Consider the following 144,179-nt stretch of genomic DNA (forward strand, 5'->3'; position numbering starts at 1 on the left):
GGGATGGCGGAAAATAAAACGGTGGAGCAGACACATGTACTCCGGCCACAACTGGCCCTCCGAATTCCAAAGGGTAAGTCTCTACTATGTGTCAGGTTCAATCTATAGACAGTAAGAGGGAGAGAGAACGCTACACAAACTCCAATGGTGATAGAGATAAATGTGTGCACATGTATCGTGTTGACCAATTGAACCCAAAACACCTTACATTCTTCTAAATGATTGCTTGTGTTGACATGAAGAAAAGCCTTTTACTTAGCTTTGGTGGAACTGCTACTAACATTCCAAGCCATCTTATGTAACCTTTTGAACAATTTGCTGTGAAAGTTTGAGTTTAAGGTTTACACCAGCAATTTAGCATATTTGCTTCAGAGTGTTGATAAAAGCCAACCAATAGACTCCTAAGCATATTTGTTGAGGCACATTAATTACAATCGTTGTTTGGATCATTTTGCATAAAACTAATTGTCATGTCTTTTTCTACCCAGGACACACCCACCTCACCTATGAGGTCCTTTTGGAATATGTTACATGGTGCATAGAACGAATTTTAGTTTTGGAACACACTTATGGGGCGGATCCAGACCCTCAGGAGCCATTTGTGAGGAATGTGTCACCCTTAAAAAGATTGTAGTTTTTATTTTTTAATTTGTTGTGTTAATTTTCCAATGTTTTTTAAATGTCACATTTCTACATTCTAAAAAAAAATATACCAAAAAAAGAAAAAAATTAAAAACCCTTTTTTTTGGGACCCAAAAAAACAAAAAAAGCCTTGTTTTTGGCAACCCAAAAAAATATAAAAAGTTAAAAAAACCCTTTTTTTTGGGACCCAAAAAAACAAAAAAAAACAAAAAAAGCCTTGTTTTTGGCAACCCAAAAAAAATAAAAAGTTAAAAAAACCCTTTTTTTGTGGGACCCAAAAAAACAAAAAAAAACAAAAAAAGCCTTGTTTTTGGCAACCCAAAAAAATATAAAAAGTTAAAAAAACCCTTTTTTTTGGGACCCAAAAAAACAAAAAAAAACAAAAAAAGCCTTGTTTTTGGCAACCAAAAAAAATATAAAAAGTTAAAAAAAACCCTTTTTTTGGGACCCAAAAAAACAAAAAAAAACAAAAAAAGCCTTGTTTTTGGCAACCAAAAAAAAAAAAATGTTTACAAAAAAGCCTTGTTGTTTTTGGTAACAAACTAAACCAAAAATGTTTACAAAAAAGCCTTGTTGTTTTTGGTAACAAACTAAACCAAAAATGTTTACAAAAAAGCCTTTTTTTTTTTGGTAACAAACTAAACCAAAAATGTTTACAAAAAAGACTTGTTGTTTTTGGTAACAAACTAAACCAAAAATGTTTACAAAAAAGCCTTGTTGTTTTTGGTAACAAACTAAACCAAAAATGTTTACAAAAAAGCCTTGTTGTTTTTGGTAACAAACTAAACCAAAAATGTTTACAAAAAAGACTTGTTGTTTTTGGCAACGGAAAAAACCAAAAATGTTTACAAAAAAGACTTGACAAACAGAGGAACAGACCCAAATTTAGAGGTTGTATAAAGAAAGGAAAAGAGGCACCACGTCCCAAGTAATGCGTAGAAGGAAGAGGAATTGGGAAGGGCGTATGTAGGGGACTTTTTAGCAGGGTGCCAACATGAAACAATGTATGCTAGAAGCATGTAATATAAAAAATATAATTTTTATTGAAAAAAACAAATAATTAAAAGATGTAAACTGTATTTCGACAAAGAAATCAGTATTACAACAAAAATTGGTTTACAAAACCACATGCGTGTTAACATTATAATTACATAAATACAGTATATTGTGTTCTACACAGGGGTCTTTCCATAGCAGTTTATAGACCCTATTACCAGCCAGAAGAATGTCCTGGTTAGCGTCTGTGTAGAGATGAATGATGCCCAGAACTATAGCCCAACATGTTTCGCGGCGAGGGCCGCTTCCTCAGGGGCAGTTGAGGGATTACACAAACATCAATACAATAACTAGAGAGAGAAAAAACAGTGTAAGTAACATGTAGATCACAGTACATAGAGTCATATACACATCATACCTTGCATATATATTCTATAACATTTACAATGAAAAAATGCATTACAAACTAGTTGGTCATGGAGAGAGAGTCTGGATATATATCACACCTGAAAGGAGGGCAATTATCTGCACCGCAAGCCTGGAGTCAGGACCGCAAGGTAGGTATGTCCCCCCCGGGGGCGAGCACGGGAGCCAACCAAAAACAAAGCGGTTATTCGAACAGGTCTAGGTCTAAGAGAATATATAAAGAAAATGAGTACAGACACTTAAGTAATATTGTTCCCAATGGGGATTATTTAGGTACGGGATTTAGTTAGATATGAATGGGTATACGGTTGTTAAACCAACCATTGTATAATATAGACATTAATCAAGAGCCTTACCTAAGTCGCTCGGAATGATCTCTTGAGGGCAGGGATCGGGGTAGTGGAGACCAAGTTCCCAGAGGAGGAACCAAAACGGTCCGCAGCACGGCGAAATAGGGAAGGTGCCAAAATGGCGTCCTCCGTGGCTATAAGATGAATTAAATAGTAAGAGGTAATAAGAGATGGCTGATAATTGATACGTAGGTTACATATAAATGAAAAAGAGGGGGGGAGGGGGCTTGCTTTTATATATTTTGCAAGGTACATAGGCTGCCATATATCGGTGGTGGTCAATTGACATCAATTGTGCAACAATATAATGGAAGAGGTTATGGTGTAGATATGGAGGCAGCAGGCTTCATTCATCGTAGATGAAGACATAGCTGATCGCCAAACATGGAGGCCTAGCATATATAAACAATAATATAAAAGATAGTCCAATAGAAAGCAAATTTGCATACCTGGTGCTAGTGGAAACAGCGTCTCCCGTCCCTGCTGATGCAGTGGGAATCACTGAGTCCCGCCGTTTTGTTGAGAAGGCTCCACCACGGCAGCGTCATGACGTCACGACGCTGCTCGAGGCTGGCGCTGTGAGTGCGCGCGCACATAATGCGCGCATGCGCACTGTCCAGTTAGGCCGGACCACATCCAGAGGAGGGTCGCGCCATATTGGACACACCAGCCCGCCCCAAAGGGGAGGGGCTGGGACACGGCGTCACGTACTCGCCCCGGGGGAAGAAAAACCCGAAGCAATCCAAGGCGTCAGCTGACAATGACAGCCAACCAAGACTGCCGAGCAGAAAAGTGCTGTTGCCCAGGCAACCAAATGCTCAAAACCCCATGACCAACTATATATACATACATATCTGTATATATAGTTGGTCATGGGGTTTTGAGCATTTGGTTGCCTGGGCAACAGCACTTTTCTGCTCGGCAGTCTTGGTTGGCTGTCATTGTCAGCTGACGCCTTGGATTGCTTCGGGTTTTTCTTCCCCCGGGGCGAGTACGTGACGCCGTGTCCCAGCCCCTCCCCTTTGGGGCGGGCTGGTGTGTCCAATATGGCGCGACCCTCCTCTGGATGTGGTCCGGCCTAACTGGACAGTGCGCATGCGCGCATTATGTGCGCGCGCACTCACAGCGCCAGCCTCGAGCAGCGTCGTGACGTCATGACGCTGCCGTGGTGGAGCCTTCTCAACAAAACGGCGGGACTCAGTGATTCCCACTGCATCAGCAGGGACGGGAGACGCTGTTTCCACTAGCACCAGGTATGCAAATTTGCTTTCTATTGGACTATCTTTTATATTATTGTTTATATATGCTAGGCCTCCATGTTTGGCGATCAGCTATGTCTTCATCTACGATGAATGAAGCCTGCTGCCTCCATATCTACACCATAACCTCTTCCATTATATTGTTGCACAATTGATGTCAATTGACCACCACCGATATATGGCAGCCTATGTACCTTGCAAAATATATAAAAGCAAGCCCCCTCCCCCCCTCTTTTTCATTTATATGTAACCTACGTATCAATTATCAGCCATCTCTTATTACCTCTTACTATTTAATTCATCTTATAGCCACGGAGGACGCCATTTTGGCACCTTCCCTATTTGGCCGTGTTGCGGACCGTTTTGGTTCCTCCTCTGGGAACTTGGTCTCCACTACCCCGATCCCTGCCCTCAAGAGATCATTCCGAGCGACTTAGGTAACGCTCTTGATTAATGTCTATATTATACAATGGTTGGTTTAACAACCGTATACCCATTCATATCTAACTAAATCCCGTACCTAAATAATCCCCATTGGGAACAATATTACTTAAGTGTCTGTACTCATTTTCTTTATATATTCTCTTAGACCTAGACCTGTTCGAATAACCGCTTTGTTTTTGGTTGGCTCCCGTGCTCGCCCCCGGGGGGGACATACCTACCTTGCGGTCCTGACTCCAGGCTTGCGGTGCAGATAATTGCCCTCCTTTCAGGTGTGATATATATCCAGACTCTCTCTCCATGACCAACTAGTTTGTAATGCATTTTCTCATTGTAAATGTTATAGAATATATATGCAAGGTATGATGTGTATATGACTCTATGTACTGTGATCTACATGTTACTTACACTGTTTTTTCTCTTTCTAGGTATTGTATTGATGTTTGTGTAATCCCTCAACTGCCCCTGAGGAAGCGGCCCTCGCCGCGAAACATGTTGGGCTATAGTTCTGGGCATCATTCATCTCTACACAGACGCTAACCAGGACATTCTTCTGGCTGGTAATAGGGTCTATAAACTGCTATGGAAAGACCCCTGTGTAGAACACAATATACTGTATTTATGTAATTATAATGTTAACACGCATGTGGTTTTGTAAACCAATTTTTGTTGTAATACTGATTTCTTTGTCGAAATACAGTTTACATCTTTTAATTATTTGTTTTTTTCAATAAAAATTATATTTTTTATATTACATGCTTCTAGCATACATTGTTTCATGTTGGCACCCTGCTAAAAAGTCCCCTACATACGCCCTTCCCAATTCCTCTTCCTTCTACAAAAAAGACTTGTTTTAGTGAAAACCTCAAAAAAAATTTTGGAACACAAAATATGTTTATCTAAATAAAATTAAAGTATGTTGCTCTTTGCAACACAAATGTTACATTGGCAATTTAGTTCATTCTATTATATATTGTAATATATTTTTTGTACGCTACAGTTGGTAGACACCCACATGTGTTATTAAAAAATTTATTTTATTACCCAAGTTTTCTTTTTGGTGTACACATCGAATGTCTTTTGTGTTGTATTTGTTTAGTCGAGTGGTGTGGTCTGTAATTGTTAGTATGTTGGCTTTGGTTTATGTTAGCCTTGAGACTTGTTTTGAAGCTACATTTGAAGGGAGACCTTTTCTTGGGTCGTTATGTGAACATTGAGTTATCTAAATTTACATGAAATCATATGTTTGGAGATCGAGAAGCACGTGTGTATAAATGCCTACATTAACCAGGGCCATTACTTGGCCACCAACACTCCTAAAAAACCAAAGAGCAAACACAAACTAATCATTTTGCATAAAATTTTATTTCATCCCCAAAAGAAGCACTATAATAAATCATATTGTGCCACCCTCAAATTAAAACAAAAAATGGCCCAACAAATTGGCCAATGTAACAATCATTAACAAAACTAAACCAAATTAAACAAAAAAACAAAAAATTAAGTTGGTGGTGGTGCCTGAAGCAGTGTGGTGAGCACTGTTAAGGTTCCTGCCATCAAATGGTGGGCCAATAGTTCCATCTGGTCTGGGGTTAGCTGTAGAGTTGTGGTCAAGTGGCCCATTAGGATCATATCTTGTGTCTGAGGCGGCTGATGATGCAGGGTGTTGAACCTTGGAAATGTCCCAGACAGAAGATGTTGTGCCAATAGTCTCATCTGCTCTGGGGTCAGCCTAAGAATTTGGGCAACGTGTGCCATTAACATGAGATGGGATCGTTGCTGCTCCAAGGCTATTTGATGCTGCTGGTGGTGCAAGGGTTGTGAAGATGTGTGGGGAGTGGTGGTTGATTGGTTGTTGTGGTCCACGGTGCGGGGGCAAACAACATGTCGCATTGGTGACAAAAAAGAAGAACGGCCTGGGGAGGAGTGAAGTGATAAAGGTGTGGAGGGAATGTAGTCAGGTGGAAGGGGTACTGTGGAACCAGTGCGCATTGAGGTTGTGCAGGAGGATTGCTCATTGAGGGGTGTGGGAGTCCGAACGGAGTGTGAAGTGCTAGGAGTGGCTACAGGAGGAATTGTCCCATCCCCAGCTGCCTGACAAGTGGCCAACACTGGCATTACCCTCCCACTACCACAACCTGCAGTGGCAGGTGAGTGAGATGTTTGGGAGGGCTCTGCCAATGGGGCATCTTCAGATCCAAACAGGCATTGGCGTGTGGCCAGCACCTGAGTGTCAACACTTTGCCGATCCCGTTGATGCTGGTCTGCTAAACTTACCAAGCTGTTACGCATATCCTGTTGAACCTGTAACATATCCTGGTGAACCTGTACCATTGTTGCTACAGATTCCTGTATGAGCCCGAGCAGACGTACTGCCTCAGTAGATTGCTGAGTACGCCTCCTTAACTCATTTTGGACCTGATACTCATCAAGCAGCCTCTCGGCTACATCCAGCATAGATGGACGAAGTTGGGTAGGTGACAATCCCTCTGCATCTAAGGCTACCTGAAAGCAGAAGAAATAGACCAAATCATTATCAAACATCATGACTAAATATTTCAGATTAGTTTGACAACTTAACACCCCAAGCAGAACGTTGAAAAGTTTGATGTGCTTCTAATGAGTACTTGTTCATTGTAAGATTATCCAAGCTAGCAACACTTCTGATAATGGGTACATATTATATTGGTAGGACTAATATGACAAAGGCAAAAAAGATTCAACATGAAGGTGTTCCCAATTAACCCTGGTGTGGTAGGTTGTTTATGCTTTTGGTAAATCTGTTACTACACCAATGACTTTATACATCTACGTATGTTGTCTAAAATCTTGCCATCAATCGGCTAGAGGACAACCCAACCAAACGATACCCATGAATTTGGATTTTAAAGATCCTGGATGTTTTTGGAACATTAGTGGCACACCAAATTATAACATAATTCCCTGATGTTCAAGATAGAACTCTTGTTGTGCTGGTGCATCGTCAGAATGTCATAGCACTAATTTAACACACACAATGTAAGCCACATCTAGTCCAAAATCAATGCTACCATTGAAATGTTACATGTGCACCTTGTTCCCTTATATCACATACCACAGCACTGGATGCAGAATCGTCGCCAGCTCCTGATCCAACTCCAGCTGCAACGTCAAGAGGGGCCTGATGTTCTTTTAAAAACAAAAAAAAAAACATGTTTAGTACATAACCTTAGTCAGTAATGATTATGGCCAGATTGCCCTCCTAGCTTCATGAATGAAGCATTGAGGCCAAACATTCAAAAGTGCTTTCCTGGGCTCATAGGACACTTGCTAAACCCTCCCAAAGGTTAAGAAGGCTTGGTCTGCCTACTAATGACGGCACCCATTAATGCTGTCAACTGTGTTTTGCAGGGTAAACATCTAAAAGGCAACACTCTTTCATAAGAAAAAACATGTGTGTTAATGGGGTTAATAAGATTCCAAAAAACATTATTTGGCTAGACATACCAACACCTTCCTCCAGGCCTAGCTGCACTGGGTGTGTTCCCTGCTGCGGATCTTCTGTAAAGGACATAGCAATATGAGCTATCTTGGAAAAAAAAAAACATCTACATTGTTTGGCACAGTATGATATTGGACCTACCAGGAGGAGGGTCAGCACTGATGTCAACACCTGTGAGTCCGTCTGGTTCGCCAAGCTGCATGGGCTGTGGAGGGGCTGAGATCCGTGCTACAGATGAACAAATTGCAGGTTGGGGAAAACAAAAAAAGGACAATTGGAAGGGCAAGTATCACATTCTATTAATGTCACACATAGGATAGTAGTTAATCTTTTCCAAACAACTCACACAATTGACATCCAAGATAATATCCTACCTCGGTGCAAAGCATCCGAATCTAAGTCCTCTCTGGTAAAGATGGTATCAGGTCCTATGATGTTCAAGAAAGGTAATTGATAATCCCAGAGAGAACTTCGTGCACGTTCATCCAGCCGACCTTGTCGGTCATAAAGACCCTCCGCAGCCCATGCAATTAGCTTCTTCCGAACGGACCCACAGATGTCGTTGACCTTCTTCCGCACACTGTCACGGTGGCGAGGTGCTTCACCCAGTGCATTTACAGCATCCCGGATTTTATCCCACAATCTGTTCTTCTCTGTTACTGAGTAAGACGCGGCCCTGGTCCCATGTATCGCCTGATATCTGGCCATATAGGCGTGGACCAGGGCACAGCACTGATTGTGGGTGAAACGGGGAAGCCGGGATAATGTGGACAAGCTGACTCTGGTGGACGGACCCGCTCCAGGACTACTGTCAGAAGAGCCAGCTTGTCCACTTGGTGTGTTACCACCTCCCCCGGCTTCCTCCTCCAGGATGGGGTGGTGGACTCCCTCATGGATACAGCTGGAGCCTCCCTCACACCAGAGCCAGACGATCTGCCCACCCTGCCCCCCCTGCCCCCCCTGGCCACCCTGGCCACCCTGGCCACCCTGCCCCTTCTCATCCTTCCAGTGGGTGGGGCCATGGGAGCACGAGGTGGGCAGAGAATCTGGCTGTCCAGCAGCAGCAAAGAGCCCCAAACTCCTAAATCTGAAATGACAAAAGAGAAAACAGAAAAAACAGGATTTGCAGATTGCTCTTCATATACAGTATAATTAGTGAACAGTTACAGAACACACTTACCTAATGGCACAAACAGACTTGGTGGTGGTGGTGGTGGTGGTGGTAGTAGTGGGCAAAGAGCAGAAGAGGCTGCAAAGAAATGGAAAAAAAAAACACATAAGAAAACGCATATGGGTACAAATCACACGAGGCCCTCCAAACACTTACCTAATGGCACAAACACGGTGGTGGTGGTGGTGGTGGCAAAGAGCAGAAGAGGCTGCAAAGAAATAGAAAAAAAAAACACATAAGAAAACGCATATGGGTACAAATCACACGAGGCCCTCCAAACACTTACCTAATGGCACAAACACGGTGGTGGTGGTGGTGGCAAAAAAAGCAGAAGAGGTTGCAAAGAAATGTAAAACAAAAAATAAGAAAACGCATATGGGTACAAATCACACGAGGCCCTCCAAACACTTACCTAATGGCACAAACACGGTGGTGGTGGTGGTGGCAAAAAAAGCAGAAGAGGTTGCAAAGAAATGTAAAAAAAAAAATAAGAAAACGCATATGGGTACAAATCACACGAGGCCCTCCAAACACTTACCTAATGGCACAAACACGGTGGTGGTGGTGGTGGTGGTGGCAAAAAAAACAGAAGAGGCTGCAAAGAAATAGAAAAAAAAAACACATAAGAAAACGCATATGGGTACAAATCACACGAGGCCCTCCAAACACTTACCTAATGGCACAAACACGGTGGTGGTGGTGGTGGCAAAAAAAGCAGAAGAGGTTGCAAAGAAATGTAAAACAAAAAATAAGAAAACGCATATGGGTACAAATCACACGAGGCCCTCCAAACACTTACCTAATGGCACAAACACGGTGGTGGTGGTGGTGGTGGCAAAGAGCAGAAGAGGCTGCAAAGAAATAGAAAAAAAAAACACATAAGAAAACGCATATGGGTACAAATCACACGAGGCCCTCCAAACACTTACCTAATGGCACAAACACGGTGGTGGTGGTGGTGGCAAAAAAAGCAGAAGAGGTTGCAAAGAAATGTAAAACAAAAAATAAGAAAACGCATATGGGTACAAATCACACGAGGCCCTCCAAACACTTACCTAATGGCACAAACACGGTGGTGGTGGTGGTGGCAAAAAAAGCAGAAGAGGTTGCAAAGAAATGTAAAAAAAAAAATAAGAAAACGCATATGGGTACAAATCACACGAGGCCCTCCAAACACTTACCTAATGGCACAAACACGGTGGTGGTGGTGGTGGTGGTGGCAAAAAAAACAGAAGAGGCTGCAAAGAAATAGAAAAAAAAAACACATAAGAAAACGCATATGGGTACAAATCACACGAGGCCCTCCAAACACTTACCTAATGGCACAAACACGGTGGTGGTGGTGGTGGCAAAAAAAGCAGAAGAGGTTGCAAAGAAATGTAAAACAAAAAATAAGAAAACGCATATGGGTACAAATCACACGAGGCCCTCCAAACACTTACCTAATGGCACAAACACGGTGGTGGTGGTGGTGGTGGCAAAGAGCAGAAGAGGCTGCAAAGAAATAGAAAAAAAAAACACATAAGAAAACGCATATGGGTACAAATCACACGAGGCCCTCCAAACACTTACCTAATGGCACAAACACAGTGGTGGTGGTGGTGGTGGCAAAGAGCAGAAGAGGCTGCAAAGAAATGGAAAAAATACACATAAGAAAACGCATATGGGTACAAATCAAACGAGGCCCTCCAAACACTTACCTAATGGCACAAACACGGTGGTGGTGGTGGTGGTGGCAAAAAAAGCAGAAGAGGCTGCAAAGAAATGGAAAAAAAAAACACATAAGAAAACGCATATGGGTACAAATCACACGAGGCCCTCCAAACACTTACCTAATGGCACAAACACGGTGGTGGTGGTGGTGGTGGTGGTGGCAAAAAAAGCAGAAGAGGTTGCAAAGAAATGGAAAAAAAAAACACATAAGAAAACGCATATGGGTACAAATCACACGAGGCCCTCCAAACACTTACCTAATGGCACAAACACGGTGGTGGTGGTGGTGGTGGCAAAAAAAGCAGAAGAGGCTGCAAAGAAATGGAAAAAAAAACACATAAGAAAACGCATATGGGTACAAATCACACAAGGCCCTCCAAACACTTACCTAATGGCACAAACAGACTTGGTGGAGGGGGGGTGGTGTAATCCTTTATAGGCAAAAGGAGGCTGCAAACATTAAACATACATGAGAAATCGCATGACCTACATACGTGCACATAATAAATTACAGTTATCAGGAAAGCAAAAATGGTGTCTTTGGAAGCTGGGAAGGTAAGGGGGCAGGTTTAGATGCCAAATCTAGACTGCACACCTTTAACAAACATGAGAAAACACATGTCCAAACCACATGCACATGGGGCCAACTGCCAATGATTAAAAGACACTTGAGGGGTTCCCAAGCTATTGTGGGTTGGAGGGGATTCACCATAGACAACTTAAGCACACCCAAGATAAGTGCAAATTCTCTCCTTCCTTTTTTTTGGGAGAGAGAGATACAATTGTCTTACCTCCAGATAATGTAGGTTGTGGGTCACAGGGTCTTGCTAGCACATAAGAAACATCGATCTATAACATCCAGCAGCCATATTGGCCATGTGCTCCTTTTATAGCTGGCTCACAGGTGTGATAATTAGCGGCCGTTTCTATATATATCTGCGCATTCGCGAATTTGCGCGTTCAAAATGGAGGACGATATCCCAGACGCATTAGATGCTGCAATGCTGGCATTTATCGGTGCCTTGTTTGAGGAGGCCCTGGCACAGGAGGCAGCAGAAGGTGGGGAAGCTGCAGCAGAAGGTGGGGAAGCTGCAGCAGCAGCAGCAGCACCTCCAGCAGCAGCACCTCCAGTCCGTGTGCCCTTACCTCGCCAGCCACGCATTTTTGCTCCAAGGATCTATTTGGACAAGCTGCGGGATTCTGATGTCAGGAGGAAGTTCCGGCTCGAGCGAGGAACTATTCTACACCTCTACCAGCTCATAGCAGACAAAATTGACCCGGACACACAGCGCGGCCATGCGGTGCCCGGCATGGCCAGATTGCTGGCCACTTTGTATATTTTAGGGCGTGGCAGCTTCCAAGCCACTTCGGGAAGTATCATGGGCATTAGCCAGCCCACAGTTTCAAGGGTGTTCATGTTGGTCATTAATGCCATAGTGGATATAGTGCCCAATTTTATCCACTGGCCACAGAATGAAAATGAGTGGAATGAAGTCAAGTTGGGTTTCTACCTGCGGGCACACATGCCGCAAATCCTAGGGGCAATCGATGGCACCCACATAGCCATTAGGCCACCAAGGAGCCACGAAAGTGAGTACCGGAACCGCAAGCAGTACCACTCTGTGAACGTCCAATTAGTGTGTGACGCCAAACAGCGCATCATGAGTGTCAACACTGGTCACCCAGGGTCGTGCCATGATTCCAGTATGTTAAGAACCAGTACTCTGTACGAGGTGTTTGAAAGTGGACAAATGCCCGAAGGGTGGCTTATTGGTAAAGTATTTTGTCTTAACAACATAAACTGTAAGATTACATAGACATAGGAATAAGCTACATCGGTGTACACCCTGATTTAAGCAAAGCCTACCTAAAATGGATGTGTTAGGAGTTGTCAGGCTGTTCACACACAACCAGATCAGCAGCTTAGCAGCTCACAAAAGAAAGATTTGCAAAGTTGTCTTTGAGTCCAATGAAGGTGGTTAACCAATGTGTAAATGGTGTCCTCTAGCCACCCAAAGAAAACCTACAAATGATTCCAATGGTATTGCCATATCCCCAAAGTACTTTGCATAAGTGAGTCAATATTGGTTTCCTCACTCTAGTTGCAGATATATTCCAGAAGTAAGACCTAGGCTAATGTAATAGGAACAAAATAGGGGCCAAGTTGGAACTTGCAAGAGAAACCCACCACTTTGTGTGTCCTTTTGCCCATTTGTATTAGTGATTTAGGCAGTTAGACAGAGTTGAGATGTTTCATATGATTTTTTGCAAACAGACGAGCAGGTTGTTTAGTAAAATGCCTAATTGTCTCCCATTTTGAGGAGTCATCTAAAGTCACATGATAGGAAGAACTAATGTATATTTTTCTTATTTTTCAGGGGATGCTGGTTACCCGCAGCTGACGTGGCTGATGGCTCCAATCAGGTACCCCCAGGGCCCAGCAGAGAGGAATTACAACAGGGCCTTGCGGAGAAGCCGGAGTATCATTGAGTTGACCATAGGTCTTCTCAAATCCCGGTTTCTCTGCTTGGCCCGGCCTGGGGGTGAACTCCTGTACTCTCCTACAAAGGCTTCCAAGATCATCCTGGCGTGCTGCGTGTTGCACAACATGTGCGTTGCCCGGGATGAATCTTGGGAGCTGACGGAGGAGAGGGAGCCAGAGGTCCGTCAGCCGGCGGCCCCCAGGCGGCGGAGCACCGCTGCCGGTATGGCCACCCGGAATACCCTGGTTGCTAGCCACTTTACATGTAAGTACTGTAACCGGTCAAGATAGGGCATGTGTATTAATTAGCTAGTTAGCAGAGGTGCCACTCACAGGGAGACAGAGGGTCATTATCATCTGCCAATGAAATTGCCATTGTAGATAAAGTGTAGTCAACATTGGTAAAATTGTGTTACTTGAGCAAAAACATGCACCTCTAACCATAAACATGTTGGTATTGTGAATAGTGTAAAGGGCTGAGAAGAGCTGGCAGGTGTTTATTTGTGTCTATGCCACCTGTGTAGTTATTGATAACATGAACGGCTGCTTGGTATCTTATGGTGTTGTAATTTTCCAGAACATCAACATCTTGGAATCATGGCACGTACCATGGGAAGCCTGTGGTGATGGGCTGTCTGGCGTCACAGGTGTGTATTCAAATGTTTACATTAATGATTTCTGGTTTGTGTAAGTTGGCATAAAATGTGTTATTTCACTCGTGATGTCGAAATTAAATGAAGTTCAGAATGAAGCAAACAGGCATTAAGATGTGATTTTCATAATGAAATGTCTTATCCTTTGTTTTATTTTTCCAGGAGTGGTACTGCTTGCGGGTGTAGGTGGTAGAAACCCACCTTGATGGACTCCACTCATCTTCTTTTGTGGTCAGTGGATATTTGGTAAGGCACATGGCCAATGACCAACATGAACACCCTGGAACTTCGAAAGTGGCTTGGAAGCTGACCAGCAACCTTGCCATGCCTGTCCCCTATGAGCTGGTAGAGGTGCAGAATGGATTCTGAACTCTGCCGGAAATTGTGGAAGACATCAGAATCCCGTAGCCATGGAGCAAAGATCGTGGTCTGGCGCTGTAAAGGCACACGGACTGGAGAGTGACAATATTATTTTGCTGCATCCCTCCTTCTGCTGTCATTCTCAAATAAATAAAGACTTTAGAATTGAACATGTGTTTTTTTGTTTTGTGTGGGTGCCTACAGACAAAAGGGCCATCCACACTGTAAGATTTAGAGAAGACTTTATCCTTCAGATTGACATTTTCTATGTAGTGCAAGGGCCTGCCTGATTGCATCCAAATTGAAAGTGTTGAGGTTTGAGCTTATATTATATGGTTTGGTTAAGTCTACAGGAAAAAGTCTAGACAAATTGTTAGTGTATGGCCCATTAAGCTGCCAAGGCCGGAGTTTTGCACTTTGCATGCTGCTTGTACTGGTGATGTGAGGGGTTGAATTGTAGAGTAGGGATGTGACAGTGTTGTGTTGAGGTGTGAGGCAAATGTAGTGTTGGACTATGAGGGTCTGTGTTGTTGAAATATGGAGAGAGTCCAATATCAGACACTTATGTTTATTGGTCAAGAAATTGTAAGAACCATGGTAAATATGTAAAGAATTGCATCTCGATAAAACTAGGACCACACTCATAAAATCAAAATTGTGTTGTTTCCATTGATGTGCTTGAAATTTGGGTAGGACACCCCCCCCCCCCAAATTCAAGATAGTTAAAAAAAACTGTTAAAAAAAATGAGAGTGAAAAGAGATCCCAAGTGTAGTGATGTGATTTGAACCCATGACGTTGTTAACTGCAGTGAAGTTGCAAAGCACTTAGCTATTGTGCAGAATAAAGCTGTATGGTGGAAAAAAAGGAGTGTGTTAAGGCTAAAAAGCACATATAGCTAAAGAACTAAACATTGTATGGAATGTGGGAAGAAGACCATGGTAAAATTGTGAGGTTTCATCTTGCCCTGAAGTAGGGTAGGGGTTTGGTCACTTGCCTTTGGTACTTTCAATCATAAGATCGATTTGACACACAGACAAGATCAAAAAAACACTTAAAATGGTGTAAGCTTGCAAGCGCTTCTGAGTGTAACATTATTTAGCAATATATATGATGTAATCCGTTACATTTTAGCAATATAAACAAAAAAAGAAAATAAAAAAAGTAGGTGGAGATGGTAAGCCTCGAACCTACAGCAGAGGGAGATGAATTACAGACGTGTGATGTGTGCACTAATCCACTAGCCCACATCGCTATGTGAAACTGCTATAAGCACGAAAACATAAGTTTGCGAATTGGCGAAGCCGCGATCGTAAGTGAATCCCGCTGACGGCGGAATTCATTATTGCTGTTTCACTAGCCAATTCGCCGCAGCGCCAGTTAATTGATTTGAACGCGGCGAAACTGAAACACGTCATAGATGTTTGAAGCTGCAGTTTCTTTAAATCCGGCCCCCCGTGTCTGGGGGGTCTAAAAAGTGTACCTGTGAAGTTTCAGCTCTGTAGCATGTCCAGAACCATAAAAAAAGATCATTTGTATTAGTGCAATTATAGATCTGGAATATACACACCTACACATATATAGGTGTGATAGGAGCAGAAATATATTGGTGTTAATTATTTCATTAGCGCAAGTAGTTTTTTCTGCTCCTTTCACACCTATATATGTCTAGGTGTATATATACAGACATGGGTGTGTATTTATACCCCTATACACATGTTCAGATGTCATGTCTGACTCCAAACATGTCCTCAAAAAAGCACTAGCAACGCCTGCAGCATAAAGAATGCTGACAGGGGCGAAGCCATATCCCTGAAGCGAAAGTGACTTGAGAGAAACTAGCTTTTCTCTATTGCGGTCACCCTGATATGGAAGGGTTTTGTCACCCTGCCATAGCAGTCATTGTCGGTTAACCCTACACTACACTACGGTCCCCTTACACTTAACACTTTCCCTACAGAAACTGAATAAATTAAAGCTAACTAAAGTGTAAAAGAGCACTCTAACTACACTAGATATCCCTTTCCTCACACTAAAAATTGCTAAATGACACTTTGTAACACTTTGTAACAGAAGTAACAGAACAGCATTCCACTCTCTTCCATGTCCCGTATAAGAATGCTAGGAATTTGGCGGGGGCTATCTTATATACTGGGGGGCGTATTCACTAATGATTGGTCTATGGACCCCCTAGTCACTCCAATCACATTCCTAGCATTCTCCTGCCCCCTCAATTGGCTTTTGCTAATGGTTCTGGTCCAATCACGGGCTTTTAAAGCCCATTTCCTGAACCATTGCATTTTGGTTGGTTCTGGTTGCCGAATTCCGATGGTCAACCAGAACCGTTCGATCATCCCTAATAGGCATGGCACAGGAGATGCAGTGCTGCGGGCATGGTGCAGGAGAATGTCCTGTACCATGCCCGCAGCACTGCATGAGGAAATGCAGGGGCTGAGGAGGAGTCTCACTTACCTGTCGGTGAGGCATCTTCGATTTAAAAATCGCGCCACCCAGTGCCGCCAATACATTACCGCAAATGCGCCGCCGATGCTCGGGAAAGGCCGAACACATTCGGCTATTCCCGGGCATGTGGCACATGCGCAGCAACACATCAGCGCCGAGCGGCAGCATTTTTAAAAAGACACTCTAGCCAGTGAGTCGAGAATAAGTCGAGAGGGTGCATTTTCAGCATGAAAAAACATGCTGAAAAACTTGGCTTATACTCGAGTATATACAATAGTAAAAAAACAATGAAAAAAACCTGAATATGTGATGTAGACTTCAATCCAGACTGTGAATCACCCAGGTGTGCCACCACCACAAAGTAAAATGGACTCTTACCAGAGCATGTGGATCCTTTGGTTATAAAGAGTCAAACAAGCTTTTTCTGTGTCCTCTAAAGTAGGAGTCTTTCCTACTCAGTGATGGCTACTGCAGTCTCTCAAACTACAATCGTATGGGATACTTCATCGTACCATATATAAAAAAAATAAGAACTGGGGAGGGCCCCCATAGTGTAAAACTGTCCGAGATCAATCTCCTGAATCTGGTATGCCTGGTGGCATCATGAACGTGAGTTTCTCCCTATGTGCTTGTCACAATTGACATCATCAGGGGCTTGCAATGACGTCAATTGTGGTGAAATGCGTTGGGAGGAGCTCACATTCATGACATTACCACCACTCAAGATATAAATATATATATATATATATATATATATATTGTGACAGGTGGAGACTCTGTCCCGGAGAAAGTGGTAATTTAAAGGACACAGAGTGTGCACATTGGCTCTGTGCAAGACTACAGCTCATAGATGTGCAGTGGAGAAGAATGCTGTTGCAGCTTTCTCCAGGTTTTGGTTTACCTGAAAGGGGCTCTGTAGTTTGGAGATTTCAAAGTGTCTTGGGAGGGACGGAATCTCCAACTCTGTGTCCATGTTTTGTTGATGACCAGCAGGGTGTGTGCTCAGAGTCAGGTGCACACAGCCCTTATAATGAAGGTCTAGGAAGACATCAGGGCTCCCAGTTGGAGACTGCTTCAACCAACAGACAGGAGGTCTGTTCGTGGGGAGTCAGGAGGACTCCAATACTCTCCGGGAGTCAGTGGCTGCAGGTGGCAGCGAGAGCACGTGTGTGTGTTTGTCTGAAGAGACAGGAGACGGCCTGAGGACTAAAGCCTCGTACACACGCAACGATTATCGGCCGACCGATCGTCCGTCTTTTGTCCAGAGTTGTGTTTTGTTGGTTGGAATGTGCCTAGACTGCACACAAATTTTCTCGCCCAACAAAAATCTGCTTCAGAAGTGATGTCATGTGTTGGTTTGCTTCCTTTGTGTTCTTTCTTATCTGAGCATGCCCAGTCTTGCTCATAAGATTTTTCCCTGTCAAAATCAGTACTGAAAATCGGCCGTGTTTTGACGGCCAACAAAAATTTTATAGTCTGCACACCAGATTTTTTTTCGGCCGAAAAGTCGGAGTCGGTTGTCGGAAGCATCACACTAACAAGCCGAAAATTGGCAGATCGGACGTTGGACGAAAATTCCCTGCCAATTTTCGATGCGTGTGTACGGGGCTTTAGTCTGCTTGTCTTCAGCAAACTGTTTGCGGGCTTTCTTGTGCATCATCTTTAGAAGAGGCTTCCTTCTGGGATAGCAGCCATGAAGTCCAATTTGATGTTGTGTGTGGCGTATTATCTGAGCACTGACAGGCTGACCCCCCACCCCTTCAAACTCTGCATCAATGCTGGCAGCACCCGTACGTCTATTTCCCAAAGACAACCTCTAGATATGATGCTGAGCACATGAACTCAACTTTTTCGGCTGACCATGGTGAGGCCTGTTCTGAGTGGAACCTGTCCTGTTAAACTGCTGTATGGTCTTGGCTACCATGCTGCAGCTCAGTTTCAGGGTCTTGGCAATCTTCTTATAGCCTAGGCCATCTTTATGTAGAGCAACAATTCTTTTTTCAGATCCTCAGAGAGTTCTTTGCCATGAGGTGCCATGTTGAACTTCCGGTGACCAGTATGAGAGTGAGAGTGATAACACCACATTTAACACACCTGCTCCCCATTCACACCCAAGACCTTGTAACACTAACAAGTCACATGACACCAGGGAGGGAAAATGGCCAATTGGGGCCAATTCTGACATTTTCACTTAGGGGTGTACTCACTTTTATTGCCAGCAGTTTAGACATTAATGGCTTTGTGTTGAGTTATTTTGAGGGTACAGCAAATTTACACTGTTATACAAACTGTACACTCACTACTTTACATTGTAGCAAAGTGTCATTTCTTCAGTGTTGTCACATGAAAAGATATAATAAAATATTTACAAAAATGTGAGGGGTGTACTCACTTTTGTGAGATACTGCATATATATTGTAATATGGGGGACAATTAGCTCAGCGATAGATGCATTTCTCCAGTGATTCACTGCAGTCAGGTATACATTTTAAGGGCATGGCAGCCCATTTTTATTAAAAGGCAAACATAAAAAGTCTGTAACATAGGTAAGGACATGGATTACTGTCCTGTGGTCTGATGAGACCAAGATAAACTTATTCAGATGGTGTAAAGCGTGTGTGGCGGCAACCAGGTGAGGAATACAAAAACAAGTCAAGCATGGTGGTGGAAGTGTCTGGGGCTGCATGAATGCTGCCAGCACTGGGAAGCTACAGTTCATTGAGGGAACCATGAATGCCAACATGTACTGTGACATACTGAAGCAAAGCATGATCCCCTCTCTTCAGAGACTGGGCCACAGGGCAGTATTCCAACATGATAACGACCCCACACTCACCACCAAGATGCCCACTGCCTTGCTAAAGAAGCTGAGGGTAAAGGTGATGGACTAGCCAAGCATGTCTCCAGACCTAAACCCTATTGAGCATCTGTGGGGCATCCTCAAATGGAAGGTGGAGGACTGCAAGGTCTCTAACATCCACCAGCTCCTTGATGTTGTCATGGAGGAGCGGAAGAGGACTCCAGTGGCAACCTGTGAAGCTCTAGTGAACTCCATGCCCAAGAGGATTAGGGCAGTGCTGGCAAATAATGGTGGCCACACAAAATATTGATACTTTGGGCCCAATTTGGACATTTTCTCTTAGGGGTGTACTCACTTTTGTTGCCAACAGTTTAGACATTAATGGCTGTGTGTTTAGTTATTTTGAGGGAACAGCAAATTTACACTGTTATACAAGCTGTACACTCACTACTTTACACTTTAGCAAAGTGTCATTTCTTCAATGTTGTCACATGAAAAGATATATTAAATATTTACAAAAATGTGAGGGGTGTACTCACTTTTGTGAGATACTGTATATATATATATATATATATATATATATATATATATATATATATATATATATATATATATATATATACATACATATATATATAATACTGAATTTAAAGTAAACTCTAGTTTACATAATTTAGCATAGAAAATTCTATGAAGATCAGTGAGCAGTGCATAAAAGCTGGAACTAGACAACTATTTTGGAATGTGCTTCAGCAAAGCATTGACATGGAGTACATGTACAGGTTTTTTGAAAGGGTACATGTACTGGTGTATAGCATATTTTGGTTTAAACAGGTGCTACTACAAGAGTTTGAGAGGTTATTGTATATCGCTACTTGCTTTTCAGGGAAATGCTTAAGATATCTTGTTCATGTCAGATGTTGAACAAACAGTGATGCAGCAGCATGTCTCCTGTGTCCTATTACCAGATGCCAAAGTCATACATTTTTACAAAGGAACATAAAGAAGTATACTTTCAAAAGTACGTTCAGGATCAGTGCAGCCAAACAAGTATTGTATTGCGGGAGTAAGCTCAATTCCAATAAGCAGGAATATTCAATGATAGTGTTAAGTTCGAGCATAAGTTTGGTCCAAACATCGCTCGTCCGCCCTTTCAGCAAACACCCAAATTTATGGGGTGCTCAGGGGGAGCAAGTGCCCCCTTCCCCAACCATACTAGGCCATATGCCCTCAACATGCACTGATCAGTGACGTCACATGGGGGCAGTGCCTCCATGTGACTTCACCAAGTGATCCAGCCCTTACCTATTTAAGAACTGTCAGATGGTGAAGCAGGCACATACTGGTTAGCCTTCGTTGTGGGCGGAGATTTTTTTTCTTTTTAGATGGGTGGGGGTTTATCTGAATCTGGAAGCCCCCATTAACAATATGGCCCCCAAGATCCCACCCCCTATGTGAATCAGTATGAGGTGCTTTGTAGAGCGGAGTAGACCCTCTTTTTATTTTTGTTTTTGTGTCGGTGGTGCAGTGGGCATCATGATTGATGATGGATCTACATCGAGGGACATTGATTTCTTATTTAACCCTCCTCTTATGTTAGAATTCCGTTACTATCCATGATGTTTAGGGTCGGTTTTGACCCGTGTTTTAAATCAGCCATAAAAATACCCTCTGAATAATTATTTATCATCAAATTTGTTTCTTACCTCTTGGTTACCTTGTTAGGCTTCTTTATCCTTGAAAAGATTGGTTTTAATATTTTTGGTGTGACCCCTTAGACCTTTCTTTTGATAGCATACCTCTCATTTTCAAATTTAAAAAATTGTAAAATAAAGTCAGCAACTCTGAAATGTATTTGTCCTATGTTTCTTCACTTTATTTAGAGAAGCAGACAAGCAGGAAAAGAGATAGGCCCCTCCCTAACTACAGCTCACAGGGTTGAGAGGGGATTGGCTGTCAGTGTTACTAAGCAGAGAGAGTGTTTATGATTTCAGTTTTGGCACTTATTAGTGTCCTAAAATCCTATATTATAACTGGGTCAGAATTGACCCTAACACCATGAACGTCTTAATTTTCACCACAGTATTTTATAATTTAGTGAAAAGGATTATTTTTCTATTACATTGTTTAAATAGAGGTTCCTGACAAAGTAAAAAAATCTTGATGCAATAAACAAATTTATGTGATACTTATAGACATTCAAAACCTGAAAACGGGTCGGTTCTGACCCTAACATAAGAGGAGGGTTAAAAAAAAAAAAGGATTTTGTCAAAAACTGTGTGTTTTTATTTCTGTTTGACACTTTTTTGGTGAGTGGGTAGGGGTGAATGGGTAGGGCCATACTCATTCACATAGGGGGGGCACCTAGCCATGTTAAGGGCATGTAGCCTGGTATTATATAGGAGAGGGGTTGCCCGCTCATCCCCTCCTTTCCTAATCTTCAGGGCCGCATGCTTGGATAAGGGTCTGGTATGGATTGTAGGGGGACCCCACATCGTTTTTTTTTTTGTTTTTTTTATATTATTTTTGTATTGCGGGCAATTTTAAATGTAATTTTTTCTCTTTATATGTCAGTTTTGCTGCAGCATGTTCTATACACAGTATAGATGCACCACTTAAACAGACAGATTAAGGGTACCCCCCAGGCACTATTTTTGAAGGGATTTTTCATATGATTGTTTCACTTTAAGCATCCCTAAAATCACTCTTCTTGCAAAAACGTATTTTTTTTATTTTTTTATTTGCATTGATACATGTCCCCCAGGGCAGTACCCGGGCCCCCATACCCTTTTTCTCTGGTCAATAACTTGCATTTAAGCTTTCAATATGGGGACTTTTGATTTTTCAGGTTCGGGTCCTATAGACTTTAATAGAGTTTGTGGCTCAGGTCTGAACTTTTTACATATTTGGGAGTTCTGGTGCAAACCGAACCAGGGGGTGTTCATGCCAATTCAAATCAATATCACTGACAGGTTGTGAAGCATTCTCACTAAAACTGGGTATACACACTGGAAAAAAAAAAACTGACAGATCCCCACATCAGCACAATAATGTGTGATGCAGGGATCTCTCCCTCTGTGCTATTGTATTCTGACAGGGGCCCCATCAGACTACACTCATCAGTGCTTACAGCTATTGGCTGCAATGGCTGATCAAATGCTGATTTCCCAAGCAAGATCATTTGACAGAAGCTGGTTGCTAGACCAGCTTCTGTTGAACAGACAGCTAAACACATGTACTGAAAGTTGGCCGGTTCCTGCTGTACTGGCCAACTTTTGGAACTTATGTACTGGGCAGTCAATAAATTGTGGAAGAAATTAAAATCACTTGATTCCCCAATCAACACAGTCCTGTGATCTGTTTTCAGCAGACAACGGGCTGAAGCCTGCTGTCGACTGATGTCACAGAGCTGGTCTAGATTTGTGAAACATTGTTACCATATGGTCGATATCCGTCCACATGCCTGGACTGAAACCTGGCTCAGCCTCTCAGCTAACCACTGAGAGCCTGAACAGTGCTTCAGTAAGTGTGCGTGCAGGGGGGGTGGGGGGACAGGGCAGAGAGCCTGTGATTGACAGTCACTAGCTCTCTGCTCACAGAGCTCTGAGAACTGAGTGATCAGTAGTGTTTGATTTCTTGGTTCCCAGCCTTAGAGCCAGCAGGGGACAGATGCAGCTTTGGACCGATGCTGCATCCACTAAGGTGATTATGATTAAAAAATAAAAAAATCCCATACTTCTCTTTTATGGCACAAGCAACTCATCATACTGGGATATTTTCTATGCTGTGACTCTGAATATTATTTGAAAGTATCAGAAACAGGGCAAAGATTGATTAGTTTGAGCAACAAGAGGCCAGGACAAGACAGAAATCACGAACAGATAAAACAAAGTAGATCCAGATCTGCAGATACACTATATTACTAAAAGTATTGGGATGCCTGCCTTTCCATGCACATGAACTTTAATGGCATCACAGTCTTAGTACGTAGGGTGCAATATTGAGTTGGCCCACTGTTTGTAGCTATAACATCTTCAACTCTTCTGGGAAGGCTGTCCACAAGGTTTAGGAGAGTGTGCATGGGAATGTTTGACCATTCTTCCAGAAGCACATTTGTCAGGTCAGTCACTGATGTGGACGAAAAGTAACAAAAAAAACCATGCTAGTTAAGATTAACAAAGTGAGCAAAAAAACAATAGGTAAATCGGGATAATATATAAAATAGAATGTCCACTTGTAAAGGTAGTAATGTAGAGAAATTCTTCAAACTACAGTTCATCAAGAATTCCAACACCAAAATCTGTAGAAGCTTCTTCTGTGACACCCACCAGCTCAGTTGACAGGGGCACTTACCAGATCTTGTTGACCCTCTATCGCTGAGAGGTAAAATGAGCTCTAATCATAACCCTCAATGGGATTTACAGTTGTGCTCATAAGTTTACATACCCTTGCAGAATTTGATTTCTTGGCCATTTTTCAGAGAATATGAATGATAACACGAAATCTTTTCTTTCACTCATGGTTAGTGATTGGCTGAAGCCATTTATTATCAATCAACTGTGTTTACTCTTTTTAAATCATAATGACAACAGAAACTACCCAAATGACCCTGATCAAAAGTTTACATACCCTAATGATTTTGGCCTGATAACATGCACACAAGTTGACACAACAGGGTTTAAAAGGTAACCATCCTCACCTATGATCTTTTATCTTGTAATTAGTGTGTGTGTGTGTATAAAAGGTCATTTAGTTTCTGGACTCCTGACAGACCCTTGACCCTTGACAATTGTCAAAGTATCTGTGGGAAAATGTAGTTGAATGGTATAGAAACAGAAAAGGGATATAAAAAGATATTGAAGGAATTGAGAATGCCAATCAGCAATGTTCAAACTCTAATCAAGAAGTGGAAAATGAGGGGTTCTGTTGAAACCAAACAACGGTCAGGTAGATCAACTAAAATTTCAGCCACAACCGCAAGGAAAATTGTTCAAGATGCAAAGAAAAACCCACAAATAACTTCAGGTGAAGTACAGAACACTGAAAACATGTGGTGTGGTTGCTTCTAGATGCACAATAAGGAGGCACTTGAAGAAAGATGGGCTGCATGGTCAAGTCGCCAGAAGAAAGCCATTACTATGCAAATGCCACAAAGTATCCCGCTTACAATACGCCAAACAGCATAGAGACAAGCTTTAAACCTTCTGGCACAAAGTCATTTTGAGTGATGAGACCAAAATTGAGCTTTTTGTCCACAACTATGAATGCTACATTTGGAGAGGAGTCAACAAGGCCTCTGACGAAAGGTACACCATTCCTACTGTAAAAGCCCGGAGGTGGATCGCTGATGTTTTGAGGGATGTGAGCTACAAAGGCAGAGGAAATTTAGTCAGAATTGATGGCAAAATGAATGCAGTATGTTATCAAAAAATACTGGAGGAAAATTTGCATTCATCAGCCCGGAAGCTGCGCATGGGACGTACTTGGACATTCCAACATGACAATTATCCTAAACACAAGGCCAAGTCGACCTGTCATTGGCTACAGCAGAATAAAGTGAAGGTTCTGGAGTGGCAATCTCAGTCTCCTGACCTCAATATCATTGAGCCACTCTGGGGAAATGCGTACAGTTTATGCAAGACAGCCCAAGAATTTAAAGGAACTGGAAGAAAGGTCAGCTTTACCATCTGAGAAGGTAAAGAGCCTCATCCACATCCACAAACGACTTCAAGCTTTCTTTGATTTTAAAGGGGGCAATACACAGTATTAAGAACTGGGGTATATAAACTTTTGATCAGGGTAATTTGGGTTGTTTCTGTTGTCATTATAATTTAAAAAGAGTAAACACAGTTGATTGATAATAAATGACTTCAGCCAAACACTAACCATGAGTGAAAGAAAAATGTTTGTGTTATCATTCATATTCTCTGAAAAATGGCCAAGAAAGCATAAATTCTGCCAGGGTATGTAAACTTATGAGCACAACTGTAGTAGATGGAAATGCCCTCCTATGATCCTAGGCTCCAACCGCTTGTTTCCAGGTTAGCCGTAATGATTACCATGGATCAGGGTATATAGGGAGAGAGACAATGTAATAGTGTAAACTCACTTAATCTCTTTATTAAAGTTTCCTAAAATTACACTTACATTTGGCATGCAGTAAATAGGCTTGTTAAAATAATCACTTTGCTGGCAAAGAAAGCCGTACTTCCGGGGTCAGTGTGGATGCAAGGACATCAGCACGTAGCTCCGCCCGACATGTTTCATCATAGATGACATCTTCAAGGCCATGCTGCTCCTTTATATGACATTACATCAGCTTTCTTAAATAAATTACATCTGTAAGCAAAATGGAATACCCTAAACTCCACTTCTAGCATTTACATAGCTCAATTATCTGTGGTCTTATGTGGTCTTATATATTGTAAATATGTTGTAGATAGATATAAGACCACAGATTATTGTGCTTTGTACTGTAAATGCTAGGTCATATGGGTAGGAGTGGAGGTTAGGGTATTCCATTTTGCAAAATTAAAATTTTATGTGTATATATTTTTTAATTCATACTGAATAACTGAATTTGGTTGGTTGAAAACTTTTATAAAGAATGTTGGTACTCCCTTAAGAAGGAAAGGACTTGATGGTATACATTTTCTTAATATATCCTGTTAGGTTATGAATCAAACAGGCAAGAAGGAGAAAGTCATAAGCTGAAACAGAAAGGGTTTTAAAAGTTTTAATCGGTACAGACTAGCAAAAACAGGCAAACCATGTTCAGATGATGCACCATTCTAGTGGAGACAAAGGCAAAGGACAGATAAAAATAAACAAACACTGGAACAGGCCAGGATAAAAGGAGTGCACATAAAAATAGGCAAATTTCAATCCCAAATCCAGACCAGAATTGTAGAAATCAAATCAAATGTGTAAGTTGAATTGAGAATCAAATATAGACTATCAAGTTATCATAGGTATATGTTAAACACAAAGATCCTACAAACCTCAACTCCACGCTAAATAGTAAAAAAAAAGCCCAAAGTAAATTATTATATATAGCGTGAAAGCTGCCTGTGATAACAACCCTTCAACAGATGATATACATAAGGCCATTATACATGTTAATCACCATAACCATATCTATAATTACCGGAGCCGTATGATACATAACTTAAAAATAGATTATATGCTGTTTAGATTTTTACTTTATGTTCTTGTTACTGGATGTTTTTGAGCAAACATATACAAAAGAATTGGGTTCGGTAACTTGCAGCCACTTCATATTCATTGCTAGTGTTCCTTTGGTGAGTTTTTCTGGTTCTTTACAGTAGAGCTATTACAGGAATTGGTGATGTGCAAAGTGCAGTAACTCATAGCTGCCAAGAAAAATCATCAGGCAACTGATCTAGCTACAATGAACTGAATTAAGCAGCTGCTATTGAATATTTCACTGTGTACAGCACCATTGTTCTTTCCATTGCTTTAGTAAATCAACTCATTGAAATAGGTAATGTACAACTATTTAATTATTGTAGAATTACTTAATCCAGCAAGCTAATAGATACCAACAATATGACGAATGCCACCTGCTAAAAGTGACATTTTTAGGCCTTATTATTAGATATAATTATAATGACTAGTTCATCAAGAAGAGTAAAGTTTCAAGTGTTTTTAATGCCAGGATTTTTGAAGGGCAACTTTCAAGCATTATTAAGTCATAAAACATCTCCCTTGAGATTTAACACCTGATCCAAAATTATTTTCTCTGTAGGTTACAAACCTTAGCTGCAACCAGCTTTTACATTACATGAATAATGATAATATTAAGAAGAAGAATGTTTAACAAATATTTCTGAACTGCAAGGAGTTGAAAGAAAAGCTGAAAGGGAAGCACTGGGGCTGTTCCAGTCCACTCATCAGGAATAATGAACACTTTCAATGTTATTACTTTCAAAATATTAATATTTGTAAAACTGGTTACACATTACTTTACATATTCCTAATAAACTGTATTTGTTAAAACGTTGTAATAAAACAAAGGAATGTTTTGTCAGATTGCAGGACTATAAGTCCCCGTTCACACTAAGGCGACCTGTGAGGCGACCTGGTCGCCTCACAGGTCGCCGTAGGTCGCCTTCCATAGGGAAGCTGCGGACCCGTTCTAATAGGAGCGACACAAGTCGCTCCGACTTAGAAAAAGGGTCCGGAGCTTCTTTGGGGCGACCCGGAGGCGACCGCCATAGACTTCAATGTTATGAAGTCCATGGCGGCTGCTCCGAGGTCACAGCGGCTGCTCGCACCACGACCTCGGAGGTCGCCCCCCGAAGTCACCACTTACATGTATGTAAAAAAAACAACACTACTAATAATAACAATTGTACTAATATAGTGTAAAAACATATTTGCAACCAAAATGACTGTGATGATACAAATAAAATATTGAAAAAAAAAAAAAAAAAAACAGTGCGCAACCAAATGAGAGGCAAACAATAAAAATAATATACAAATCCAATACCAAAAAGTTTGGACACTGTACAAATTGTGAATAAAAACAGAATGCAATGATGTGGAAGATTCAAATTTCAATAATTCAGAATACATCATAGATGACATATCAAATGTTTAAACTGAGAAAATGTATAATTTTAAGGAAAACATACGATGATTTTAAATTTCATGGCATCAACACATCTCAAAAAAGTTGGGACAATGCCATGTTTACCACTGTGTGGCATCCCCTCTTCTTTTTATAACAGTCTGAAAACATCTGGGGACTGAGGAGACAAGTTGCTCAAGTTTAAGAATAGGAATGTTGTCCCATTCTTGTATAATACAGGCTTCTAGTTGCTCAACTGTCTTAGGTCTTCTTTGTCGCATCTTCCTCTTTATGATGTGCCAAATGTTTTCTATGGGTGAAAGATCTGGACTTCAGGCTGGTCATTTCAGTACCCGGATCCTTCTTCTATGCAGCCATGATGTTGTAATTGATGCAGTATGTGGTCTGTATTGTCATGTTGTTAAATGCAAGGTCTTCCCTGAAAGAGACGACGTCTGGATAGGAGCATATGTTGTTCTAGAACTTGGATATACCTTTCAGCATTGATGGTGCCTTTCCAGATGTGTAAGCTGCCCATGCCACACGCACTCATGCAACCCCATTCCATCAGAGATGCCGGCTTCTGAACTCATAACAACTTGGGTTGTCCTTGTCCTCTTTAGTTCGGATGACATGGCATCCCAGTTTTCCAAAAGAACTTCAAATTTTGATTAGTCTGACCACAGAACAGTTTTCCACTTTTCCACAGTCCATTTTAAATTAGCCTTGGCCCAGAGAAAACACCTGCGCTTCTGGTTAATGTTTAGATATGGCTTCTTTTTTGGCCTATAGAGTTTTAGCCGGCAACGGCGAATGACACTGTGCATTGTGTTTACCAACAATGTTTTCTGGAAGTATTCCTGAGCCCTTGTTGTGATTTCCATTACAGTAGCATTCCTGTATGTGATGCAGTGCCGTCTAAGGGCCGAAGATCACGAGTATCCAGTATGATTTTCCAGCCTTGACCCTTACGCACAGAGATTGTTCCAGATTCTCTGAATCTTTGGATGATATTATGCACTGTAGATGATGATAACTTCAAACTCTTTGCAATTTTTCTCTGAAAAACTCCTTTCTCATAATGCTCCACAATTTTACGCCGCAGCATTGGGGGAATTGGTGATCCTCTGCCCATCTTGACTTCTGAGAGACATTGCCACTCTGAGAGGCTCTTTTTATACCCAATCATGTTGCCAATTGACCTAATAAGTTTCAAATTGGTCCTCCAGCTGTTCCTTATATGTACATTTGACTTTTCCGGCCTCTTATTGCTACCTGTCCCAACTTTTTTGGAATGTGTAGCTCTCATGAAATCCAAAATGAGCCAATATTTGGCATGACTTTTCAAAATGTCTCACTTTCAACATTTGATATGTTATCTATAATAATGTGAATAATATATAAGTTTATGAGATTTGTAAATTAGTCCATTCCTTTTTTACTCTCAAATTGTACAGTGTCCCATCTTTTTGGAATTGGGTTTGTACAATGTAGATATAAAAACTGGATATAGCAGCCAATCCTTGTAGTGTCACCACACAGCCTGAAATTAATAACGGTATGGAGCGGTGCTATATCAATATATACAACAGTGAAAAAACATTTATAGAAACATGTATATAAATATCTATAAAAAGGAGTAAGAACAATAACACTAATACCCCAAAAAGGGAGTGTCAATAAATCTCACCCACTCGGCGCTATGGTGCTAATGCCACATATAATAGCATATAAATGAACAATTACACCATCAATACCAAAATTAATTAAAATTGATGTTCAAATCACCAATATTTGTAAACCTTTCGGATTTCAGCAGCTGTTATATATATATAAAAACATGTAAAAACAGGTGCATACATATAATAAATCACATGCATACACTAACAGCGCTATGATTAGTCACATAGTCCATCCTGTGACATATTAAATATAGTCCAGCTTGCTGGTATAATCTGCAATCTTAAAGTCCTTTGTGAGTATTCCAGTGCTCTGGCATAAAGGAAGTGTGAACCAGAAGGAGCCCCTTCACCACACCAGCATGCCCCCCAAGCAGTGCCCATGTACCTCACTGAGGGGTAATAAGCGCCCAACAAAGTATGCTCGGGATGGAAAGCCTCAATCTGCCAGACAAGGAACCTCTCAAGGATGACTGCTCACCACAGGAAATATACAGATCAAACCACTCAGATGTTTTTCCTAGCCCAACTCCGGACTTCTTTAGGGCTGCAGGCTGGATCACTCCATGTATGTCATTTCATGTATAAATAAAAAACGCTCATAGCGTGATTCCATATACATGCAATTTAATAAAATAAAATAAACAATATGCACTCACAAAATAAAATAATTTCAATAGCATCAAGGATAAAACAGACTGTGGTCCCGGACCGGGCTACCTGCACGGCTCCGGCCATCCCGTTGTGGAGCCGAAGTAGCGGCTGAGAACGCCGAACGACTATCGGGTTCCAACTTCCGGGTTGGCGTGACGTCAGACGTCCGGGACGTAGGGTTGCTATGGTCACCGCGTGTCCACGCCCTAACGCGTTTCGTCATTGGCTGACTTCAACGGAGGGCGTGGACACACGGCGACACCTCTCATTAATATATCAGACAAGTGAGGGCAGAAGTGCCGCTCAGAGCGGATCCATTACTGGCGATACAGGACGTTCTCATCGTCCCTACCAACTCCTATTAACCCACTTGTTTCCAGTCTCTGATGTCTCGGGCAATATTAACCCTTTAAACTCCGCCAGAGTAATGGAATTTGGAGATAACGGCACGCAGACTTACCACAGTCACAGCCATAAAAAAAATCTCCATGGTGACCATGCAATCAAAATACCATATAATACACTTGATTAGATATATATCACACATTTATGTAAAAGATGTTTGCAAATGTACCGTTGACTGTTAGCACAGACAGGTACCTACACCCTTCATGCACCATCCCCCCTCCCCAGGGAAGACGGAGTACTATTATACCCTTCTAAAAAGTAATTTAGGAAAATAGCGCTGCTATTCCCTTTGATATTACACCCAGGGAATTTATCACTCCTCACCCCAGCAATAAGTCCAGGCGCCAGTTCATTTACGAACCATGTCGGGATCGCTAGCTGGAAACGGTCATTGGGGCGACATAAATATCCCCTGGTTTTCAAAATACCATTTAATTAACATATGTATACACACCTGTACCTCCCATATATCAACTTACTACTACTCTTGTTTTGCAGCATGCTTTCTCAAAATACATACATGTGTGAGAACAATGATTACACATCAGTATAAAAATCAAAATAAAACCATAAAATTCTAAAATTTAAATTTTATGCACCTCGCCCACCCAACTGCAGAACAGGAGGGGGGGAGAGGGGCTTAACAACCGAAATCCGATCGGCTATTGGATGTATATATATATATGATGTCCAAGGTGAATCAATCCAAAAATTATTATAAAGTTAAAATTACAAAAAGTGTCCAAAAACCAGGCCCCACACCTGGTCCATGTACCAAGAGGAACTAAAACTATTCATAAATAAAAAACCAGGTATCACCAAACCTAGAAGGTGCCGCTAAGGATCAAGCAATATTAAATCAAAAGATGTTTACACAATCGGCCTACTGGGATCTCAACGGTCGCTAATAAAGCAATTGAGATCCAATTCTACGTTGAGTCCATGGGGCTGGAGTGCATTCGTGAGGTAAATCCAATAGGTTTCTCTCTTGGATATTTCCCTCACCATATTAGAACCTCTCCATGCTTTATTTATCTTCTCTATGCCCCAGAAGACCAGACCGCTTGGATCCTGATTGTGCTTTTCTTTAAAATGTACCGACACACTATGGTGTTTGTATCCATTCCGTATGTTGGCAATATGTTCCGACACACGTTTCCCTAAGGTCCTTTTCGTTCGACCTATATAAATCTTATTGCATGGACACAAAAGACCATAAACCACGTGTGTGGACATACATGTAATACAGTCCTTAATGTCAAAAGACTTCCCATTAGCTGGGGATACAAAAGAAGTATACCCTCTCAGATGTGTACGAACCTGTCTACAGGATATACACCTCCTGCAGGCATAAAAGCCTTCTCTATTATCCCAAAAGAAGGTTTGTTTCTTTGGAGGGTCCAAGACCTTCTTTACCAATTTATCGCCAAAAGTGGGTGCCTTCCTATAGATGAAGGTCGGATTCGGGGGTAAGACTGCCCCCAAAATCCGGTCCATACACAGGACATTCCAATGTTTTCGGAAGACATGCTCAACGTCCTTATGCTGCGCATTGAACGTAGAAATAAAGCCCCACTCATGGCGATTATCCACACTGTTTTCTTTATTAATCAGACACGATACTTGGGAATTTTGTCCCACCTGTCTTATCGTGTCATCCAAAACACTGCCACTATAACCCTTCTCCATGAACCGATTCTTAATAATACCTGCTTGCTCGAAGAAATCTGCATCTCCAGTGCAGTTTCTTCGAATACGTAGCAGTTGCCCTTTTGGAATGTTAGCAAGCCACTTCTTATGGTGGCCACTCTGGACAGGTAAATAGCCATTCCTGTCTGTGGGCTTGAAATAGGCACGTGTCACCAGTGTAGTGTCTTTTAACAGTATCTCTACATCTAGGTAATGGATTACTTCTTTACTCCAATTAAACTCCAATTTTATGTTATTGGAGTTACTGTTCAGGTAATTGGCGAATTCTTACAACGAACTCTCTGGACCCACCCACACGAAAAACAGGTCATCGATATATCTTTTGTATATAATCAATTCCTGTCTTCGAGCAGCATAGACGAACCTATCCTCCCATTCCCCCATAAACAAATTAGCGAGGCTAGGGGCGAACTTAGCGCCCATAGCCACGCCTTTTTTCTGGGAGTAGTACTGTCCTGAGTACCAAAAATAATTGTGAGACAGGCAGAACTCTAAGGTCCTGCCTAAGAATCTTTTTTGGGGTTCAGGGAGGTCATCTCTCTTGCTAAAGGCCCAATTAAGGGCCAGCAGGGCGTCCTCGTGCTGGATAATTGTATAGAGTGAGGAAACGTCCGCTGTCACCAGAAAGATTTCCTCGCCCGGGGGTAGGGTAATTTCCCTTATGCTCTGCAAAAAATCTTTAGTGTCCTTCAGGTAGGATTTAACTTTTACGACACTATCTTGTAAATAGTGATTCAAATACTGGCCAACTCTTGATGTTACGGAGCCTATGCTATTCACTATAGGCCTCCCCGGCGGGTTCACCTCATCCTTGTGGACTTTCGGTAATGTGTATATGGTAGGGACTCTACTGTAACTGGGAAAAAGATATCTCTTTTCTTTTTTATTGAGGATATGTGTATCATATCCCCACTGGATTAAATTATCCAGGTTCCTCCTATACTGCACAGTACGGTCCCTATCCAAAAGTTCATAGGTAGATGAGTCTGCCAACATGTCCGCCAGCTGACTAGTGTAATAATCCTTCGTGAGGATCACTACCCCCCCACCCTTGTCGGCGGGTCGAATAATGACATTCTTTCGTCGTTCAAGGGCCATTAAGCCCTCCTGGATATACCTAGGGTTAACATCTTTTTTTGGATGGATGGTATCAAGGTCCCTGAGTACCAATTGTTTGAAGACCTCTACATGCTGATTCGAGGGCTGTGGGGGATTAAACAGTGATCTGTTTTTCAGGCCACTGTCCTTCCCTACTGTTAGACTTTGGTTTCTACCTTGTCCGTTCCCAATACCCTTATTGGGATTCAAAAAATACCTTTTCAGGTTAATTTTTCTTATATATTTATGGACATCAATGTATGTCTCAAATTTATTAATGGGTTTATGTGCAGAGCATTTCAGCCCTGCATTTAAAATATTCACCTCTTTCTTAGATAATGAGACATTTGCCAAATTATAAATACCTATCATTCCGTTTCCCTTCTTCTCTTTTTGTTGTTGGATTTTTCGGCCTGCCCTGCACCCCCTTGTTGTTGGTTGGTGCCTGGCTTCTGCCATTCCGAAGGACGAGTGTTGTACGGTGCACGATTTCTCCAAGAAGGGTATAATAGTACTCCGTCTTCCCTGGGGAGGGGGGATGGTGCATGAAGGGTGTAGGTACCTGTCTGTGCTAACAGTCAACGGTACATTGCATTATCCCTGCATTAAATACGCTCGATTGTTTTGCAAACATCTTTTACATAAATGTGTGATATATATCTAATCAAGTGTATTATATGGTATTTTGATTGCATCTAATTACCCAATTTACAGATAGCATTAAACACTTCCCAGGGGCCCAAATCCATCTCTACTCTCAATAAAATCTCCAAAAAAACTTTTGACTTTTAAATGGGATGTGCATTCTATTAAAGGTGAACAATAAGAATAACTTGTCAAAATGGCCTCTTTGTCTATATTATTTACTAGAAAAGATAATAGAATATGAATAAGGGTCCGCCATCTCAAGTGACCTTCATTTGTGTCTAACAACCAATTAGGATAAGGGAAATTACTTGATTAAATATTTGAAGAGAACAGAATTTTGCTAGGATGGTGAATCTTTAGTTATTCAGACCCCTGAATATGAATATATTACATTTTTAGGAATGTACAATGTAAAAAAAGTTTAATTCAGCTGCATCTGTCTTTTTTGAGGCTCTTCTCTCTTCTGTAGTGGGCTTTGCATTAATGGTTAAAGAGTATGTAACCCAACATTTTATATTCCTGATATGTGCCTGTTGTATAATGTAATTGTATGAAAAAGTGTCCTGTTCTCTTTGTATTATTTCCTTTGTGTGAAATGCCTTGTGTTCCTGACAGTCCTTCTGTTTTCCAATTAAAAACGGACTACACTAGGCAAAGGATGGGCAGTTCTCTAGCTGTGCTGGGAACTCAGTGTGCTTTCTCCGTCAATGATCAGATTTCTACAACATGCCCCTCTTTACAGCCATTCACTGGGAGGTTTAGTGTTCTGCTGTTTCTCCTTCCCCAGCTCTCTGTTCCCAGATGCATAAGGAGCTTAAAGGGTCTGTGATCACTTACAAAATAGGAAAAAAAAATTATATATATTTTTATATCTATGCACAAATGTTTTGCCTTTCACTTCTATTTTAAACGTAATGGGTTGTTTTACAAGGTGAGTATTTACATATACTTTAATTATCTATGTCTTTTCCCATTTATCCTACTATTTGTATGAGAAGGTTTACATATGCTACAATAAAAAGTTTATACTGTATAACAAGCATTTAGAAGGATTATTTTCTTTTCAAGTTAACAAGAAAAGTGCATAATATTTAATTGAGGGTTTTATTCTAAAGCAATAATTTAGAAGCATTTTATAGTATGGTATATGTAACACTTTGAAAGTAAAAGCAATATCTATTCTCACAATTATTGTATCTATTAAAATAGTTACAGATAGTGTTAACTGCATTTTACAAATGTTTTCATAAACATGCCAAAATGAGCTTTTTTTTTGTGCAAATTAAAGATAAACTCAGTAGGAGTGTAGCTAGCAGCAGGTGACTCTCGGCAAACAATCTGATCTCCTATAAAAATGAGCCTAGACTTTCTTGGTTCTCATCTACTTCATAGAAAGTTCCCATTCATTTCATTTTTCATGTCCTCCTTCTGGCTTGGGAAAAGGGCACAACGCAAGAAGTTTTGGGATTTTCCAGAACATGTATATGAGTATATATGTATATTGTGTGTGTATATCTATCTATATATATATATATATACTATATATAAATATATGTATATATATATAAGAACATGACCCTGAGTGAGGCTGTGCAACCTTATGATTTGTGCTGAAAACAAGGATGTTGGTTGCTACTGGTCATTGATAATTAGTCCATTCCTTTAGAGATTGGTTTCATGAATGTTTTTTTTCTTCAAATCATCTCTTGGGGGTTCATTTAGGGGCATAACTTGATATACTGTTCCCTATAGGAGAAATGGACACTCAATGCATAAAAAACCAAAGGCTAAAAACCCTTTAAGGCTAAAACCCCTTCCACCTCGCAAGCAATCCAACGAGGCGACAATAGGAAATGAGGGGGGGGGGGGGATCTGTGACCCTCAAAGGTCTCCAAGAAAAGGACTTTAATGTGAATACAATAATCCTATTTACTGTTTCCTCCAGTAATTTAATAAATTCTCACAAATTTTTCCATCATTTTTCACTTTTCTTTATTTATTAGTGCACATCATCATCCTTTTATCTAATCACCATCCTGGCAGGCCATGCTAGACAGTTCTGTCCCCATCTTTCCATCTGTTCTGTTTTGCATTGCTGGCCCATTTTGGATCCGTTACCCACACCTCACGAGTCAGACGTCTCCAGTGGCTGTCGGTGGGACCCACATTTCTAATCTACCTGATACATTTCCATGTTCATTACTATGTTATATTTTCTAACCATTGCATCCATCTATGCATCAACCCCTGAAGAGTGAGAATGAACTCACGAAACACAATGGGTCACCATAGATGCTATGACACATTTAACATGGACTATTTGATTTCTGTATGTAACCATGTAATGGATTTGTATATTTGGGCCAACTGTTTGTGACACCTTTTCCCAGTTCTATTGCTAACATATATTCAATAAACCTGTATTATATTTTTATTACTGGCTGTGTGGCGCTTCATCTAAAGTCCCAATAGGCAAAACTGTATTTGTATGTACAATAGGGATGGAGGCGCCTTTCAGGGTTCTACCAACCATATTTTGTTTCTTACTGCTTCCTCCATTGAGAGACACACCTTGATGATAATTAAAGGGCAACTCCACTTTCGTGGGGAAAAAAATAGCAAATAAAAAAAAAACACAATATAGCGTATACAATTGTGACACCAATCATATTGTAATTGGATGTTATTTTCAATCTGCAGCTGTTGTAATTTTCTGAAAATGCAATGCAATATGGCTACCTGGAGCTGTTCTGTACACAGAATGTGTACTGAACACACCCCAGAAACATTATTTCCTGCTTGTGTGATTGGCTCACCAATTTTCCCAGAAGTCTGACTAAGACGAGTCAGATTTCTGGCATCCCCTGCAACAAAAATGTCATTTTTGGTGAGATACTCCCAATAGGAACATGTCTAAAGGGATGCAGGTCCAGCAGCCTTCCTCATTAGTGCTCTGCAACTGCACAGCTGATAGGTAATTATGAAACCACTCCCATTAGACCCACTCAGCACAGAGCCACAGAGGAACAAACAAGGATTTCTTCAGAATAACAAAAGGTAGGAATCTGCAACAAAGTTTGTTAAAATCCTTGTAATGTACAGAGATCACCCAGAGGGGGATGTTTTTTTTCTCAACAAAAGTGGAGTTACACTTTAAGCAAAGTAGAGGTCTCTAAAAGCAAGCCTGTCTGGAATGAGTAGCAGGGATGGTCAGATCAGCGCTGCTACACTGAGGAAATTGGGACCAGAGGTGTATGTTTTAAGTGAGATTGATTTAAGTTAAAACAAAATCCATTTAAACACCAGCACACAACAAACATAAAAATATATGTGAACCAAAAACCCAGTAACAGAATACCTGACTAATACTTAGCAAACAGAAAGCCTATCTAACAATGAACTATATACAATATACACGAATGAGGAACACGGATAATTAGGGGGAAACTGGAGGTGCAGGAGCAGACGGGAAGGGAGAACCAAAACTGGAATGAGGAACAGGGGAGAGCAGATACAAGGCAGCAGGATATAGGGTACAGCGTACAGGGGAGATGCAGGAACAAAACACTGGAGCAAGAGACACTAGTAAGCAGGTGGAGACTGATTACTGGGATCTGGATAAATATGTATACAGTATATCCAAAATAGTGGGGTGCACATTGTCCACACAATCCAATAAGAATGACGGGTGCAGGAAAAAAAAACAGGTTCCAAACTGTCACTAATACAAACTCCAAATGGAAATCATTTACGATATATATATATATATATATATATATTTATATACAACTCTTTTGCTTTCATATTTCTTTTCACCTACCACAGCAATAAGGACATTGCAATCTTCCAAATTGACTTGCAGTGCTGTTGCAGTATATGAAGATTGTGGGATGCCTTCCAAGGAAACCTGTTTACTGTGTTATTTTTTCAGCACTAAGTAATTTGAATTCATGCAATGTTAAATTCTACCATTTCCCTCGTGCAGCTACTCTTTATTGTCAATCAAAGGAAAGTGAAGGGCAGAACTCGCTATTCAGTGCAGTGTATTGACACACAATGCCAGTTCTTCCCCAACTCTCTCGTTCAGAGGTGCCTAGACATTTTACGTATCCTCTGTTCTTTTTAAATGATGCTTCCTTTTTTTTTTTTTTTTCATTCAACTATTGCATCTTGTAAAGCATGGAAAACGTAGCCGCAAGTTACTTCTTTTTGATTAGACCAAAGTAGGGCCCCAAGGTGAATGTCCAAGGTTACTGTTTCAGGACAGATGAGGCGGTGTCGGCCTGTGATGTTTATTTCTGTCTCTCTACATTACTTGTCCTTCCCATCGGCTTGCAAGCAATTATTTCGAATGTTATTTACTACAGGGTATGAAAAACAATTGCAAGTGCATAACACAGTCGAAGAGCTGCAAAGATAAATCCAGATGCTGGAAACTCTGTATATATATATATGTATATATATTTATATATATATATATATATATATATATATTTTTTTTTTTTTTTTAATAGGGTTTATATGTATGCAGAAAAAGGATGCAGAGATAGGCCAAGTAAAGCCAATGTTTGTAAGATAATGAATGCAGAATTTTCTTTCACAATCTAGTGTGGAACACATCAACTGATAGGATAGAACCTGATTGGTAATTGAATATGTATTTATGTTGCTCTTCTTTAGTAAAAAAAATACGGAATATCTTATCCTATTTCCCATCACAAGATAGAGTGTTGCACAGAGTCTGGTTGCTTCATTTTATAAAATGTACATATGTAAAAAGTATGCAGGTTGATTTGATAAAGGGTTTGAGAATGTTCTCAGAGTAAATTGTGTGTATATACTCTTCAATTATCCAATCATGTGCAGATAAAATAAGTAAACAAGCACTTTCTTTCTACATCATTGGATAATTGAGGTGAATCGCCTTTTAAATGCATGTGTATAGGTCATGTTAAATGCAGGCACCACTTGAACTTTACGAGAGATTTTCCTGGCTGTAGTATAACCTAAAGAAGGCCAAAGAAGACTGGATTCACACCACTTGCTATACATTTAACATGCATTGACATGCACTAAACACACTTCAGTTGATGTATTTTTTAGTACAGTGTGCTGCACTGATGTGTTTTCTCTTTTGTTTGTTTTTAATCTACAGCAGGAGCCAACATTTTTTAGTTTTCTCTTCTCATTGTGCTTTGTGCTGTATTGCACTGCACGTAATTCAGCTTGTTCAAACTTAAACCCTACACACACTAATGCAGTACATTTAGTGTTAAACGGGCCTGTTGGATACATTTGCATTGCATTGAACTTCCATGGAACAATATAATGCATGCTAGTGGTATGAATGGACCCTAAAGCTTATGTATCCTGTGCTACATTGTTAAAGATGAACCCTAGGCAGATATAAAAAAAGTATGCAGATATGTGGGTTTTTTTTTTTCTTAATGCAGTTACTGTACTTTCTGGATTTATTTTGGTATTAGGTTCTTCTAATCCTTAAAATAGCAGCACTATGAAAAAGAAAAGGGCAGGACTGAGCTCCATCTGAAGCTCATCTTCAAATACACTCCACAAATATAAGTCAGGTGTTTTTATGATTTTTATTAAAAAATATAAGTCCAGTGTTTTTATGATTTTTATTATTATTTTATTTTTTTCTTAATTTTTTTTTCTTCTCTTGCATTGTTTCATCAGATATCAGTTACAACAGATGAATGGCTACCCAAAAAAAAAAGACAATTGACACAGAATCAATATTCCAAACAGCATAATCTATAGTAGTATTATTCTTACAAATTCTTACCAACCGTTCTGTGTTTAAAAATAATTGAGTAATTATTATGTCCAGTTACGGTTTTCCATCTTGAATATACTTTGCATGCACTTGCAGAGGATGTAGAAATACAATACCGTAGGAGAATATATTACATGCTATTCATTTCCAAGAAAGAAGTATCATCTATTGCAGACAAAAGACAATTAGATATGATGCTCAATTAGCTTTATTTAGCTAATTTACAGTAATACTAAACCACTTTTTATTTCTTGGTCCACTATTAGCTACATAAACAATTAACCCTGTCAATCAAATTCCCATAAGAACTGCTTACATCTCTGAAAGAGAAGGATATGTAACAATACAATGCAATACAATACAAATTTTAAAACAAATTGCCAGTATCAGTATAAAGATCATTAAAATACCAAAACAAAAACTAAAAAAAAAACATAGCTGTTCAAACAAATGTTTTTATGATACCCACAATCCTTTTGCATTTTATTATGTGCCGAGGGTCTGGAGTTCACTCTGCTTCATTTTTAAAAAAGTCATTATGTTCTCATCCAGAGAGTCAGGAAGTCAGATCCTATCTGCTAAATTGTCTATAATTTTATATTTTTATGACACAATTTTAATAAATCTGTCAATATAGTAAACAATAAATTTAAAGGTGGATAGTATTACATTAGTTTAAGAAACCTGCTCTGTCTTAGAGATTCCATCTTTGGTTTAAATCAAATATGGAAACAGTGGGTTTTCTTTTCAATGCTTACCTGCCAGGTACAGAACAGCCGACTTTCCCACTGAGAATTAGTTTATGAGTCCAGTTTCTGATGATTGCCAGCAGTGGAATGATTCTCAGTTCTTGACCAGATACTGAAAGTAATACACAGATCCCCTACACTGGGATGACTAAGATCATTTGAGAGGAGGATATATCACCAACACTGGTTATATGAGTAGTCAGCAACCACAATAATGTTGAAGTTCTTGCACATATGAGGTCCTCTATAGCATTGTGAAATCATTAATATTTTGTATAAATAGTTGAAAGTGTAACCAATAAGTGAGACATTTAGAGATTTATACCAGTCTCTCAAATGCAGGCTAGCTGTGTCTTAACAATTTGTGATGTGGGGGAATTGAGTAAACTTTGGTTGACTGGATGTTCATCCAACATTTGAAAAAATCCGAAAACCTCAAGCATAGCACCCGCACCCCAACATTTTTTTCTCACCTTTCTTTACAAACTTTTGGAAAAAAAGGACAAGGGTAGTAATGCAAAAATATATTTAAAAAAATACCATTTAATTGAGAGTTGTTTTTTAATAAGGCCTAAAGAGAAACATTAAATATAAACAATTACTTTTAATGGCATGCTTTGAGGATTCCTAAACCACTTCAGAACTGTGCTATAGCCAGAAAATGGCTACAAAGCAGCTCACTCCTTCTGGGAGGGCAACCATGGATGTCCTCCCAGAACCATGCCTCCTGGGGTGCTCATCCAGCAGGCTCTGTGATCGCGGTAAAGGGTGAATCACAGTGGCCATTTATCATGTGATCAGCTGTGTCCAATCACAGCTGATCACATGTAAACACATTAACCGGTTATCGGCATTCCTTTCCTCCTCACTGTCAGGAGGAGAGCCGGTAACCAGCATGTGTGACAGAGTACATTTACACAGATAATCAGGGCACTGATGATCAGTGCAGCTCCATCAGTGCCAATCAGTGCCCATCATTGCTGCCTATCAGTGCCCATCAGTGTCTCCTATCAGTGCTGCCTACAGTAGGTATAGAAAATAATCACTCCCCTTTAAAATATTCACATTTTGTTGCTTTGCAGCCTAAAATGAAGACACACAATGTTTGTTTTATCCAGTTAAATTTGCTCAGTGTAACTTAGAACATCCAAGTGAAAGATTTAACACCAATAGGTCAAAAAAAAATGAAACACATTCAAAAACAGAATAACTGAGTTGGAAAAAGGATCATCCCCTCATAAAAATTACTTAAACTCAATCAGAGGTAGCTAATCATCTTCTCAATGGCACACAAAGCCATTAAACTTTTAACTGTGATCCTCTGTGGTTGTTTTGATTAGCTCAGCATGCAAAGAGCTTTCCTGGAGCATTTCAGTCCCTGATAGTGCAACTGAAGCAAAAAATCAACTATGGGTGGCAAGGCACTGTCACCGTGATCCCTGAGATAATTACAAACAAATTTCAAAGGCTTTATAAATGCCTAGAAGCACAGTGAAGTCTAATATTAAGTAGTGGAAGATATTTGGTACAATAGACCCTCCCTGGATCAGGACGTCGCTCCAAACTGGATGAAAGAGTCAAGAGGAAACTGGTCAGAGAGGCTACCAAGAGGCCTACAGCAACTCTGAAACAGTTGCAAGAATTTATGACAAAAAGTGGTCATTGTGGGCTTGTGACAACAATATCACAAATTCTCCATTAATGTGGCTTGTATGGGAGGGTTGCAAGAAAAAAGACACTCCTCGGGAAATGTCACATGCAGTCACGACTGAGGCTTAATGGAAAAAGGTGTTCTGGTCAGCTGAGACTAAAATTCAATGATTTGGCCTCAACACCAAACTATATGCCTGGCGGATTTCCAATACAGCTCACCATCCAAAAAACACCATTCCTACAGTAAAGCATGGAGGTGGTAATATCCAGTTATGGGTGTGTTTCTCTGCAGCAGGGACTGGAGCACTTGCCAGGATAGAAGGAAAAATGGATGGGGCAAAAAAACATCAAATTCTTGAGGAAAATGTGCTGCCCTCTGCCACAAAGTTAATGGGAAGAAGGTTTACCTTCCGGCATGAAAATAGCTGTAAGCACACAGCAAAAATGACCACACAGTGGTTGAAGGAGAAAAAGGTGAATGGCCTTGCATGGCCTAGTCAAAGTCCAGACTTAAACCCGATTACAAATCTGTAGAATGACATGAAAACTGAAGTCCTCAAACATTGAACTTTAACTGAACTTGAGCAGTTCTGCAAAGAAAAGTGGGCAAATACTGCAAAGTCTAGATGTGTAAAGTTAGTAGAGAAATATCCCAACAGACTAAAGGCTGTAATTAAAGCAAAAGGTGGCTCAACAAAATTCTGGCACAAGAGGGTGAACTTTTTTCCAACTAAGCGATTCTATTTTTGAAATTTTTTCTGACAAGCTGGTGTTAGACCCTGTTCAGACTGCGGCGACACGACTTGGTGGGGCGACCTGAGAAGTCGTGGTGCACAGCATGCACCACGACCTCGGCGCGACTTGCACGGACTTCATATCATTGAAGTCAATGCAAGTCACCTCCAAAGTAGTACAGGACACTTTTTTTAAGTCGGAGCGACTTTTGTCGCTCCTATTAGAATGGGTTCTGTACTATTCAATGGCGAGCGACCCACCGTGACTTGTCAGGCAACCAAGTCGCCTGACAAGTCGCGCTAGTGTGAATGGGGTCCTATATATTTCATTTGGATGATATTGGTTGCTCTTAGTAAATACAGATGGATAAAACAAAAACTGTATCTGTCCTAATTTCAGGATAAACAGCAACAAAATGTGATGGGGGGTGGTCTTTTCTCTATTCACTGTATCAGTTCCTATCATTGCTACCTATCAGTGCCCATCAGTGCAGCTCCATCAATGCCGCCCATCAGTGCACATTAGTGCTGCCTATTAGTGCCCATCAGTGCCATCTGTCAGTACCCATTAGTGCCGCATATTACTGCAACCTCATCAGTGCCCATCAGTCCTGCCTCTTCAGTGCCCATCAGTGTCATCTCATCAGTGCCCATCAGTGCAGCCTATCAGTGCCCATCAGTGCAGCCTTTTCAGAGCCCATCAGGGAAGGAGAAACATTACTTATTTGCAAAAATTGATAACAGAAACAAGGAAAACTTTTTTTTTTTTTTAAAATGTTGGTCTTTTTTCATTTGTTTGGCAAAAAAAAAACCAGTGGTGATTATATACAATCAAAATATAGCTATATCTGTCTCAACAAAATTACAAAATGTCATATGGGTACAGTGTTGCATGATCGTGCAATTATCATTCAAAGTGCAACATCACTGAAAGCTGAGAATTGGCATGGGCAGGAAGGGGATCAAATATTGCTCAATATTGAAGTGGTTAAATATGTCTGCAAATTGAAGCACCTTACTAAAGCAAAAGTAAACATCTAGAAAGCAATATCTTAACTTCGAGGAGGGTATGGTATAGATTTTAAGGGGCAGGGGTCTAAACAAAAACAAAATGGGCCCCCCAAACTTCAAAATCTACACTAGTCTCTTATCCAGGAGGAGAAGTGCCTCAATTTCACATCCCAGGCCGACTGGATTTTGGGGTCTGCAGGGAGAATTTATTGCACTCTGAGAGCCACTTTAGAGTAAGGACTTCCCCTGATTTCTGCCCACCTACATGAATGTTACTCATTCACAAATGAAAACAGTAAATAAAAAGACCCTTTAGAAACAGTATTTTATTTTAAAAAAAGCCCCAAAATAATTTCCCACAATGTAGATTCAACATCAATCATGTTATCCAGCAATGTAGATCCATCATCAATCACATATGTTCATTATGACCTTGATGGCCTGATGGTATGTTTACAATTTGAAACAAGCTGGCTGGCAGCAGGGTCATTGGTGGCTGGGACACTGACAGCTGCCTGCATCCCAGCAACCAATGACTTTTGCAGCCAAGTGTGTCCTTGCAACCAGTGATACTACTAAATGAATTATTTCCCACTGCAGAAGCCAGTAGTTAAGATGGACAAACTGGCCTAATCCGGCCATTTTGTCCATGCATTTGGTAAGCGGTGAACAGCTTGGGTTTGGGTCAAAATCATAGCCAACCCAAACCCAAAGCTCATCCCTTTTCAACACATGGCTGCTAGATGTACTTGCTTAAAGTTTAAGTTGACCTTTTCAAAGAAAAATAAAAAAGGCGAACTAACACCCTACTCCCTTGCCCCCGCCTCCAATCCAGTTTCCTCTGTGGATGATTAACTGTCACTGCCAATGTAACAGCCAAGAAACTTAACCACTTGCCGACCGCCGCACGACTATCTACGTCGGCGGTCAGCCCCTCACAGGCAAACTGACGTAGGTCTACGTCGCTTGCTTGTGAGGGTCTAGGGAGCGAGCGCGCGCCCCCGGAGGCGTGCTCCCGCGTGGTCATGGACCCCCCCCCCGCGTGTGACCAGCGGACCCGATGTCCGCCGGTCACTCTGCGATCGGCGGGGGAGAGGGAGAAAGTCAGGCGGCTTGTGTAAACAAGCTGCCTGTCATTCTCCCCTGTGTATGAGAGATGATCATACGGTTCTACTATGTAGAACCGTTGATCACTCTGCATACAGCTGAAGCCACAGCCAATCACAGTAGAAAGCATGCCCCTAGGGACACACACAGCCCCTCCCTCTCAAATAAAGATAACCCCTTCACTGCCAGTGTATTTTTACAGTAACAGTGCATATATATAGCACTGATTACTGTAGAAATGTCACTGGTAACCCCAAAAGTGTCAAAAATGTCAGTCAAGGGTCTGATCTGTCCGCCGCAATGTCGCAGTACCGCAAAAAAAATCACAGATCGCCGCCATTACGCGTTAAAAAAAAAAACAACAAAAATGACAAAAATCTTTCCCTTTGTTAGTAAACGCAATAACTTTTGCGCAAACCATTTAAAATACGCTTATTGTGATTTTTTTTACCAAACATAGGTAGCATAAAACAAATTGGCCGAAAATTTTAAAAAATTTTGATTTTTACATTTTTTTGGGGGGGAATTTCATATAAAAAAATGTGAAAAATATTGCTATTTTTGCAAAATTTACGCTCTTTTTTTGTTTATAGCGCATGATCAAAAAATCGCACAGGTGATCAAATACCACCAAAAGAAAGCTCTGTTTGTGGGAAAAAAAAGGACGCCAAATTTGTTTAGGTACAGCGTCGCACGACCGCGCAATTGTCTGTTAAAGTCACGCAGTGCCGAATCGCAAAATACCCCCTGGTCGTTTAGCAGCCAAATCCTCCGGGGCTTAAGTAGTTAAAAGCTGCTCTCTTCTCCATATTTATTAGGGCCTCCAGGACAGAACAGAGAGATTATGAATGGTTAAGTGCTGGAATGTGACCAATTTGGTCAATTACACAATTGGCACAATTAAAAAAAAAAAAAACAACACGATAATGCGGCTCTCGAACTTAGCCATGTAATTGTAATTTTTAAATATCATTGGTTTCGGCTGAAAAGAACTCATTTTTGAAAATATTTGAACTAATATGTTAGCTTTGTGAATTGAGCCTAAAGTCTTTATTTACAAAGGTGAATTAAAACTTGTCTTAAAGTTCTTTTACTGCCTGTTAAGAATATGTAAACACTTTAGTTTGCATATCCTGGGCACAGTTTACTTGAAGTGCACCAATGCATTTAAATATAAGTTTGTATGAAAACATTTGCACATCCTAAAATAGTGCTACTTGCTCTATAATCTGTGCAATTGTGGATTAATAGTAATAATTTCTTTCAAATGTTTTCCATCTGTTTACATCAAAAGCATACAATCTCATCTTCACAATCCTATCTGTTAAAGTCAAATATAAGAAAGTATGGGCGCACCCATTTCTGACCTCTCCTGAAAATGTTAGCTCCCTGGCTCTCATGGTGATCCAACACTTTTTGAGTCACAAATCCAAAATAAATCTACAGATCAGGGGGTTTAATATTTTTCTGGAATTCCTCATCTGCATATTTATTTTGAATCAATGTTTAAAAAATTAACTTAAACAGGCAAAGTTCCTTTTAAAGTGTTACATTTTTAAATTTGCATTGCAATTCATAATGAGAGTCAGTCCAACACAAACTATAAACTTTGCCTGTCCATATTGCCTGTGGTGTAAAAGATTTTAGTTAAATAATGTTTTCATTGATCATTGTTTTGCCTATTAGCCCCCAACTGGATGTCATGATTGCCCATTAGTAAGCAAATTAGGCCCATATTTTCCCATTAGCCAACAATTCAGGGTCATTGTTGTCCATTAATCATCAAATTGAGCACAGGGCACAAATCTGTGCCAGCTGTGCACATATAAATGATCAAATTGGCCATATTGTGTGTAGTAATCTCCCATCATGGCCCAGCATTAACCAATAAAAAGCTAGAAAAATATATATTTGATTCAATAAAAATAGATGTAAACCCTAACTGAATGACATTTATTTAGCTAAAGCACTGTGTATCATAGAATATTTAAAGCAAAAATAGTTTTTACCTTTGTTCATATTTTGCTGCATTAGCACTGCTGATCTCCTGTAGCCACTTCCTGTCTATATGCATGTCCTGTAGAAAATGCTGCATGTAATTTCTCAGAGAAGGTTTCCTGATAACAACAACAGTGGAGCAAGCCTGTGCAATGTACCCTATATTAGCATAACTATTGAGACACCTGCCTTTACATGCACATGAACTTTAATGGCATCCCAGTCTTAGTTCGTAGGGTTCAATATTGAGTTAGCCCACCCTTTGCAGCTATTAAGAGCTTCAACTCTTCTGGGAAGGCTGTCCACAAGGTTTAGGAGTGTGTCTATGGGAATGTTTGACCATTCTTCCAGAAGCACATTTGTGAGGTCAGGCACTGATGTGGATGAGAAGGCCTGTCTTGCAGTTTCCACTCTAATTCATCCTAATGGTGTTTTATCAGGTTCAGAGCAGGACTCTGTGCAGGCCAGTCAAGTCCCTCCACCCCCAACTCGATCACCATGCCTTTATGGACCTTGCTTTGTGCACTGGTCCAAATCATTTGGTGGAGGGGGGGATTATGATGTGGGGTTGTTTTTCAAGGGTTGGGCTTGGCCCCTTCATTCCAGTGAAGGTAATTCCTAAGGTGTCAGCATGGACAATTTCATGCTCCCAACTTTGTGGGATCAGTTTGGGGATAACCCCTTCCTGTTCCAACATGACTCTGCACCAGTGCACAAACAAGGTCCATAAAGACATGGACAAATAAGTTTGGGGTGGAGGAACTTGACTGGCCTGCACAGAGTGCTGACCTGAACCTGATAGAGCACCTTTAGGATGAATTAGAGTGGAGAATGTAAGCCAGTGCCTGACCTCACAAATGTGCTTCTGGAAGAATGGTCAAACATTCCCATAGACAAACTCCTAAACCTTGTGGACAGCCTTCCCAGAAGAGTTGAAGCTGTTAATAGCTGCAAAGGGTGGGCCAACTCAATATTGTTTCGTATGAACTAAGACTGGGATGCCATTAAAGTTCATGTGTGTGTGTAAAGGCAGGTATCCCAATATTTTTGGTAATATAGCGTATGATGGCACAGCAGCTTTAGCCCCCATTCACACCGGTGCAACTTGTCATGCAATTTGACAGGTCACACCAATTTGAAAAAAGGTTCCTGCACTATTTTTTGCAATTTAAGGTTCGACTTGCATAGACAAATGTGCATGAAGCTGCACAGATGTCAGGCAAATCGCACCTGAAATTGCATTGACCTGCAGCTTTGAAATCATGCTACTTTAAGTAGCACAATTTCAAAGTTGCATTCAGTGTGAACAGGGGCTTAAAGTCTCCACTAATAGTGTATTGTTAGGGTAACAACATTTGAGAAGAGAACTGAAAATTGTCAGCTCATAACAGGATGTACCTGCACAAGGCCCTTCATAGCCGAACCACCAGATTTTACTTTGATGCAAGTGGAAGGTTAAAAACACTGAAAATAATTTTTACATTAAAATGTTAATGTATATGTGATATCTTAGTGATTGGGTTTAAATATATTCATTAGGGTAGACTTTGCACTAAAATGCAAAGTCAGCATTTCAATAGATAAACTCAACATATTCACTATTTCCAGAATCTCAATGGAAGGAGCGTGATGTCACCCTCATCTAGGCACCATGGGCAGATGCCAGGTGTAATGCAAGCAATAGTGTAACTTTTCATAATTTTTATTTTTAAGGGTGGGATAATTGAATAAGTGGATCATTTTGAATTTTAGTACAATGTCCCTTCTAAGTATCTTCTTTTTCTAAAAGATGGACACTAAATGCTAGTCTACTTTTTTACTAGTACGGGGTTTGCCTACACACATTGGAAGACTCATAAAGCGATTGTATTGTCTCATTTTTTTCCTATAAAAATAACAAACATGTTCACTTGCCTGCTCTGTTGCAGTGGATTTGCGCAGAACAGCCTGAATCCTCCTTTTCTTGGGTCCCTCTTCTGTGCTCCTGGCCTCTACCTCTTGTTCAGTGCCCCCACAGCAAGCAGCTTGCTATGGGGGCACCCGTGCCGAGTTACAGCTCCCTGTGTCCATTCAGACACGGAGTCCCAACCCGCCCGCCCCCTCTCTCTTCTGATTGGCTAGCTGACTTTGATTGACAGCAACATCAGCCAATGGCACCCCTGATGTGTCTCAGCCAATCAGGAGGGATAATCTCAGATGGATGAGACATTCGGGGACATTGCTGGACAGAGAGGGACCTCAGGTAAGTATTAGGGGCGCTGAGAGGGGCTGCTGCACACAGAAGGCTTTTTATACTAATGCATAGAATGCATTAAGATAAAAAAAAACCTTCTAACTTTACAACTCCTTTAACCAGTTCCTTACTGGGCCATAGTAAAATGATGCCGGCAGAAACATTTCATCGATCTGGGCGGCCGTCATATCACGTCTGCCCCTTCTCGCTGCTACTGCACACCCCCGGGGGCTGAGGCTATCCTTCGGACAGAGCCCCTCTTCGATCAAGGTTAAGACTAGAGCCAATGAAATTGTCTTTTTACCACGTGATCAGCTGTGTCCAATCACAGCCGGTCACAAATGTCAACAAAGATGGGGTAACCTGTCCCCTGCCCATCAGCATACCTGAGTACCTGTCACCTGCCCATCAGAGTACCCAGGTACCTGTCACCTGCCCATCGGAGTACCCAAGTACCTGTCACCTGCCTATCAGAGTACCCCGAGTACCTGCCTACCAGAGTACCCAAGTACCTTCCACCTGCTCATCAGAGTACCTGCCACCTGCCTATCAAAGTACCCAAGGACTGCCTGCTCATTAGCACCGAGTACCTGTCACCTGCCCATCAGAGTTTTGTGTGGGATTTATGTCCCTAGAATGCATGATGGTGCTCCTTGGATCTTGGGCCCTTCTATGTGGCAAGGCTGTGAAAAAGTCTCACACATGTGGCAGAATCTATTTTGGGGGTGTCATTTTTGCTATGTACATGCTATGTGTTAGGAATATCCTATACATTGACAAATTTGTGTAAAAAAAATAGGTTTTCATTTTTTTCCCACATTTTCTAAAAACTTGTGGAAAAAAATGACATGTTCAAAAGACTCATAATGCCTCATAGAATATATGTTGGAGTGTTTGCTTTCCAAAATGGGGTCATTTCTATTGTCTTGGTGCTCTTGGGCCTTCAAAAGTGTGATAGGTAGTCAGGAAATGATGTGTGTAATTTATGCTCCTAGAACGCCTGAAGGTGCTACTTGGAGGTTGAGTCTCGTTATGTTGCCAGGCTGTGTAAAAGTTTCACACATGGGGTATCGCCATACTCAAGAGGAGTAGCAGAATGTATTTTGGGGTGTCATTTTTGCTCCGTACATGCTTTGTGTTAGAAATAGCTTATACAGTGACAAATTTGTGGGGAAAAAAAGAAAAATAAATGTTTTCTTCATTTTCCCAAGAATTAAGGGAAAAAATTACAACTTCAAAAAACTCACCATGCCTCTTACTAAATACCTTGGACTGTCTACATTCCAAAAAGGGGTCACTTGGGGGGTATTTGTACTGTCCTGACATTTCAGGGCCGCAAGAAAGGAGATAGTCAGTCAGTACATCCAGTGTGATCAATTTTCAGTAATTGGTACCATAGCTTCTAGACTCAATAACTTTCACACAGACTAAATAATATACACTAATTTGGGTTATTTTTATCAGAGATATGTAGCAGTATCAATTTTGGCCCAAATGTATGAAGAAAAATACATTTTTTGCAAAATGATATAAAAGAAGCTAAAAAAAAGTTTTTTTTTTTTTCAAAATGTTAGCTCTTTTTTTGCTTTTATCACAAAAAAAAAACCCAGTTGTGATCATATACCACCAAAAGAAAGCTCTATTTGTGTGAAAAAAAAATGATAAAAATGTTGTTTGGTTACAGTGTAGCGTGACTGAGCAATTGTCATTCAAAGTGTGAGAGCGCTGAAAGCTGAAAATTGGTCTGGGCAGGAAGGGGGTGTAACTGCCCTGTATGGAAGTGATTAAGCCTCGTACACACAATCAGATTTTTGGATGGATTTTCATCCATTTTTTGTTGCATTTTAGTCTCATATTGAAAGAGAAGAGGTTACTTTCATACGAAAATTCATGTACACAGAATTCAACTTCAGAAATGATGTAATGTGTTGAATTATTTTGTATGTATTCTTTCATTTCCGAGCATGCGTAGTCTTGCTCTTATGATTTTTTTTGGACGAAAACTGTACTCATTTAATAAAAATCGGACACTGTGTTCACGTACGATAACAATTTTATAGCTTGCACATTTCGTTTTTGTCGTCTGAAAATTCGTAATCGGCTGTCGAAAGCACCATACTACACCAACTGAAAATTAGCTAGAACGTTCGTCGGACTAAATTTTTATTTATGATTTTGTTATCGTGTGTTTGAGCCCTACGTGGGAGCATGTTTACTAAAGTATATAAAATTTTTCGGGGGTCACATTCATAAAACATATAAAACTATATATATATATATATATATATATATATGTATATATATATATATATATATATAGTAATGTATAATACTCTAATAGAGTATTGGTCATCTTGTTAATCCAAAGAAAAAATATTCAGTTATGTAAAACAGGCTTTACACTTCATGCAATTAGCATACTGAGTATGTTGTTTGTGTGCTATTCACCTGTTCTTCAACTAAAGTGAAATACATTCAGATTTGACAAGCTTAGTGAGTCTACCCCACTGACTTTTTCAAACATTAAAATATCTGATACACACCTATAACCTGGATGGAACTCAAGACATGACACCACACAGATGAAAAATGTGTGGGTGAAGGATTTGAAGTACAACTAATATATAGGCAACATTCTTCCAGAAATTTTAAGACGTTTCCAGGGCAAATCATGAGTGCTACCTTCCCATAATATTTATTTTCTACAAATATCAAATATATTGTGTTATTATTTAAGACAACAATCAGAGAATGCTACCCTGAAAATGAAAGGCACAGAATATATTAATGATTAATTACTGAGCCATCTTCAAATAGTTATTGAGCACCACTGTGACTTTGACAAATTACCCTTCCATTTTTGTGACTGATATGCAATTTGAATAATACAGCTTTGCTGTAGTCTTGTCAGTTAAAGACCTTTTAATGGGATTCCTGGGTCTTATAAAGACAGCTTTGTCATGCTAGGGTAATGGATGATATTTTCAGCTTTTAAATAACATGAATTAAAAAAAAAAAAGTGAGTGAGGTAGAGAGAATAGGAAATGTGACAAGCAGGTAGGAAAATACCGGCAGGGTAATTGAATTGTTTACAGACAATGACAAAATATAATTTTTGCCAGCTGTTAATCTTTTTCATGCCAATACAGATTCTATTACATATGTGACAATAATTAAAAATAAAAAAGTTGAATGTTTGACTTTTTTTTTATATTTATTGATATTATACTCAAGAAATATATCTAAATTACCTCTAAAAATAGTATGTGTAAAAATAAAGCTTTAAATCACCAGGAGTATCAGCATTGGCAACATCTTTTTGTATGTATATAGTCAATTACATACATATTCAGTTTTAAAAATGTTTACTTATTAGTCTTGGTCCCACTGAAGCATAGTGGGATTGCCTGTAAAATTTAGCTTAAAGCTTGCCCCAAGAATGAGCCTAGCCAGACAAATATGTAAAAGAAAAAAAAAAAAAATATATATATATATATATATATATATATATATATGTATACATATTCACAGTATCTCACAAAAGTGAGCACACCCCTCGCATTTTTGTAAATATTTTATTCTATCTTTTCATGTGACAACACTGAAGTAATGACACTTTGCTACAATGTAAATAGTGAGTGTACAGCTTGTATAACAGTGTAAATTTGCTGTCCCCTCAAAATAACACAACACACAGCCATTATTGTCTAAACCACTGGCAACAAAAGTGAGTACACCCCTAAGTGGAAATGTCCAAATTGGGCCCAAAGTGTCAATATTTAGTGTAGCCACCACTATTTTACAGCACTGCCTTAACCCTCTTTGGCATTGAGTTCACCAGAGCTTCAAAGGCTGTCACTGGAGTCCTCTTCCACTCCTCCATGACAATATCATGGAGCTGGTGGATGTTAGAGACCTTGCGCTCCTCCACCTTCCATTTGAGAATGCCCCTCAGATGCTCAATAGGGTTTAGGTCTGGAGATATGCTTGGCCAGTCCATCACCGTTACCCTCGTCTCTGAAATGACACTTTGCTACAATGTAAAGTAGTGAGTGTACATCTTGTATAACAGTGTACATTTTCTGTCCCCTCAAAATAACTCAGCACACAGCCATTAATGTCTAAACCGCTGGCAACAAAAGTGAGTGAAAATGTCCAAATCTGGCCCAATTAGCCACCCCCCGTGTCATGTGACTCGTTAGTGCTACAAGGTCTCAGGTGTGAATGGGGTGCAGATGTGTTAAATTTGGTGTTATCACTCTCACTCTCTCATACTGGTGACTGGAAAGTTCGACATGGCACCTTGTGGCAAAGAACTCTCTGAGGATCTGAAAAAAAGAATTGTTGCTCTACAAAAAGATGGCCTAGGTCATAAGAAGTATGGCAAGATGCTGAAACTGAGCTGCAGCACGATGGCCAAGACCATACAGCAGTTTAACAGGACGTGTTGTGCGTCTGACCGGGCTGTGCGACTCGGTGTTGTGCGTCTGACCGGGCTGTGCGACTCGGTGTTGTGCGTCTGACCGGGCTGTGCGACTGAGTGTTGTGCTTCTGACCGGGCTGTGAGACTGAGTGTTGTGCGTCTGACCGGGCTGTGCGACTGAGTGTTGTGCGTCTGACCGGGCTGTGCGACTCGGTGTTGTGCGTCTGACCGGGCTGTGCGACTCGGTGTTGTGCGTCTGACCGGGCTGTGCGACTCGGTGTTGTGCGTCTGACCGGGCTGTGCGACTCGGTGTTGTGCTTCTGACCGGGCTGTGCGACTGAGTGTTGTGCGTCTGACCGGGCTGTGCGACTGAGTGTTGTGCGTCTGACCGGGCTGTGCGACTCGGTGTTGTGCGTCTGACCGGGCTGTGCGACTCGGTGTTGTGCGTCTGACCGGGCTGTGCGACTCGGTGTTGTGCGTCTGACCGGGCTGTGCAACTCAGTGTTGTGCGTCTGACCGGGCTGTGCGACTCAGTGTTGTGAGTCTGACCGGGCTGTGCGACTCAGTGTTGTGAGTCTGACCGGGCTGTGCGACTGAGTGTTGAGCGTCTGACCGGGCTGTGCGACTGAGTGTTGTGCGTCTGACCGGGCTGTGCGACTCGGTGTTGTGCGTCTGACCGGGTTGTGCGACTCGGTGTTGTGCGTCTGACCGGGCTGTGCGACTCGGTGTTGTGCGTCTGACCGGGCTGTGCGACTCGGTGTTGTGCGTCTGACCGGGCTGTGCGACTGAATGTTGTGCGTCTGACCGGGCTGTGCGACTTAGTGTTGTGCGTCTGACCGGGCTGTGCGACTTAGTGTTGTGCGTCTGACCGGGCTGTGCGACTCAGCGTTGTGCGTCTGACCGGGCTGTGAGATTGTAAGTGTTGGGTGACTGACCGGTGTCAAGTGAGTGGAGCGGAATACCAGAGGGTGAGAAGGTAGCGTTAGGAAGCCAGGAAATAGCCGCATAGGATAGACTTAAATCGCTGAATCCCCATTAGATTAGATAGTAGGTACAATGCCCGGCGGGTGTGGAGATGCGACTCGGTGTACATCTTGTGATATGTATGCGTTCCTCGGTCATGCGATCGAGGGCGAATACAAATGCGCAAAATGTGAGCACGTTGCTTCCCTGGAAGCTCAGGTCCTGAATCTAGGGAAGCAGCTGGCAACACTGAGACGAATGTCCATACCGGAGGAGAGCCAGGATTGTACCAATCAGGTGCAGGCAGGGGCCTGCACAGAGGTGGGCGGAGTATCGGAGGTGCAGGCATCAGAGCAGAGCAGAGGGGTGACAGTTAGGAGGGGTAGAAGGGGACAAGGCAAGGAGGCTGATCCTGGGCTGGAGCACCCCAATAGATACGCCCCGTTGTGTGATGTTGGGGAAACCAGTCAGGGACCAGCATTGCTGGAGCAGAGTGACGCCCCTAGCTGCCAGGGGAAGAACTCCTCCAGTGAGGCCGGGAGAAAGGGAAAGGATAGACAGGTGCTGGTGGTAGGGGACTCAATTATTAGAAGGGCAGATAGTGTAATCTGTGACCAAGACCGTGTGCGCCGAACAGTCTGTTGTTTGCCGGGCGCTCGGGTTCGGCACATCGCGGATCGGGTGAACAGATTATTGGGTGGGGCTGGGGAAGACCCAGCTGTCATGGTACACGTGGGTACCAATGACATAGGCAGAGGAAGACGGAGAGTCCTAAACGATTTCAGGGACTTAGGCGCTAAGTTGAGGACTAGGACCTCCAAGGTAGTATTTTCCGAAATACTACCTGTACCTCGAGCCACACCAGAGAGGCAGCGGGAGATTAGGGAAGTTAACGAGTGGCTGAGGAGCTGGTGTAGTAAGGAGGGTTTCGGGTTCCTGGAGAACTGGGCCGTCTTCTCAGTCGGTCACCGGCTCTTTGGTAGGGACGGATTGCACCTAAATGGGGTGGGTGCAGCCGTACTGGGTGCGAGGATGGCCAAAAAGTTAGAGGGGCTTTTAAACTAGGGAATGGGGGGGAGGGTACAGATGTAGAATTAGCCAGTGGAAAGCAAGCTTCAGAGGGCAGAAATGGGGGCATTAGCGGTAGGGTGTTCGGAGCTCCTATACCCAGGGTGGGTACGGGGAAAAATCAAGAGAGCAGCCTAAAAACACCAAAATTACGAGGCTTGTATACCAATGCCAGAAGCCTGGCCAACAAGATGGGAGAGCTGGAGCTGCTGATGTTTGAGGAGGACTTAGATTTTGTGGGGATAACTGAGACTTGGTTTGACAGCTCTCATGACTGGATGGCGACCATTCAGGGGTATTCCCTTTATCGCAGAGATAGAGAGGGTAAAAAAGGGGGAGGGGTATGTTTGTATATTAAGAACAGTATACAGGTAAATATGAGGGATGATATTAATAATGGAGCTATGGACGAAGCAGAATCCCTATGGGTAGAGCTTCAAAGGGAAGGCACGGTGGGGAAGGTAATATTGGGCGTATGCTATAGGCCCCCCAACCAGAGGGAGGAGGGGGAGGTGGACCTCATGTTACAGATAGGATTGGCAGCAAGGATGGGAAATGTCATTATAATGGGGGACTTTAATTATCCTGATATAGACTGGGCAGAAGGAACCGCGCATTCAGCCAAGGCTAGGCAGTTCCTAAATGTTTTGCAGGACAATTTCATGGGTCAGATGGTGAATGCACCGACAAGAAACAATGCGGTACTTGACCTACTGATTACCAACAATACAGACCTGCTCACGGATATAGAAATACGGGACAACTTAGGGAACAGTGACCATAGGTCAATTGGTTTCAGTATTAATTACAGTAATAGGAAACACAAGGGTAATATAAGGACACTGAATTTCAAAAGAGCCAATTTCCCTAAACTGCGCTCGCTGCTAGAAAATATCAAATGGGATAGAACCCTGGGAACAAAGAACACGGAGGAAAAATGGGAGTGCTTCAAGAGCATACTTAACAAGGGGGTGGGCCAGTGCATTCCACAGGGAAATAAATTTAAAAGAGCAAAACTAAACTAAACTAACTCCAACATAAAAATGTATATTAGAGCTAAAGAAAAGGCCTTCAAAAAATACAAGACTGAGGGGTCATTGGCAGCATTTAAGCACTACAAAGAGTGTAATAAGAAATGTAAAGATGAAATCAGGGCGGCTAAAATAGAACACGAGAGACATATAGCGGAGGAGAGTAAAAAGAACCCCAAGAAGTTCTTTAAGTATATAAACAGTAAGAAAGCGAGGCCAGAACACATTGGCCCCATAAAAGATGATAAAGGAAAAATGGCCACAGAGGACAGAGAAAAGGCGGAAGTGTTAAATAATTTCTTTTCTTCAGTCTTCACAAAGGAATCGGGGGGCTACACGAACCCAGCTTGTAAGGCCGAACTAAATAATACACCTCAGGAAGTGCCGCCATGGCTAACAGAGGATAGACTTAGAGCTAAACTAGAGAAACTTAACATAAATAAATCCCCGGGACCGGATGGCTTGCACCCAAGGGTTCTTAATGAGCTCAGCCAGGTGATTGCCAGACCATTATTCTTGATCTTTAAGGATAGTTTACAGACAGGTATGGTGCCAGCTGATTGGAAAAAAGCCAACGTGGTACCAATATTTAAAAAGGGGCCGAGATATATCCCGGGTAACTATAGGCCGGTCAGCCTAACATCAGTAGTCTGCAAAATTTTGGAGGGGATGATAAGGGACCACATACAAGACTTTAGTAATGAAAACGGTATTATAAGTAGTAATCAGCATGGATTCATGAAAAATCGTTCATGCCAAACCAATCTATTAACCTTCTACGATGAAGTGAGCTGCCACTTAGATAAAGGTAAGCCTGTGGATGTGGTGTATCTGGACTTTGCAAAGGCCTTTGACACCGTTCCCCACAAACGCTTACTGTACAAACTAAGGAAGGTAGGTATGGACCATAAGGTGAGTACCTGGATAGAGAACTGGCTCCAGGGGAGAGTCCAGAGGGTGGTGATTAATGGGGAGTACTCTGAGTGGGCGGGTGTGGAAAGTGGGGTCCCCCAGGGTTCTGTCCTGGGACCAATCCTGTTTAATTTATTCATAAATGATCTAGAGGAGGGGATATCTAGTACAATCTCAGTATTTGCAGATGATACTAAATTAGGCATGCCAATATCTTCTATGCAGGATGTGGAAATCTTGCAAGCAGACCTGAACAAAATAACGGGGTGGGCAACTACATGGCAGATGAGGTTTAATGTAGAAAAATGTAAAGTAATGCACTTGGGGGCCAGTAACCAGAAAGCAAGCTACTCACTAGGGGGGGAACCTCTGGGTGAGTCTAGGATGGAAAGGGACCTGGGGGTACTGGTAGACAACAGGCTTGGAAGTGGCATGCAATGCCAAGCCGCTGCAAGCAAAGCCAACAGAATACTGGGTTGTATAAAAAAGGGGATTCACTCCAGAAATAAAGAGATTATTCTTCCACTCTACAAAACTCTGGTCCGGCCACATCTGGAGTATGCTGTCCAGTTCTGGGCACCGGTCCTCAGGAAGGATGTGCTGGAACTGGAGAAAGTCCAGAGAAGGGCAACAAAAATAATTAGGGGAATGGAGGACATCAGCTATGAGGAAAGACTACAAGCACTGAACTTATTCTCTCTGGAGAAGAGACGATTGAGGGGGGATATGATATCAATGTACAAATACTGTACTGGCGACCCTAGCATAAGGAACAAACTATTCAGAGTAAGGGAATACAATAAGACACGTGGCCACTCACTAAAACTTGAGGAAAGGCGGTTTAACCTTAAAGTGCGTAAGGGGTTCTTCACTGTAAGAGTAGTAAGGATGTGGAATTCTCTTCCACAAGCAGTCGTATCAGCAGGGAGCATTGATAGTTTCAAAAAACTATTGGATGGACACCTTAAAGACCACAACATACAGGGGTATACAATGTACGGTTAGCAAACACACACACACATCATAGGTTGAACTGGATGGACTTGTGTCTTTTTTCAGCCTCACTAACTATGTAACTATGTAACTATGTAACTATGTAAGGTTCCACTCAGAACAGGCCTCGGCATGGTCAACCAAAGATGTTGAGTGCACATACTCAGTGTTATATCCACAGGTTGTCTTTCGGAAATAGATGTATAAGTGCAGCCAGCATTGCTGCAGAGGTTGAAGGGTCAGCCTGTTAGTTCTCAGACCATACGTCGCACACTGCATCAAATTGGTCTGCATGGCTGTCATCCCAAAAGGAAGCCTCTTCTAAAGATGATGCACAAGAAAGCCGAAAACAGTTTGCTGAAGACAAGCAGACTAAGGACATGGATTAGACAAACTTATTTGGTTCAGATGGTGTCAAGTGTGTGTGGTGGCAACCAGGTGAGGACTACAAAGACAAGTGTGTCTTGCCTACAGTCAAGCATGGTGGTGGGAGTGTCATGGTCTGGGGCTGCATGAGTGCAGCTGGCACTGGGGAGCTACAGGGAACCATGGATGCCAATATGTACTGTGACATACTGAAGCAGCACATGATTCCCTCCCTTTAGAGACTGGACCACAGGGCAGTATCAAAGATGCCCACTGCCTTGCTAAAGAAGCTGAAGGTAAAGATGATGGACTGGCCGAGCATGTCTCCAGACCTAAACCCTATTGAGCGTCGGTGGGACATCCCCGGAAGGTGGAGGAGCGCAAGGTCTCTAACATCCACCAGCTCTGTGATGTCGTCATAGAGGAGTGGAAGAGGACTCCAGTGGCAACCTGTGAAGCTCTGGTGAACTCCATACCTATGATGGTTAAGGCAGTGCTAGAAAATAATTGTGGCCACACAAAATATTGACACCTCTGGCCCAATTTGGACATTTCCACTTAGGGATGGACTCACTTTTGTTGCCAGCGGTTTAGACAATAATGGTGTGTTGAGTTATTTTGAGGGGACAGCAAATTTACACAGTTATACAAGCTGTACACTCACTACATTGTAGCAAAGTGACATTTTTTCTGTGTTGTCACATGAATAGATAAAATAAAATATTTACAAAAATGGGAGGGTGTACTCACGTTTGTGAGATACTGTATATATATATATATATATATATATATATATATTGGGGTGTATTCCCGCTGTGTTCCTCAGTTAGAGTGCCACATCCCAAAAGAAATTGAATAACAATTTGTTTGGATCCCCTAGGGGTGGGACTTTTTAGGTCACTCAAGGTACAGAAGACTTATAGTCAAATGGTACAGAATTTTATTGATACATATATTTAGCAAAAAAGAAACAAGGCAATATACAAATGTGCGATAAAATGGCAAAAGCTCTATAATGGAATATGCGGATACACTCAACCAACTGCCCCAGTTAAAATCCGACGTTTCGAGGTGATAGACCTCTTCCTCAGGGATTGAGCTGGAGGATGGTTGGTTCTGTGGATGTTAAAGAGCATGCATATCACATAAAACAGCCAAAAGGTAAAGCTTTTTACAGGCATCTTTAAATAGTGAAAGATACAATCATGATATCATTGTAAAAAATAGAATGACTTACATGGTTGGTGTATCATATATACATATGTAGTGGTTTTGCCGCTGAATAAAAACAAGAAGATTCTAGAGCATCCACAGAGGTCAATGGTTTTTTGAAAATAAAAACTATATGCACATATGGCAATATAGTACTGGAAGGAGGAGCAGGAAGGGCTGTGCGCCCTAGGGAAAAGTGTCACAGCTGGAGTCCAAATTGCCAACGGTCGGGCTTAGACTAGACACATCCAACTGCAAAAAGAAGTATGGGAATTGTGTGTTACCACTTGGCTAATTTGATTACACAGGTTCAGCAAAAATAGCATATAGGACCCGTGAGTAAATGGGAGATGGAAACCAATGCGTATATTGGAATTGCTTCTTAAAAGGTAAAGCATAATTAAAGTTGTTTGTTGCTAAGTAAAGGAAAACACACACATATATATATAGCACAATTAGGTAAGGTGAACAGCACTCAGTAATTCTTCCAGTGCAGAGCAGTCAGGCCATCCCACAGGACATATTTAGAATAAAAATTCAGAAGTATTGCTGCACATAAAATTATTATATTGAAGAAAATCCAAATCAGACAGACATGTCAAAAATATGTCCGATAATATATGTGTATATATATATATATATATATATATATATATATATATAATTATATATATATATATATATATATATATATATATATATCTTAGATTGTAAGTTCTAACGAGCAGGGCCCTCTGATTCCTACTGTATTAAAGTGTATTGTATTTGTTCTGTCTACCCTCGAGTTGTAAAGCCCTCCGTAAACTGTTGGCGCTATATAAATCCTATATAATAATAAAAATAATATATATATATATATATACTGTGTATATATATATATATATATATATATATATATATATATATATATATATATATATATATATATACAGATTCCTACAATTTTTCATTCTGAAGAAATAACTGTTTGTTTGTTTGTCTTCACATGCAAAATGGATCTGAATGGGAGTAATTTTATAATTATCAATCAGCTGCTGTACTTACAGGGTTATAATGAGGAAAATTGCAGGGTTTGCATCCTTTTAGACGTGATTTTCCCCTTTCGTTGCGAGAGCTGCCCAAAATCTGATGTGTATCTTACTGCAGACTTCTGGAAAAGTAAGCCAATCACACAAGCAGGAAATTACATTTCTAGAGGACATTCTATACACCATCTGTGTACAGAATGCCTCTATGTTGCAATATTGTGTTGTGTTTTACAGAAAATTGCAATGCTGCAGCTTTAAAATGAAAGATAATGTTGATTACATTCAATTACATTATGGCTTGTGTCGCAATTGCATTATGCTATTATATATATTTTTTTTTTATTTGTTCTTTTTTTTCCCACGAAAATGTAGTTACCTCTTCAGGAAGTTTTTTTTATGCAAGAAGTGTAAATAGGAAGTAAAACAGTGTGTCGCATTTTGTAGAGAGATTAAGGTTTTCAATGTGCAGTAACTACAGGAAAGAAGTGCCAGAGGGTATGACAGTGGGTAGTATGTGCAAGGATTTTTTTGAAGATTTGATGATGAGTGCAAATATAAGCAGAAGAAAAGTGTGAAGGGTAGTGATAGTGAATACTGTATTGAGCAGAATAGTGCGGGGAAATTCTATAGTGCCATCTGGAAATGAAAATTCCATAGTTTTAACTTGTAACTTATTTTGAATAGTGTCTAGCATTTTCACTGGCTCAGTATCTACCTAGTATTGCAATCTTGCATTAAAAACATAGTTTAGTTTATAGGGAATAGCTACATTTTGCGTACCAATTTATGTTATTATTGTAAAGCTTAAATGCTTGTTTATTGTGCAGTATTTTCATGATCATATTTTATATTTATACTGTACATGTATTGCAAGAAGGTGTCCCATCTATTCTTATATTAGAAGATAAAGTCAATATCCTTCCTGGAAGATTACTGCACACAAAAATACTCAATAAACCACCCACAAAATGTATTTGTGTTAAAGGGAAACTTTACCCATAACACTTTGAAAAAAATAATATTCTTTAGCAAGGATCATACATGCCACATTAATAATTATGCTACCAAAATGAGTCTGTGCTGTAGATTGCCACCAACATTGTTCCTGTTTCTTCTTTCTAGAGGCTGCCATTTTGCTGAAGCCCAGAACTCCTGAGCAGCAGTAAATCTTTAAGCTGTCAGCAGATCAACCTCTAGTGGCTCTGATTTTCAGTACAATGCCAAAAATAGAGAATGTGCAGAGCAGAGCGAGAGAGTGTATTTCTGGATTTTAAACAGTATAGGCACTTATTTTTAATGTTTTACATAGCTATACATTGACTGTTCGAAAATTGGCCGAATTCCAAACTTTTTGCTGAAAAAGTTCGGAATTCGGCAACCAGAACAGACCAAAATGCAATAGGACAGGAACTGGGCTTTAAAAGCCCGTGATTGGACCAGAACCATCAGTAAAAGCCAATTGAGGGGGCAGGAGGATGCTAGGAATGTGATTGGAGTGACTAGGGGGTCCAGAGGCCAATCAGTAGTGAATATGCTCCCCAGTATATAAGATAGCCCCGCCAAATCTCTAGCATTGTAATACAGGGGCTGTGGAAGAGAGTGGAAGCAGTTCTGTTACTCCTGCTTCAAAAGTGTCATTTAGCAATTATTAGTGTGAGGACAGGGATATCTAGTGTAGTTAGGGTACTATTTTCCACTATAGTTAGATTCAATAATCTAGTTTCTGTAGGGAAAGTGTTAAGTGTCAGGGTGACCGTAGTGTAGTGTAGGGTGAACTGACTCTGACTGCTATGGCAGGGTGACCAAACCCTTCCATGTCAGGGTGACCGCCATAGAAAAAAGATCATTTGTATTAGAATTGCAGTAGAGCAGGGTAGTGGCTGCTCTACTGAAAGTCCACAAAAAAGCCCAATAAACGCCTGCAACAAAAACGGCCAGGTGTGAAAATAGCGGAGCCATATTCCTGCTCTACTGCAATTCTAAGACAAACAATCTTTTTTTCTGGTTCTGGACATGCTACAGAGCTGAAACTTCACAGGTACACTTTTAGACCCCCCAGACACTAAATTCAAAGAAATCTCATTTTTTTTTCAATAATTTTTTCAATAATTGTCTCTCTATCAAAAACGACAATTTTTAAGAACTTTTTTTGTGTGAGGGGGCATGACCCTGGGGCATGACCCAGAACCCTAGACACTTTTTAGGGGCATTTATTGGGTTTTAGGGCTTCAAAATTGTGTTTTTTTTTTTTTTACCGAAGTTCGGGTCCCATTGATTTCAATGGGGTTCTGGAATCCGGACCCGAACTTTCAGGAAGTTCGGGTGTTCTGGTCGAACCAAACTTTTCAAAAGTTCAATCATCCCTAATAAGCACAAGCACTGTGTTGTACTACTAAAAATGAATATATATATCAACAAAACCCTATATATTGGAACAAAGTTTTCAGACATTAATTTATCTTAATTAAGCTTTTTACATTGAGTGGAATTGATTGTTGTCGAACAAAATGTTTAAAAGATCATAGTTTTCCTTTAGAAAATATTCACTAAACCAAGCAGAAGCTTAGTATTTTTCTTTTCAATGGATTTTTTTCAGTTATACTTGAATACAGATAGTACTGACGTAAATTCAGAAGCATAAACCAAATGTGACAACTTGTATGAGCAATGCACAAAGTACATCATAAATGGTAACAGATCGGAAAGAACACTATATATAGCTGGATCAATCATAGGAAGATTAAAGATATACAATATCAGAGATACAATACTATTTAGGTCTTAGGCCAGGATAACTACAGTTGCCATGCTTTCTCAACTTTTCCCATCATACCGCCATGCACTGCTAGCATTTTTTCATACTCATAAGTTAGGTTTACAGACATAATCACATCAGCTAAGTTAGGAGGTTTATATGATTTACAATACCTAGTTAACACCATTCTAGATGCTAGCAGTATGTGAGCTGCTACCAAGCGAAATTGGAGTGGAAAATGTCAAATCTCTATATTTAGTAGGGCCAGAGCAGGATTAGGTGGGGTCAGATTGCCTGTACTAGAAGAGATAAGACTAAACACTTGGTTCCAGAAACTCCAAAGGCTCTTACAGGACCAGAGAATATTATACAGGTTGCCTACTTGGCTACAATGACACCAACATAGAGGTGAATGGGAAGGATAAAATTTTGCCACTCTATACTGAGAGGTTATTTTTTTAAAGAGTTCCCGAAGGTTAGTACATCTTGAAATACCATATGTAAATTTGAATGTCTGGATCCATTGTTCTGGTGTGTAGGCTTTTTTTATGTCTACTTCTCATCGTAGGATAGGGCTAGATTTACAGAATGTTGTTTTGCAGTGTAGAGCATTATAAAAGAGAGATATGCCACTGGGGCCAGGTAGTGGGGACTCATAAAAAGAGATTATTGATGACAGATGTTTTATTGTTGGAATAGGATTAAAAGAGTACAATTCGGAAGATGGGATATTATATAGGGTTTTCAATTCAGAAAAGGGCTTAGGCATACTATTGTCAAGAATATTATCAACCCACTGGATATTATGATCACTCCACTTTTGTACAGACATGTAAGGGATGAGGACTTCTAACACCTTAAGAGGCATACGCAACTGCTGAGCTTTAGAGGTATCCCCTGGGAAGTCTAATATGGCCCTCCATGCTTTAATAGAGGTTTGAGTTGTAATTGGTAAATTATTTAATTGAAGCGGTTTCCAACAGTCAGCCATAAGTAAAATTGAGAGGTGTTGTTCTTTTACCATTGCTGCTTCAGCTTGAACCCAGCGGGTGTCAGAGGAGGGTTTAAACCAGGGCTTGATAAGTAACAATTGTGTTGCCAGGTAATAATCTTTTAATTCTACCAAGCCAAATGCCCCAATTCTCTTGTGAATGGTCAAATGTGACCAGGAGCACCTTGGACTTTTACCTTGGCAAACATATTTCCTGAGAAGATTATGGAGGGAAGCTAGGTAGGAGAAAGGAAGTGGGATAGACAAGGTACAAAAAAGGTATAAAATCTGTGGGAGTACCATCATCTTAAACACTGCTAGCCTGCCTGCCCAGGACATTTTTTTATATCGAGATGTGATAATTCCCAGGTATGGAATTCCTCCCGTCATCCAGGTATAGGGAAGCAGGGACTCTAGGTGGGCCTAGAGGTTTGGTATGTTTTTGTACCCCTAAATCCAGAATCAGAGATTTTGTAAAATTAACTTTGTAGTATGATACAAATCTAAAAGCAGTCAGTGTTTGGTGGACAAATGGTAATAAAATTACTGGATTCGTTAGAGACAAAACAACATCATCTGCAAAAAGGTTCACCGTATGAGACATTCCTTGTAATCTAAAACCTGAGGTATGTGGGTATACCTGGATGGCTTCTGCGAGAGGCTCTATCATGAGGTTAAAGATGGAGGGTGACAGAGGGCAGCCCTGCCTGGTACCGTAAGTGATAGAGAAGGGTTTAGAGAGTAACCCAGAGGTAAATACTTGGGCTGATGGGGTGGAATATAGCGCCAGGATTGCTAAAAATATATGGACCCCTGGGCCCTGGAAACCAAACCTCTCTAATACCATTGACATACAGCGCCAGTGTATTATTATTTATTATTATTATACAGGATTTATATAGCGCCAACAGTTTGCGCAGCACTTAACAAAATGAGGGCAGACATTACAGTTACACTACAATTTGGAACAAAAGGAATCAGAGGGCCCTGCTCGTTAGAGCTTACAATCTAAAAGGGAGGGTCAATTGATACAAAAGGCAATAGCTGTGGGGGATGCGCTGATGGAGCAAGAGAAACAGCGTTATTAGTTAGTAGCCGGGTAGGCTTCTTTAAAGAGAAGGGTTTTCAGGGATCGTCTAAAGATGGATAGATTAGGGGACAGTCGGACAGATTGGGGTAGAGAGTTCCAAAGAATGGGAGAAGCTCTGGAGAAATCCTGGAGGCGAGCATGGGAAGAGGTGACAAGGGAGCTAGAGAGCAGGAGGTCTTGGGAGGACCAAAGAGAGCGGCTAGGTTGATATTTTGAGATCAGGTTAGTGATGTAGCTGGGGGCAGAGTTGTGGATGGCTTTGTAAACTGTTGTTAGCACTTTGAATTTTATTCGTTGGGTGAGTGGAAGCCAATGAAGGGATTGGCAGAGAGGGTTGGAGGACACTGAACGGTTGGTAAGGTGGATAAGTCTTGCAGCTGCATTCATTATGGATTGAAGGGGGGATAATCTATGTAAGGGTAATCCAATGAGGAGGGAGTTGCAATAGTCGAGGCGAGAGATAACCAGGGCGTGAATTAAGAGCTTGGTGGTGTCATTGTACTCTGTCAAACGCCTTCTCTGCATCAATAGAGGCGCAGAGAAGGTGTTTTAGACTGTTCAGCCTAATGAATCAAATTAAGGATCCTCCTTGTGGTGCCTGAAGCTTGTCTGCCACTCATGAATCCCATTTGGTCAGGTTTAATTAGGAAAGGGGATATGTTAGACAGGTGTCTAGCAAGCAATTTGGGATCTATTTTAATGTCTGAATTGAGTAAGGATATTGGGTGAAAATTTGTGATTTTCCCAACTTCAGGAGGGTGACTATGTGCGCGCCTAGCATATCTGTTGGGAGGGATGCAGAGGAGGATGATTCCTGGAATAGTCTCAGGAGAAAGGGGGACAGAATAGACTTGAAAGTTTTAAAATACTCGTCACTAAACCCATCTGAATCCATTGATTTGACAATTTCAGCTGAAGTAAACCGTGAGCGAAGGAATGATAGTTGTGAAGCTGATAAGGTGAGCAGGGATATCTTGTCTAGGAATAAGCTAATGTCTTGGTCAGTGGGTTGTGGGGTGGCCGAGTCATCTTTTAAATTGTACAATGACCCATAATAGTCTGCAAAGGCATCTGCAATGTCTTGGGGATTGAGAAGTCTAGTTTAGGTAAAAGGATGAATAAGATATGAGATTTTAGATTTGTTCTTATGGGCTTTCAGTCTACAAATTTTCTTCTGTATTATGTTGTAAGTAATATTTCCGTTTAGGGGATCGGATATACACTGCTCAAATAAATTATAGGAGCACTTTTTAATCAGAGTATAGCATCAAGTCAATTAAACTTCTGGGATATTGATCTGATCAGTTAAGTAGCAGAGGGTTTTTTTAATCAGTTTCGGCTGCTTTGGTGTTAATGAAATTAACAATAGGTGCACAAGATGGGCAACAATGAGACCGTCTTCAAAACAGGAATGGTTTTACAGGTGGAGGCACTGACATTTGTTTTCCCTACTCATCTTTTATCCCTTTTTCTCTCTAGTTTTGCATTTGGCTAGGGTCAGTGTCACTACTGGTAACATGAGGTGGTACCTGGAAGCTTTAGAGGTTGTACAGGCATCCCAACTCCTCCAGGATGGCAAATCAATACGTGCCATTGCCAGAAGGTTTTCTGTGTCTCCCAGCACAGTCTCAAGAGCATGGAGGAGATTCCAAGAGACAGGTAGTTACTCTAGGGGAGCTGGACAGGGCCAAAAAAGGTCCTTTACCCATCAGCAGGACCAGCTCCTTTGTCCAAGGAGGAACAGGATGAGCACTGCCAGAGCCCTACAAAAAGACCTCCAGTAGCCTACTGGTGTAAATGCCTCTGACCAAACAATCAGAAACAGACTTCATGAGAGTGACCTGAGAGCCTGACGTCCTCTAGTGGGCCCTGTGCTCACTGCCCAGCACCATCTAGCTTGATTGGTATTTGCCATTGAACCCTAGAATTGGCAGGTTCGCCACTGGCATCCTGTGCTTTTCACAGGTGAGAGCAGGTTCACACTGAGCACATGTGACAGACGTGAAAGGGTCTGGAGAAGCCTTAGAAAACATTATGCTGCCTTTAACATTGTTCAGTATGACCGGTTTGGCACAATGGCACCTCGACTGCCATTAGGTTGAAATCTTTGGACCCATTGTCAGACCCTACGCTGGTGTAAAGGGTCCTGGATTCCTCCTGGTGCACAACAATGCCCGGCCGCATGTGGCGAGACTATGCATTTAGTTCTTGTAGGATGAAGGAATTGATACCATTGAATGGCCCCCACGCTTGCCTGACCTAAATCCAATAAAACACCTCTGGAACATTATGTTTTCTGACAACACCAGGTTGCACCTCAGTCTGTTCAGGAGCTTAGTGATGCCCTGCTCCAGATCTGTGAGGAAATACCCCAGGACACCGTCTGTCGTCTCAAAAGGAGCATGCCCCCATGTTGTCAGGCATGCATACAAGCACATGGGGGCCATACAAACTACTGAGTACCATTATGAGTTGTTGCAATGAAATTTCAGCAAAATGGACTAGCCTGCTGCATAGTTTTTTCACTTTGATTTTCAAGGTATTTTTTAAATTCAGCCCTATGGGGGTTGATAATTTTCATTTCCATTAAACAATGTTGTATCCTTTCATTTCTAACACATTACCCAGTCCATATCAGCATAGATATCCAGCATGATATTTTTCCCCATTGAGATCTGATGTGTTTTCAAAGTGTTCCTTTAATTTTTTTGAGCAGTGTACTTGTCATGGTCTCGGACTATAAGAGTCTGTAACTCCATGAGTAGATATGTGGGTGTAGGGCAAGCTTTATTTTTTTTTTCTAGAAAATTAATTTCTTTCAGGATTTTAGTGAGGGAGGCCTGATACTGTTTTTTTAGCTTTAGTTCCAAGTTGAATTAATATACCCCTCACGTAGGCCTTCTGGGCATTCCATAAGGAAGAGGCAGAGATATCTGTGATGTCATTATTTGACTCATATTTGTGGGAGATTGCACTACAGAATTATTGCAGCGCCAAGTAGAGGCCTTAGGTGAAAAGTTGTCTAATTTCAAGGTAATGGTGATAGCTGCGTGATCGGACCAAGTGATGTCATGAATGGTAGAGGCAGACGTCTGTTGAAGTAACCAGGTATCCACTACAAACAGATCTATACTGAAATAAAAGTTATGTCTGAAGGAGAAAAAAATAAAATCTCTTTCATTGGCTTGCAGGCAACGTTCTACATATATAGTTCTTCATTGTGCAGTAAGCCGTTCAGAGATTGCGCTTGGCCTCTACCCAATGAGGAAGAGTCAAGAGAAGGATCTGGCACAATGTTAAAATCACCACAGATTAGTAGGTTCCCCTTTAGCACCTTAGAACTTTGCTTAGAGAGTTTACGTAGGAACCTCAGTTGATGCGAATTGGGAGCGTGAATAACTTAGCATCAATAGTATAGATCAGAATAATAAATCTGCCCTCCGAATCAATAATTCAGTTATGTAAAGTAAAGGAAACGGTGTCCCTAATCGCCATTAGGACCCCTTTCATTAGGACCCCGCCATTAGAGAAAAAGATACGTGGGAAGTTCTGATGGGGGCAATGGGGGGGGGGGGCGGGGCTTATCCTTTTAAAAATGCATTTCTTGAATAGAAATTACATCTGCTTTGTGGGTTAGGGCTTACTTTCACATAGATAGTACACCTCTCACATTTTTGTAAATATTTTATTATATCTTTTCATGTGACAACACTGAATAAATTACACTTTGCTACAATGTAAAGTAGTGAGTGTACATCTTGTATAACAGTGTAAATTTGCTGTCCATAATGTCTAAACCGCTAGCAACAAAAGTGAGTACAACCCTAAGTCAAAATGTCCAAAATGGGCCCAAAGTGTCAGTATTTTGTGTGGCCACGATTATTTTCCAGCGCTGCCTTAACCCTCTTGGTCATGGAGCTCACCAGAGCTTCACAGGTTGCCACTGGAGTCCTTATCACAGAGCAGGTGGAGGTTAGAGACCTTGCGATCCTCCACCTTCTGTTTGAGGATGCCCCACAGATGCTCAGTAGGGATTAGGTCTGGAGACTTGCTTGGCCAGTCCATCACCTGTACCCCGAGCTTCTTTAGCAAGGCAGTGGTTGTCTTGGAGATGTGTTTGGGTCATTATCATGTTGGAATATGTCCCTGCGGCCCAGTCTCCGAAGGGAGGGGATCATGCTCTGTTTCAGTATGTCACAGTACATGTTGGCATTCATGGTTCCCTCAATGAACTGTAGCTCTCCAGTGGCGGCAGCACTCATGCAGCCCCAGACCATGACACTCCCACTACCATGCTTGACTGTAGGGAAGACACACTTGTCTTTGTACTCCTCACCTGGTTGCCACCACACACGCTTCACACCATCTGAACTAAATACGTTTATGTTGGTCTTATCACACCACAGGACATGGTTCCAGTAATCCATGTCCCTAGTCTGCTTCTCTTCAGCAAACTGTTTGCGGGCTTTGCTTTGCTTTGCTTTTTCTGCAGATCAGTTTCAGGGTCTTAGCAATCTTCTTATATGCAGTGCTAAATTTCAGCGCAACAAGGTATTAAATAATGAATAAATATATAAAATTACCATAAATTAGTGGCTAATAAAGTGCAAAGTGCAGTTCATATACAAAGAATCATGTGGTGCCCCCACTCCGGGGTTACTGAAATAATGCAATAAGTGAAACTACAATAAATATATAAATAGTGCCAGTCCAATGTAGTAATATTCAAATAAATTAATAATATCATCAAAAGTCCAAAGAAGTCCCAAAAAGTGCTTGAGTGCCAAGAGAAAAGTGCAAAATCATGCCATCCATCCAGTGCAGTGAATAGTGCCGATCATCCCCCTTTGGGTGTCAACTTACCGGACAAAAATGACCCCTGAGCTGTATAGCTAAAAGGATCGGCAGAGCTTGTGTCACAGTAAGGAACCTGGTATGGGAGTCCTTAAGTATCTGTGATTTTCAATGGTTCTCAATGACCCGATGCACATAAGTGGAGAAAAAAGCTCACAATAGTGTAGCTCCGACATAAACTTTTAATGTGTAAAAGCAAGAGTAAAACTCACATTTAGTAGCATAAATTCAGGCAGAAAGTGAATAAGGCAAGTCTGGATTCTTCCTGGCCGCGGTGTAAGCTCGGGATCTCTCCTTGGTCCCGGCGTGCGTTCCACCGTACCGGAAGTGACGTACCACTAGCCATAAACCGGAAATTGCGTCAACGCATTTCACCCTCCCCTTTGGGCGTTATCAAAGACGTATTTCCGGTCTGTGGCAATGGAGGTGATATATATACCTCCACAACGAATTAGCTAAATTGACTTCCTGTTCCTGTTGAGTGCACTAGGCTTCATTTACACCCAACAGGAAGTCTGAAGCCGCCATGATTCAATAAATTAAACTTAAAAACAATCTGGAGCAATTCGAAAATGATCTAAATAATTACATTATAAAAACAAACATTAAGGACATTCATTTAGTCCTTATAAATATAAATTACCAGCTCAAACCGGCATATTAATATAGGAACACCAATATAGAAATATAAATACATGAACCCTCAATATAATATTAAAATTAAAAAGTAGATTAGAATATATATATATATAGGTGCATCAAGATTCAAACAGCTCACAAGCTCAAGACTCCTTCACGCACTAGCAGCGCTAAAAGTCCATGTAATAAAACATGAATCAATAAATAAATAAATGGATGAGCACAACAATAAAGGGAATGCATGCAGTCCCAGAATGTAAGGAGATGATGAGAGTGGGTATGTCCTTGCAGCATGCTTGTTTAACTTCCTGTTTGCTCAGGGGTCCATTTGATAAGGGGGTCTACATGTGATATCTGTTGGCGGTCCCTGTTGGAGTTTCCACGCTGAGGTGTAAGGCGATAAAGACATTCCCGCTTGCTGTAATATTCTGCTTGCATACAGATTGGCTCTGGTAAGTGTCCCCACTTAAGGGTGCACACAGCGGTTTGGTGAAGGCTTTTTGGGTTTCTGCAAGGACATACCCACTCTCATCATCTCCTTACATTCTGGGACTGTATGCATGGACTTCCCTTTATTGTTGTGCTCATCCATTTATTTATTTATTGATTCATGTTTTATTACATGGACTTTTAGCGCTGCTAGTGCGTGAAGGAGTCTTGAGCTGGTGAGCTGTTTGAATCTTGATGCACCTATATATATATTTATGAATTTATAGCAGCAGCTTGTATAATCTATTCATTGTGTTCAGAAGCATTTTGGCGCCGGGTGAGCGAAGTTATACTGTGGGTTCGGTGAGCGCAACACTTTGCTCTTCTTTACAGATTAGAATATATGATGGGCCAATCAGAAAATACAACAAATAAGAGACATTTAAAAATTAATTAATTTGTTAATTAAAATCCTAAAAATATATATATTATTATATCTCGAATGGAAACTAAAATACTACTATATATATATATTATCATAATTGTTAAAAATTTATGACAAAAATATATATATATGATATATCAGTTGGGCTTCACTCTATCGATCCCACAAAATTTTAGGCCGGAGGGGTCTTGATTATGTACGAGTCTAAAGTGGTACATAATCTTCTTATAGCCTAGACCATCTTTATGTAGAACAACAGTTCTTTTTTTTAAATCCTCAGTGAGTTCTTTGCCATGAGGTGCCATGTTGAACTTTCCAGTGACCAGTATGAGAGAGTGAGAGCGATAACACCAATTTTCTTTTTTTTTTTTTATATATATATATATATATATTTTTATTGGATTTTCAAAAACGTAAAAGTACAAAAATACAGTCAATGTCGCACTTATGCAACATATACAGACATCAATACATCCATTGATATCAACATAGTAATGCCATTAGTAAACATTGGTCATAATACATAGTACTTGTATCTGGAAAAATCTGGTGGCAGGTAACATGGATGTATAAAACTGGAAAATGTATTCTTTTATGCTATGAACAGATAACAAACCATTTCAGAAAGACAAAGAAAAACATTAGTGTACCATAAAGAAAAAAAAAAAGGATTCGCCACAAGTCAGATTAATTTACTGAATTTAATGTAGTGGCACCAAGGTTGCCAATTGGCCCCCACCATAGCGGCGAAGCCATCCTTAAAAGCCATAAGTCGTTCATAGACGTATATCTCTCGAAGTAGTCATATTACCTCTGATACGTTAGGAGATACGTCCGATTTCCATTTTTTTAGCTAGAGTTGCTCTAGCTGCATATAAAATTTGCATTGTGATTGGTCTAATGGAGGGGTGGATATTTTGTGCCCCTACACTCAGAATGGCCAGAGCAGGATCTTTTTTAAGAAGGTTTCCTGTGACACTCGCTATCAACCTAAAGATTTCAGACCAGAGGCTACATATATAGAAGTGTGCCCACATTCGCCCCACATCTCCAGCAAAGATTATCATGGTTCTCAAAGAATTTTGCTATCAGATAGGGTGTGAAGTACCATCTTTGATGCAATTTCTGGGATGTTTCCCAGAAAGTGGCACATCTAGAGTATTGTATGTTGTATTTAATAGCATTGGCCCAAGATTTTTCAGAAATTTGCATGTTTAGATCACTTTCCCACTTAAACATTTGAGTGGTTTTGCTAAAATTTGTTTTGGAGTTCAGCAGTTTACAAAACAGGGAAATACCCTTGGAAGTGGGTACCTCTTTATTCCAGTATTGCCATGCCGTCAGTGGGAGAGTTATCTTAACTGAAGGGAGGGATTGTATTACATGTGTTAAACGTAAGTGTGCATATGCCTCAGTTCGAGGTAGGAGGAACCTAGTGGAGAGGTTGGTAAACGTTGCCACGCCAGACTGTGTGACTAGGTCCGAGACCCTGGAGATGCCCCGGGAAAGCCATCCTCCAAGAGTTACATCCTGGGTTAGATATTTTAGGGAGTCCAGGGGGATCTCCACGTCCGTGCAGTCATGGGGGATCAAAAGACTGGGAAAGCGCGCCTTCCACGCTAGGATAGTCGGGTGCATCAGGAGAAAGTCACTTTTCAAGTTAGGGCAGACAAAAAGTAAGTTTCGCAGAAAGTTTAGGGAGACTTGTGCTGTTTCCAGGTGTGACCACGGTTTGGAAGGGTTAGGCAAGATCCAATGTCTCAGCTGGTCTAGGATGGAAGCCAGATAATAGTCCTTCAAGATTGGTAGTCCCATGCCCCCAGCTCGCCTTGTTTTCATTAATACCTTACTGTTAATTCTAGGAATCTTACCGTCCCAGATGAAGCTTGAGACAATGAACTGTAGTTTGGAGAGAAATGAGTGTGGGCTCTATATCGGTAGAGTATAAAATAAGTATAAAACTCTAGGCAAAAGTAACATTTTAGCAGCCGCCAGCCGTCCCGACCAAGAGATGAAACTTTTTTCAGTCTATTCGCCTCTGATGTAATAGCCGTTAATAGAGGCAAAAAGTTGGTGCGGAATAGAGCGGAGGTATCCAGCATAAGCTCAGTACCCAAGTATTTCATACTTTTAGAAGACCAAGCAAGGGAAAAACTCAGAGCTAGAGAGCACCTGGTAGCTCCACCTATTCCAACATCCAAAATTTGAGATTTAGCAGCGTTAATTCTATAGTACGATATGGCATTGAATTGTTGTAATATGTTGTGGACTGTCGGGAGCAAATGTAGAGGGTCGGTTAAAGTATAACACCAATTTTAACACATCTGCTCCCCATTCATACCTGAAACCTTGTAACACTAATGAGTCACCTAACACCTGTGAGGGAAAATGGCTAATTGGGCCCAATTTGGACATTTTCACTTAGGGGTGTACTCATGTTTGTTGCCAGTGGTTTAGACATTAATGGCTGTGTGTTGAGTTATTTTGAGGGGACAGCAAATTGACACTGTTATACAAGCTGTACACTCATTACTTTACATTGTAGCAAAGTGTCATTTCTTCAGTGTTGTCACATGAAAAGATATAATAAAATATTTACAAAAATGTGAGGGGTGTTCTCACTTTTGTGAGATACTGTATTAAGTCCCGTAGTTGGTGTTGGAGAATGTGAGATCCATTGATAGTAGCTGAGTATTACACAAGGTCTGCTACAGGGCAGGCAAATTGGTGGCAGAGGAGTACGAGCAACGTGGCAGCAAGAGGATAGTCGACTCATAGTTGGGGTATAGAAAACTTTAAATCCGGACAAAGAAATGGTACTGTGCTCCGATGTGTAGAAAATAAAGAGAGTAACAAGAATGATAACAGAGTAGAAAAGTTTTAACATATGTCCCAACGGGAACAGAGGAACAAAAAACACTCCTATTAACCTCCCTGACGGTATGATTCTGTCAGGAATTCTGTACCAAAAGCGGTACAATTTTTTTCATGGAAATTTGGCGTTATGTATTATAGGCCTACAATTCTTAGTAATTACTGACTTAAACCTGACCAAAACAAGACTCTAGTAGACATCCCAGATGTGATAAATTTGAAACACAAACGCATGAATTATAATGGAATCAATAATATAATTTTATTATAGAATATATAATATATATAATAAAATTATATTATTGATTAGATTATAATTCATGCGTTATATATTATATATATATATATATATATGTGTATATATATATATATATATGTGTGTATATATATATATATATATATATATATATATATATATATATGTGTGTATATATATATATATATGAATTATATATATATATATGCATATATATAATATAAAATGTGTGCAACGTTTTTTTTTTTTTTTTAATTTCCCTCCCTAGTTCCGCTGCTGCAGGGAACGGAACTAGGAAGTCCTCCTACCGACAGACGAGCGGCGGAGATCTCGGCTGGCGGTCACAGCAATGAGAGCTCATCGCTGTGGTGCCAGGATAAGGTAAGACACTCCGCTGCGCTGTCTGCATAGCTCTGCCCATTCACCCCGAGCGCGACTCGGGGATACCGATAATAGCAGGAAATTCCTACCCAGAGTCAAGCTCGGGTTTACCGCTAGCCAGGTTAAGGAGTAAATAAAGAAGATCCTTAGCAAGGGCTCCAGGCAGCTCAAGTTGCAGCAGGTGTGGGGAAACAAGTATGGCAAAGTGTACTCAAAAAGAGGACCAGGGATTGCCTATGAAGCAGTGTAGAGAACATTGATATCAGGCGACCTCCGATGTACATGATTGCCGTTTCTGTGGAACACTTGACCATGTATTGGACATGTTGCATCTGGGCAGGGAACCAGATTGAGGTGGCAATACTGGGAGTTTCTTTTCATGGTATAGGTGTTTTTTACACTTTACAACAGGAAGCTATTAATTGTAGTTTATTTGTTTTTTTGGTTATTGATTTGTGCAGGTTTAGAACCTTTTGGGTTCTTATATTTTGTTTTCAATGCTTGGAGTATGTCCCAACTTTTAAGCAAGGTAATTCTGTCTTCCAGAGAATTAATTGTTTTAGATGTGCCTTCATGGATGATCACAAGGCTAGTCGTGTACCTCCACTTGTCAATGATATTGGGGTTGCGTAAGGCCTTGGTCACTGTGAGTAGTTTGTTGGGGGTTGTATTGTGTATTGGGAGAAATCTGAAACGATTTTGAGGTTTCTCATCTGATCTGGAAGTATATCCATCCGCCGGAATGCTTCCAATAATTTTTCTTTGACCTAAAAAAAATGTACTCTAAGGAGAACATCTCAAGGGACTTCCACCAGGAGGTGCGGGGGTTTCAGAATGCCGAGCACCCGATCGATTGGGAGATCCACAGATGAGAGGTTAGGTAGAGCAGTGAGAAAGATATCTCTCACAAAATGTGGCAGTTGAGATGGAGTAACAAATTTAGGGATATCTCGTAAGGTTGTTTCACCTAGATCTATCCTCCAAATCTGTGATTTTGGATTTGATCCATTGCAGCTCCTCTGAATGCACTTCATGCACAGCTACAATGGTAAAAAAAGATGTAGTGAATTCTGACATCTGTTTTTCTACTTGGTCCACTCTTTCCCCTAATTCTTGAACTTCAACTCTACATTTTTGCAAGTCAGGCAGCAGGTCAGATTGCAGAGAGGCTCTAAGGGGCAGTAGCACTTCTTTAAGTGTTGTGTCTCATATTGATTTGTCTACTAGTAGAGAAAGAGGCTATAGGGTCTGCAGAACCTGCGTCCACTGGGTGTGTCGTGCATGCCTCGCTCACCTCTATTGGATCACCAGCTCCATTCTGATCTTCTGTGTCCCACCTTGGTCTGGATTTGGCCGGTGTTCTGCCAAAATACTGCAACCTATCAGATTCTGCTACCAGAAGTGACGTAATGACCAGAACAACTTTTTGCACATGCGCCATGCATTCCAACATGGTCACTATGCATTCCAATAGGTTTCCTAATGCGACAGAACATAAAGTAGAGGCGGACATCTTCTTACACCCATGCATGTCTTGAATTTAACATTTATTTTAGCAGTGAACTCTTCTTATATAGTAAAATAGACTATTTCACTGCGACCGAGTGAAATAGTCTATTTCACTATATAATCAGTTTGTCGCTTAGCAGAGTGGGGTGTAGCAAGATGGCTGTCGCCACCTTCTGGCCGCAGGTTTCTCGCTATATTTACTAGATAACAAAAATAAAAGAAATGTACTACTGTGATTCATTCTATAAAGTGAGTTTACTGCTAAAATAAATGTAAATCCCCGGTTCCCAGAGAGAGCTCTCAGCTTACGCGGTTATGAGCTTCGGCAGTTGCCATATTTTTCAATCTAAACATTTTTTTTTCTTGTAAGTTGCCTAAATATGCTACATATCGTTAGTTAATGCATAAGGGTAGTGTTGCCACTTTTTTGAGCCTCCATTCAACTTTACTATACTAATAAATTCTACTTTTTTGCTCTCCATGGTGCTAGGAAGATATCCATAGATACCTAACCATTGTAACATACAGACAGGTAGCTAAACTATCTGATTGTATTTATTGTTTAATTCCTGCAATTTTCAGATTGCCTCAGAGCATCTCCTTCAGAGGGAAAATACTCGTCAGTTTGTGAGCCAGAAAATACAAGTAAAAAAAATGTATTTGAATATATATTGAGTTTGGTTACATTCAATAGTCATATTAATGTACTGTAAATGTATGTTCTGCACAATGACATCCCTCAGCAATAAGAGCTTTAGGACTCTTTGCAACTTTGCAAGAAAACTTTCCCTTAGCTTAGTGAATGTGATGAAAATTAATTTTGCAAAGACTACCCAAACAAATTAAAGGAACATAAAAAAAAAACCTGGATGTTTCCCTTAATTTCCTATTTAAAGTGAAATTAATTCCCCTTTTAGTTGGATGTCACCAGAACAGATGTCCACACTCATAGACTTACCCCCCATTCCTGTTCTGGTTAAAAAAAAAAAAAAAAATTGATTACTCATAATGTATCATTTTTTTGTCTCCATGGCAATGGTTCTCAGGACAAATAGAGGGGATATATCTACTTATCAGGGACACAGACAGAAATAAAAAGGTTACTATTTTACTTAAAACAAAAAAGTTTTTGGATATACATTGATTAGCCATAACATTATGACCATCCCGCTAATATTGAGTAGGTCCCTCTTTGCTGCCAAAACAGCCCTGGCCTATCAAGGTATGGACTCCACTAGACCTCTGAAGGTATGCTGTTGTATCTGGTATCTGTGGTATCTACCAAGCCATCAGTAGATGATCCTTTAAGTCCTGTAAGTTGCGAGATGGAGCCTCCATAGATAAGATTTCCCATAAGGCATCCTGGCCATTAACATGAAGAAAATGTTGTTCTTCAGACCAGGCCACCTTTTTCCATTTCTCAGTGGTTCAGTTCTGATGCTCACATGCCAATTGTAGATGATTTTGACTGTGGATACAGGTCAGCATGAGCACCCTGTCTGGTCTGCGGCTACCCAACCCCATATGCAACAAACTGTAATGCACTGTGTGTTAGGACACCTTTCTGTTGGAACCAGCAATAATATTTTCAGGAATTTGAGCTACAATAGCTCTTCTATTGGATCTGACTACACAGGTCAGCCTTTGCTCCCCATGTGCAACAGTGAGCCTTGGCTGCCCGTGACCTTGTTGCAGGTTCCCCAGTTGTTCCTATCCACTACAGACTGGGAACATCCCATAAGAGCTGCAGTTTTGGAGTTATTCTGACCCACCAGTCACTCTGACCCACCAGCCATAACAATTTGATCCTTATCAAAGTGGCTCAAATCCTTTTGTTTGCCCATTTTTACCATTTTCAACACATCAGCTTCAGGGACAATATGTTAATTTTCTGAACATAACCCACCCATTTACAGATGCCTATGTAATTAAATAATCAATGTTTTTCACTTAACCTGTCAGTCACAATGTTATCGTAGATTGGTGTACATACAGTTTAAAGGGTTAGTTTACCTTTACCAATAACTGCCTATGCAGATAAGAGGTATCTGTAGATAAAAACCAACTGGAGCTTTGGCTAAAGTTGAATAATGCGCTTGCTATAGATTTATGTACTGTATCTCTTGAACCCTGACTGGAATACTGGGGGAACATTTCTAAGTGAGGCCCAGTTTTTACTGCTCACCTCCTCCGTCACAGGAGTAAGCTTTGAAAAGCTGAGCTCAGAGCTACTGCCTCAGGGGAAGGAAAGGGCATGCGAGGGGGTTTGAAACAGAGAAAAAAGGTTCACTGCTGTGATAGTGGTGGTAAGCAGTAATGGCTAGGCCTCACTTAGCAACATCCTAACAACATCCTTGGAGTATTCCAGTCAGACTTTAAGTGATATGTAAATGTCCTACACCTCCATTATTCAGTTTTAGTCAGAGCTGCACAGTTTGCTTTTATCTACAAACATCCTTTACCTGCATAGGCAGTTTTTTGGAAATGTGAACTAACCCTTTAAGTAATTATTGAGAGATCATTTGAAAACAAATACTGGAGCTATGTATTCTCTCATCTGAAGTCAAAGAGTTTTGTTTGATAAATGTCAAAGTCCTACTTTATTCTATTAGCTAGCAAGATAACAATCTTTACCTGAAAGGGCTATCAAGTCAGTTTTTGTCAGTTTACTATTAAAAGGAATTTCAAAACAGGTGCAACGTTGTCAGTTAATAAACTGTGAGTTACTGTGGGTGGAACCTACAGACACTGTTATCTTTGAAAAAAAAAAACTTCTCTAGAATAAATATACTGTATATGGTATATATTTAAATGATTCTGCATATAAGCCTATTTAGGTCAAAAAGTTAATTAACACAACGTCTCTAATACTGAGCAAAAAGAATTTTCAGAAAAGTTCCCTGCTGTTCCTAAGCCCAGCTAAAGTTGTGAACAACTGTCAGGCTCAACATTTCATTTTTGCTGGAACTGTACATTGATAGAGCAATTGCAAATTTGCTCTGACAGCCATTTGCAAAACTCTGACCTGAAACTTGCTCCACTAATCAGTAAATCATCATAATGAATTTCTGTAATGTAGCGTTTTCAGGGATTTTTATCAATGTGACGTCTTCAGTTTGATGTCTGTACCTTATCTGTATTTAAAAATGTTCTTGATAAAAGTTTAAATAATGAAGATGATGAAAAATTAGGAAAAAAAAAAAAACTACAAAAACAAATGGACCATCACACTCAGACTAGTTGAAAGCAACAGGTTCATTATAAAATGAATAGTCACCTCATCAAATTATACACCATATATGAAATACAATATGAAGCCAGCAATGACCAATATCTGGCACCAATGACATCTAGTCCCAAAAACACTAAGGAAAATGTGGCTGTGAATGATGGTGGGATGAACCACCACTCCCTGGGAAATATACTGCCACTGTGCATATAGGCAATCCTGCCAATCGGGAAAACCTCAGCGAACCTGTCCACGTGAACACAGTGAGGTTGATTTACTAAAACTGGAGAGTGTAAAATCTGATGCAGCTCTGTAAAGAAACCAACCAGCATTCATTTTTTATTGTCAAAGCTTAATTGAACAAGCTGAAGTTAGAAGCTGGTTGGTTACCATGCGCAGAACTTGTACTCTCAAGTTTTAGTAAATCAACCCCACTGAGTCCAAAGTGAAGGTAAAAATTGGTCTTCTTTAGTGAACATATTAATAAAAAATGCACTTACACCAGAAGACATCCCCCTCTAAATAATATGCCAGTTTAGCTGTGTCTAAAAAAAGTTTAATTTGTCCTGCCTGTGGCCTTCAGGTCATGGCAAAAGGAAATGCTGCACACTGGCTAGAGGGATGTGGGAAGAAGAGAAAACCACCAGCCCACACTGACCATCTACCTGAAGTGAGGAGACGCGACTGTACGAAAGAGAGTACAGGATGCTTACAGTGATGCCAAAGCTGTTTCGGTCTCCACGACAACATTTCAAGGCCACTGTCTCTTTGTCAAGTCCTGAGGACAAGACAAAATAGCGCCATATAATTACTGGAAGGCAGGGTGGGCAGGTACAAGACCAGAACACGGTGCAAATGGAACACCACCCCACTGCAGGCTGACCACTAACAATGAACCCTTTGTTTACAAAGCACAGATATACATAGCTGATAGCCTTATAGAAAACATATATTAAATATAGATAATAAGTACATACCAATGGATTCTAAATTACATTGGAAGTGAATAAAACCGATTTAAAAAAAAATAGTAGAAGTTATAGAGATTAAAATAGTAAAATATCAATATAAATAATAATGATACTTCTTGAAATTAATAATAAAACACACCAAGGAAAAAGCAAAAAAAAAAAAACCTATGAATAAAAATTCAAATCATTTTTTGGCACCACGACTTTTGTGTTTGTGAAAAATGAAGACATGCCTTTTATTATTGTGCATTGTGAGAATATGAAGTGGTGGGAATGGGTAAGAAACAGAACAAATACAAGTGCAGGCGTCTTTCTTTCCCAAATTTTGGTGGTGTTGACAAGTGGCAGTTTTTTAATAATGATGGTCATGGTCATGGTGTATCTCTTCTGTGGTAAAGAGCTGAAAGCTTTGGTTTATTCAGGCTTCATTCGTTTCAATAAATACATGTAACACGTTTGAAAAGAATGCTACTCCTAATGCTAAATGGGAAATGTAAGCAAAACACACCTGTATTACAACCTAGGCCATTTTGGACAACTGATTATTTGCACACATGATAATTCAAAGTGTCAATGGTTATGTTTTCAAGGACATACAGTGGGGGAAATATTTATTTAATTCCTTGCAGATTTTTTATGCTTTGGGACTGCTTTGGGACTGTTTCTCTGCTAAAGATAGAGACCAACTATGCCGCACTGATTGACCAATTGACAGGGCCATGTATTGTAAAATCTTGGATAAGAACCCTCTTCCCTCAGCCAGAACACTGAAATGAGTCATGGTTTGGTCTTTCCGCATGACAATGACCCAAAACATACTGCCAAGGCAACGAAGGAGTGTCTCAAGAAGAAGCTCATTAAGGTCATGCAGTAGCCTAGCCAGTCTCCAGACCTTAATCCTATAGAAAAATGTATGGAGGGAGCTGAAACTTAAAAGAGACAGCCAAGAAAACTTAAGGATTTAGAGATCTGTAAAGAAGAGTGGACCAAAATCTCTCTTGAAATGTGTGCAAACCTGGTAACCAACTAAAAGAAACATCTTACCTCTGTGCTTGACAACAAAGGTTTCTCCACCAAGTACTAAATCATGTTTTGCTTGGGGATTGAATACCTCTTTTACTCACTAAACTGCAACATAATTTATAACATTTATTTTATGTGTTTTTTCTGGATTTTTGGTTGATATTCTGTCTCTATCATTTAAAATACACCTATATTACATTTTATAGACCCTCCATTTCTTTGAAAGTGGGCAAACTTACAAAATCTGCAGGGGATCAGACAATTATTTTCTCCACTGTAGTCATCAGACACAGCCACCCTGTCCAGTTGCTGTAAACAACCTACACTTCTTCAAACTGGAGAAGCATTTCAATCCCAATTTACATCAGAAATATTCTGACAACTTTGTAGATTTAAACATATAGTAGATAATACCTACACAGGGAAGTAAGACACAGGCCCCATTTAGGAAATTAAAGAAATTGGTTTTTGATATTTTAAAAGGAGTGGGGAGTTAAAAAAAAACAAAAAAAACTTGGATTTGGACTTGGACCTCAAGTATCAGCATTTTCAAACTGATGCTTTCTTTGTTTAACAAATAAACACCAATACAGAACAAATTATTCTAAAAGCACTATGGATTAGCTAAAGAGACAGAAGAAGTAGCTCCCTTTCAGACATCACTATTTATTTCTGAAACTTTGTACCGATCTGCCTGATAAAGGTTGAGTTATCCCTCTGTCTCATCCAATTATGTGTGTGTGTGTCTATCTATTTCTATAAACAAATCCAAAACTGGTATAGAGGCACTCACGGGTCTTGAAGAGGAGATAGATTAAAACAGCAGCGTTGTTATTGTCGATGTTTTAGTGAAGCCCAGTCCATCTTTCTCAAGGCAGGGTATGTCTATAAACAAAATATTCAAAACCACTGTACATTCCCTTCTAAAGGCTTCTGTTGGATGCTTAAAGGGAAGTATCCAGTAACTGTACGAGTGTGTATGAATACATTCCTGCGAGGTCACAATATATAGTAGCAGAACAGTTTTAAAAAAGTTTTACATATTATCATTAGGAAGCATTTTTTGATCTCCAGTTAAGTGTTTGTCTAGACTGAGATGTCAATCTGCTTCAGGTAAGAACAAGAGTTTCCTCAGTTTTCTTGGTTTCATTGATCTGATTGCAGCATTATAGGGTTGGAGCAGGTGCTAATCTTTGCCAGGTGTTTGTGAAAACATCCAGGATCTGCACACTCATCAGAATGTATATGACTGTCATCGCTGAGTCAGGATCTTGGTCCAGTAAGTAGATATTGACACTGGTTAAAGAATGAAACAGATTTTGGCATTGTAGGGAAAAGAACCGTGACCAATGTGAGAAGTAATAGGTACTCTAATGGCGCTTTTCCACTGCATGGAACCGAACGGTTCGGCTCGCTTTTGTGCTTTTCCACTTCTGGTACCGCATGGTACGGTGTAGGACCGGTTCGGTACGGTACGGTACGGCGGCGCTTTTCCACTGCATGGAACCGAATGGTACGGCTCTCTAAAACAGTACCACCTCGATTGTGGTTCCAAGAGGTACCATACCGGTACCATATCCCACAATCCTTTGCATGCAGTCACTACTAGCCACTGATTGGTCAGAGAATCGTTGTTATCCCACCCACTTAATTTTAGTACTACTTTAGTGGAAAAGCAAACCATACCAAACCGTACCGAACCGTTCCAACACCATACCATGCGGTACCAGCAGTGGAAAAGCAAACTGGGCCAAGCAGGGCCAAGCAGGGCTGAGTAGAGCCGAGCCGGTACTTGCAGTGGAAAAGTGCCATTAATGTTAAATGTACATGTTACTTAGCATGTATGCACTCAACATGGACAAATATATCTAATGCCAAGTTCAGTTTTAATTTGTTGCCATGATGCTATATTCCCTGAAGAATGTGTTTCTTTTGTACAACATATAAATATAAGGACTGCATTTATTTTGAGCACAGAATCTTACTGTCATAAAACTGAGGCAAATTAGGGTTGAGGGCAGAAAATAATACATATGGGTAATATGTACAATTAGCATAATCATATACCTAAAGGCATTTAACATGGAAATTGGTGATAGGCATCAACGAAGACATAATGTGATAATTTATTTTAACTAATATTATAAGTGTATTTTCATGATCTTGCAGTAATTTGTCAGAAAGTTGAGTAAGTATGATTTAAAATAGGATGGCTCACTTAAAAGTAACTATTGCAATAAGCAAACCATTTTGACTTAAGCAGACCATGAATTCAGCAACCATTGCTATTTATAAATCTTAAGGTCTAAACCAGTGAGTTAATTGTGAGAGTCAGTTTCAATGCATCTAATTGAAGCTACAGGAGAGTATCATTAATTACATAATATTAAATCCATTGAACCAATTTAATAAGTAACAAAAAGACTGTCTTCAAGCTGGGAATAAAAATGGCACTTCAAATTATCATAGAATAATGAGCAACATTAACCAAAAATTCCCATAGCTAATTTCGCACATGGCCCTTTTTTATTATTGTTTTACGTTTTGCTTTCTTTTACCATTTTTCTTGCTTTGCACCGCAAGCAACTCTCCTCATGTGGCCAATGTTTTACAAATACAAATAAAATTAATCTAATAATGACAACTTCAAAGTTGGAGATCTAGATCCCAGTAGGTTTGTAGATAAAGAAACCTTAGTTAGACTCATTACATTTTTTTTTTTTTTTTTATGTCTCTTTTTTTTCTTTTGCAACAACATTTTCTATCTACAGAACATTCTGTTAGGAATGTGCATGACATCAAACTATGTTTAACTTTTTCATGGCAAGAAGTCATTGAAATCTAGATGCTCAGACCAAAGCATCAGTAACTTTATTATAACCCTATAACTAATTTGCCAACCCTAATATTTTTCCCTTTTTTTTTTCTGCGGGCATGTAAATCTTTTCTTTGGGGCACAGTTTTATTAAATCTCCTGCTTGTGTTTTTTTTTTTATTGCAAGCTGTTGTAATGGACAAACATGTTTTAACTACTTCACGTCCAGTCAATGTATATATACAGTGGGTAAGGAAAGTATTCAGACCCCCTTAAATTTTTCACTCTTTGTTATATTGCAGCCATTTGCTAAAATCATTTAGGTTCATTCTTCTTCCTCATGAATGTACACATAGCACCCCATACTGACAGAAAAACACAGAATTGTTGACATTGTTGCAGATTTATTAAAAAAGAAAAACTGAAATATCACATGGTCCTAAGTATTCAGACCCTTTGCTCAGTATTTAGTAGAAGCCCCCTTTTGATCTAATACAGCCAGGAGTCTTTTTGGGAAAGATGCAACAAGTCTTTCACACCTGGATTTGGGGATCCTCTGCCATTCCTCCTTGCAGATCCTCTCCAGTTCTGTCAGGTTGGATGGTAAACGTTGGTGGACAGCCATTTTTAGGTCTCTCCAGAGATGCTCAATTGGGTTTAAGTCAGGGCTCTGGCTGGGCCATTCAAGAACAGTCACGGAGTTGTTGTGAAGCCACTCCTTCGTTATTTTAGCTGTGTGCTTAGGGTCATTGTCTTGTTGGAAGGTAAACCTTCGGCCCAGTCTGAGGTCCAGAGCACTCTGGAGAAGGTTTTTGTCCAGGATATCCCTGTACTTGGCCGCATTCATCTTTCCCTCGATTGCAACCAGTCGTCCTGTCCCTGCAGCTAAAAAAACACCCCCACAGCATGATTCTGCGACCACCATGCTTCACTGTTGGGACTGTATTGGACAGGTGATGAGCAGTGCCTGGTTTTCTCCACACATACCGCTTAGAATTAAGGCCAAAAAGTTCTATTTTGGTCTCATCAGACCAGAGAATCTTATTTCTCACCATCTTGGAGTCCTTCAGGTGTTTTTTTAGCAAACTCCATGCGGGCTTTCATGTGTCTTACACTGAGGAGAGGCTTCTGTCGGGCCACTCTGCCATAAAGCCCCGACTGGTGGAGGGCTGCAGTGATGGTTGACTTTCTACAACTTTCTCCCATCTCCTGACTGCATCTCTGGAGCTCAGCCACAGTGATCTTTGGGTTCTTCTTTACCTCTCTCACCAAGGCTCTTCTCCCCCGATAGCTCAGTTTGGCCGGATGGCCAGCTCTAGGAAGGGTTCTGGTCGTCCCAAACGTCTTCCATTTGAGGATTATGGAGGCCACTGTGCTCTTAGGAACCTTAAGTGCAGCAGAAATCTTTTTGTAACCTTGGCCAGATCTGTGCCTTGCCACAATTCTGTCTCTGAGCTCTTCAGGCAGTTCCTTTGACCTCATGATTCTCATTTGCTCTGACATGCATTGTGATCTGGAAGGTCTTATATAGACAGGTGTGTGGCTTTCCTAATCAAGACCAATCAGTATAATCAAACACAGCTGGACTCAAATGAAGGTGTAGAACCATCTCAAGGATGATCAGAAGAAATGGAAAGCACCTGAGTTAAATATATGAGTGTCACAGCAAAGGGTCTGAATACTTAGGACCATGTGATATTTCAGTTTTTCTTTTTTAATAAATCTGCAACAATGTCAACAATTCTGTGTTTTTCTGTCAGTATGGGGTGCTATGTGTACATTCATGAGGAAGAAGAATGAACTTGAAAGTAAAGATCGTTAAACATTTGTTCTCTCTCCTTTTCGCAGAGATCATCTGTGGAACCATTTCAGCAGCCTGTGAGTGAAATCAGCCTTCCACACTGTATGTGCACACACACACACACACACCAGTGCCAACCAGCCCACAGCATCCCTGATTACTAGCCCCCAGTGTAGTGTAAATAAACAGTTCAGCCAGTCACTTATCACCTGTCACACCTGTCCCAGTGTCACCAGTGCTGCCAGAACAGTGGTGTACTAGCTACACCAGTCAGTGTCATTAGAACAGTTCAGCTAGCCAGTGTCCCTAATTGCTTGAGGCCAGACCACTATACGCCATACCAATGTGCTGATCACTGCCATACCAGTGTCCTGATCATTGGTGTTATGTTCACGCCATACCCCATGTCTGGATCATTGCCATACCCCATACTAGTGTTCTAATCACTGCCATACCCCATACTAGTGTCCTGATCACTGTTATACCCCATACCAGTGTCCTGATTACTGCTATACCCCATACCAGTGTCCTGATCACCGCCATACCAGTGTTCTAATTACTGCCATACCAGTGTCCTGATCACCACCATACCTGTATCCTAATCACTGCCATACTTATGTCCTTATCACTGCCATAACAGCATTCTGATTACTGCCATATCAGTGCCCTGATCACCACCATGCCAGTGTCCTGATCACCATCATACTACTGTTCTGATCACTGCCAGCGTCAACAGAGCCAGTGTTCCAAATAGTTTTCACTGTCCTGGTGCTTAACCACTTTACCACTAGAGGATTTTGCTGTCTTACGTCTGGGCCACTTTTTGCGATTCGGCGCTGTGCGACTTTAACTGACAATTGCGCGGTCGTGTGACGCCATACCCAAACGAAATTGACGTCCTTTTTTTCCCACAAACAGAGCTTTCTATTGTCACTTTCATTCACAATAAAATGGGATCCCCCTTACAGCTTTCCCCTAAGGAATGTCTCCTGGGTGTATATCCAGACGCGGACATGAATAAATCCACTACTGCATTCTTACAGGAAACATTGTTTATTGCTCGAACATTAATCGCTAGACAATAAATGAGGCGTGATCCCCCTACTTTTGGGCTTTGGCTTGAGGAAATAAACAATATCCTTCCTTTCCATAAACTACTATATAAACACAGAGGCTGTCTTCATAAGTTCAACAAGATTTGGGATAGATGGGTGAAGCGTCCTGATACGTGCCAATAGTGTTATATACTTCCACCTTTTAATGGCAACATCCGCTATTGAAGGATAAAAGAGGGTGTTCAATGGCCTGACTGGTCAGCCAAAGAACCACCAATGGGTATGGGACTTTGAAGGTGGTGTGGTTAAAAGTACAAAGTTTAATTAATTTTGCAGCATAAAACATATAAAAAACAGGACAAATAAGTGACAATACGTGGACATTGATCCATGATAAAATTGATACAGTTGATACAGATACTGTGATGTTTCATTACATGGTATTGAGGGCATGTAATACCCCGCGCCCGCTTAGGACTCGGGGGTGGTCCATCATCGCTTACATGCATGATCATACCCAATGTGATTGTCGAAAGCGTCAAACCCTTTGATACTTAACTGTTGAACTATTTGAGAGGTCATAAGTCATTCGGTCCCTGACGAAGCCATCGAAATGGCAAAACATGTAGTACCCCGGTGACCCCATGTATCTCTTGGTTCGAAACATCACAGTATCTGTATCAACTGTATCAATTTTATCATGGATCAATGTCCACGTATTGTCACTTATTTGTCCTGTTTTTTATATGTTTTATGCTGCAAAATGAATTAAACTTTGTACTTTTAACTGGAATTTTCTTTGATTGTCTGTCTTTGCCACAACCACACCACCTTCAAAGTCCCATACCCATTGGTGGTTCTTTGGCTGACCAGTCAGGCCATTGAACACCCTCTTTTATCCTTCAATAGCACATTGGGGATGTGGTGGTATTGGTCGGCAACAGGTGAACCTATGTCAGTCATCCAATCCTTTTCTCTTTGTAGGCAACATCCGCTACTCTCTGTATAAACTGCTGCATGCTGTTTGACTGTTTTCTTTCTTTATATGCTTGTACAGTTCCTGAATGACTTTCTTATAATTTTTGTACTCTTGAAGAATTTACTTTATTTTTGTATTGTACCAAAACTTTAATAAAACTCACTGTTTTAAAAAAAGAAAAAAGTGTGATAGGTTGTCAATAAATTATATATGTAATTTTTGCTCCTAGAACACCTGGAGGTGCTACTTGGATTTTGGGCCTCTGTATGTGTCAAGGCTGTGTAAAAGTCTCACACATGTGGTATCGCCATACTCAGGAGGAGTAGCAGAATGTATTTTGGGGTTTAGTTGCAAGTACGCCTATACAGTGTGTGAGCAGTAACTTGGTAATATGACAATTTTGTGAAAAACTGTTCATTTTGCAAAGAATTGTGGGAAAAAATGACAACTTCAAAAAACTCACATGCCTCTTACTAAATACTTTGGAATGTCTACTTTCCAAAAAGGAGTCATTTGGGGGGTATTTATACTTTTCTGGCTTGTTAGCGTCTCAAGAAATGAGATAGGCCATTAGTACATGCGATGTGATCAATTTTCAATGATTGGCACCATAGCTTGTAGACTATATAACCTTTACAAAGACCAAATAATATATACTTATTTGGGGGGGGGGGGGGTTGCCAGCAGTATAACCTTTGGCCAAAATTTATGAAAAAAATACCGAAATTTGCAAACTGTCAAAACCAAAACAAAGAAAAATGCATTTTTTTTACAAAATGTTTGGTCTTTTTTCATTTATTTATTTTTTAATAAAAAATGAAAAAAGAATGATGATTAACCACTTTAAGACCAGAAGGATTTGCCCCCTTAATGACCAGGCCCTATTTTGCGATTGGGCACTGCATTATTTTAACAGACAATTGCGCGGTCGTGCGACACTGTACCCAAATAAAATTGACGTCCTTTTTTTCCCCCACAAATAGAGCTTTCTTTTGGTGGTATTTGATCACCTGTGCGATTTTTTTTGCGCTATAAACAAAAAAAGAGCGTAAACAACATTCTCAAAATAAAAAAAATTAAAAATCAAAATTTTTTAACATTTTAGGCCAATTTGTTTTCTGCTACATATTTTTGATAAAAAAAAAATTGCAATAAGCGTATTTTGATTGGTTTGTGCAAAAGTTATCGCGTCTCCTAAAGATTTATGTCATTTTTATTGTTTTATTTTTTTTTAGTAATGGTGGCAATCTGTGATTTTTTTCGGGACTGCGACATTGCGGCAGACAAATCAGACCACTAACTGACATTTTTGGCAATTTTGGGGGTACCAGTGACTGTACTACAGTAATCAGTGCTAAAAAATATGCACTGTTACAGTAATAATAACTGTGGGGGGGGGGCATGGCTTGTGAAATAATCATAGAAGGATCACATGAGCTCTGTGATCATTTCAGGGAGAAGAGCGGTCGGCTGTGTTTATAACACCCGACCGTCCTTCTCTCTCAGCGGGGAGCGATCGCGGGTGTCAGGAGGCAATCAGAGCCGCCAGACCCGTGCATCGGCTTCCCGGCTGTCGAGTCGCGGCGGTGCATGCTCACCCTCTAGCTTTTCGCGCGCGACCGACGTAGACCTACATCAGTTTGCACAGGAGAGCCACCCTGCCGCAGTAAAACTGCGGCGGGTGGTCGGGAAGTGGTTAAATACCAGCAAAAGAAAGCTCTATTTGTGTGGAAAAAAAGGCAGAAAAATTCATATGAGTACAGTGTTGCATGACTGAGTAATTGTCATTCAAAATGTGAGAGCACTGAAAGATAAAAATTGGTCTGGTTAGGAAGGGGGTTTAAGTGTCCAATGGGTAGGGGATTAAAAAGGACAACTTTGCGAGAAAAAAAACAACTTTCATAATTTTCCAAAGAATTTTGTCAAAAAGTTACAACATCAAATAATGCAACATGCCTCTTATTAAATATCTTGGACTGTCTACTTTCCAAAAATAGGTAATGTTTTGTGTGTGTGTGTGTGTGTGTGTGTGTAGGGTGGGGGGGGGGGGGGTGTACACTACTTGCATTTTAGGACCTCAAGAAATGATATAGTACATCAGTACTGATCCATTTTCAAATATACATAGTTTATAATAGTCTATAACTTTCACACACACAGACTAAATATTATATCCTGATTTGTTTATTTTTTTAACTAAAGAAATATAGCGGAATATATTATGGCTTAAGTTTATAAAGAAAGGTTATTTATTTGCATAATTTTATAACCAAATGTGTTTTTCTTTTTTTTTTTTTCAAAATTCACCTGGTTGGTTTGTTTTTAAAAATGTGACTATTAAGATTTTGGTTGTCTTTATGATCAAAATGGGTCCTGATTGTTAGTTAGTGACAGTATGATCTCAGAACTAGAAGCCCTCACTGTTGCAAGCTTCTAGTTCCAAAAGGGAACATAGATTATTTGCCCAAAACTGTGAGAAGATGTTAAAGTGATATAAAAGTCTTGTTTTTTTTTTGTTTTTGTTTAAAAATAACAAATGTGAAGTGGTTTTACACAGAGCAGCCCAGATCCTCCTCTTCTCAGATCCCCCTCTGGCACTCCTGGCCCCTCCCTCCTGCTGGGTGCCCCTACAGTAAGCAGCTTGCTATAGGGACACCCGAGCAGAGCTGCTTCTCTGTGTGTCCATTCAGTCATGGAGCTGTTGCTCGACCCTGCCCCCTCTCTTTCCTCTTTGGCTCACTGACTTTGACAGCAGCAGGAGCCAAAGGCATCCACTGCTGTGTCTCAGCCAATCAGGAGGGAGAGTCCCAGACAGCCGAGGATCTCGTGCAACATCTTTGGATAGAGATGGGGCTCAGGTAAGTAAAAGGGGGGGCTGAGGGGGGCTGCTGCACATAGACGTGTTTAATCCTAATGAATAAAATGCAATAAGATAAAAAAAAACTTCTGCCTTTAGAACCACTACTAGCTAATATATTGCCATTAATATTATTGATATCTTCTACATTTTTTGAGCACATAGCATCTTAAAAAAAGTGTACCAAAAAGAATGCATGGAAAACAGCTGTAAGAAATCAAATAGAAATTGTAAGAAATAATCATTTGAATCAATCAAAAATAAATCCCTAGCTTTTCACATTCATAAAATATATAGAGAGGAACCATAAGCTTTCAATATGCAAAATTACAAATGTCCAATATCATACAAATCACAATTGAACATAAAAATCATTGTTTTAATTTACATAGCTACATACTGTAGTTACATAGTAGTTGAGGTTGAATAAAGACATCAGTCCATCCAGTTCAACCTGTACAGGTGTGTGTGTATCAGTGGCCTGATCATTTCCCATAACCCTGAATGTTGTGATCTGTGAGATGCACATCCAAGAGTCTTTTAAAAGTAGCCATACTCCCTGCAGCTACCACCAATTGTGGAAGGGAGTTTCACATTCTCATTGCCCTTACAGTGAAGAACCCCTTACGTAGCTTAAGGTTAAACCGCCTCTCCGCTTGTAATCGCTCCTCATAATTAGGGTCCTTCAATCCTCTAATTAGTTTAGTAGCCCTTCTTTGGACTCTTTCCAGTTCCAGCACTTCCTTTCTCAGGATTTTATGACCAGAACTGGACACAATACTCCAGGTGTGGCCAGACCAGGGTTTTATAAAGTGGTGGGATTATAGATTTATCTCTGAAATATATCCCCTTCCTTATGTATGCTAATATTCTGCCGGCTTTGACAGCTGAAGCTTGACATTGCATATTATTATTTAGTCTATCTTCTACTAGAACCCCCAAATCCTTCTCCATTCTGTATTTCCCCAGAGGTTCCCCCCTAGAGCATAATTTGTGTTCATGTTTTTTGCCCCCAACTGCAATACCTTACACTTCTCTACATTAAATTTAGTTTGCCACATAGTTGCCCACTCTGTTATTTTGTTCAGGTCATTCTGTAAGATTTTTATATCTTGTTGAGAAGTTATTGCCCTTCATATCTTTGTGTCATCTGCAAAAAATGAGATTGAGCCACTGATTCTGTCCTCTATGTTATTGATGAATAAATTGAACAAAATTGGTCCCAGGACTGAGCCCTGGGGGACCCCATTTACTACTCCAGACCAGTCTGAGTACGTGTTATTTATCACCACCCTTTGGACATGTCCATGCAACCAGATTTCTATCCAAGAATAAAAAACCTTGAGGTCGATGCCTGCAGACCTTAGTTTGTAGATTAAGCGTTTGTGGGGAACAATGTCGAATGCCTTAGCAAAACCCAGATACACCACATCCACAGGTCTCCCTCTTGCTAGCTTACGGCTCACTTCCTTGTAAAATGTTAATAGATTGGTTTGACAAGAACGCCCTTTTGTGAACCTGTGCTGATTACTGCTGATGATACTGTTGTCCTTAGCAACAGAAATAATAATAATAATAATAGAGATGATAGAGATAAATAATTAATTAATAGAGATATATTAGAAAGCAGGACATTTGTCACATATTTGACCATCGGGCCATTCACCTAAGTTGCTTTGCACATTTGTCACTTACATTTTCATTGAATCTAATTGTTTTGTCAATATTACCTATACATTTTGATTTCCCATTCTTTAATGGAGACTTTAAGTACTGGTAACTTTCACTTCACTTCTAAAACAACTAATACTGGAATGAATACTGGAAGACATCTGCCAGAGCTCTGCCAAGGACACCCTATGGTTTCTCCTGAATGATCCTAAAAGCTCATTCGCCGCAAACATTTACCTAACCTTGCACATGATGCTTTTTAATATTAAAAGGTTCGTAATAGAACTGGATTTACTTCAGGAGAGACTAAAAAACCTTATTTCCACTAGCTGGTATAAATGTATGCTTTTTTTGATTAAAGGAATTTATTTTGCTTTGTGTGTGTATGATTTTTTTTAACTTTTAAGAAAAGATACGTGGTATTAAAATACACCTGTAATTTTTCCCCTGGGGTTGGATGGATATCTGGTCATTTTCTTATTAAAGGGTTCTCTTATACAGTAGATACCATTGTAAGTCATCCCTAATTTTCTGTTAAACCCACCACTTTTTTTGGGCACATGATGTGACATATCTGGGGAAAGGCGTTATGTACACAATTTGTGTACAGAATGCCTTCAGGTAGCCATATTGCATTGCATTTTACAGAAAATTACAGAGCTGCAGATTGAAAATGAAAGATAATTTTTTACATTTTTTTTTTTAATTTTAGATTTTTATTGAAATTGTGCACATACAAAATATTATAGGCAAAAAAATATAATAGTACAGCGTATGAGAATTCTGGAAAAGTCAAGTTAAATCAATATTATTCCAAATATGCCGAAGTCAGTGTTGCATAGCAAATAAACTACGAAGGACAAACAATCCTTCCTACATCTACAAATAACATAACTTAACAATAAGATCAATCATCACATGACCAGTGGAAGCTCAACCCAACAATTGTCTACTATATTATTTTAGATTGGGTAATTGGTATTTTGTGCTCCACGTGTCCCAATTCTGCAGAAACCATAGTTTCCTATAGTGGATAGAGGCATATGAATGTTCATATGAGCATTGCACATGAACCCTAGAGATAACTTCTGTGAGGAAAGGTAATTTTTAATAACATTCAATTATAATATGACTTGAGAAGCAATTGTATACGCTACAATGGGGATCGAAATTTGGGCACCCCAGGTAAAAATTTGTATTAATGTGCATAAAGAAGCCAAGGAAACATGGGAAAGATGGTAAAATCTCCAAAAGGCATCAAATTACAGATTAGACATTCTTATAATTTGTCAACAAAAGTTAGATTTTATTTCCATCATTTACACTTTCAAAATAACAGAAAACAAAAAAAATGGTGTCTGCAAAAGTTTGGGTACCCTGCAGAGTTAATATTGTGTACTGCCCCCTTTGGCAAGTATCACAGCTTGTAAACGCTTTTTGTAGCCAGCCAAGAGTCTTTCAATTCTTGTTTGAGGTATCTTTGCCCATTCTTCCTTACAAAAGTCTTCCAGTTCTTTGAGAATTCTTGGCTGTCTGTCACGCACTGCTCTTTTAAGGTCTATCCATAGATTTTCAGTTATGTTGAGGTCAGGAGATTGTGAAGGCCATGGCAAAACCTTCAGTTTACGCCTCTTGATGTAATCCCCTGTGCACTTTGAGGTGTGTTTATGATCATTATCCATTTGTAGAAGTCATCCTCTCTTTCACCTTCAGCTTTTTCACAGATGGCATTAAGTTACCATCCAAAATTTGCTGAAATTTTTCCTTCTACTCGTGAGATGTTCCCTGTGCCACTGGCTGCAATACAACCCCAAAGCATGATTGATCCACCCCCATGCTTAACAGTTGGACAGAGGTTCTTTTCATTAAATTCTGTGCCCCTTCTTCTCCAAATGTACCTTTGCTCATTCCGGCCAAAAAGTTAAATTTTAACCTCATCGGTCCACAGAACTTGTTTCCAAAATGCATCAGGCTTGTCTATATGTTCATTTGCAAAGTTCAAACGCTGATTTTTGTGGTGAGGACATAGAAGAGGTTTTCTTCTGATGACTCTTCCATGAAGACCATATTTGTACAAGTATCTCTTTATAGTGGAATAGTGTACCACAACTCCAGTGTCTGCCAGATCTTTCTGGAGGGATCGTGCAGTCAAACGTGGGTTTTGAATTGTTTTTCTCACAATCCTGCGAGCTGTTCTGTCTGATATTTTTCTTGGTCTTCAAGATCTTGCTTTAACTTCCACTGTTCCTGATGACTGCCATTTCTTTATTACATTCCAAACAGAGGATATTGACATCTGAAAACGCTTTGCTATCTTCTTATAGTCTTCTCCAGCTTTGTGAGCATCAACTATTTTCAGTTTCAGTTTTCTAGACAACTGCTTAGAAGATCCCATGGTGCAGATTGTTGGGGCAAGGTCAGATGAGTCTGGGCATTTAAAACTTTTGAGATTGACATCACCTGGTCTTCCCAGACGATGATTGAGAATAATCCATGACACTGGCAGGTCTCAGCCTTGCAAAAGGGGGCAGTGCATGCTATAAATTCTGCAGAGTGCCCAAACTTTTGCAGACGCCATTTTTTTGTTTTCTGTAATTTTGAAAGTGTCAATGATGGAAATAAAATATAACTTTTGTTGACATATTATAAGAATGTCTAATCTGTAATCATATGCCTTTTGGAGATTTTTCCATCTCTCCTTGGCTTCTTTATGCACATTAATAAAAATTTTTACCTGGGGTGCCCAAACTTTCGATCCCCACTGTATATTATTTTTTTTATTTGCGTCAATCCTGGCATCCAGTGTGGTAAACCATGTTAATAATGAAAATCTAAGAAAATATGATAATCTGTTGACTGCCAATTTATACAGGCCACACTCCCATTACTTAATTGAGGATTTATGACTGCAGTAATTAATATTTATCGTTGGGAATCTGGTCAATGTCATTGACCGTTTGCTTTTATGTTACATGGAATTGAATGTTTGACATACTTGTTTAATTCTGAAAATTCATTTTTAATCAGCAGGAGAAAGGAAAAGACATTGTCTGCAATATGAAAAATCAGTTTTGGGGACTAATAATGTAAGTAGTAAATGTTAAAAATGTGTTTGAATTCTGCTTTACAAAAATCATGAAAGAGAGTTAAAAAAAAATTAAAACTTGTCAAACTTGTCAACAGTGTTTAATACCTGCAAATTACTGTGTTATAATTATTTTCTAAGTATTCATACAAGACATAACTAAGGTTAGTTGGTATTAAACCATGTGAATCCTGTTGTTTTCACAGTGAAATGTCCAAATCAGGCACTTACTAAGCAAGAAATCTTTATTGTAGTTTAGAAAAAATGCATGTAAATACCTTTTTTATTTCACTAGAATTTCAACAGACACCAGGTATATAGAAAAATCAAAGGATTACAAAGCCTTCAAAAGCAATGAATATAGTTACTTACAAGCACAAAGGGAAGGGGGAAATGGTAAATGACCCATACAGTACCTGAATAACAGATGGAAGTGGCAAAAGTAGGTACATTAACATATTTTTGAGGCAACCATGTAATCTATTCAATACAGTATAATTGGTTAAATGAAAAATTGTCTTGTAAATACCTTTTTTAATTGATTTTATTGGCAGTTATGCAATCCCTGTATCACTATTTCCTGTGTCTAGGGCCATGAGTATATCAAAGCTGTAATGAATGGAGAGTGCCTGTGATATCATTGCTAGCTTCAGCTCTTCAAGTCCTAGGTGTACCTTATAAAGAGGACCACGGGGTGTGGTTTGGCCGAGCACAAAGATGGCCGCTTGAATACACCGCTCCTGCATAACGAGGACCACAATTTGCCTTTCGGGGATCCCTTCGCCCCCTATAGAGCTATGGGTAAGCAGAGCAGAAGTGCCTCTACACCCCGCACCTCGGCCGAAACGCAGCTTAGCCGGGACATCCCAGAGCTGTTCTGGACACAGCGGATGGACAGCCACGCAACTCCTCAGGCCTCAGGCCCTGGCTCCCCAAGCAGTGAGGCAGGCTCTCTGACAAAAGGAGAGCCAATGCATAGCTCACAGCAGCCCCAACCTCCAAGCCTACTTGACCTACAGGCAGTGGCATTGGACATTAAGAATACCCTCACAGCTGCTATAACTGACTTCAAGGCCGTGGCACAGCGGATGTCAGCAGTGAACAGACGACCCACTCCCACGCGACCGCCATTCGCTAGGTCCAGAGGACCTACGATGCCCAACTATCTTACTTATGTGACCTACACTGCCAAGCCGGAGACATAATATAAGAGTGAGGGGGGTACTGGAGGGGATAGATGCGGCCTCCATACCACAGACTATTTCCATACCACAGACTATTTGCACAATCTTTTTTTTTCTTATTATATCAATAAGAGTTTATTGGTAACAAGATATACATATAACATGAAAACAGTGTTGTGTAAATGTTACATGTTACAACGTACAAACATAAGAAGTGTAGAAATGTAAAAGGATGTAAAATGTAAATGCTAATATCGCAAAAGCATATGTATGTCAATAACTTGGTAATAGCGTGTTCGTTACTATGAAGAGGTCTGAATGGTTAAATCTGCAGAAGTTAGTTGCGTTGTTAGGTGATAAAGAAACATAAACAGTAAAAGGCTATGGAAAGCTCTAAGTACAATAAGTCAGCAAGAAAGGGGCAATCGGAGCAAAAGGGGAGATAGTTATAGCAGAGAGTGATTGAGAGGGTATTATCAAAGAAATGTAGACCTTATTGGAAAAAAGAGAAGGTGTGATAAGATGTCTTGTTGCTCCGGGTAGACAGGAGTGCCCGGAGAAACAAGGAAGCAAGATTATCATGACGACATTAAGTTAGTGAATTCCGAGGAGGAGCTAAACAGGAACCATGGGTCCCAACATCCAAGGAAGTGAGAGATCCTATCATGTGCTACAGCACTTGCTTTTTCCATTTCAAAAATGTTGTTTATCTTTCTCAACCATTCTTTAACCACTTGCCAACCGCTGCAAGTACATATACTGCGGCGGTCAGATCCTCACAGGCAAAGTGATGTATGGGTACGTCACTAGCCTGTGAGGCTCTGGGGAGCGAGCATGCGCCGCCGGAGCCGCGCACCCGCTCGGTCAGGGACCCCCCCGCGCATGTGCCCAGTGTACCCGATGTCCGCCGGGCACTCACGATCGTCCGTGACAGCGGGAGAAAGGCAGGCGGCTGATGTAAACAAGCCGCCTGTCATTCTCCCCTGTGTAAGAACAGTGATCATACGGTTCTACTATGTAGGACCGTTGATCACTGTTCCTACACCTCAAGCCACAGCCAATCACAGTAAAAATCACGCCCCTAGGGACACACACAACCCCTCCCTCTCAAATAAAGTTAACCCCTTCACTACCAGTGCCATTTTACAGTAACAGTGCATATGTATATAAGAAAAGGAGCCCAAAATGGGTAAAAAATCTCACTCACCCAGCGCTAAAGCACACTCTGTGAACAGGAAATACATGAAACCTTAAAGGCTAAAGCTGATGCTATAATAAAATAGATAAACTTGAATGCAGGTGCAATAGATTGAGTTTTAAAAGGTCAATCTGTGACACTAGCAGCGCTAAAACATATTATATAAATTAAACATTAAATAGTTAAACATCATTGCACATGAATGGTTAAAATATCAACAACTGAATGTCCATCAGAAATAAAGTGCACTCGCTATAATGTAAGAATAGCATTTGGCCAAAGACCACTGGACAATAAGCACCCACCGCTTGGTTCTCAAATGCAAATCCTTTTCTTACTCGCCCATCAACTCATGCAGGTGTAAGCACAACAAGGGGACACATAGCGTAATTCCGCAATGATTTATTGAAAAAATAAACACCAGTTCCCCACAATAATATACTCACAAACAACGCATGGTAACAGGCATTAGCGAATGCATATAAGCAGCGTCCATCTGCCTCTGTGGTGTTAGGCCCTCAGTGGAAGTCTTTAATGATGAAACGCGTCAGAGTGTGAGTGCACGGTCACCTTAGCAACAGAAGACGCCACGCCATACTGTTCGATCCGGCTCGCTGGGCGCCAAAATCGGTCGGGGGGAAGACAGAGGCGGATGGACGCTGCTTATATGCATTCGCTAATGCCTGTTACCATGCGTTGTTTGTGGATTAAACCTTTGATCCCAACAATATTACGCCATCTGGAGTTTTTTTCTTCCTTCCTTATTTCTATTGGAGCGGCCTTATAAATGCTGGGGAGAGAGACCACGGCACATTCATCTGGTAAGTTACCCAACCTATAAATTACTGCACGGGAAGAAGGCCTTTTGAAGAGCACGTTGCACATAAACTTAAGGAGAATTTATTTGCGCAAAGTTTTTTTCAAGAATTAATTTGTTGGACATTTTTTGAAATTATATACACATTGTACACTAGAAAAATAGGAAAAAGTTTTTTATTTACGTATGGACTTGGAATATTGATTAATTGATTTGTATACTCATTTGTATATTGGCACAATTTGTACATTAATTGATTCGTAAATTTATTTGCACATTAGCACTTTTATATATAATCTATGTTCACATAATATTATATAAAATCTTTTAGCAAGCGCTGTAGATAGCCCTAATTTTAGGACTATTTTTTCTAAAAAGTATTGTAGTTTAGATAAAGGATATGTGGAGCCAACAACAAAAAAAAAACTACTATCTGTTTGGGTACGTGGGAGGAGCAATTAAGGTAGTCCCACAAAAGTAGTAAAAAACTTGAAAAGACAAAAATAGGGTAGAGGATCAGAACCCTAGGCCCAAAAAATAGTAAGCAAACTGAGAGCATGCAGTGAAAGGTCTCCCTTGGCACAGAGCAGAAGATCCAAACAGTGAAAAAAAAAAAAGGAGGGGGGGGGCAAAACTTTGCAGTGTATCATAGTTTTCAACTTGTAGGATATATTCATTCTGACGATCTTGTCTCCAACCTAGGGAAAGATGAGTTCAGATTATGTATGACCCCAATTAAGTAAGGGGTCCAAGGTGGAATCAGATTCTAGTAGTCAGTGTTCAGAAGATGTCCCTGGGTCTAGGCGTTTTGGAGGCCCTGGGGTGAGCGGACGGGCGCCCCGGGGTGCTTCCAGGGAGATGGTAAGGGGCTATCTGGCAAATCCAGTTGCTTGAAGTCAGCATACAACTCTGGGACTTTGGTCAGCGGGATCTGGAGAGCCTCACGGAATGATGGTAGGTCTGTCGGAGTACGCAGCAGGTGGGGTTTGCCATGGTAAGTGACACTCAGGGCAAACGGAAACTTACATCTATATGTATGTCCTTTAATCCTCAAAGCTTCCAGCAGGGGTTACAGGGCTCTCCTATTTCGTAGTGTAATAGGAGATGAGTCCTGGTATAGAAAGATAGGATCTTCATTAAATAAAATTCGTTAGTTTTGCCTTGCTTTAGAGAGAATGCAGGCTAAAGTTCTGCAGGCAGCATATGATGTCTCTGGGGGGCGAGTAGTCGGGCCCTTAGGTCTCAAGGCCCTGTGTGCCCTAACAAATTCAATGTGGGTGTCTTCAGGCCTCTCTAGGAGACTACTGAATATTTTTTGCAGTGCCTGCTTAGTGTCCTCTGGGGGGGACTGATTCCAGAACCCCCCCCCCCCCACCCGTAGTATAATATTGTGCCTCCCGCGATTATCCAGGTCCTCAATCTGTCGATTCCTGTCAATTAGGTGAGCAGTATGGGAATCTGTAGTGTATGCCAAACGCTTATGGATTTTGTCTTTGCTGAGGCCATCCCTCTCAGTTCTGGCTACTTTCTGTGGTCGGTAATGGCAGAAGCAAAAGTTTGTTTGATGTCCACGGAAATGGCCGTCATGTCCGCAAATGTGAGCGGGTGGTCAGGGGAGCAATCATCCCTTACCGTGTCCTCTGATGCGGAGAGGGATTCCTCGCTGTAGTCAGCCTCGTGGCAGACCTGCGCCATCTTATCAGCTAGTGCGATCGTCCGGACCGCCTGAGCTTTGAAGAGAGAGGAGATGTTCTTGCTGGAGGAAGCGGGTGTGGAGTGTTGTTGTTGGGTCTGGGAGCCATGGCGGAGAATTCTGCCCATTTCTGTGCCAGAGGGAGACCGGGTGTCTGTGTTGGGCTGTCGGGTTCACGGAGCTCCTCTAGAGTGCAGCCATCCGCCAAGCCGTCCAAGCCACACCCCCTTTTGCTTTAATGGCCTGCTAGATCGCCCAGCAGATACTCCCATTGACATGGAGTGGGCGCATGGGGCTTTCCAACCTCCTCCCCGCGACTCTGAACCACCCAGGGACATTGTGTGCTGTATTGTTAACTTCCCTCTCAAAGAAGAGATTTTGCAGAAAGCTAGAGAGAGGGGTCATATTCTCTTTAAAGGCACAGAAGTTAAACTATTTCAGGATCTATCTCAAATCACACTTCAGAACAGGCATGCACTGCACCCCCTGCTGGAAGCCCTTCGGGCTTGCAATATCCAGTACCATTGAAAGTTTCCATTTTGTCTCTCTGCCTCAGCCTCAGCATTACATGTCTTCTGTGACCAGCTGGACATGCCAAGGATTGATCTTCTGGAGTGGCACAGTTTCTATTTCCCGGCTGAACCTTGGCTACAAGTCATGCTTTCCACCTCACCCAAAGCTCAAAGGCAACGCTCCCGTCGCCATAGAGCTGACTCAGCTGTGCCAGGCCCATACTCGTCCCGACGAGAGCTTGATCATCGCAGTCCAGAATCCCCATCACCTTCCAGGAAGACTCACCCAGAAGCCTGAATCAGACATTACCTGTACAGTGGGGATCAAAAGTTTGGGCACCCCAGGTAAAAATTTGTATTAATGTGCATAAAGAAGCCAAGGAAAGATGGAAAAATCTCCAAAAGGCATCAAATTACAGATTAGAAATTCTTATAATATGTCAACAAAAGTTAGATTTTATTTCCATCATTTACACTTTCAAAATAACAGAAAACAAAAAAATGGCATCTGCAAAAGTTTGGCCACCTGCAGAGTTAATATCTTGTACTGCCCCCTTTGGCAAGTATCACAGCTTGTAAACGCTTTTTGTAGCCAGCCAATAGTCTTTCAATTCTTGTTTGAGGTATCTTTGCCCATTCTTCCTTACAAATGTCTTTCAGTTCTTTGAGATTCCTGGGCTGTCTGTCACGCACTGCTCTTTTAAGGTCTATCCATAGATTTTCAATTATGTTGAGGTCAGGAGATTGTGAAGACCATGGCAAAACCTTCAGTTTACGCCTTTTTGATGTAATGCCCCGTGGATTTCGAGGTGTGTTTAGGATCATTATCCATTTGTAGAAGCCATCCTCTCTTTAACTTCAGCTTTTTCACAGATGGCCTCAAGTTACCATTCAAAATTTGCTGAAATTTTATTGAAATTGAAATTTTATTGAATCCATTTTTCCTTCTACTCGTGAGTAGAGATGTCCCGAACTATTCGCTGGCGAACAGTTCCCGGCGAACATCGCTTGTTCGCGTCCGCCGCTGCGGGCGAACATATGCGATGTTCGGTCCGCCCCTTATACTTCATCATTGAGGCAAACTTTGACCCTGTACCTCACAGTCAGCAGACACATTCCAGCCAATCAGCATACCCTCCCTCCCACACCCTCCCACCTCCTATAAAAAAGCAAGGGCAGCATCCATCTTAGATCATTCTGAAGCAGTGTGTTAGTGAGAGCAGGGAGAGTGCTGCTGCTGCTGCTGTTAATAGGGACAGCTGTTCGATAGTGTTCTCCTGTCCACTACTGCTGTAAGGACAGCATCCTGACAGCACCCCAAAAATCCCTTTTTAGGGCTGGTATTTCAGTCATTTTATATATATATATATATATATATATATATATATATATATATATATAAATCTATTGTGCAGTTGCCTGCCCGCTGTGTGTGAGAGGCCACAGACCCACCACAGACTGAGCTCTGAGGAAGGGGGCTTGACCCCCGAAACGCGTTAGCGCTCCTGACTGAAGGACTTGTTCCAGTTCACACATGGTGGATGCTTGTAACATGATTTTATCATCTTTACGTCTGAGTATGCATTTGGCATTTTTATTAAAATTTTGCAAATAGTGACCACGGGTAATCCACTAGGTGTTTGCGCCTCCTTTTTCTTTTTTTCCACAGACTGTACTGTGTCCACACCACACTCATATCGGGTGGCATAGTACCTTGCAGTTTAAAAAATATTTTTTTTTTCCTCTGTCATAATTGCAGTTGCCTGCCGGCTGCCAGTGAGTGTCAGGTCCACAGAGTGCACTGTGCCCACTGCAGTGCCCACCACTGATTTATACGGTGGCACAGCACCTTGCAAATTAAAAAAAATATATTTTTTATAATTGCAGTTGCCTGGCCTGCCAGTGAGTGTCAGGTCCACAGAGTGTACTGTGCCCACTGCAGTGCCCACCACTCATATATACGGTGGCACAGCACCTTGCAAATTAAAAAAATATATATTTTTTATAGTTGCCTGCCAGTGAGTGTCAGGTCCACAGACTGTACTGTACCCACTGCAAATGGACGGTCTGCGGTTGTTTGCGGTGCATTAAACGGGGAGTTTAGTCTGTCAGAGTTTGGTCTGTCACTGTGAAGCGGGCGTAACCCTTACACTACCTGATTGATACAACATCATACCTGATCGTATACACACACTGGATGTTTTAAAGCACGTTATTCCAAACAATTTAGCAATGTTAGGTGATTTATGCCCTTTATGGATTAAAACCCGACTCTGCGTCAACTACGTAATTTTCCATGGGAGTTTTGCCATGGATCCCCCTCCGGGATGCCACAGTCCAGGTGTTAGTCCCCTTGAAACAACTTTTCCATCACTATTGTGGCCAGAAAGAGTCCCTGTGGGTTTTAAAATCCGCCTGCCTATTGAAGTCTATGGCGGTTCGCCCGGTTCGCCCGGTTCGCCCGTTCGCGAACATTTGCGGAGGTTCGCGTTCGCCGTTCGCGAACTGCAAATTTTAGGTTCGCGACATCTCTACTCGTGAGATGTTCCCTGTGCCACTGGCTGCAATACAACCCCAAAGCATGATTGATCCACCCCCATGCTTAACAGTTGGACATAGGTTCTTTTCATTAAATTCTGTGCCCCTTCTTCTCCAAACGTACCTTTGCTCATTCCGGCCAAAAAGTTAAATTTTAACCTCATCGGTCCACAGAAATTGTTTCCAAAATGCATCAGGCTTGTCTATATGTTCATTTGCAAAGTTCAAACGCTGATTTTTGTGGTGAGGACATAGAAGAGGTTTTCTTCTGATGACTCTTCCATGAAGACCATATTTGTACAAGTATCTCTTTATAGTGGAAAAGTGTACCACAACTCCAGTGTCTGCCAGATCATTCTAGAGGGATCGTGCAGTCAAACGTGGGTTTTGAATTGTTTTTCTCTCAATCCTGTGAGCTGTTCTGTCTGATATTTTTCTTGGTCTTCAAGATCTTGCTTTAACTTCCACTGTTCCTGATGACTGCCATTTCTTAATTACATTCCGAACAGAGGATATTGACATCTGAAAACGCTTTGCTATCTTCTTATAGCCTTCTCCAGCTTTGTGAGCGTCAACTATTTTCAGTTTCAGTTTTCTAGACAACTGCTTAGAAGATCACATTGTGGTGATTGTTGGGGCAAGGTCAGATGAGTCTGGGCATTTAAAACCTTTGAGATTGACATCACCTGGTCTTCCCAGATGATGATTGAGAACAATACATGACACTGTCAGGACTCAGCCTTGCAAAGGGGGCAGTGCATGCTATAAATTCTGCAGGGTGCCCAAACTTTTGCAGACGCCATTTTTTTGTTTTCTGTAATTTTGAAAGTGTCAATGATGGAAATAAAATCTAGCTTTTGTTGACATATTATAAGAATGTCTAATCTGTAATTTGATGCCTTTTGGAGATTTTTCCATCTTTCCTTGGCTTCTTTATGCACATTTTCGATCCCCACTGTAAGTACTTTTGCCTTTGTTGATTGACAGACACTTTCCTGAGCCCTCCTGCACTTTCTGTTTTTCCGCGATATGCTGCCTGCCTGCCCCATACATATGGACGCCCTGATGGAGCTGATGTTCGCCCCCCACAAGACACTGCTCATCTGCTTTCCCTGCCTCCTGGACTATGCTGCGCTGCTGTCGCTTGTAACCCTTCCTGTAACCTCTACATGCAATACATTCCCTGGAGAGATGTGTGCACCAGGGTATCTGTGACCTGGATTTCTGCCACCTCATGTGGACATTGCGCACCCTTGAGTATCGGAGCACTGGACTTTGCGACCCTCTGGTTTGATAGCCGGTGGAATGTTCAGATGCCAACTTCCCTGCTCATTACCTGCTTCTTTTACAGACGCTGCGTGAAGGCTTTTGCAACTACACCTGCTTTGGTTCTACGGACATGTGTTCTCTTTAACCCACCCCCCTTTTTTTTCTTGCAGACTGCTGCTATTACCTGAATCAAACTTCACCTAACCCACGATTAAGTGGCAGAGATGCAAGTAGTCTATCCCTTATAAGCAAATTGTATCTGATTGTTGGGCTCTGTGTCTGACATGACATGATGCTTAATATGTGCAGTATTGCTTAGGGAGGGTAATAATATTAATAGTATGAGCAGGAGGGAGAGGGGAAAGAAAATGAAAGAAGAGCCTGTAGTTTTTTTTTTTTCTTTTTCCCGGGCCCCCATGCGCATGATCCTGCGTGGTGGGGTGCCGTATGGGACAGGCAGTGTAGTATGTAGGATTGTTGATTTTTTCAATAACAGTTAAAGTGAGCCTAGGTTTTGGCTTTACTCTGACAAAGTGCTATATTCCTTACCATGCACCTGATTTCAGTTAATGCTCATTCACTTCTTTGCAAGGTTTTGTCTTTGTTTAAATGCTCAATTGTTTGAATTCCTTCCCCTCCTGTGCTCAGGAGAGGCATTTATAGGGGGAACAGTTACTTTTAAAGTTCAGGCCTATTCTGATGTCTTTGTTTCTTCTATATGAATCCCGACTCCCCCCCCCCCGATACCTTACCTAATTCAGGAAAATTATGGTCCTCCCTCTTTTGCAGGCAACAGGGATCTCTGTCATCCCTCACGCCCCCTAGAAGTTCTTTGCAGATCTAGCTGACCTTCCAGGTTACTTTCCCCTAGGTGGCTTAGTGATGCTAACACTGCCTCTGGTACATACCCTTTCTTACTTTTCTAAAAGCATTTTCTGTGTCTATCCCTTTTGCATTCCCTTTCGCCCCTAGGCTACTCCTCTCTCTTCTGTCTTTAACACTCTCCCTCTTTTCTCTCTTCGCTCTTTCTTTCTCGCCTCTTCTTTCCCCCATTTTTTTTTCTTTTTCTTCTCTCTCTCCCACCCCTTCTCCCTTCCCCACTCACTCCCCTTTCCCATATTCCGGTAAGTGGAGACTGCTCCCTAGCTCTACCTGCATCTCCCATTGTACTCCATAAGCTTAAACTCAAGTTGCTGTTGGTGGTGCGCGGTACTGCCTTAGTACTATGCAGAAGACCCCAACTCCGTCATTACGCATAACGCTGAAATGCCTCTCGCTGAATGTTAAAGGCTTGAATATCCCAGAGAAGCGCTTGCAGGTCTTGTCTGCCCTCGCCAAGGTTTTTATACAAACTTGTTTATGATCTCAAAGAAGGAGGGCAAGGTTCCTCTGATTCTGGATCTCAAAGCCTTGAATTGTTTGTGCGGGTACAGAAATTCAGAATGGAGTACTTTCATTCAAGGGGTTCGACACCTGACTCCACCGTTGCGGTCTCCACTACCGCCATGGGATTTGAACTTGGTGCTCTCAGTTCTCCAGAAGCCTCCCTTTGAAAATATTTGCGAGATTTCCCTGCTTACGCAGTTTTAGAAGGTAGATTTTTTGGTGGCTATCACCTCTGCTCGCAGGGTGTCCAAACTGGTGGTGTTATCTTGTCATACCCCCTACCTGGTGGTCCATAAAGATAAGGTGGTTCTTCATCTGTGCCCATCGTTCCTACTTAAGGTGGTCTCTGACTTCCATTTGAATGGGAATATTGTGTTGCCTTTATTGTTTCCCAGGCCCACGCATCCCAAGGAATGTGTGTTGCATACCCTGGATGGGGTTTGGGTGATTTGAGTGTATCTGGCAGCCATAGAGTCTTTTCAGGAGGTCAGACTCACTGTTTGTACACACAGATGGGCCTAGAAAAAGGTTGTCCACTTCTTCTGCAACCATTTTCCAGATGGATCAGACAGACAGTAGCTTAGGCCTATTCTATCAAGGGTCGGTTTTCTCCTTTTCCTGTAAAGGCACACTCTACTTAGTGCTTCTTGGGCCTTCTGTCATCAGACTTCAGTGGCACAGGTTTGAAAGGTGGCCAATTGGTCTTTCATGAAATTCTACAAAGTGGATGTATTGGGTTCAGTGGATGCTTCTTTTGGCCACAAGTTTTTGCAGGCTGCTTTCTAGACGGTTTATTCCCTCTTTGGGGTGTATTGTTCAGGTTGGGCTCCAGTTGTTTTTTTGTTGAGCTCCTGTTACCTGGTTGGCTTCTTGTGTTTAGCCTTGTGAATTTTTGTTGTCCCACCCCTCATGTTTTGGCACTGCTTGGGGACATCCCTATGTTTCTGAATATGGAACGCTGTGTCTTTCAATGAACTCAGAGAAAGGGATTTTATGGTAAGTACAAAAATCCTATTTTTCTTGGATCAAAATAAAAGTTAGGCTTTATATGCCTTTACACAAAACTGTGTGTTCAATGTGATTGCATGTCTCTCTTGATTAAGTGAAACAGTCTTCTCCTATTTGGCTCCTTTCCAAATATAAAACTGCAGTGCATGCTATTGGCTGATTATATCCAATTATGCCATAATGCTGCTTAGCACTGCTATCCAGTGCTTATGGTTACCAATTCTCATTATGCCAACAGCTGTTTCCTTAACTACATTACACATATTAAGCATATGATCACTTTTGTTACCATAGATCCCACTCATAAATGTCTTAACTACAATAGATCCTACTAATACATCCCTACTGGACTCTGGTTTCTTTAGCATGGTCTTATTTTGCTATGACAGAAAACCCTGGCCCATCTGACAGCAGGCAGCCTTGATGGAAGCAATAATATTATTTTTTACTATTCTTATGGCTTTATGGCAAATTTTAAATAAAAAAAAAAAACTTTTTTCACTAGCCACTTTAATACCAGGCACTTTTACCCCTTTTCTGCCCAGGCCAATTTTCAGCTTTTAGCGCTGTCACACTTTGAATGACAATTATGCAGTCATGCAATGCTGTACCCAAACAAAAAACGTATCACTTTTTTAGACAGATAGAGCTTTCCTTTCGTGGTATTTAATCACCACTGAGTTTTTTATTTTTGCTAAACAAATGAAAAAAGCCCGACAATTTTGAAAAAAAAAATATTTTTTTCTGTTACAACATTTTGTAAATAAGTAATTTTTCTCCTTCACTGATGTGTGCTGATGAGGCTGCATTGACGAGTACTGAAAGGCTGCACTGATGGGCACTGATGAGAAGGCACTAATATGCAGCACTGGTGGCCACTGATAGGCGTCACTGATTTGCAGCACTGATTGGCACTGATTTGCTGCACTGATTTGCAGTACTGATGGGCACTGATATGCAGCACTGAAGGGCACTGATATGCAGCACTGATGGACACCCTTTATGGGCACTGATAGATGGCACTGATGAGGAGGCATTGACAGACATCACTGATGGACATTGAAAGGCAGCACTGGTGGCCACTGATTGGGATCACTGATGGGCACTGATTGGCACTACTAGTAGGCAATGATTGGCATCACTGGTGGGCACATTTAGGCATTGCTGATGGGACTGCACTGATAATCAATGCACTGGTTGTCAGCACCGACCCCTCCCCCCTACCCCATCAGGAGAGCAACTTATCAGCTCTCCTCTACTCACACGCTTTCAGCGCGAGTAGAGGAATGCCAATAACTGGTACTTCCTATTTAAACTGTGATCAGCTGTGATTGGACACAGCTGATCACATGGAAAAGAGCTTACATCATAGGCTCTTTACCTTTATCGGAGATGCAGTGTGTCAGAGCGACTCACTACACTGTTGATCGCCTTGCTACGCGCCCCCAGGCACGCACGAGCGGCTTGTTCTGAAGGATGTCAAATGACATCCAGTCAGAACAATGAAACCTCCACGCAGCTGTTATTTTGCTATAGGCCGGGCGGGCCATGCTAGAATACTTTATGTGTTGTCCTCTAAACATTTAACACTCCAAGGTCCATTAACACTTGTGGTTTGTAAAAAAAAAAAAAAAAACTACAGTTATACTTACCTTTACATCTTGGCTAATGTAGAAAAAGCAAGTTTTATAAAGTTAGCAGGTTTCTGGCCATTAAGGATTCAAGTTTGCAATGACATAGGGCTTGACTGCTTGCTGAAAAGAACTTTAGATTGCAGCAGGAAGTAGTCACACAGTTAGTGGTGCTAATAATACTGCCACTAAATGTGAAAGCTTCCAGCTCAGGTCGTGCTTCTGCTCCCCATCATGGTTGCTAGGATGCCAGGTCAGGAGGAGGCCAGTTGCCTTCAGCCTAGCAAACTGTGATGTCACTGGTTGCTAAGATACCAGAGGTTGCACAATCATCGGTTGTTATTGTGCAACATAACCATTGATGCTGCTTACAAAGATGTAAGGTCCCCCCCCCCCCCCGAAAAAAAAAAAAATACATACCAAACACACTTTTTGTAGACCATATTTAGTCAACAATGTCCCTTGGAATCCCAGTCATTTTGTTTACATTCAGCTGCCAGGCTGAGAAATATAATTTGCAGCGATAGTCCACTGTTTGTGGTGGGCATGTAATGTTTTAGCAGGTCATTGGATTGTTCATTGTGACAATTGGTCATTGTGATTGACATTGAGGGTACAGAATTGTAGAGGAAGCGCCTTGGGGAAATAGAGGACATGAAGAGGCAGAGACAAGCAATGGGCACACAAAGGCACATAGCAAGTGGTAGTAGATTGCAGGGAAGATCAGTGACAAGCAGGGCACAGTGCAAGGTGCAAGATAGCAGAGTGGCAGAGGCAGAAAGTGGATCTTATTTTTAATGAATGGCTGCAATTAGAAGCTTGTCAGCCGCTGATCACAGCTTTTCATTTAATCAGGAAAGTCTAGGGGACCCTTCTGTTATAAGTTCATGGTTGTTGAGGTGATAAGCTTATAGTGGAAGAGAATGCACAGGATGAAAGGTTTACCAATTTGGCCAGCTGGAAGCAGTCATGTTCTAAATAAGCTTTATGTCCTTTGCAGTGAAAGAGTTAAAATAGCTGCTTCTCACAGAACGATAATTAAAAAAAAATGTTCATGCAAAACACACCCCCTGATAGGCACTACACTCCTAGCCTTCCAAGAAGCTTGTCACAAATGTAAGCTCTCATCTTCCCCGGGCCCTCAAACCCACATCCGTTTCAACCCAGATTTCCCCCAGGCATGTCAGACTCTTTCCTTCGGGAAAACTGGCCACACCCCTCTGTACAAGCAGACGTTTCTTTAACCAAATTTACATTGTGGATGCAAACACCTTCCTTCTCGTTCTGGGCATACACGCAATTTAGACACTTCCTGAATAGACCTCATCTGATCCCTGACTGGTCTCTCCAACAAAATCCCTTCTAAATACTATGCCTAAAAACAGAACCGCAAAAAGACACCAAATCCCTAACATCTACACCGCATTATTTGGAAGACATCATCCCAAATCGAATACAGATAGCCGCAGATGGGAACAAGGGCTAGCTATAAAATTTTCAGACCTTGACTGGGAGCAAATCTACACATATATCCACAGGGGATCAATTAAGGTCCTAACACAGGAAAATAGCTACAAAATCTTTTCCAGGTGGTACAGAACACTTAGTATACACAAATTTCTTTCCCACTGTACCCCCACACTGTTGGCGGTGTAACAAAGACATGGATTTGCTCCTACATATATGGTGGACTTGCTCCATGATCCAACCATTCTGGAAAGAAATTCACCAAACCATATGACAAATAACTACCCTCTAACTGAAATACTTACCAGCACAATACCTCTTACACCACTCCTCCATTTAGAAAGGCGAATATTTCCGCTTCCTAGCCATGCAGTTGGTAAATGCAGCCAAGCTATGCATCCTTTTCATTGGCGCTCTCCTGATCCTCCAACCATAATAGAATGGTTCAAGCGCATACATAACATAGCTAAACATGGAGAAACTAATCCAGCTAGCAAAAGACACCAGTTCTAAATTCAATAAGATGTGGGCATATTGGCAACACTTTACAACAGCAGATAACTACCTTAAACACCTACCCCATCCCCATCCATCCACATCTGATTAGACGGCGAGGGAGAAAGACAGAATCTCCCCACTCCCCAAACCCCTACTCTCTTCATATCCCCCTTAATCCCCTTTCCTTCCTGTACCCAAGTTTCACACTCTACTCCCGACTAAATATCCCTAGTGATCATACCCCCTCTATTCACATACCCCCTCACACTTTCCTTTACCTTTCCCCCCCTCTTCTTTTATCCCTCCCCATACACCCTACAGACCCCCGGTACCCTTTCCTTCTTTTTTCCACCACTAAATCAAGTTTAGAATGAGACAAAAGATGCTTACATATTAGATACTGTATACACTCTCTCTCTCTCAAAATGTACCTATATCTTATTTGGGTTAGTCTACTTTTTGTATTGTCTTCTCTGACTGTCAAATCCCTATATCCCAGAGAGAGTATACTCTTGCTTTTACATTCTGTTTTGCATTTTTTCATATTCCTGTGAATTTTCTGCATTTCCCATTACCTAAAATACATCTATTTGCCTCATATACTTTCTGTTTCCTATTTATAATAATGTATAAACAAGCAAAGACCAAGGGTCCATTCACACTAGCGCGACTTGTCAGGCGACTTGACAAGTCGCGGTAGGTCGCCTGCCATAGATTAGCACAAAACCTGTTCTAATAGGAGTGACACAAGTCGCTCCAACTTAGAAAAAGGGTCCTGTACTACTTTGGGACGACCTGGAGGCGACTTGCATTGACTTCAATTATATGAAGTCCGTGCATGTCGCGCTGAGGTCGCGGTGCACAGCAAGTCGTGTCGCTCCTGTCTGAATGGGCTCTAAAGGAAATGAATCCAAGGCAAACACAATACACCAGCAGATATAGTTGTACATTCCTTTTCCGTGTGCATATATTTTATTTATCTTTCTTTATATACTGCATATGCTGTATACACACACACACACACGTATATATATATATATATATATATATATATACAGTATATATAGATATTCATTATATATGTATGTATGTATGTATATATATATATATATATATATATATATATATATATATATATATATATATATATATATATATATATATATATATATATATATATAGTAAATTAGAAAACAAATAATATTTCTGCATAATCTGACAGTTCAGTGGTCCTAACTGAAATGCTCAAGGACCTTTGAGTCTTTATAAAATACTTTAACTCTCAGTTCCCTTTCAATAAATGTATGTGAGATTCAGCAGAAAAGTTCAGATCGGTTTGTTGCCAAACTGCATAAAGTGGCAGATTCATGTGAATAGGAGGATTTAAAATAGAAATTGATTTGTGGCTGGTAATATAGAGAAACTACAGACAAAGAAGTGTAGATAAGGAAGCTCAGTAACCCTGCACTAACCATGTCATGGCAATACACAAAACAAATGAGCCAGCATTCTTGATAAGCTCAACAGAGATTCGAGCAGGCTCTGCTGCAGAGTATTAGAACACAAATCTTACAAGCACAAACATCTAAACTATACTAGGTGATGTAATAAGAAATGTTTTGTTATAAGTCCAAATAAAATACAGTGAAAAGCCAAAGAAAGTCAACACACAATGTAACAAAATGATAACCCTGTTGCAGTAGGGTACATCAATTATGTCTATAATGTGACAAAATAACTAGTGTAATATCTTACACAATCAAACTGGAAGATGTCATAAAAATATTTTATTGGGCTTTGTCACAACACGACAATAACTGTTAACGGGAATTTTTCATGTAAGGAATAATACAAAGCTGCTGCCAAGTCAGCAACTTTCCTTAGCCATAAGAAAAAAAAAAAGAAAAAAAAAAAACCTGAATACAAAAAGCACATTGTAGAATTATTTTAATGATCGTCTATTCAGTATGCAGAAACAACACAAGCATTCTTATAGATGTATTTTAAAAATGATTATTCATAGACCTAGCACTGGTTAAAATGTGAAGCAAGATACCTGATATTTGCTACAATGCGTTATATAGACAATAGTAACTACAAAGTTCATAATGTTTGTCCCCACCTACAAAGTTAAAAAACATTTCAAAAACATACTTAACTACTTATCTTTTTAATGCTTAATTTATAACAACTAAATTGTATTCTCTTTTGTAATTCTTCTTCTTTTTATTTTTCAATAAACTATAAATAAAAAATTAGAAGAAAGTCACTCTAGTGAGGATTTCGAAATGTTGTCCCCTCCCTCCAGTTTTCATTGCAAAGGCAGACGTTTTTTATGCTTTCGTGCATTCTATGCATGAGGGTAAAACAAAATCTTCTGTGTATGGCAGACCCGAGCCCCTTCGCAATCCAGCAATGTGCACAAGAGCCCTCTCTCTCCTCATCGCTTGAGCCAGCAAGGGGAGCCATTGGGAGGCAGGGAGGCAATGAGGAGGGAGAGTTGGTGGGGCAGAGGAACGTAGGTACTTACAATCAAATACAACTTTCCTGACAGATTCCATGGCAGCATACGTATAGGTTAACCTCGTCTCCTCTCCTACCCTGTAGGACCCCACTCCCATAAATCTTTGCCCATTCGCGTATGTTCACAGGCAGTGACATCAAAGAAGGGGGCAATTTTAAAAAGGAATCAGACCTCAGGAATGCTCTCAGGCAGTGTGGCAACATTCCCATACACCTAGCTGTGCTGGAGGTGGGTGAAGTACACTGAATTTGCTTTTCTTTATCCCCTCTCCTCCCAGGGACCTATGGTTTGTTTGCAATTTCAGTCTCCCCCCCCCCCAGGCCTTGTATCTCTAAGCATGGATGCATCACTGCCTCCCTGTGACCAGCCCTCTCACAGCAGGTACATATAGGTATTGCGGGAGAGGAGGGAACACTGGCGTGTTCGTATATTGAATGCTTTCTTTTTTTCTCTCCTTCCTTTTTAGCCCTTCTATTTCAGAACCTCAATGTAGCACACGCAAGGAAGGAGACCCTCCGGCATTCCTCTTCCAGGTCTGGGTGCCACAAGTCACCTCCCAGATCCAGACGCCACAGTAGAGACTAAGGGTCTTCGCCCAGGTCCTCTCATCTTCCCGGCGGCTCAAGGCAAAGGGGCCTGCTGGGGATGCATTTCCCAAGTCCCAGAAGGGAAATCCCTTTGTGAGCTCTGCTTTTCCAAGGTTGCAGATGAAAGAGGCAACAACGACCAGCAAATGGAGTCCCTGGTCAGGCAGGTTCTTAAAGAATCCCTAAAGGAAATGGGCACTAGCCACACATGCAGCTCCATCATTGAGCCTACACACTCCCCATCCGGGGATATTCAAGGCCAGGACATGCTGGAAGTTTCACAGCTGAGCCGCTCTTCGGTCACAGTCTCTGACAGTGAATCAGAAGCAGAGGATCCCTGTGTGGGCTCCGATTTTGCCCTAGTCCAACCCCCCCCCCCCCTGGTGAGGGCAATCCGAGAAGATCTTAACTGGGAGGAACCGGAGTTATCCCCCTAAGCAGAGGAAATTTTTCAAGCAGCTTAATAAAGAACACCTGCATTTTCCATTCCTGGGGGAACTGGGAGAGATCATCAAGGGTGAGTGGGGCAAAGTGGAGAAGAATAACTCCATGCTGTCTAAAATGGCGAAACTGTATCCTTTCAAGAGAGAGGAGGTTAAACACTTAGAGTCAGCTCCTCTAGTGGATGCAGCTATGATGAGGCTTGTAAAGCACGTTACCTTTCCCCTGCAAGACACAGTGTGGTTTAAGGACGGTCTGGTAGGGTGGATCGATACTGATCGTAAACGAATCTACCCAACAGTGGGTACGGCCTGCAAGCTGGCTCTGGCCCTTGCCACATTGTCTAAAGCAATGGAGGTTTGGACGGATAGTGTTGATGCGTACCAGAAGAGTGTCACTGAAGAATTGGTTCAGTCATTCAGGAGCTTAAGCTAGCATCAGCTTTTCTAGGGGAGGCCTCCATCAACATTATCCACCTGGTGGCTCCGGTTATGTTCTCCTCGGTCATGCCAAACGTGCCCTGCGGCTGAACCCATGGTTAGCCGATCCTGCCTCCAAGCAGGTGTGGTGTAGAATTCCCTTTGAAGGCTCCTCGCTCTTTGGCAATAAGTTGGACAATTCCATAGCCTGGGCTACGGGAGGTAAGTTGGGTTTTCTCCCCCAGGACAGGCGCCTGATGAACCAGAAGAGGACTCAGCCCAGGAAGAAAAATCCAGATCGTGCTAGGGATGCATACAGCTACAGGCCTGGCTGTGAATTTAAAAGGGACTGGAAGACTAGGCAGCCATTATTTCTGATGACTTCTAAGCGCAGTTCAGCTGCTGGCTGGGAGGCCACTAGGTCTTTTTAAGATTGGGCCCGCTCACGCATGTCAGGTGAGGCCACGCCTCCGGCCGGAACCTGAGAGGCAGCTCTCTGTTAAGGAGCATTACCTAAGGTCTGCCTTCCTAGTGGCTGTTACATTGGCAAAGAGGATCTCCAAATTCAAAGCCGTGTGACGGAAAGAACCATTCTTAACCTATTTCTGAGACCGGGTGGTTTTAATCCCTATGGTTACTTCTGTTTTTCACAAAAATCAGGAGATTGTTCTACTGACCTTCAGATCAACTGATGATTCTGACATCCATACGCTAGATGGGAGGGAAACCCTGAAGCAATACCTGAAAGCTATGGATCCCTTTCATGAATCCGATTACCTGTTTGTCCTGTTCCACGGGAAAAACAAGGGAATGCGTGCCTCATCTAGATCCATTGATGCGTGGATCATGCAGTCCATCCAGTGGGCCAATATAGAGAAGGGCTTGGAACCTCTGGAGGCAGTGACGGTACTCTTGACCAAGAGTGTCTCGATGTCGTGGGTAGCCTCACGGTATGTTCCCCCTGAAGTGATTTGCAAGGCAGCCTCTTGGTCGTCAATTAACACGTTTATGGCTCACTACTATTTTGAGCCAGCTTCTTTGTCTTTAGTTAATTTTGGTTTACAGTTCCTGTCAGTTTTTTGGTGTTAATTAAACTTTTCTTTACTCAGCATTTTCCCACCCAGGTGTGTACAAGGAGTTATTTCCCATATGTATGCTGCCATGGAATCCACCAGGAAAATGGAGAATTTCCTATCAAATACTTACTGTAATTTTCCTTTCATGATGGATTCCATGGCTGCAGGAGTCTCCTCCCTGTGTTTTGAGGTGGCTAGTTACAGAACATGGCCGCTGGCCCAGAGCAAAGATTTATGGAAGTAGGGTCCTATAGGGTAGGAGAGGAGGTGGGGTTAACCCATACGTATGCTGCCATGGAGTCCATCAGGAAAGAAAATTACAGTAAGTATTTGATAGGAAATGTTCTGTTTTTATATTTGTAACAGTGGCTTCAAGAAAAGGTGACAATGAAGAGTGTAGAGCATATGTGTCAAACACAAGGCTCACAGGCTGAATCCGGCACTCAGGAAATTTTATGTGGCCTCCTCACCCAGGGGGAGGGGTGGAAGTGAGATGTGAAGAGTTTGTGAAAGAGCTGATTCCTGCACACTATTCGTTGTAAATCTCTAAATTCTGCACTCTGTACGTAGCGCACCTCTGAACTTTGCACTCTATACGTAGCACACCCCTGAACCCCGCACTCTGTCTGTAGCACACTTCTGAACCCCGCACTCTGTACGTAGCACACCCCTGAACTCCACACATAATGCACTCCTGGTATTTATTGCTCCTCAGTGATCATCATCACTGACTCCTCAGCAGTCTGTGATGATGCAACTCTCACACATGTGCATTGAAACTGCACCATTCTGGCACTGAGCTTTACTCTTTAGCATCTTACAGATGCCTGCCAAGAGTGTACATTGCACTACGCATGTTCTTCAGGAAGTTTAAATTTTAAAAAAGCTGTTGAAAACTGTATGTATCATGATGTACAATATGTATTATTATTATTATAGAACACAAATGTGTTATTGAATTCAAATGTGCATCTCTGAATTTAATAATATTGAATAATCTTCCTCTCCTTGTTCTCCTTATGAAACCTGATAACTGAAACACATTGAGAAAAGAGGAAACCTCTGTGAAAATGGGATCGATTGAAAGCCTGACATACACTTTGCATAACGTGTGTGTGTGTGTGGGGGGGGTATAACCACCTTTATGGTATTATCCTGAAGGGGGATTATTGGTACCATGTTTTTATTGTACCGTGACAAAAGGAAGTCAGATTTGTAAATGATTTAATGATATATAAATAAACAATATGATAATTTATCTTTTGAATTTTTTAAAGTAGTTACAATAATCTTACAGCCCCACTGTCAGGCTAGGAGCAGGTAGCAGGAAACAGTTCAGATGTGTTGAATATGCAAAGAGTTCAATAAACAAGAGCACATACCATGAGCAGGTCTAAGCAGAGCAGGTCAGCTGGAACTTGTAGTTCACCGCTGCAGATGAAGGTAGAGGTTGTCTGGTGCTTGTGGTTCACCGCTACAGATGTAACAGGAGGCTGAATGGTGCATGTGGTTCACAGCTGCTGATGAAGGTAAAGGTTGGCTGGTGCTTGTGGTTCACCACTGCAGATGTAATAAGAGGTTCAGAATAACCAAATAGTAATGCTGAGTTTGGCACTACAGTAGAATCAGGCAAGTGTAGTCTAGACAAGCTGGGTCATACACAGGTAGATCAGAGTCCAAATGGTACAGAATCAGAAGCAAGCAAAGTAGGGTAAAAAACAAAACGGGTCATACACGATATATACAGAGCAGATATCAGATGGGTCAAGCAGGAGCTCACAAGGTAACAACGCTATCGCGAGCACCGATTGTATGCTGATACAGGTGAATTAAAGGTGAGTTGGCCAATCACAGTTGATTCCAGGGCAAAGGCTGGGTCAGGTGAGTTTTGCTGTGTCTTAAAGTGATCCTAGTACTGACACCCACTAAACCTTTCTTCTGAGTATTTTCTAGTTGAACGTTTCAGTGGTAAATTCTTCCATAATCTGAATGTTATCCAGCCTGTCTAACCACTCCAGATTATGGAGGGGTAGGCTTTTTCCAGTTACCAAAGACACAGGCCCTAGCAGCATTTAATAAGTGGATGAGCAAGGACTTTTTGTATCTCTTCCAGGAAAAGGTTGTAAGATGGAGAAGAATGATAGAGGGACCATTGGTCAGTGCAAAATCTGTTTTAAAATTTCTGTAGCCTGGTGCCAGAATGGTCATAGCACACGACAGCCTCAGAAGACATGCAAAAAGGATCCTACATGGGTACTGCATAGCCAACAGTTCGGGCTTTGCTGAGGGCAGTGGTGTATATAGGTTTTGTGCTGCCCTAGGCCTAACTAAACTTGTGCACCCCCTAATTTACATATGACCCACCCCTTCCTGTAAAGGCCACGCTCTTTACTGTTTACAACCCGCCCTGTCATCTGTGAACCACAGACCACAAGTCTATCAGTGCCCATCAGCGTAGCCTCATCAGTGCCCATCTGTGCAGCCTCATCACTGACTGCTTTATGGGGTTGCCAGACTGATTTGCCTCCTGGACTCTGCCCCCTGGCCCTATTCACCCCATAAGACTGGCACTATATTAAAAGTGTAGCGCAAGCCGACGGAGACCCTTTTCGTGCGGGACCCGGCAGGAGGCTGTTTTTTTTCATGCAGGGTGCAGCTTTTTTGCTGCCCCCCTGCAAAGTGCCGCCCTAGGCCTTGTTGGCCTAGGCCAAGATACAGCACTGGCTGAGGGGAACATTTAGGCAGGGCCAATGGAGTCCTGTACCACCTAGTGGCAATCTTATAGGAGATCCCCTGATATCTGTAGGAGATAGATGCTTTGAGGGGAAAAAAAAATGTATTTTTGTCTTTTTGGTCCTCAGTGAAGATCCTTCTCCCACTTAGCAAGAAACTTAGGGTCACCACTGAAGGGGAATGACAGGACCTCTTTCTAGTTGCTGGCAACCATTTTCTAGCTTGACCTGTGTAACACCATTTTCTTTCTTACAACTGTGACTTGTAATGACTTGTTTCAGTTAAGGTTACTTTAAGTCTTTAGTTAAACATGAACAATGACCTAAGTAAATCACCCGATATGTTCTGACATTTCAAGATAAAGATACATCCCCACTTCCTTTGTACCTAACACATTCTGCTTCCTTTTATTCTAAGTTGAGCTATAGGGTCTAGACAAGGCGTATTTTGCAATTTCTAATGAACATTCTGTATTAACCCATTGTTCAACTTTTGTGAGAACTTGACTCTTCCTGAGAGTATCCACTCCCCCTCCCAACTGTATTTCCTGTTCAATACTGTGTATAATAGTTACCCCGCTTTGAAAATAAAGTTAAGAATGTTTTAGACTGAGCAGTGGTTGCACGTGTTTTCTTTAACAGGATAAAACATTCTCCAGAGCTCTGCTGTTTTTGCATAGAACAGACTAGACTATTGCTATTAAGTCAGGGACTTAACTTTTGAATATACATTTAAGGTATCTAGGGTGAATATAAAGAGAAATCACCAACAGATTGGGGGCTCGTCCGGGATCGGAGAGAGAGCGGCCATCACGGGTCCAAGGATTCACCGGTCTGGGTAAGGAGATATTTTATTTTATCTGTTTGCCTGTCCGGTGGGACTTGGCCGTTTGGCCCTGGTTCCGTTCTTTGAGCCATAGACACCAAACGCTCAGGGAGCGTGTTGGATAATAGAGCAGCTCTGGGAGACGCTCTGGATTTTTACATATATATATAGAGAAGCTTCAGGGAAGCTTAAATACTAATATATATATATATATAAGGAGGCTTCAGGGAAGCCAGAATAATATTTTTCAGGGAAAGATATTATATGTTAGGTTGTTGAACCTGAATACGTTCTGGGAACGTATCAAGACAGTGTCTCTGGGAGACACAGGATTTGTCATTTATAAGGAAAGACAATATCCGGGGCTTCTGGGAAGCCCAGGGGATTTTTTCTCGAGAAGAATCCCGTTCCTCTGGGAGGGACAAATAAAACGTCTCTGGGAGGCGTTGAAGCTGTCTTCAACGACGACAGTATTTTTTTATTTGGGTTTCAGGGAAGCCCAGGGGGTTTTAGGAAAACCCCGTTCCTTTAGTGAATAATAAATAGATGTCAGTCTGTTCTGTGTAGAAAAAAACTACCCCTTTTCTTGCTAACATCTTTCTATCGCATAGAACTGTAAGATTTAGAGTATAAGATAATTTGCTTGTGTGACCTAACAAAAGCTTATTTAGTAAGTAGATAAGTTCGTTCATCACGTGATTGTTTTGTTATTTCATTTGAAAATATTGTCATATTGTATTGGAGTATTATATTGCTGGTTTGACATATATGGAAACTGTATCTATAATTATATATGACTTGTAAACAATTGCGCCTGCTGACTGTTAATATAACACAGTGTTCCTGATAGCGACAGTTTCATTATTACTGTAAAAATTGACTGACCGATCGTGGGTTATCAGACAAATCAAGATAAATGTTTATTATGTGTATTGTTTGTTTGTCTATAATGGTGGGAAAGCCTTCTTGATAGCCACTATACCTGGGAGTATAAGGTGTAATATACATACACCAAATGGCTTTTCAGGAGTTTTTTTAACCATAAAGAGGGTTTAAGGACCCAGATACATTTAAGTGATTTTGTGAATGTGTAAATCTTAGAGACATGTTTTGTTTATGGTTTTGTGAAATTATACTGAAGGTTTAGGTCTGATGCTGGCCATACATGATACAATTTTCTTACAATTTTCAGTGCGGTTTTCTTGAAATTTACCTTCAGCTATGTAGTACAAACCTCTGCCTAATTGAATACAAATGAATGTGTTTAATTTTGACCTCTTATGTGGTTGTGGTGGATCTACCAGAAAATTGTACGATAAAGAGTTGTCCGGACATGTATGGCCAGCCTTAGAGATATTAGGATACAAGTAAATCTTTTAGTAAATGTTTAGTTGAGTTGATAAAAGTACATGGAAAAAGTGGGGAGAATTGGTTTATTTATGCCCCGTATTAGTACAATAGAATAGGAAAAAAGCTGCGTAGAGCTATTAGAAGTGAAAGTGAAAGTCTTTAAACACGTAGATATAGTCCACAGCGATTGCCTATAGACAGAAGACGGGTTAGAATTTGGCGTTTTTGGGCAGTGAAGTGTCATTGCTGAGTAGCACAGTCTTAGAATTCAAACATTTGCCGTTAATTTAAAGTCACAGTACATGTTAATTGTAAAACAGCAAGTTTCTGATTGGGCTACTAAAACTTTGTAAGGTTTTCAAAAAAGCCATAACAGAGAGCGATGTGGCTGGCTCTTTTGATCTGTCTAAAGAAAAGCAGCCTGTCAGGGCGCATTTCCAAGGACCTTATCAGAAGAGGCAAATCAAAGAGTAGGACATTTTCAACATAGGTCCCCCTATAATAATAATATTACCTTACAAATACCCCTGACCACACCTGCACCCCACAGTTTCATTCTCCAAGGCAGATGTAGTTTTCTTCGTAATGTCAGACAAGCAGAAAATGTTTATGTGTCAGATACATTTAAAACTACTACATTTCCTTACACAAGGGGAAAAGAGGGGGGGTCACTTCTGCAAATGAACGGTCTCAGCATTCCCATACATATGCAATTATTTTTTTTTTTTTTTCATTAAGTATTTTTCTTTCAAATATTTTATTTTAATAATGCAAAAGCAAGAACATAAAGAAGATAACAATCGAAACATTTGCAATCTGGGTTACATAAGATTGTTGTACAATAAAGCAGATCCAACATTGATGACAATGCGTAGATGAGGCTAGAGTGAGAAATACAACAGAGATGTATCTGGGAGCTGTGATACCAAGTACGCACCAATTAAGTTAACAATAAGGAGAAGGACTGACTGCATAGAGTAATTACAGTCTAAGTTATGGCTAAAGAGTCCAAGCTCCCTCATAGCTGAGTAGGTGGGAGGAATCTACAGCATCGTCGGGTGGGTCAAGGACTGCATAGAAATATAGTACAAATTTGGACCTATCTAAGATAAAACTGACCCAGACTGCTGAACATAAGGAAGAAGAAAAGAACAGAGAGAGTGAAGCTAGAAAGGAAAGGTGAGGGAAGTAGAAAAAGGAAGAGAGAAAAGGGGGGAGGGGGAAGCAGCCGAACTCCAGAGAGGCACGCCCCAACCTCATGGTCTAAGTCAATCCCGGAACAAGGGATATTCCCACATAAGCAGCCCATGGTTCCCAAATCTTTTCAAACGTAGTTACCGTGTCTGTCAGGGATGCCACCATCTTTTCTTGGGACATAATCCACGTGATTTTGTTTCTGATTCGTCTCATGGGCACCTTTCGTTGCTTCCAGGCTGCGGCAATAGTCATTTTTGTGCCCAGAAAAATAAAAAATATTAGTTGTTGCAGGTGTTTAGAAATCTTGGGCACTCTAGATCCCAGCAGGGCATAAGCCGCTCGTCTGGGGATTCTAAGTTCGGTGACTTTGAATATCATGTGGTGTACTCTATTCCATGTGCTCCGTAACCTCGGGCAATCCCACCACACGTGGAGCATGTCGCCAGGAACCCGGCATCCTCGGAAACATAGTGGAGAGGAGGAGGGAAACATTTTATGGACTCGCGCGGGTACTAAGTACCAGCGAGTTAAAACTTTTATATTTGCTTCTATCAAGGATATGTTTCTGATGCCCCTGAAAGAGCGGAAAAACATGTTTCCCCACTCCTCCACCCCCCACGCCTCCGCCAGATCCCTTTCCCATGCTTCCATGTAGGGTAGTTTGGAGTCTTCCGACATTAATGCTAAGTATATCAGAGATATGCCACCCCTTTGTGCCGCTGAGTTTCCGCACCACGTCTCATAGGCCGTGAAAGTAAATGGGGGAGTCATCCCTGTAGAGATCGAGCGCAGAAAATTAGAAATTTGCAGAAACCTATATGCTTCCGAGGTGGGCATCTGCAGTTTATCGTGACAATGTTTCAGAGTGTATGGGCCAGTAGTGGTGAAAAACTGCCCTATGCGGTAGAGGCCTTTGTCGAGCCACCATTGAAATGCTTTGATGTTCAGGCCCGGAGGGAATTGTGGATTGTTGAATATATGTGAGAGCGGTTGGAGAGAGGATGTCAGAGCCGGCAGGGTTCGCAGAGAATCCCAGAGTGCAAAAGACGCTGAGAGTGTGGGGGACAGTATGGGTGGTCTTTGTCTAGGGGAGGCCCAGAGGAGGAAGTCCAGAGTGTATGTCGGGACCGTCTGCCTCTCCATTTGAACCCAGTCCGGTTTTTCGTATCGGGAATATACTATTGAAAGTTGTGCTAGCCTCGCCGCCCGGTAATAAGCCCAAAAATTTGGTACGCCCAAACCCCCTTGTTTCCTAGGCCGGAACAAAACTTTGCGGTGCAGCCTATGCCCCGTTTTGCCCCAGATAAATTTAATTACTGTGTTTTGAAATTTTTTGAGCTGGTCCCTGATTATGGGAACAGGTAAAGCTCTAAATAGGTACAGGAGTCTGGGGAGTACATTCATCTTAATTGAGTTAATTCTGCCAAGCCAGGATAGGTTATAGGAAGACCAGTCCGTCAAGTCCCTCCCCAGGGATTGATAGATTGCTGTGTAGTTCAATTTGTGAAGGAGTTCAATTCTGGAAGGTAAATTTATGCCTAAATATTTAATGTGAGAGTTGCTCCACTTAAACTTAAATGAGGGCTGGAGTCGAAGAGCTTCTTGGGGATTGATGGATACATTAAGGATGGAAGATTTCGCGAAGTTCACCCGTAGGCCTGAGATTTTTGCAAATTTGTCTAATAAGGAACAAATGTTCGGAAGAGAAGTAGTGGGAGACGTAACGAATAGCAAGAGGTCATCTGCGAAAAGAGCACACTTATGTTCTGAGGGTCCGCAGGAAACCCCTTTGATGTTGGGATCCGCTCGGATAGCCAACGCCAAAGTTTCTATTGCTATTGCAAAAAGTAATGGTGAGAGGGGACATCCCTGTCTCGTGCCTTTGGAAATAGGGAAGGGGTCAGAGTGGAACCCCTGGTACCTAATCTTGGCTGTGGGTGTAGAATACAGGGAGTGCATATGCAATTATTTTTATAGAATTTTTTAGAAGTTTTGCCTTTTATACATTTGTGCCCATCTTGTATGAGCGTAGTAATAATGAATAAAAACACTATTTTACTAGGAAAAAAATATAAATTGCCGTTGTCGGCAGGATATTTTGAAGTTATTTTTTATAGAATTATAGATAATGAAAAATTATATTTGGCAAATGGTCTCCTATGTGAAGGGGAGCCTTCCTGCAAAATTTTGAAAATTGGCTATTTGCCAAGAAAGCGTTCAAATGTCATATCTTTATTCCTGTCATAATTATGGAATTTATTTTTGGACAGAAAGAGTTACCGCAATTAGTGTGACCATTGGACCCTGTTGGCACAGAGCCAAAAGTTTCAAATCAGATTAAATTTTTATCTGATTATAGTTCTTGAATGATATTTTAGGGGTATCCTCTATTGAAAGAGGGGAACCTCTGGCCAGATTTTTGTTAAGAACGGTTTAAAAAAAAAAAAAAAAAGTTTTTGGAAAATTGGCACTAAGCCAAAAAGTTTTTTTTAGTTCTTTATCTGATCATAGCATGCAAGTGGTATCTGATGTGCCATCTCTACTGACAACCATACCATCCGATGCTACCCACTGTACAGTGATTGGTTTAAGTAGTGTGTTTTTTTTAAGCGTCCTATTGGACGAGGAGACACAGCCATCTTTGTTTCTTATTTTTCAGTCCAGGTAACTTACCTGGTGTAGAAATGCCTTAGGGCCAAGTAGACAATTCAATTGTCCGCTCTATAGTTCTCCAGACCATGCAAGAGGGGATGAACACCTGCTCATGCGTCAGTCCCGCTACAATATGTATATGACATATGTAGTCACTCTGTGGAGGCCAGTCAGAGCGAGTGAGTTTATTGAAATGTACATGTATGTGGACACAAAGTGTCACAGGAATTATGACAGTAGTGTCAGGAAAGTGTTGTTTACCTTGGTTTTGTTCTCACAGAGGGTGATAGTAGAGTCAGTCATATAAGAAGTGGGTCTTGCCAGCCCACAGTGGGTCTTGCCCGCCCACAGGATCATTGCTTGTTATGGATCCGGACTGCTCCTATCTATAATAACATTTTGAGACAAACCACAGGTCCAGAAATGTCACAAGTAATGTTGAATGCGTTTATATATCTGAAAAATGCTATGGTTGTAGCGCCTGCACTGGGCCTCCCAAATCATGGAAAAATGTTTTGTGTTTATGCAAGGGACAATTGTAAGACCATGACAGGTATACTTGCCCAGGAGTATGGTGGTAAACTTTGCCCTATAGTTTTTGTCCAAAGATGGTCGCAGTCCAGGCCTAAGGCATGCCTGAAGTGACTCCGAACATAGCACAAAGCATCTTGTGGGATGGCTACATCATTTACCCTAGGTAGGCCCCAGTTTTAAATGGGCTACTGGTATTAAAGGTTGTGTTACACCACAACAAAATATATAGGCAGCCATAGAGGGAGCAGAGGATGTTTTTGTAGTTAATTTCCTGCTCCAAGCCAAAAGATCACACATTGTTGAAGCTACAAACACATACTACAGAACAGGTTTTAAGGACTAGGGTGATGTTTTAGAAAAAGTTGAGAATCGCCTTTTTCTAAAAGAGGGGAGCTCTTGTGTGTATCCCCGCAGCTAGCACCCCACTGTTTATTGCCTAGTATTATGGAATAGGACACAGGGGGTGGGAAAGAACATATGAAGTATTACTGACAGTTTAGTGCAAGCATATGTTGCTAGATGCATCACTTGTATTAGGAACAAACAATCCAAACATGAGCATCTCCAATACCCATCAAACCCATTCACACATCTACAAATAGATTTCACATATAGGCCCAAAGCAGGGAAGAAATAAGAGTTCTTTTTAGTCAAATAGTGGACGTGTTCAGCAGATGAGTGGAAGCAAAAAAGGGAGATGCCCACACAGTGGCATGCATTCTCAATCAGGAGATTATTCCTGGATGGGGGTGCCTGCTTTGAATTAGGTTTAATTATGCTCCAATTTTCATATCAAAAATATGCCAGGAACTAGTTAAAATCTTGAAAATAGATTATTATCCGCAGAGTTCAGGTATAATGAAAGAATGAATGGCACAAATAAAGAGTAATTGAAACTTAAGAATCAAGTGGAACGGAACGAAAAGTTGCTCGCACCTTTTCTTTTCTTTTTACAGGAAAATACCCATCCCTTAGGAGAAGGAGACATAGTGGTGATGAAGCTGCTGCCCAAAGGAAAGAAACAAAAGGATTTCGCCTACGGCCCAGAGACCACTGTGGTAGCAGTTACCAGGACCGCTGTCTTGACCGAACACAGCCCTACTTGGATCCATGCCACTAGAGTGAAGTTGGTGCAGACAGGACCTGAGCCAGAGGATCCAGAAGCAAGCAAGAAGGTACTAACGGGGGCAGACCGCCCTGACCTTGAACAGGAGGATCCAGAAGCAAGAGAGGTACTAACGGGGGCAGATTGCCCTGACCTTGAACAGGAGAGTCAAGAAAAGGGGGTACTGACAGGGGCAGACCGCCCAGACCCTGTAGAAAATGACTTTTCCAGTTGCACCGGACTCAGCCAAACTATGGCTGCTGCTAATCCTGATTCCATTTTCAGTGTTTTCCCTTGTATGGACTGTTACTAGCTGTATCTATCACCCTGAAAATTTGGGTGCCATGAGAAGTATATGCGGACCATACCCTGCATATGAGACGCATAACAGAACAAAGAGAGAATTGAGTATTGAGCATGATGTAGATGAGAATCCACCCACTTTTCATAGTGAAATGTTATTAACAAAATTTAAATATGCTTATGCTAATAAGTCAGGTTTTGAGAAATGTTGGATATGTAGCAAACTCCATCCAGAAACAGCCCACATCCCTCTTATTGCTGTCCCTTTGAATATTACACAGTTCCTTAATGAAACCTCTGCTACTTTAACTAATGTGCCAAGTAATAATAATATCACCTTCCCAGTAGATGGTAGGAGCCATTTCCCAGACTGGTGTTTCAGCCTGGGAAATAACACACGTGTTAACCCTTCTATTTGCAAAAAGTCAATTCTTAATATTACTTCCTGCCAAGTCCCATCAGGAGACTCATGTTCCCTGTTTGACATATCAAGTCCTAGCTTAAATAAGACCATAAGGGATAATTACCAGAATTTCTCTACAAACATACAACAAATACTGGACCACCTTGTGATTGCAGTACAAAATAGACGCCTACAAGAATACGTTGCCCAGAGACCCTTTTCACTGGGAAAGAGTATATATGTATGTTGTGGGAGGGAATGTTACCCCTGGGTCCCCCTCCATGTCTCAGGGTGGTGTTATTTAGCTTCAGTGGTCCCAATTATGAGAGTTGTGGATAATGACAACAATGAGCACATGCTTGAAGCAAGTGCACATCCAAGATACCCTTTAAGACATAGAATCAAGAGATCTGTTCAGCAAGGGAGACCTCGCGTGGGCGTGGCTCCCTTCCTGGACTGGGTGGTCAATCGATATGATGAAAAAATTAAATAATTATTCTGGAATCATTGATGAGATAATGGAAAAGAATTCAGATGATATTAAGTTGCTGAATCTTGAACAAAGGGCCATTAGGAAGAAGTTAGAATTACATGAGCTAGCTATAGAAAGTATGAGTGCTGCCCTGACTGGCCTCTGTGAGCATACTGAGGACTATGAATGTTGCACTTGGATATACAATACCACTTTGGAAGTGCCAAATTATTATGACATAATTGCCCAACACAGAAAGGAGGTCAATAAGTTGCAAGAAGAGGCCCGTAACATTGCTAAAAGCTGGGATCCCTTTGTAGGTATGGGAGGGTTTGGTTTTGGAGGAGTGTTTTCCTGGTTAAAAGACATTGCTATGATGATTGTGATGATTTTACTTTTTCTATTATTTTTATATGCATGCTTTAAGCTTATTATGTGCCTAATTGCTAAAACCACAAAGAACCCAGACTCAGCTAGTAGAGGGGGATCTTATGTAAGTTTGTACATTAACAGAGATGCTGAAAATGTTGACACAGTTCTAACAGCTAGACAAGGTGTGCTGATCCAACAAACCCAAACCCCTTTTGATTACTAGGAATATGTAAAGTTCTATAAAGCCAAGAAAGCTAAGTCTATCATTTAAGTGGGCAGGTTTAGGTCCTTATTTGATTATACTAAGGAAGCCAAGGACATTGTCGCCTAACCTGTTATTCCTTTCCAGAGAGGCCTGGTGTCCTCTGATGACACCGTATAAATGATAAGGAGAAAAATCATGCATATGAAATTATGATTTTTTAGAGGGGATTGAAGGGGAATGACAGGACCTCTTTCTAGTTGCTGGCAACCATTTTCTAGCTTGACCTGTGTAACACCATTTTCTTTCTTACAACTGTGACTTGTAATGACTTGTTTCAGTTAAGGTTACTTTAAGTCTTTAGTTAAACATGAACAATGACCTAAGTAAATCACCCGATATGTTCTGACATTTCAAGATAAAGATACATCCCCACTTCCTTTGTACCTAACACATTCTGCTTCCTTTTATTCTAAGTTGAGCTATATGGTCTAGACAAGGCGTATTTTGCAATTTCTAACGAACATTCTGTATTAACCCATTGTTCAACTTTTGTGAGAACTTGACTCTTCCTGAGAGTATCCACTCCCCCTCCCAACTGTATTTCCTGTTCAATACTGTGTATAATAGTTACCCTGCTTTGAAAATAAAGTTAAGAATGTTTTAGACTGAGCAGTGGTTGCACGTGTTTTCTTTAACAGGATAAAACATTCTCCAGAGCTCTGCTGTTTTTGCATAGAACAGACTAGACTATTGCTATTAAGTCAGGGACTTAACTTTTGAATATACATTTAAGGTATCTAGGGTGAATATAAAGAGAAATCACCAACAACCACCCAACACAAACCGATAGGAAGAATATAAAGAGTGGCACCAGGGTGCCGTAATCGCAGGCAGGATGTGTGGGCGGGGTCTATTGCACCTGTGCACATAGGATAAAACTCGCATGGGGTGCACTCATCAATGCCTGGGACCAGGCGGACACATGTGAAGAATCTAACATTAAGGCAGTTCCCCGACTTAGAGATGAGCCTTCACTGTGTGCAGTAATAAATTGCAAAGATCCTCTGAACAACGACTTGTCCCATGTCACTACACACTGTCATTTGTATGTTACGATAGGAGGAACCCTGTGCCCCCTCCACCAGTCCAGTGTACCTCTGTTACCTCACTCCCAGTATCAAAATGGGGTCCCGCCAATCACATTGTAGTTCACCGCTGCAGATGAAGGTTAACTCTGTCCTTCCTGTACCTGTACCACATGACCAGGCTATAGATCTCCATTATGCTTGTCTACTCCCAGTTGCCATGGGGGATGAACCACTATGAAGGGAGCCTGAACACCGACACCCCCCCCTCGCTACCGGAGGACATGTCACCTTACCAAGTACCATGCCTTATGACTGGTTGCTTATAGCTTGTTGCTTGTACTTGGTTACCCATAGCAACTACCATCTTCTTCCTTGTCTTGCCAAGTTAACCTTTTTGTAGTGGTGTTACTTCATGCCCCAAAGTGCTTTACAGACCCAGGTTCTTTGGGATACGCCAGAACCAGCATTCATCCCTTTAAATAACTCCAGGCCAGGCTAATAACGGTTGAGATAACTTTTACTGTAGAAGATCTTTATGGCAATACAACATTAACAACATTTTGCTCCTAACTCTGACTAAAATAGCATAGTGACCAAGGCTTATCACTGAGAGATGGGAGTCCATATAGGCATTGTCCATGACTTGGATGCTGTCCGTTGCTCCTGGTATCATCAGCTATAGTAGCACTCATAGGTAGGTCTCCATACCCTCAGCACTAGGCTCTCCACTTGGATTCTGGGCTTTCTCCCTTCCCCTCCTTTGTCCTAGTGGCCCCCCTCTTTTATATCACAGGTGGGCCCGCCAAAACCAAAAGCCAGGGAAAACAGAACCAAAAATGTTTTAACTCCTTCCCCAGTGAGGGCCGTCTGCAGGAACTAATTACAAACATTTTAACCTGCCTACAGGGTGTGCCACTGTTGAGCGGATAGGAACTGTGAGGCTCTAACTATTCCCTCTAACTAATCCAAGTATGAAAGATTGGCTAAAAATGACCTGGAAGACACTCCAGGTGACCCAAAATAGTCATCATGGGAGAAGGAAAAATCTTGACATTACTCAGTGAAAAATATAATTTAGCTTTATCTAGGATTGGACTTATTAGCAGATGTTTGAGCATGTTTCCCTGCCTTCTGGCCCAAGGGAGCCCCAAAAGCAGTACAAGAGAACAGTTCTTTTTAACCACTTCTGGACCGTAAGATTTTCCTGCTTAATGACCAGGCCCTATTTTGTGATTCGGCACTGCGTGACTTTAACGGACAATTGCGCGGTCGTGCGACACTGTACCTTAATAAAATTGATGTCCTTTTTCCCAAAAATAGAGCTTTCTTTTGGTGGTATTTGAACACCTGTGTAATTTTTATTTTTCGCGACCATTTTGATAAAAAATATATATTTTTCACATTCTGCTATATGACATTCCCAAAACAAAATGTATAAATCTAAATTTTTTTACATTTTAGGCCAATTTGTTTTCTGCTACATATTTTGATATCGCAATAAGCATATTTTGATTGGTTTGTGCAAAAGTTATTGCGTCTACTAATTACGGGAAAGGTTTATGTAATTTTTATTGTTTTTTTTTTGTTTTTTTTACTTGTAATGGCAGCGATCTGCGATTTTTTGCGGGACTGCGACATTGCGGCGGACAGATCGTAACCCCTAACTGACATTTTTGACACTTTTGGGGTTACCGGTGACATTACTACAGTAATTAGTGCTATAAATATGCACTGTTACTGTAATAATGACACTGGCAGGGAAGGGGGTTAACAGTATAGGTGATCAAGGGGTTAAATGTAAGCCTAGGGGAGTTATTCTAACTGTGGGGGGGGGTAGGGGTTGGACTTGTGAAGTTACCTTAGAGACATGCAATCCTACATAGCAGGATCACATGGGCTCTGTGATCCCTTCAGGGAGAAGGACAGAAGGCTGTGTTTACATCAGCCGACTGTCCTTCTCTGTCAGCGGGGAGAGATCACCGGTGTCAGGCGTCAATCGGAGCTACCTAACACTCGCACAGGCTTCCCTGCTGAAGAGCGGGGGTGGGAGCGCTTGCCCCCTAGCCTCCTGATTGCGAGCGACGTAGAGCTACGTCGGTTTGCCCAGGAGCGGCTGCCTGCCACAGTAAATCTGCGCCTGGTGGTCGTAAAGGGGTTAAGTGAGACACAAAATTTGTAAGCACCATGTCTTCACCAGTCAATCACCTGTGCCATATGTGCTTCAGTGTACTATAACATGGGATCCACTAATCCCAAACCTCCCTTCGCCTTTGGTCTAAGCAGAATATCTTGATTCAGGGCAACCTCCCATGCCAGATAAATTTAATGAACTTGGACCTTAAGGCATGAAAGAAAGCCCTTGGCACATATATCGGTAACGTCTGAAAGAAGTATAAGAGCTGTGAGTGGTATTTCGTTCATTTTTAAGATATTACACCTCCCAAACCAGTAGAACGCATTGTTTTTGTATGAATCAAGGCCTTTTAATAGGGAGTGTGATGATGGAAGATAATTAAAGTGGAGTTCCACCCTGATTTTTTGCTTGTCCGCTTGCTTTAAAGTACCTGAAAAAGAATTGGATAATGACAATTTTTTTTTTCTTTTCACTTACCTTGTTTTTACTGCAAATATACTTACCTTCCTTCCTCTTCCTCCCTTTGCAGACACGGCCGCTGTGCCCCCCCACCCCAAAGCACCTTGTCCTCATGTTGATGGGGGCAAGGGCCTGTTACCCACAACCCTGGGCTGTGGTTGTGGGGGTCTGCGGGCAGGAGGCTTATTGGAATCTGGAAGCTCCCTTTAACAAGGGGTCCCACAGATCCTTGCCCCACCCCATGTGAAAAAGTATGGGGTACATTGTACCCCTACCCATTCACCAAAAAAAGTGTCAAAAATAAATGAAGAAGAGGCAGTTTTTGACAATTCCTTTAATAAAAAAATACAACTACAAAAACTCAAAAAACAATGCCCCTGATGCAGATCCATCATCAATCATGACACCCGCCACTACTGCCAGACTCAGAAAAAGAAAATTCTGCCAGCAACGAAGGCTAACCGCCGAATGCCTGTTCTGCTGTTTGACAGTTCTTACTAAGTAAGAGGCAGGGCCACTTTGGGATGTCACCTAAAGGCACCACCCCCATGCAACATCAATGACTGGTGCATGCTGGGTTGGTGATGTCACAAGGAGCAGGGCCACTAGGTGACATTACCAGGTCACCCCACCCCTTACCTATACATGAACTGTCAAACGGTGGAGCCTGCAGTCGCAGGTGGAACTTTTTGTTTTTATTTTTTCATGTCCAGTGAAATTTTTTTTTCTTTTTTTAATAAGGGAATTGTCAAAAACTGTGTCTGTGTTTTTATTTCTTTTTGTCGTTTTTTTTTTTTTTTTGGTGAATGGGTAGGGGTACAATATAAGATCTGGGGGCCTCCAGATTAAAATATGGCCCCTGTCCACAGACCCCCACAACCACAGCCCAGGGTTGTGGGGAAGAGCCCCCCCCCACCCCAAAGCACCCTCCATGTTGATAGCATATGGCCTGGTATGGTTTGTGAGGGGGCGCTTTCTCGTCTCCCCCTTTTTTGGCCTGCTAGCCTGCATGTTCGAAACAGGGTAGGGTCTGGCATGGATTTTGGAGGGGATCCCCACACCATTTTTTTTTTTTAATGTTGGCATGGGGGTTCCCCTCAAAAAACATACCAGACCTAAGGTATCTGGTATGGATTGGGGGGGGGTTCCCAACGCTCCAATGCCGCTTCACTCCTTCATGCCGAGACCACACCCCTGTAGTTGGATTTTTTTGGGATAATAGATTACCTCTCCATATGAAAAACAATATTATTCCACATGTGCAGAAAAAGAAGCATTGGGATAAGCATACAACATGGCCCGCATTTGTTAGCCAAAAATAACTAATTAAAAGCACTTGACAAGTCTTTATTTTTTTAGCAGACAGTGTGAGTTTGATTGTCTAACCATGTGTTTTCTTCCCAAAATTCCACTTTTAGTGGGCATTTGTATTTCTAATTTCTATTTCTAGTAAGTCTACTGTTGATAAACAGCCTTAAAAGAACAATAATGTTAGATTCTTCATTGCAAAGTTGTTTTACCACACAGTGTAACCAAAAAAATGGTGTCCTAATTTTGTCCCCATGACCTCAAAATAAGTAAGGATTAATGTAACCCTGCCTTTCAGTTACTAAAGACCATAACACTGGTCCTGCTGGGAAATAACCCCATATCTAAGTACCTTATGCCCCGTACACACATGCAGATTATCTGAAGACTTTTGTCTTCAGATTTACCTTTTCTATAAAGTGCAAGGGCCTGCCGGATTGCATACAAATTACAAATACAATTACATACAAATTGAAAGTGTTTAGGTTTGACCTCATATTATATGGTTTTGGTAAGTCTACAGACAAAAGTCTTCAGATAATCTGCACGTGTGTACGGGGCATTATTTTCTGCACTGCCTACCTAGAGAAAATAAATGAAAACAAGTTTCTAAAGAGGAGAGTGAAATAAAACATTAAAAAAAAATTAGAAACTGTAGGGCTACAATAATAATTAAATATTTGCTATTAAAAACATACATATTCATAAATACTTAATCTGTACATACTGTATACAGCAAGCAGAATCCAGATATGTTCAACATGTTTCGATACAGAGAAACATGTTGAGACATATCTGGATTCTTCTTGCTGTATATGTACAGATTAAGTATATATGAATATGTATGTTTTTAATAGCAAATATTTAATAAAAAAATATTTTTTTTAAAACTTTGTGTCATTTGCACCTGAAAAACCCCTACTACCATTCTATATTGATGTTCCAAAAGTGAACATAGCCTTTAAATGGCTCCTGTCTAAATTGTACCTATTATGTATAAATGTGAGCTAGGGACCTTAGATTGTAAGCTTCTGGAGGGCAGGGACTGAAATTATTGTATAAGTGCTGTGTAATTTAAATATACAAATACCTGAAATAAATACATTTACAGTTTTTTCTTAGTCTCTTGCAAAGCTCCTCAAATATCTATTGAGACTGCCAGTGAAGCCTACCTAATGCAACTTTATGTGATGGTGAAAGCAAATTGCACTACTCCTGCATTTCAGAGCAGAATTGTAACTCATATGTGGTCTGAGCCAGATCACACTAGAATGGGATAATAATGTTGCAGAGGGGGTGGATACCAGTCATTGCTGATTCACAACACTGCAGCTTGTCAATCAGTTATAGACCACACCTGCCCACTGCTTTCTTGGTTGACAACACTGCCTCTGAAAATCTGAAACCTTCTATTGTAATCTGCTGGTAGGGAAAGCTTATAAGACACAACTTAAAGTGGAACTTCACCCAAAAGTCCTCCTCCACCCTCCTCGACTACATTTGGTACATCAACATTTTTTGGGGGGGTAGCGGGCAGCTAATTTTTATTGGTACCCACTCCCATTTCCACTCAGATCAAGTGGAGGTTTGGATCCCCCTGTCTTTGCCCGCATCCTTGTCACAGGCAAAGACAGGGGATCCAAACCTCCACTTGATCTGAGTGGAAATGGGAGTGGGTACCAATAAAAATTAGCTACCCGCTACCCCCCAAAAAATGTTGATGTGCCAAATGTACCAGAAGGTTGCAGGACCATTCACATAGCACAGTGTGGCTTGTGCACCCCTTGGTGCTTTAGAAGGGTTTTATACATGTCGTGGACAGCCAGAGGACTAATAGATCAATTTTGGAAGAGATCAAACGGGCTATGTCACTAGAAACCCAAAAGATGAAATTAAAACTGTCGTATTTTGGTCACACTGTCAGGAGAGAGAGATCACTGAAGAAGGAAATAATGTTTGGGAAAATCGAAGGAACCAGGGGAAGATGGAGACTGACTAGGTGGTTGGCCACATTGGCTAAAGCTGTAGGATCTCGCCAGACTAGCACAAATCCAACTACTTTTTACAGCTCTCGCTTATCAAGTCGCTAAGACTCGGACTGGAGTTGATGGCACATGATAATAATAATAATAAATGTATCAATCATTATGGGATTTGTTCTGTCACTATAAATACTCAGCATTTTAGAGCTTTAACATCTATATCATTTATATTTCTATTTTTGATTGCAGTGCATTCTTTTTTTTTCTAGGACTGAGCTTCCTGTTTAACATTCATGCCATGCTTTGTTTTGGCTCCAGCCCAACTATTTCTGTTTGTATGTCTGTGTGTCACTATCTGTTCATGTGGCTAATGATGTTTAAAAGCCTGCTATCTTGGTTACCCTCTCATCTCTATGAATAAACCCGTAGGTGGGGCCAAACATGTCAGAAGAGAATAGTCAGGAGGAGTTAAGGGTAAAGCCGTATTTTTACTGCTCTATATAGTGGTTGGGTTCCAGTGTGTGTCGTTTCTACCCTCTGTCTCCTGGTGCCAGCATGTTTAGTGTGGGGAGCTGGCTGTGACTCCTTGTGGCTTCACACAAGGCTTCTCACTGCGCATGCACGAGCTGCACTGCACTTTGTTGATTGTCTCGCAGCCTCATGAGACATGTAACATGTCCCAGAAGTCTGCAGGCAAAGAGAGAAGGGGTGAACTTTCCCTAGGCAATACGTGCAGAAGTGGGAGTGGGTACCTATCAAAACTAGGTACCCACTCCCCCCAACAAAATTATGTACCAAATGTGAAAGAGAAGGGAGGGAGGAGGACATAAAAACCCAAAGTTTCTTTTTTAAGTAATCAAAGTTAGCTATTTTTAGATTTAACTCCTTTATTTATGATTTTATGATTAGCCTTGCAAGAGTACATATTAATGACAGTCACTTCTGAAATAATTTAAATGTGGCTGTAATGTAAAAAAATTCCTGAGCAGCTATATAATTGAATGGTAATAATTTCAGAAGTTTATGCTGTTGGTGATATGCATTGCTGTTTAATAGCAGGCATAAAGTGACTCTAATTCAATTCTAGCATAACCAATTAAAAGTTAACTGGGGACTATTTAGAAAATATTCTATTTATACTATTTATGAAACATATGCTTCTATTAATCGGGCTTGAAATATGGTCTACTCTAATGATATGTAATAAAGCATGTATTTGTTCAAGAAGTTTGTAACCAACTTCAAAGATATGTTTTTAGTTAATTTTTTATCCAGGTTCTGAAGTTAATGGTAACTGCTAAATTATGCCCTGCCAATGACAGACATACAAATTCTATAAAATACCTATTGCATATTCAGGTAGCAACTCATTTCATGGTGGATTTGTGGCAGAATTGGCTACTTTGGTAGGGTTGTTTGTGGTTATGGTTATTTTAGGTAATGTAATTATTCAGATAAGGGACAGGTGAATGAAGCTTTGATTTATACAGCCCTTATTAATTTAGGCCCCTTTCACATGGGTGCCTTCACTTTGCGGGGGATCTCTTCGCTGATCCCCGCTGAGAGGGCAGATGACGGGTCTATGTACCACTCTGCTGTGCACAGTGAACACGGACACAGTTTTGCACTCCTCTAAAGGGAAATCGGATGAAATGGGACTGCCTGTCCATTTCCATCAAATCTACTGGACGGATTGAAAATAGGACCATTATCCATCTGTTTTTGGCAGACAGGATTGGATCGGATGGCAGCGGGTGTCAGCGGATATGTGTCGACTGATATCCGCCGCTCCAAAGAGGACAATGCACTGTCCGATCAGGTCTGCCTGAAAAACTGACAGATGGACCTGATCGGACAGTCTCTGTAAAAGGGCCCTTATACATGCTGCCAGTCAACTTGTGAACATTTTGAAAAGTGAACCTGTGTCCGGTCTATGAACATATTTGCATATTTTTTACATGCAGTAAATAAGCATTAATAGAAGCCTTCACTGACCTCTGTAACTGCAGCCTATGAAGGATATACCATCACCAAAGTTTATACCTGAGCCATTAAAGTATAGTTCTAGATTGTATCTCAACAACTTATCTTTGCTTGTTCTATCTCACAGTTACTTCTATGTTTTGGCATTAGAAGGCTGGAATGCTGCCTAATGACTGCTGTGAGAGGGAACACTAGTCATGCTGATCGGTAGTTAACCACTTAAGCCCCAGAAGATTTTACCCCCTTCCTGACCAGGGTTTTTTTTGCGATTTTTTACTGCGTGACTTTAACGGACAATTGCGCGGAAGTGCAATGCTATACCTAAACAAATTTGACGTCCTTTTTTTCCCACAAACGGAGCTTTCTTTTGGTGGTATTTGATTGATTTTTGATCATGCGCTATAAACAAAAAAAGAGCGTCAATTTTGCAAAAATAACAATATTTTTCAAATTTTTTTATATAAAATCCCCCCCCCCCCCAAAAATGTAAAAATCTAAATTTTTTAACATTTTCGGCCAATTTGTTTTATGCTACATATGTTTGGTAAAAGCGTATTTTGATTGGTTTGCGCAAAAGTTATCGCGTTTACTAACAAAGGGAAAGATTTTTGTTATTTTTGGTGTTTTTTTTTTAACGCGTAATGGCGGCGATCTGATTTTTTTTGCAGGGCTGCGACATTGCGGTGGACAGATCGGACCCTTGACTGACATTTTTGGCACTTTTGGGGTTACCAGTGACATTACTGCAGTAATCAGTGCTATACATATGCACTGTTACTGTAAAAATGACACTGGCAGGGAAGGGGTTAACTTTATTGGAGAGGGAGGGGTTAAGTGTGTCCTAGGGGCTTGTTTCTAACTGTGATGGGACATGGCTACTAGTGTAAAAACAGAGATCAAGGGTCCTACATAGTAGAACCGTCTAATCTCCATTTTTACACAGGGGAGAATGACAGGCGGCTTGTTTACATTAGCCGCCTGCCTTTCTCCCTTCCCGGCGAACGATCGCGAGTGACCGGCGGACATCGGGTCCCCCGGTCACACACACTGACTTGTTAGGGAACCAGCCGGGGCCCGCACTCGCCCGCTATTGGCTCACAAGCCAGTGACAGGCTAGTGACGTACCGGTACGTCACTTTGCCTGGCCGGGGCTGACCGCCGCAGTATATGTACTTGCGGCGGTCGGCAAGTGGTTAAAGCGACCCTGTTAGGTTACTAAATAAATCAAACTCAAAAGTCCTTGTAATAGACAAGCTTTTATACCCACTATTATACCCACTTCTACAGTGGCCCATGTCTCCTACCTTTGCTCATTTCCAGTGCTGCAGTCTCTGTAAAATGTCTCCCAGAATGTAAAATGTCTTTGCCCATGTGGTGCATCATGGTTCCATCTTCTGCCTCCTACATCATTACCAGAAACAGCAGTAAAATAAATGCTAGAGAATAAAAGCAAGGTGATCTCTAGAGGACTTGGTCATTCAAAACTTTCATAGGAGTCTTTAAAGGCTGTAGCACTGGAATAAAGGGACAGTAGGATACAAAGGCCATCAGAAAAGTGAGCATAAACGATCTTTGTTCACAGGAGCATGTAACCTGACTATTTCTGTAACCTGACAAGTTTGCTTTAATAACTTCAAGACCAGGCTGTTTCACCCTCTTTCTGCCAAGGCCAGCTCTGTCATATTTTGAATGACAATTACAAAGTGTCAGGAGTGTGTAACACCCCTGTTCCATGGCAGCTGCTGATCTCATTCCAGGATCCTGGTTTTGGCTCAGCTGCACTTTTCCTGTCTTGCTGTCCACCTGCAAGGTTATTGATGTAGGCAAAGCCTCTGAGTGGAGACCAAACCGGTTTGAAGCCTGCCAAGCCCTTAGGGGGTTATTTGGTAAAGTTAGAGAGTGAAAAATCAGGTGCCACCCAAATCAGGTGCATAGAAACCAATTGGCTTCCAGGTTTTATTGTCAAAGCCTAACTGAAGAAGATGAAGTTAGAAGGCGATTGTCTACCATGTATAGTACCAGTTTTAGTAAATCAACCCAATAGTGTCATGCTTTTGATAGTGTTTGCGACATGTGCTTGAAGCTCACTGTTTGCTTGCCTTGTTCCCATGCCTTGACCTTTGCCTTGGCCTCATCCCTGCCCTGCTTTCTAGTTTGGATTTCCTGGTTATCAACCTCGGATTTGACTTTGGGCTACTCTCTGACCTTTGCCTGACTTTGACCATGGATTTGACCCTGAATACTTACTGAATGTTGCCTGACTTTAACCCGTGCTGCTATTGGACCATGTTGCCTTTTTGCTAACCACAAGCACCTGTTTGCTGTGCTTACCCACACCTACACCCGCATTGTAGCCAGGTACTATAGCATTGTGTATTAGACCTGGGAGCAACTAAATACTGAAAGGCCTTCTTGCCTTATGGGAAAGGGGGCTACTATAAGTAAAGAACACAGAGTGAGCGATAGTGCCTGATCACTAACGCTAGGGGAAGGTGTGACCCACAGTCTTGCAACACTGTACCCAAATTAGTTTTATGTCTATCTTTTGGGAGACATAGTGCTTTATTTTGGTGATATTTAATTTCCAAACATTTTGAAAACAAAATCAGTTATAAAATTTTGCAAATAACTAATCTTCATAAATTTAGGCCAAAATGCATTCTTCTACATTTCTTGGGTAAAAATGATCTGAATCAGTGTATAATATTTAATCTGTGGGAAAGGTATATAGTCTACATTCTATGGTATATACAGTGAATCTGGAAAGTATTCACAGCGCTTCACATTTTCCACATTTTGTTATGTTACAGCTTTATTCCAAAATGATTTAAATTCTTTATTTTCCTCAAAATTCTACAAACAATACCCTATAATAACTATGTGAAAGAAATTTGAAACCTTTGCATGTTTATTAAAAATAAAAAATGTACATAAGTATTCACAGCCTTTGCCCAATACTTTGTTGAAGTACCTTTGGCACCAAATACAGCCTCAAGTATTTATAAGTATGATGCTACAAGCTTGGCACACCTATTTTTGGGCAGTTTCTCCAATTCTTCTTTGCAGGACCTCTCAAGCCCCATCAGGTTGAATGGGGAGCGTCGGTGCACAGCTATTTTCAGATCTCTCCAGAGATATTCAATCGGATTCAAGTGTGGGCTCTGGCTGGGACACTCAAGGACATTAACAGAGTTGTCCTGTATCTACTCCATTATCTTGACTGTGTGCTTGAGGCATTGTCCTGTTAGAAGATGAACCTTCACCCCAGTCTGAGGTCCAGAGGCTCTGGAGCAGGTTTTCGTCAAGGATGTCTCTGTACATTGCTGCATTCATCTTTCCCTCAATACGGACTAGTCTCCCAGTTCCTGCCACTGAAAAACATCCCCACAGCATGATGCTGCCACTGCCATGCTTCACTGTAGGGATGGTATTGGCCAGGTTATGAGCAGTGCCTGGTTTCCTCCAAACATGACGCTTGCCATTCAGGCCAAAAAGTTAAATCTTTGTTTCATCAGACCAGAGAATTTTATTTCTCATGGTCTAAAAGTCCTTAAGGTGACTCTTGGCAGACTCCAGGCGGGCTGCCATGTGCCTTTTACTGAGGAGTGGCTTCCGTATGGCCACTCTACCATACAGGCCTGATTGGTGGAGTGCTGCAGAGTTGGTTGTTCTTCTGGAAGGTTCTCCTCTCTCCATAGAGAAACGCTCAGAGTGACCATTGGGTTCTTAAACATCTCCCTGACTAAGGCCCTTCTATCCCAAACACTTTGTTTGGCAGGGCGGCCCATTCTAGCAAGAGTCCTGGTGGTTCCAAACTTCTCCCATTTATGAGTGATGGAGGCCACTGTGCTCATTAGAACCTTCAATGCTGCAGACATTTTTCTGTACCCTTCCCCAGATTTGTGCCTCCATAAAATCCTGGCTCAGAGGTCTACAGACAATTCCTTGGACTTTATGGCTTGGTTTTAGCTCTGAAAAGCCCTGTTAACTGTGCGACCTTATATAGACAGGTGTGTGCCATTCAAAATCATGTCCAATCAACTGAGATTACCCCAGGGGGACTCCAATCAAGTTGTAAAAACATCTCAAAGATGATCAGTGGAATCAGGATACACCTGAGCTCAATTTTGAGTGTCATGTGATTTTTACATTTTTTATTTTTAATAAATTTGCAAAGATTTCAAACAAACTTCTTTCACATTGTGATTATGGGATATGGCTTGTAGAATGTTGAGAAAATTAATGAATGTAATCCATTTTGGAATAAGGTTGTAACATAACAAAAAGTGGAGAACATGAAGCGCTGTGAATACTTTCCGGATTCACTCTACATTTGAAAATTGAACTAGCCTGATGTCATGATGGCCAATCTCATTTCTTGAGGCCCTAAAATGCCAGAAGAGTACAAATACCCCCAAATTACAATTGTTTAAAAAAATATAGACAGCCTTAGGTATTTATTAAGAAGCACGGTGAACTTTTTCATTTTTTACCACAATTTTTTGGGAAAATTAAGAAATTAAATATTTTTTTTCCCCCCAGAAAGTTGTCAGTTTAACACAACATAGGTATACTTACAATTACACCCCCAAAAAACATTCTTATGAGTATGGGGATACCACATTGTGAGACTTTTCACGGCCTAGAGGGGCCCACAATCTATGGAGCAAATTCAGGCTTTCTAGTGGAAAAAATTACACAACTAACTTTCTGACTTGATATGTGTAAAGGGAGCGCTGATAAATGAATCAATTAAAAAAGCTGCAACTAAAATCCGATTACCCAGTGAGGATAATTAAGTGTACAAATGATTAAAATGTGTAGTGCGCTAATTCTGTGAAACTTATAAACATAAATATGTAAACAATAGTGACACCAATATCATAAATAAATAGGATGAGATCTAAAACATAAAAGTCCATAAAATTCATAAAAGGTCCATATATGCAACAGTCCTTGAATGAAGAGATCCCAATACCAAACAAGTGATTTCAATGAAAACAAATGAGGGAAAGGTGTTTCAAGGTGCTTGATTAAAGTGCAGGTATTCCCCTTACCAGACGGGTGAAAAATAAGGTGCAATATATCTCCAAATGAAAAGATGCGTGCAGTGATATAGATAGCCCAGCTCTGCCCACCTCGTGGCCGGTTTAAGAGTAGATAAGACTCTTACCAGATGACATAAAAGTTAAGGTGTATGGATAACTTCTGGATATCTTCCAGCCCAATTGTAATGACCGTCCCCCAAGCTTGCGGCTCCCTGTTGTCCCTTGGAAGTGAAACTTCATCCAGGTGTTCACAGGTGATTTCCCAAAAATAAACAAGGGGGTCTAATAGTGCATTATCCTTATAACTTTTATTGCTGATACTCAAAGATGCACTTACAGTTAAGACGATATAATAAGCTTATAGAGAAATAAACTCATGCGCTATATTGAGGTAAGCGACCCGATGACTACTGCAAGTAGGGAGCTACAAAAAAGACGTGGAACTCATCCAAAGTGAGCAGCTGATTTAGATAGTGTCCCCACGTATCAGGTATGATAAAAAGAATTAAAATCAGCGCTAAACTCTGAGTGAGGGGGCCCACTCTCTATATCTTCAGTAAACAATGTTGGATGGTCTCAAACAGTTAACGATCACAAATGATCGGGTGATAGGTAAATATGTATAGGTGTGTGGGTGAATCACAAACGAAAAATGTGAAAAGAAGAAAAAAATATGTAGGGGTGGAAAAATCAAATACAATATACTCAAATGAACATCAAATGATAAACAATCTGCTAAATCAAGATATAATAAGCTTGCTGGAAC

This window comes from Pelophylax lessonae (assembly GCF_965119305.1).
Source record: "Pelophylax lessonae genome assembly, chromosome: 2".
NCBI lineage: Eukaryota > Metazoa > Chordata > Amphibia > Anura > Ranidae > Pelophylax > Pelophylax lessonae.